Raw genomic sequence first — 144,179 nt, forward strand, 5'->3', positions numbered from 1 at the left:
TTAGCCTGGTATCTGACCTGTTTCAGCCTGGTATCAGACCTGTTTTAGCCTGGTATCAGATCTGTTTCAGCCTGGTATCAGACCTGTTTTAGCCTGGTATCAGAGCTGTTTTAGCCTGGTATCAGAGCTGTTTTAGCCTGGTATCAGAGCTGTTTTAGCCTGGTATCAGACCTGTCTTAACCTGGTATCAGACCTGTTGTTTTAGCCTGGTATCAGACCTGTTTTAGCCTGGTATCATACTGTTTCAGCCTGGTATCAGACCTGTTTCAGCCTGGTATCAGAGCTGTTTTAGCCTGGTATCAGACCTGTTTTAGCCTGGTATCAGACCTGTTTCAGCCTGGTATCATACCTGTTTTAGCCTGGTATCAGACCTGTTTCAGCCTGGTATCAGACCTGTTTTAGCCTGGTATCAGACCTGTTTTAGCCTGGTATCAGACCTGTTTTAGCCTGGTATCATACTGTTTCAGCCTGGTATCAGACCTGTTTCAGCCTGGTATCAGACCTGTTTTAGCCTGGTATCAGACAGATCCAATACTAGTATCATTATCACTGCATCCTCACTTGGCAATGTCATCTTGTGTAATAACTTGTGTGTGTTTTAATGTTTTTTTTTTTTTTTTTTTAACAGGGTCCGTGTTAATTAAGAAGGCTGTTGCCAGATTCCATTATTCCAGCAAAGAGGTATGAGCTGGAAAACGCTGCGGTTCCATAGCCTGAAGTCGTATGTACTGTAGTACAGGTCCAAATTTGATAAAGATCCGTTCAGAAATGAGTGCTTGAGAGAGGTTTTAATAAACCATGTCCCAAAGAATTCTGGCCGTTGTGTTGTAAGAGGTTAACAGCTGGGAGAACGGAAAAGAAAGATGAAGAAAGAGAGACATGGTAGCAGGGTTTTTAGTAGTGGTCTATCTCCATGCTCTCATGTTCTCTCTCTCTCTCTGTCTCTCTCTCCCTCTCCCTCTCTCTCTCTGTCTGTCTCTCTCTCTCTCCCCTATTCCAGCCAAAGTCTGTGTGTGAAGAGGACCTGTAGCAGACGTCCGTGGACTCGTCTTGAGGTTTTCCACTTGTGTCCAGAGCTTCATGGAGGACGTTTGCCTGTTGCATATCTACACACACAGACACACACACACACGCACACACACACTGGACAAAACATATGGACGGCTGCTTCTATCATCAACTGAATTGACCAGAGTGCCTAAAAGAACAGTCTGCCTAGGGAAAATGTCCTTTTTGTCTTTACAGAATGAGGGGTTGTCCCAACACTGAGAACATGTTAAATTATGTGCTTTTTCTTTTATTATTTTTTTATTGTTTTTACTACCGGGCAGTCCGGTAGAGAGAGAGAGAGAGAGAGAGAAAGGACGCCGGGTCCGGGAATCAAACATAGGAAGGACATAAGAAAAGAAACGAAAACCTAGTCACCTATTAGCCATGCGACTAAGAGTTAATGCAAAATTTGCAGATATAACTGCCATTAGGAAACAACAAGCTCTAGTAACAGAACCCAAAATAATAAACGATACATTCAAAAAATTCTACTCCGATTTGTATAATTCAGAGACGACCTTTGATCAAGACAAATTAGACACATATCTTAATCAAATTACTCTCCCTAAACTTTCGGAGGACGACGCTAAACAGTTAGAAGCACCGATCACATTAGAAGAAATCAAGAAGGCCATATCCGAAATGAAAAACGGCAAGGCTCCCGGAATTGACGGTATCCCATCAGAAATGTACATTTCTTGCTGGGACATATTTGGACCCTTATTACTAAATATGATCTTATACTCAGTCAAAGAGGGAAGCTTCCATAAACACCAAAATATCGCACTCATTTCAGTTCTTCACAAAAAAGACAAAGACCCCACTGAGTGCGGTAGTTACCGACCTTTAAGCCTCCTCGGAACCGATGTCAAACTGTACTCTAAGATATTAGCCATCAGATTGCAAAAGCATATGACGTCTTTAGTTCACCCGGACCAAACAGGCTTCATAAAAGGTCGCCTGATCAATGATAACATAAGGCGAATACTGCACGTACTAGACGCAGACAAAGAGGACACCACACCTAAGGCGATGCTATCCCTGGATGCTATGAAAGCATTTGACAGGTTGGAATGGTCGTTTCTATGGGCAGTATTAGAAAGGATGGGGTTAGGAAAAGGATTCATTGATATGATTAAAGTACTATACAAGGACCCATCGGCCAGGATTACAACAGGCACATTCATCTCCGATATCTTTCCGGTATCACGCTCAGCCAGACAGGGTTGCCCTCTTAGTCCCGGACTATTCGATCTATCATTAGAACCTTTAGCACAATTTATAAGACAATCCCAACACATAGAACCAATAGTAATCAAGGGCACACAACATAAAATTAGTTTATATGCGGACGACGTAATATTGTTCATGCAAAACCCCAACAACACATTGCCGCATATACTCAAGTTGATAGAGAACTTTGGTGATTTATCGGGATTTAAAATAAATTGGCCTAAGTCGGCTTTTCTTCCTCTTAACATCAGTGCAAAAAAAGACACAACCCTCCCAGGTGCGATACCCATGGTCAAACATTTTAGATGCTTGGGAGTGGAAATATTTCCCACCATAAGACAAACGGTGAAGCACAATTACACAAAAATACAGAACAAAATCAAAGACGACCTGGACAGGTGGGCAAAACTTAAAAACTCAGTACAGGCAAGGGTATCAATAGTTAAGATGGATGTATTACCAAGAATCAATTTCTTCAGCTCAATGCTTCCGTTACCCCCTCCAGAGGGCTACTGGAAAAGGTTACAAACCTCCACATACAAATTTATTTGGAATAACAAACCACCTCGCATAAAAAGATCCACCGCACAGAGAAATAAAGCAGACGGTGGCATGGCAGTTCCAGATTTTTTACAATATTTTAAGGCCTTCACATTAAGACCACTGAAGATATGGTTTGACCCCCAGGCCTTGGTATCTTGGAGAGAATTAGAAGAAAACATAGTAGCCCCACAGAGACTAAAAGACATAGCACACACTAAACTTTCAATCAAGCATTGTGAGCGAGAATTTGGTCCAATAATTACCCATGCAATCAGAACATGGCGGGAAACACAAAAGAAATATCCTAACCCTCAAGAATGGCATAATCACACTCCCATATTCAATAACAATGCACTCTTAATGCGAAAACGCCCTATAAGATTCCCTATATGGGAAGAGCAAGGCATACACTCATTAGGGGATATTTTTAATAACAAGGGCCTTTGTAGTTATGTCGAAATATGCACAAAGTTTAACCTCACCGAGTCCACATGGCTTTTTTACATACAGTTACGACTTAGTCTGAGGTCTCACGGTGTTCCATTACTCATACCAATTGAACACCACAGATACCACAAATTTTTCTATGAAAGAGAAACATTGGGAGGTTTTGTATCAGGTTTTATTATCAATTACTAACGTCCTCGTATGAAACCCTTCAACTAGACACTGTCTGGAGGAGGGATATACCAGACCTGGAAAATGACTTTGATTGGCAAGGAGCCTGGGCAAATGTCCGACTTACATCAAGGAACCCGGATCATCAACAAATCAATCTGAACTATATTCACAGGACATACTTGACTCCTATAAGGCTGTGCAAAATGGGGCTTAAACAAGACTCCAAATGCTCCCAATGTACAAATGGGGACGAAGGAACATTTATGCACATGTATTGGGACTGCCCACCAGTTAAGGCATTCTGGAAAGATGTGTCCCAACAATTATCAATACTCGTATCTTGGAATATACCTGTACACCCCTCGGTATTACTATTGAATGATGTTTTTGAGTTTGCAGTGAATCCACAACTAAAGAGATTGGTTTTATCGGGTATCACAGTAGCTAAAAAAACTGATCGCATCACGTTGGTTTCAACTGGAAAAAATGTGCCGAAAAGTGTGGTTTCTTACATATCTCGATGTGATATATCAAGAAATATCTACAGCAAGAATTCTGGGTCTCAATGTATCCAAAATGTCAATGTGGTTAGAAGTGGTGGAGAGAATAAAAGCTAGCTTATAATGGTAGTGTCTGGTTAGGAGTGAGGGATAATGGAGGTACTATCCAAGAGGGGGTCCGGGAGGGGGGGGTTAGAGCTGGAGCATATGTGTGTAGGGTTTTAGAAAATAGGTATTAGGGGTATATTATATACTAACATTTATATAATTGTAATTTCGCTGGATATACACTGTATACGGTTAAAATGTTATTATAGACTAATTTTGTTTTATCTTGTTTCTGTACTTGCATATATTTTAACCACCTTTACTGAAAGTTTCATTATGCATTGTGTGTTGAGTACTGACTTTTAATAATTTTTGTTTTGCAATAATAAAAAAATATATAAAAAAAAAGAAAAGAAACGAAAAAAGAGGGAGGGAGGGATGGAGGTCAGACTCATGTTAGTGTGTATCCAGGTACAAAGTTACAAGTGACCATCTCTGCATAAACGTATCTTTTTTCAGTTGCAATTGTGCAGTCATTTCTTCCATTGTATACATCTGTCTCAATCTCTTGGTCCATTGTTTGACTGTCGGTGGTTGATTTTGTAACCATGCCATAGTTATCATTTTCCTTGCTGTCATATCAGTTTAACGATGAACTGGCAGTGTGTGCTCGTCCTTCCTCGTGTATGGAAAACAACCCACAAACAAATCCAAGGAGGGGTCCGGGAGGGGGGGGGTTCGAGCTGGAGCATATGTGTGTAGGGTTTTAGAAAATAGGTATTAGGGGTATTGTGGAAGTGAATCAATGAGACGAGCAGACGGAGTATCGAGTCTCTGAACTTTACTTCCAAACAAATCCAACAGAACCAAGGTACAGCCACACCCTTAAGTCAACTCCCTCCTGTCACTCAATCAGTGTCCATTCTGAAGTGAGACACCTCCCTCTAGTGTCCACCACACAGGCCCCCCCCGAACATTCAGAATTGACATTCAGTGCAACACCAAACAAACGGAACTGAACACAACAAACCCCCAAAAACAGTGCACCCAGTGTCTTCAGTCTCTTTTAGGAGGTCTGACCACGCGGCCATAACGACTGTATTTAACAGTCACAGGGAACGTGGAAGGGGAAAGGGTAAGGGTAGGGGCAGGGGGCCGTCCCCGCCGCCGCCGAGGCCTCGCCGGTGGAAAGGTAGGGGTAACAACGGCCGGAGGGCATGGGACAGGGGAAGACTTGGGTGGCCGGCGCCGGGGCTGAGCCAGCTCCACCGGCCCATTTGGGACCACATGAGCAGGCTTAAGACGATCGACTGAGATCTGCTCCATATTCCCCCCCATGTCCACCACAAAGTACTTGGGGCCCGGCTCGAGGACGCGGAAGGGCCCGTCATAGGGAGCCTGCAGTGGAGAACGGTGGGCATCATGACGGATGAACACATACCTCGCAGTCATCAGGTCCTTAGGAATGTAGGACTGGGGAAGGCAGTGATGTGTGGGAACTGGGGCAAACACCCTCGCTGCGTCCTGGAAGGCAGATCGGTGAGCTGTAGTGGACCAAGGGGCAGAGGAACCAGGAAGGAACTCCCCTGGGACCCTCAGCGGTTGACCAAAAACCAATTCGGCTGAAGAGGCCTGCAGGTCTTCTTTAGGGGCAGTACGCAGGCCCAACATGACCCACGGAAGACGGTCGACCCAGTTGCCATCTGTGAGCGTGGCCCGGAGAGCGGCCTTCATGGATCTGTGAAAACGCTCACACATGCCGTTGGCCTTTGGGTTGTATGCTGTGGTACGATGGAGTTTCACCCCAAGTCTCTCAGCCACGGTGCTCCACAGCTCAGAAGTGAACTGGGATCCCCTGTCCGAAGTCAAGTCCAATGGCGTGCCAAACCGAGTGACCCAGCCGAAGATAAACGCCCGAGCCACCTCCGCAGCCGTTGTTGATGACAGGGGAACAACCTCCGGCCACCTGGTGGTCCTGTCCACCATAGTGAGGAGGTGTGTGAAACCCTGAGACGGGGGAAGTGGGCCCACCAGGTCCACGTGGACATGGTCAAACCGCCTCTCTGGAATGAGAAACGGCTCCAGGGGGGCCTTAGTGTGACGATGTACCTTGGCACGCTGGCACGCCACACAGGAGGCCGCCCATACTTTGACGTCCTTCCTAAGGCCCGGCCAGACGAACTTGGCCGCTACCAGCTTGACCGACGCCTTTACCCCAGGGTGTGAAAGGGCATGAATGGTGTCAAATACCCGGTGGCGCCAGTCAGTTGGAACCATGGGGCGGGGCTGGCCAGTGGAGACGTCACAGAGGAGCGTGGCGCCGCAGTCGTGAAACACCACATCCTCAAGTCGAAGTCCTGTCACAGCCGTCCTGAACGCCTGAAGGTCTGAGTCGGTGAGCTGGTCAGCAGCCATGGCAACATAGTCGATGCCCAGGTGCACAGGACTGACGCGCGCCCGGGAGAGGCAGTCCGCCACCTGGTTGTCTTTACCGGCTACATGCTGGATGTCGGTAGTGAACTCCGATATGGCGGAAAGTTGGCGCTGCTGCCGCCCCGACCATGGCTCCGTGGTCTTGGCCATGGCGAACGTTAGGGGCTTGTGGTCGACAAAAACTGTGAACTTGCGGCTCTCCAGCAAGAACCTGAAGTGACGTATGGCGAGGAAGAGGGCCAGGAGCTCCCTGTCGAATGTACTATACTTCATCTCGTTGTCGCGCAGCTTCCTACTGAAGAAGGCCAGAGGCTGCCAGGCGCCAGCCACCCACTGCTCGCACACCGCACCTACTGCATAATCGGAGGCATCGGTGGTGAGGGCTATAGGAGCAGCAGGAGATGGGTGTGCCAGCATGGCAGCGTTGGCAAGGGCAGCCTTAGAGCCCTCAAATGCCTGGACCCGCTCCGGGGACCAGCCCACGTCATCGTTGGCTCTCTTCCCCTTCAACGCCTCGTACAGAGGTCTCATCAGGTGAGCCGCATGGGCTATAAACCTATTGTAAAAATTAACCATCCCCAGGAACTCCTGGAGAGGTTTGATGGTGAGGGGGCGGGGGAAAGCAGCAATTGCCTCCACCTTGGCGGGTAGAGGAACAGCCCCCTGGGAAGAGACATGGTGGCCCAGGAAATCCATGGCCGGCAGGCCAAACTGACATTTGGCCGGGTTCACGATCAGCCCATGCTCGTTGAGCCGCTCGAACAGTTGACGGAGATGTCCCCGATGCTCCTCCACCGATGCACTGGCTACCAGGATGTCGTCCAGATAAATAAACAAAAATGACAGGCCTCGCAGCACAGAGTCCATCAGCCGCTGGAATGTTTGCGCTGCCCCTTTAAGGCCGAATGGCATGCGCAGGAATTCAAACAGTCCAAACGGGGTGATAATGGCAGTCTTGGGCACGTCGAGCGGATGGACCGGTACCTGGTGGTAGCCACGCACCAAATCTATTTTAGAAAAAATGGTGGCGCCCGCCAGGTGGGCAGAGAAATCCTGGATATGTGGCACTGGGTACCGGTCATGAGTGGTGATGTTATTTAGGCGACGGAAATCACCACACGGACGCCACTTCCCGTCCGCCTTGGGGACCATGTGTAGTGGGGAGGCCCAAGGACTGTTGGACCGGCGCACAATGCCGAGCCGTTCCATTGTGGCAAACTCCTCCCTGGCTATTGCCAGTTTAGCAGCATCCAGGCGGCGCGCCCGTGCATAAACTGGCGGGCCCACCGTTGGGATGTAATGTTCCACCCCATGCTTGGCGACAGAGGCAGAGAAAGTGGGGACAGTCAGAGCAGGAAACTCAGCGAGGAGGCGCTGGTACATATCGCCTGTGGCGAGCATATTGGCCAGGGCAGGCGGCCCCGGCCCCCCTAGTGTGCAGGGGTATGTGTCAAAGGACACAGAGCCAATCAGCCTACGGTTCGCAACGTCCACTAACAGTCTGTGAGCACACAAAAAATCCGCGCCCAGTATAGGCACCGACACTGAAGCAATAATAAATTCCCAGCTAAACTGCTGTCCATGTAAACACATAGTCACGTACCTGGTACCAAACGTACGGATGGAAGTCCCATTAGCCGCGTCCAGGGGTGGTCCATGACTGTTTCCCAAGGCGTCCGTGGCCGACGCAGGCAGGATGCTCCTCTGGGCGCCAGAATCCACCAACAGACGCCTTCCAGACAACGTGTCCTCGATAAACAACAGCTCGTTGATATTGACGCCAGCGCTCATAGCCGCTAACGAGCGCCGGCTCTCGCGTTTCCCTGGTTACCAAAGGTGCATGGTGGAACACAGCTCTTCGCTTTGTTGCCAAAACGGCGATGATAATAACAAAGCCCTCTATCATCCCTCTGTGTCTGATCCCTGCGATCAGCCACCCGATCAGACACAGCAGCCACACAATACTGACGGGAGGCCAGTAGTATTCTATCCGCCTCCTCTGCCAATCCCCGGTAATCCTTGGTGCGCACGAGAGGCGAGCTGGCCAGAGCCGTGCGCACCGGAGTCGGGAGTTGACGCAGGAACAGCTGCACAAAAATAAACGTAGCGTCACCTGAACCAAGCAGTGCTAGCATGTTCTCCATCAGTTCTGTTGGTTTACTGTCCCCCAATCCGTTGAGGGACAATAGGCGCTCCGCGCGCTCTGCATCTGACAGCTGGAAAATGCGCAACAGCTGTTCTCTGAGCGCGTCGTATTTGCCGGCTGCTGGCGGCTCTCTCAGGCATCCCATCAGCCGGCGTGTAGTGGAGGAATCCAATGCCGCCACAACATGGTAATATTTCGTCTCATCCGACGTTATTCCGCGGAGGTGAAATTGTGCCTCGATGTGCTGAAACCACGGGGCCGGGTCATGCTGCCAAAACTCTGGCAACTTGACTGTAGCTGCATACACTGCGGGAACCACAGCCGGTGGATTCTCGTTATTGCTCATATTTCACACGTTTAGGGTCACCACTGTGGAAGTGAATCAATGAGACGAGCAGACGGAGTATCGAGTCTCTGAACTTTACTTCCAAACAAATCCAACAGAACCAAGGTACAGCCACACCCTTAAGTCAACTCCCTCCTGTCACTCAATCAGTGTCCATTCTGAAGTGAGACACCTCCCTCTAGTGTCCACCACAGTATGTCCTATATAAACATTTATATAATTGTTAATTTCGCTGGATATACACTGTATATGGCTAAAATGTTATTATAGACTTTTTTTTTGTCTTGTTTCTGTACTTGCATGTAATTTTAACCACCTTGACTGTTAATTTCATTATGCATTATGTGTTGAGTACTGACTTTTAATAATTTTTGTTTTGCAATAATAAAAAAAATATAATAAAAAAAGGAAAACAACCCACCAGTGTCATATTTAGCCTATTATTATTATTATTATTATTATAGGATAATTATTATGATTAGCCTATAATAATAATTATTATTATTATCATTCTAAAGGCTTGTGTTCAGAATAGCGCTGGGGAGGCTGGGATGAAGCGCTTGCGTTGAGAAAACCAGCCCTACGCTGCGCACAAGTTTTATATTTATGGCAACAATGTAACTATCACTAATTGTCGTCATGAATTGAAAACGGGGGACCCTGAGGTAAACGAGACGAAAGTCTTTCTCTGGTCTGCATCCCCTTAACAATTGTGTGTATTGAGCCGTACTGTATTGTACCCATTCTGCAATCTGTTAATAAAAATTTTCAATCAGACTAACGTCCATAACAAACTAGCATTGTTGCTTTTTATTACATGGCGTTTTCACATTCGCCGAAATGCTTGCTTGTGATTGGTCAATAGCGCGCGTCAGAGGTCAGTTATCACACAATAATGACCGCTGTGGAACAATAATGACCGCTGTGCGCAGCTGTTCGCAATCAAGCCCACTGACATCAGTGCAATCAGACACTGCCGGTGTTCTGCTGCCGGCGATGACAGGGGGCGGAGCGACGAGCGGAGCCAGAACCAGTGTTGCGAGTCGATGTAAAATGAATTAGGTATATTGTTAGTAAGTTAGCCATGTAATAAGCGGGATAATGTATAGCTATACTCGATCATTGTCGCAAAATAATTGACCTTCACTGACGTTTAAAACACCTCGCCGAGGCGGCTCGGTATTTTAAACTCTGTGTCGGTCAATTATTTTGCGACAATGACCTCGTAGCTATACATTATCCCTTATTAACCTTATCTATTTATTATTTTACTTTTATTGTATATTTTTTTGCAACCTTTCTTTCTGGATGCAGGTGGTTTGTGTGATTTTTTTTTTTTTTTTTATGAATCCCAGCATGTCAACTTGCAGATAATTTTTTTTTTTTTTTCCCATATTGAATCGTCTCCAACGTTTGGGAATTTTGTCAACTGATGACAGCGACGGGAAATGTCTTGACTGCTTATGGAGTCGTATCTCTATCTAAAGTCATCTACTAGTAAACTAGCAGTCTTACCTCTTATGTAAAGACATCAACTAGTAAACTAGCAGTCTTACCTCTATCTAAAGTCATCTACTAGTAAACTAGCAGTCTTACCTCTATCTAATCACTCACTATAGACCTCTCACTATAGACCTCTCTCTATAGACCTCTCTCTATAGACCTCTCTCTATAGACCTCTCTCTATAGACCCCTCACTATAGACCTCACTCTATAGACCTCTCTATAGATCTCTCACTATAGACCTCTCACTATAGACTCTATAGACCTTTATAAATACTTACTTACTTACTCTCACTATAGACCTCTATAGACTATAGACCTCTCACTATAGACTCTATAGACCTCTCACTATAGACTATAGACCCCTCTCTATAGACCTCCCTCTATAGACCTCTCTCACTATAGACCCCTCTCTATAGACCTCTCACTATAGACTATAGACCCCTCTCTATAGACCTCCCTCTATAGACCTCTCTCACTATAGACCCCTCTCTATAGACCTCTCACTATAGACCTCCCTCTATAGACATCTCACTATAGACCTCCCTCTATAGACATCTCACTATAGACCTCTCACTATAGACCTCTCTCACTATAGACCTCTCACTATAGACCTCAATCTATAGACTCTCACTATAGACCTCTCACTATAGACCTCTCTATAGACCTCTCACTATAGACCTCTCTATAGACCTCACTATAGACCTCTCACTATAAACCTCTCTCTATAGACCTCTCACTATAGACCTCTCACTATAGACCTCTCTCTATAGACTCTCACTATAGACCTCTCCTTATAGACCTCTCACTATTATAGACCTCTATAGATGTCTCACAGGTCAGTATTTCCTGTCAACAGTCTCTCACGCAGCTCTAGGAAAATTAATGGACTATTAATAGATCTCTCCTAGCTTCATCTGCTCCATGCAACTGTGGTCTTGTGAACAAAGCCTTCTAATATACATCTCTCTCTCTCTGATGAGATTTTGAATTTAAAAAAGGAAAAGCCAAAACTAGCTTAGTCAGTTCAGCGAATTCTCTGCAATATCTGGTCATTTGGGGTTTAGTTCACGACTTGACTTTTAGCAATTGGAACATTGACGAAACATTAAATCCGGAATATGAATATGAAATACCACTGAACTTGAATTGGTTCATTTTATTGTCTTGTGTGACAATGCACTATGAATGTGATTTGTATTTAATTTGTATTTTTTTTAATTAATAAATTGTTCTATGAAGTGTCTTTTCTACAGTTTGTCTCCTAGAATGTTATTCTACGTCTGAGAAAGTAAGATCACACACCGTTTTGTTTATTCGTTATTGTGTTGTAGCAGTTGTCTCCTGGGTGATTAAGAAATCACAGGTGTTCTTCCTGTGCCCCAGGACAGTTCAGTCAGTATGTTCTTCCTGTGCCCCAGGACAGTTCAGTCAGTATGTTCTTCCTGTGCCCCAGGACAGTTCAGTCAGTATGTTCTTCCTGTGCCCCAGGACAGTTCAGTCAGTATGTTCTTCCTGTGCCCCAGGACAGTTCAGTCAGTATGTTCTTCCTGTGCCCCAGGACAGTTCAGTCAGTATGTTCTTCCTGTGCCCCAGGACAGTTCAGTCAGTATGTTCTTCCTGTGCCCCAGGACAGTCAGTCAGTATGTTCTTCCTGTGCCCCAGGACAGTTCAGTCAGTATGTTCTTCCTGTGCCCCAGGACAGTTCAGTCAGTATGTTCTTCCTGTGTCTCGGGACAGTTTTGAATTTCATGTAATTATATAACCAGTTGATCATGGTGTATTTATAGAATGTTTTATGTGTCATTAAAGGAACACGCCAACTTTTTGGGAAATTAGCTTATTTGCCATCTACCCTGGAGTTAGACAGGCAGATACAGATACATACCCTTTTCTTCTCTGTGCATGCATTAGGCTTAGGGAACAGCCGCACCGTTAGCCTAGCTTAGCGTCATTCACTGGAAGTAGGTGTGCCAGTGTAGCCTAGTTCCCAACAGTCACTCCAAATACAACTCCAAAACATTCCTGTAAACATGTTGTGACCTGTGTATTTACCATGTGGAGAAAAAAAATGTATTAAACATTTTCTTTTTCTAAGCAGATATATACTCGGAACTATCTTTGGCCGAACTACTGCTGCCTGGGCGCAGTGATTTCATCACCTCAAAAGCCCAGTTAAAAATAAAAAAAAACAGGGCCTTTGAGGCGATGAAATCTGTGAAGAGTATCTGCTGGATATTAAAAAGTCTTAAGTATTAAATTCATAATTCTAAATTTAAGGCTTTAAAAGGTATTAAAAAGTATTTAGTTTCCATTTGCACATGTATAGAACATTTTGGGGCTGGCTGTCGAGAGATGAAATAATATCTAAATATATTAAATGCTTTTTGAATTCCACGTTTGTTTTGCAGGTCCACCATGAGCTTGGTGCATCTGGCGAGAGCTTATTATTCAGATTCAGAGTTTTATTTGCCACATGGAAGCAATACAATCAGAGTTTTCATACAAAATCATAAATACCATACCATGGGCAAAAGGAGCAGGAAGAAGAATCATTCTTATAGTTACCTGCCCCCTATTCCTAAACTAAACAAGTATTACTTGATGGTCGGCGTACAACCTAATTTACACAAAATAATAATTTATACCATATACAAAGAAACAAACAATCCACAGATTAAATAATAATAAAGAAAAAAAGAAAAGATCTCACTATTCAGATCACATTTGACTTTCATACTGACTAAATATATTTTTTTTATAATTATTTTTGTATTGACAAACACTATTACATCCCTTAAGCTCGATATGGAGAGAATTCCACAACTTTACACCAATAACTGAAGGACTCATCTGTTTAAGTGTGGTACGTGCAAACTGATGTTTAACATTTAATTTCCTCCTACTAAACTCACTTTCTAAATGAAAAAGATTTTGTAATTTTTCTGGCAGTGTATTATTTCTTGCCCTAAACATAATTAACATTATTTGAAACTTAACCATGTCTTCAAGTTTAATTATTCTAGGTTTAATAAATAATGTGTTTGTGTTCTCGATAATTCACTTTATGTGTGATTCTTACAGCCCTTACACGCAAGAATTTAAATTGGCACGCAAGCGCAGCCGCAAGTTTAGTGTCGCTGGTACTACGCTAAGGTCTTAGAAAGTCTTAAACATGTTGAGACCTGCGGATACCCTGCTTTAAACTTATAATCTGTTTGAAATGTTGGTGAAAAATTGTAAATATACATTTCACCCATTACCTCACACACAGACGGTGCCAACCTGCTCATCGGGAGCAATTAAGCAAGTTAAGTGTCTTGCTCAAAGACACTTCGACAAGCTGCCCCGGGGAGGAGCGGGAATCGAACCGGGAACCTCCGGATTACCAGATGACTGCTCTACCTCCCGAACCACTGTCGCTTAGATCAATCAAAAGTTAGACCAACAAACATGCCTGGCGATGCTAATGTCACAGGGAACACCTTAGTGTTATTGAATGCTCCCTGACGATGCTAATGTCACAGGGAACACCTTAGTGTTCTTGAATGCCCCCTGGCGATGCTAATGTCACAGGGAACACCTTAGTGTTCTTGAATGCTCCCTGACGATGCTAATGTCACAGGGAACACCTTAGTGTTCTTGAATGCTCCCTGACGATGCTAATGTCACAGGGAACACCTTAGTGTTCTTGAATGCCCCCTGATGATGCTAATGTCACAGGGAACACCTTAGTGTTCTTGAATGCCCCCTGATGATGCTAATGTCACAGGGAACACCTTAGTGTTCTTGAATGCCCCCTGATGATGCTAATGTCACAGGGAACACCTTAGTGTTCTTGAATGCCCCCTGATGATGCTAATGTCACAGGGAACACCTTAGTGTTCTTGAATGCCCCCTGATGATGCTAATGTCACAGGGAACACCTTAGTGTTCTTGAATGCTCCCTGACGATGCTAATGTCACAGGGAACACGTTCTTAGTGTTCTTGAATGCTCCCTGACGATGCTAATGTCACAGGGAACACGTTCTTAGTGTTCTTGAATGCCCCCTGATGATGCTAATGTCACAGGGAACACCTTAGTGTTCTTGAATGCCCCCTGACCAATTAAATTACTCCCTGGTCCAATCTTTCAATTGGTCCACTCGGCTGTTTAACCCTTGTGTCTTCAGGGCTGTTTAACCCTTGTGTGTTCAGGGCTGTTTAACCCTTGTGTGTTCAGGGCTGTTTAACCCTTGTGTGTTCAGGGCTGTTTAACCCTTGTGTGTTCAGGGCTGTTTAACCCTTGTGTCTTCAGGGCTGTTTAACCCTTGTGTGTTCAGGGCTGTTTAACCCTTGTGTGTTCAGGGCTGTTTAACCCTTGTGTGTTCAGGGCTGTTTAACCCTTGTGTCTTCAGGGCTGTTTAACCCTTGTGTGTTCAGGGCTGTTTAACCCTTGTGTCTTCAGGGCTGTTTAACCCTTGTGTGTTCAGGGCTGTTTAACCCTTGTGTGTTCAGGGCTGTTTAACCCTTGTGTGTTCAGGGCTGTTTAACCCTTGTGTCTTCAGGGCTGTTTAACCCTTGTGTGTTCAGGGCTGTTTAACCCTTGTGTGTTCAGGGCTGTTTAACCCTTGTGTGTTCAGGGCTGTTTAACCCTTGTGTGTTCAGGGCTGTTTAACCCTTGTGTTCAGGGCTGTTTAACCCTTGTGTGTTCAGGGCTGTTTAACCCTTGTGTCTTCAGGGCTGTTTAACCCTTGTGTCTTCAGGGCTGTTTAACCCTTGTGTTCTGTTATGTTGAAACCTTTGTGTTCAGGTCTGCTACAATTAATTATTTCTTCAACCTGAGACTCAGGGCCCTTCATTGGGCCTTGGCTCAATTTCTCTGAAGAAAATGTACACACACCCTGCCCTGGACCCTAAAGTGTGTAAATTGTAGCATTGTCAAGGACGCGTCTATTCGAAGGCCAAACAACTCGTATTTCCGCGTTCGAGTTTTGCGCTCTGATTGGCTACTGACCTACGCTATTACGCCCCCTTATCTACGCCAGTTCACCTCCAAGAAACTACGCTCTCGCCTGAGTCGCGAAACGCCGCACTGTGAAGAAGCACCTCTGTATTAAATGCCGGTTCATTCATGCTTTGAGGCACAATTCCTGACAGGATTTTATAATATTGTATTTTATAATATTGTAGCTTGACAATTTTAAGAAACTACGCTCTCAGCTGAGAGTCAAGAAACAACGCTCTCAGCTGCACCTCTGTGAGTCTAGAGGACTAGTACAATTACTTTCTCAGTCAGTGCTAAGTTAGTGCAGTCATCTTATGCAGCATCACTTTTCACATCAAAACAAAAGTAGAACTGTAATGTGGACGTTCACATATTATTAACATTGACAAACATATTTACAATTAGCATTTTATAAAGTAGAACTGTAATGTTTACTTTCTCAGTCAGTGCTAAGTGCAGCATCCCTTTTCACATCAAAACAAAAGTAGAACTGTAATGTGGACGTTCGCATATTATTAACATTGACAAACATATTTACAATTAGCATTTTATAAAGTAGAACTGTAATGTTTACTTTCTCAGTCAGTGCTAAGTGCAGCATCCCTTTTCACATCAAAACAAAAGTAGAACTGGAATGTGGACTTTCTCATATTATGTCACAGTGTGCGTAAATATGCCCTGTGGATTATACGTGCCCCATGTAAAATATTTAAACAACCATTAAGCAGTGTTGGGCAAGTTACTCATAATAATAATTTCTTTAATGACCACCCAGCCAGACTGGTGGAATTTGGTTTCAGTGCATTGCAGTTCCAACATAAAACATAGAACATATAACCAGGGCCGCCTCAGGGGGTGTGCGAGCAGTGCGGTCGCACAGGGCCTCGCGGGAAGGGGGGCCTCGCAAAAAAAAAAAAAAAAAAAAAAAAAAAAAACATTTTTTTTATTAATTTTTTTTATTATTATTTTTTTTTTTTTTTTTTTTTTTGCGAGGCCCCCCTTCCCGCGAGGCCCTTTTTCATCACAGACCTAAAATCTAGTTTTGCTTATATGCTTATATATTTCACATTAGACACGTTTGTAGAATGTGTCTGACTTGTTCCTGGGTCTGCAGTCCTGCAGCTGCAGACATACTCACTATTGGAGCTCAGCCTCTGGGGTTCTGCAGCAGCATTGGTTTCAACGAAGGGAGTGGTTTTACTTACATCATGTGTAGACAGTGTGTGTAGTACGCCGGCAGCGTGAGTCGGCTGCGTTTGACATTTTCGCGCGTGCAGCTTTTGACTATGCTTAGTTATGCCCAATAGCCAAGACGAAGAAAGAGGTCGGTCATTATCAGTCGGTCGGTCACCAACCAAGGAACGTTGACGAAAGGCCTCTCGCTAGCGGGACAAATGGCCGGAGCCTTTCATGGTATAGCCATGTCGGCTAGTAGCTAGCTTAGCTAAATGCTAACTAGCGTTAGCTAACCTAGCGAGGCGAGGCGAGTGGATGTCTTTTCAAAAGAAGGAGAAGAGAACTTGTGAGCAGATAAATCTGTTAGGCAGCAATACGCCGAAATTACACCGTGGGGCCAAGAAAGTATCCTTCCACGTTGATACTGCGTTATGGTGAGTCAACTTATGATTATATACCCGCCGTGGATCTGAGTCACCTGACCCTATCTCTCTTTCTCTCTTGGAGCCAAACTGGTCTAGCTAATACTACTAGTAGCTAACTGTGTGAGCTAACTGTTAGCCAGTTAGCTGTTTAGCGTCAGCTGAGAACGTTCGTTTGATGCTATCAGTTAGCCTTGAGAATAGCAGGCCCTTTGACAGAAGATGTAGTCGGGCCTGCACCATGACAAGGCTCTGGCCATAGCTTCTTTTTGTCCCGCCAGCGAGAGGCCTTTCGTCAACGTGGAGACCTTGCGGCCTTTCGCCCTGCGTTCATCGTGCAGGTAACTTGGATTAATGAAAATGTCATGATGACATTACCCCACTCTTCCTTCCTTCCCCTCCCGAATGTTTTGTTAATAACAATGTTTTTTTCCAGGCAAAACATATGCTACTTCACAACATTTGGAGATACGACATGTGCTGTGTGTGAATGGTCGTTTGTGTAGCTTGGGTAGCGTTGGGCCGTTGGCCAAAGCTGTGTGTCACGTGGCCTGGTGTCACAGTACCTGGCTAGCCTATTTAGCTGATGTCGGCCATTGGCTCCTTGCTGCTTTGGTTTCTCTGTTGACCCTCTTCTTGTTGGATTTAAGTGTTGATCTTTGTCCTTTTGAATCTCTCATACATGCTATAGTCTCTCTCTAACACACACACACACATGACAAACACACATGTTCTCTCTCTCTCTCTCTTTCTAACACACACAGTCTGCCTATGGCGGCCTTTCTCGATGGCTAGGCTGTGCTCAAGGATCTTCAGTCACAGTGCTCAGGTATTCTGCCACTGTGTACTCTCTGTTTAGGGCCAAATAGCATTTCAATTTCTTTCCAATGTGTCTCTCTCTCTCTCTCTCTCTGTACACTGTATATTGACTGTAGAACGGGAGCTCTCTCTCGCTCTCTCTTTTGCTATATGTTGACTGTATCATGCCCCGCCTCGGGCAGCGCTATTATTTAAGAATATGTTGACTGTATAAAAAAAAAAAAAAAAAAAAAAATATATATATATATATATATATATATATATATATATATATATATATATATAATTTTTTTTTTTTTTTTTTTACCTTGGGGGGGGGGGGGGGGGGGGGGGCTCGCGTTAAATCTCGCACAGGGCCTCGCATTTCTCCCAGGCGGCCCTGCATATAACATCACTTACACCGTACATACTACATGCAGTTAGGAGAAAACACAATTACATAGATTACAGTTCAGAGTTTATGTCCATGTCAGCAGAGGTAAGGGGGGTTGCGGGCAGGCATGCGTTCTTCATGGGACGGGGTTGCAGATAAGTACACTCGCTACTTTGGGGGGGTACTTTGGGGGGGTACTACAGGGAGTTCAGTGTCCGTATGGCAGTGGGGAAGAAGCTGTTTTTAAAGCGGGATGTTTTGGTGGTCAGGGATCTGTAGCGCCTCCCGCGGAGGGCAGCAGCTGGAAGATGTGGTGTGCTGGGTGAGTGGGGTCAGAGATGATTTTTCTGGCTCTCCTGATTGTGATTTGGCGGTGGAGTGATTCGAGAGAAGGGAGGGGGGTGCGGATTATTTTTGAGGATTTATTGATGATTCTTTGAAGTTTGTTTTTCGAGTGAGTGTCCAAATTGCTGTACCAAACAGTTATGGAGAAGGTGAGGATGCTTTGAATGATGGCCTGGTAGAAACGGAGCAGGAGATGTTTTCTGACTCTGTATTTTTTTAGCTGGCGGAGGAAGAAGAGTCTTTGATTGGCTTTTTTGTGGATGTGGTCTGTGTTGGTTTTCCATTTGAGGTTATTGCTTATGTGAGTGCCGAGAAATTTGAAGGAGTCTGTGGTGATAATGGGTTTGCCGGAGATGGATATGGGGGTTTTTGGGTTTGGCTGGCGTCTGAAGTCGATGGTGAGTTCTTGGGTTTTTGATGAGTTGAGGAGGAGGTTATTGTCTGTGCACCAGGTGATTGTGTGGTTGATTTGTGTACGGTATTCTGTTTCATTATTGTCTGTGATGAGGCCTATAAGGGTTGTGTCGTCTGCATATTTATATATTTTTACGGAGTTGTGGAGGGATATGAGCAGGTTGGTGTATAGGGAGAAAAGCCAGGGTGAAAGGACGCAGCCTTGGGGGGCTCCTGTGCTGAGATATAGAGGGTGGGATGTGATGTTATTTATTTTGACCTTCTGTTGTCTGTTGGAGAGGAAGCTATGGATCCAGTGGCAGATGCAGGGGTCAATGTTCATGTCCAGTAGTTTATTGATGAGTTTGGCTGGGATAATTGTGTTGAATGCGGAACTGAAGTCCATAACAAGGAAGTATAGGAGTTTGCTGAAAGCAGGATGAGAGAGCGTAGATTTCAGTGTGTATCATAATTGCATAGTAAGACAAACAACGAACCAAAACATTAAGGCATTCCTTTTGCAATTATTTGAACTGTCGGAAATTGAAAAGGCGGATCGTCTATTGTCACTCAGCGGCCTCGGCGACGGCAAGCCGTCCGAACTGATGAACAGGATGCTGTCCGTTTTGGGCTTGGCAGATCCCTCTTTTTTATTTAAACATGTTTTCATGCGTCAGCTCCCAGCGCCTGTGCGCACCGCTCTGGCCAGCTCTCCCGTCTCCTCCACCAAGGAGTCTTAGGCGGCGGTTACACCTTTCGTATCATCTTCGTATTGTTTTCATATGCGTATCGCCGCGACGTCGTGCGCCTCGAGTCACACTTTCGTTTTTTTTTCGTTTTTGTCACCCGAGCACACTGATGTAGTACACTGCCAAAGCAGTAGGTGGCAGTAGGTGGCAAACATGAAGGCAATTTCAACCAATCAGAACGAATGTGCCAATACACTTCCTGGAAGCTCCAGCAAAGAAAATGTCAATAAGGCAGGCGCCTATGCCGCGCCACCATCTTGCCTATTTACTCAATGCAGCAATTCTTTTTCAGCAAAGCCTAATAAAAGTGCAATAAACAAAACGGATACATTCACTGTGTGTTCTGCCTGTCATTTGTTGATGAAACAAAACTAACATCAACACAAGTGACCACCAAGAGCGGATAGTTTAGTCTAAAAAACGATCGGTAGCATTGTTAGCTGCATGCTAACGTCAATGGAGTATGCCATTATAACAATATAGCATTGTGGCTAGAAGCTAACGTTAGCTCACGTGTTCGAGATGGATTTCGATTCGCCTCGAAAGTAGACGAGAGTAGCCGAGTGAAGCCGGGGGAGGAGTTAAAAAGGCGGACACTTCCGATTTCACGAGAGCCTCTCGCCTAGTCGCGTCTATATTAATCCCAGCCGAAGAGTGCAAGAGCGCTTCCGCATTTTGCCCTGATTGGCCCCCCGGTAACGCCCTCCAAATGCGCATTTCTTTTTCCCCGCTCAGACACCGAAATGGAATACATGTATATTATCGCGACGCGGACCAGATTCACTCGCAACGCCATAACGTTATTTCCCTGTACATTGCAACGTTAACACAACGCAGCTGTCAACTGTACTTTACATATTATCCAAACGAGGACCACATAACGCCATAACACGCCATAACGTTATTTCCCTGTACATTGTAACGTTAACACAATGCAGCTGTCAACTGTACTTTACATGGAGCTAACATGAAGCTAACTACTGAGCTAACATGAGCTAACTGCTGAGCTAACATGGAGCTAACATGAAGCTAACATGAGCTAACTGCTGAGCTAACATGAGCTAACTGCTGAGCTAACTGAGCTAACTACTGAGCTAACATGCAGCTAACTGAGCTAACCATATTAAAGCCTTTGGTTCATATTAGCAACGCTGGTCGCAAGTTGCAACGCTGGTCAATCACATTAACGCTGGTCAATCACATTAATCACAGAAGCCATATTAAAGCGCTAATACGGTTGCTAATATGAACCAAAGGCTTTAATATGGCACGTTCTGGCATCTGTGATTAACAGTGATGCCACTAACGCGTTACTAAGTAACGCGTTACTGTAATCTGATTACTTTTCCCCGAAAATAGTAATCTAACGCGTTAATCTTTACAAGCCAGTAATCTGATTGCAGTTACTTGTCCAAGTGGCTGTGCGTTACTATTTCGTTACTATCTCATCATAATGCAGGCGGAATGCAGTATTTTCTTTAGTTTTCGACAGTCAAAAATACGTTTGGAGCTGTTTTCCTTGTATTGGGGAGTGACGTCACAGCACGCAACCTCACGTGTTGTACCATGCTGGTGGGCGGTGGCTATTATTGTTATTATCAGGCTGACCTAAACATAGCGAGCTAGCAGGGAGACGCTCGCGCTGGTAACACTTTCTTGCACTGGAAGTTCAGTCACTAGTCTACTTAACGTTTGTGTCAGCTAAGCCGGGTGAAAAAAACATTCACTATGCCGAGGAAACAAAATACTGTCTACCGCATCTGGAATATACAGCACAGCACGACCAAACGGATAGAAAAAAAACCAAAGCCGAAGCATCGACTTCTACAGGACTCGGAGGTGCACCAGCCAAACAGCAAAAGATGGATTTCTTTACTGGATTTAAACTTTACTACCCACACTTGAAGTGCTGATGCACTCTGAAGGACACCCTGCAGGACACGACTGCAGGCCTTCCAGATGCCATAGTGCAGGTATGTTCCACCTTTGAGTTAAACATCTTTTGCATTGCACTATTCATGAACATGGAACACCATACTGCAGTATGTAGGTTGTCAGTAGCACACAATAATAAATAATAATAATAGCATAGGAGGAGCAGTACCGTTTAATAGACTGTTTTTTAAGAGCATGAGCTTCAGATACTGGATAGACCTTCAAACATAAAGAACATTTTCTTGAAGTATAACACTCCAACCCATCAAGTGCTCCTGTGGAACGGCTTTTTAGTCTGAGAGGGTTGGTGCTCACGCCTAGAAGGAACAGACTTTCTGACAAGAGGTTTGAGAAGATTCTGTTACTGAGATATAATCACTGGTTTACTCACCCCTCTCCCCTGTTTCACTAGGAACATTAGAACCATATCTGAATAGGGCAGGCCTCAAAGGTAGGCTACATATCAGCCTACATGTGGTGTTATTGACCATTTATCTTTTGTGAAATCTATAGATCTATAGATAGGCCTACCTGCCCTATTAGTACATTTTACTCAAACTGAGTACATTTTACTCAATTGTTTTTTTGTCATTCAGCAGCAGCAGGGGGGACGACTTCGTAACCTAGTTACTTTCAAAGTAACTAAGTTACTCTGATAATCAAGTAATCAGTAAAGTAACTAAGATTACTTTTTAAAGGAGTAATCAGTAATCAGATTACTTTTACAAGTAATCTGTGGCATCACTGGTGATTAACCGTGTTGAATGGGGGTCTGAACCAAGCGAGGACCTCATGCACGGCGACTCGGCGAGCACCTGGGCGAAAGAAAAGGAAATGCGCATTGCGCACCGGCGAATGGGGAAGAATGCGGAAGCGCTCTTGCACTCTTCGGCTGGGATTAATATAGACGCCGCCTAGTCTCGCATGGCAGATACGCTTTCACGTCACCACACACACATTACACACCTGTCCAGCTCATTATAATGCGATGGCCGTGTGCAAAATTAGATCAGATTCAAATGTACAGCACACCATATACTGCTATAGTGGAATATACTATTCATATACCATAATGTATACCATCTTGTTGCGCGCTCCTGGCCGCACGCACACACAACACACTGCTGAATAATTCTGTTTTGCATCAATATATATATATGTATTGTTGTAGCCAATTTAATGATTTTCTGCCGTTACGTTATTGTATGAAGGCACCGTGTCACCATGAAAGTGTTGACCAATTAGCTGGCAGTGGGCACAGGAGGCGGGGCTCAGATGTGCTCAGGTGCAGTCTATATGTATGTGTTCACAGGTGTGCAGCGGGAGGGGAATTGGGTAATTATCACAGGGAAGCCACACTGTCTTTTTACCGTGCTCGTTTGTTTTGTTTTCAGTTATATTGAGTCACTTTTTGGGTTTACTTTGTAGCAACTATCCTGTGTTTAAAGTCCAGTTTAAACACAGAGTTTACAGTACGCTTATATTTGTCCACACTGCAAGTAAGAATAAAAACTCTCAAAAGTACTCAAGGAGAAGACATCTTTTTATTATCAACAAGCATCACGCGTTGGAAAGAGCTTCACCCAGTATTCCCTCACTGGCATCTTTTCTTGTTAGGTTGCCCTTACATGTATACTGTGTATATTGAGGCAAAACAGAATTATATATACAGTATTGAGGCAAAACAGACGACGCATGTGTGTGTGTGTGTGTGTGTGTCTGACAGCTTGAAGTTTATCATGATGATATGATGATAACGCATAACATAATAAAGTTTTCAATCAATCAATCAATCAAACGTCTCATAACTCCCTGGCTGTCACGTTTGATTGATTGATTGAAAAGTTTATTAACAGATTGCAGAATGGGTACAGTACAGTACAGTTCAATACATACAATTGTTAAGGGGATGCAGACCAGAGAAAGACTTTCGTCTTGTTTACATCAGGGTCCCCCATTTTCAATTCATCATAAACATATATGACATACATGACATACAGATAGACAGTACTGCTACATCTATACATTTATGACATATCAGATTTGCAAATACAGTACTGTTTGTGATACAAAAAGTGTCCAGAAAAAGAGTGTATATACATTTGACGTAGAAACTGTACATTGGAGGAGGTTGGGTGGGTGGGGTGGGGTTGGTGGGTGGGTGGGGGCTGTACATTGGAGGGGGGGGGGGGGGGGGTTGGGGTAGGGGGGGGGACACACTGTACACTGTACATTGGAATACTGACAAAGCCATACTTGGTAATTTACTGTACAACTGGGTTAAGACATTTGTAGGGGCCAGTTTCGAATTGCAGTCTCCCGTAGGTGTTCTTTGAGAGTGTTTTTGAAGGTGGGTAGTGATTCACATTCCTTTACAGCTTTGGGTAGGGCGTTCCACATTGATGTGGCATAATTGCGAAACGTGTTTAGTCCCTTGTTTGAGCCGAATCTGGATTTAACATGATTTGTGGAGCTCCCTCTGGTGTTGTGATCGTGGTATTCACTGACCTTTGGGAAGTATTTTGACATGTACATGGGTACCTTGGTCGTGTATCTTGTAGACCAGGCCCATTGCAAGTTGCTGTACTCTGTCATCTACTCTAAGCCATCCTAGGTTGTCAAGGTGGGCCGGGGTGAGGTGGGTTCTAGGAGTCAGGTCAAGCAGTAGTCTGACTAGCTTGTTTTGAGATGTTTGTAATTTGTTTTTTAGTGCCTTTGAGGTGCTTTGGTACCATGAGGTGCAAGCATAGTCGTAGTACCCCTGAATGGTAAAGGATTTGCACTACAACTCGTACACCTACTGTGAATTGTACCTAAACTGCACCTCGTCCATTTATGCCTTGCACTATATAGTATTGTATATTAGTACACTGCACAGTATTGTATATTGTATGGTAACTACGTCTACGAACATTGTACATATGTCTAAACTGAACACTGTGACCTCTTTTTTTACTTCTAATTTTTACTATGTTTTTATTTCATACTTATCTTGTCATGCACAGTCTCTGGAGCGCAACAGTAAGAAGCATTTTGTACAAAAGTATTCTGTACTTCTGTATGACAACTATTAAAGAAACTTGAAACTTGAAACTTGAAACTTGAATGAGTGCTCCTGCCAGAGTCTTCAGGGTATTCTTGTTTACCAACGTAGCTGGTGACTGACAACTTTTCTGAGCCAATAGGCGCTTTGCGCGACCGTAGCAAGTCGCTTCCCAGCTAACCTCGTTCCCAGCTTTATCTCGAGAACTTCCCAGCCAACAGGCATCCCAATCATGGACTGGTTGCCCTCCTCCCCTCCAGGAGGCGCTATAGGAACCTCCGCTTCAAGTCAAGCAGACTCAGGAACAGCTTTTTTCCCCCTCAGCTGTCAGCCTGTCATCTCTCTGAACTCTGTTCCACGATGACAGCCCCCCCCCCCATCCATACCATATAAACTCTCAACTCCATTGCCTTCAGCTCTGTTACCCCTACTGTTGCATTTGACAATATGCTCTTAATTAAACTAGCTGCTTATGGTTTTAATAATTTGTCTCTTAACTGGATGAGGAGCTATTTATCAAACAGAACACAAACTGTTTACTTTAGTTTTTTTTTTGACAGTACAGTGTGTGGGGTCCAACAAACTAGATTCTTGTACCGGATCTCCTCTCTGGTAAACAAGAATACCCTGAAGACTCTAACAGGAGCACTCATTCAGGGGTACTACGACTATGCTTGCACCTCATCATGGTACCAAAGCACCTCAAAGGCGCTAAAAACAAAATTACAAACATCACAAAGCAAACTGGTCAGACTACTGCTTGACCTTACTCCTAGAACCCACCTCACCCCTGCCCACTTGGACAACCTAGGATGGCTTAGAGTAGACGACAGAGTACAGCAACTTGCAATGGGCCTGGTCTACAAGATACACTACACCACTAAGGTACCCATGTACATGTCAAAATACTTCCCAAAGGTCAGTGAATACCACGACCACAACACCAGAGGGAGCTCCACAAATCATGTTAAACCCAGATTTGGCTCAAACAAGGGACTAAACACGTTTCGCAATTATGCCACATCAATGTGGAACGCCCTACCCACAGCTGTAAAGGAATGTGAATCACTACCCACTTTCAAAACCACTCTCAAGGAGCACCTACGGGAGACTGCAATTCGAAACTGGCCACCGTAAATGTCCTAACCCAACCCCCTCCAATGTACAGTTCCCCCCCCCCCCCACTCCACCCACCCAACCACCTCCAATGTACAGTTCCCCCCACCCCACCTACCCAACCACCTCCAATGTACAGTTTCTTCCTCCTCAAATACTCTCTTTTTAGACTGTTTTTGTATCACAAACAGTAGGCTACTCTATTTGTAGATCTGGTATGTCATAAATGTCTAGATGTAACAGTACTGTCTATCTGTATGTCATGTATGTCATATATGTTATGATGAATTGAAAATGGGGGACCCTGATGTAAACAAGACGAATGTCTTTCTCTGGTCTGCATCCCCGATTCCCCTTAACAATTGTGTGTATTGAGCCGTACTGTATTGTAAACATTCTGCAATCTGTTAATAAAATGTTCAATCAATCAATCAAGTCCCACAGGGAAGTTGTTTAGGCCCGTTGCTCTACTCTATTTTTACTGGGATCATCCCTATGTTCCCCGGGTCCTATGTTCCCCGGGTTCTATGTTCCCCGCTTTGATTGATTAATAGATTGAACATTTTATAAATTTTTATTATTTTATTAATTATTAATGGCCGCCTTGTTTCGAACGGTTAAGCTTAGGCCCTCGTTCGAACTGGTTAAGGTTAGAGTTTGGAATCAGGGCTCGTGGTCTAAAATGTTCAATCTATCAATCAATCAAAGCGGGGAACATAGGACCCGGGGAACATAGACATGCTCCCTTTTTACTAATGATATGCCACTTGTCCTCAGTAAAGGCTAGTGTAGCTATGTTTGCTGATGATTCTACTGTGTATGTCATCAAACTTGCAATGGGCCTGGTCTACAAGATACACTACACGACCAAGGTACCCATGTACATGTCAAAATACTTTCCAAAGGTCAGTGAATACCACGATCACAACACCAGAGGGAGCTCCACAAATCATGTAAAACCCAGATTCGGCTCAAACAAGGGACTAAACACGTTTAGCAATTATGCCACAACAATGTGGAACGCCCTACCCAAAGCTGTAAAGGAATGTGAATCACTACCCACCTTCAAAAACACTCTCAAAGAACACCTACGGGAGACTGCAATTCAAAACTGGCCCCTACAAATGTCCTAACCCAGTTGTACAATAAAGACCAAGCATGGCTTTGTCAGTATTCCAATGTACAGCCCCACCCAACCCCACCCCACCTACCCAACCTCCTCCAATGTACAGTTTCCATGTCAAATGTATGTCAGTATTCCAATGTACAGTGTGTCCCCCCCTACCCAACCCCCCCCCCCCCCCCCCCCCCCCCCCTCATCCAATGTACAGCCCCACCCCACCTACCCAACCTCCCCCAATGCACAGTTTCTATGTCAAATGTATATACTCTTCTTCTGGATTTTTTTAGTATCACAAACAGTACTGTATTTGAAAATCTGGTATGTCATAAATGTATAGATGTAGCAGTACTGTCTATCTGTATGTCATGTGTGTCATATGATGAATTGAAAATGGGGGACCCTGATGGAAACAAGACGAAAGTCTTTCTCAGGTCTGCATCCTCTTAACAATTGTATGTATTGAGCTGTACTGTACTGTACCCATTCTGCAATATGTTAATAAACTTTTCAATCAATCAATCAATCAATCAATCAATCAAACAATATGGATGAGCTAAATGTGCAATTGCAAAAGGATCCGGACCTAATTCTGGAATGGGTCATAAAAAACGAATAGATTCGGAATATAGGAGGGTATGTTGTTGTGTATGTCATAAATGTCACTATGAATTGAAAATGGGGGACCCTGATGTAAACAAGACGAAAGTCTTTCTCTGGTCTGCATCCCCTTAACAATTGTGTGTATTGAGCCGTACTGTATTGTACCCATTCTGCAATCTGTTAAATAAAGTTTTCATTCATTCATTCATTCATTCATTCATTCATTCATTCATTCATTCATTCATTCATTCATTCATTCATTCACCCACGGTTCAACAAAGTACAAACGCGCCGCCTGTCTGCCAGGGCGAGGTACTGACTTAAGGCCACCAGGTGGCGCCAGACACCACGTTTTAAGAGCAGGGCGACTCCTATGAAAACGACGTGTTGCATGTCGTGTGTAGAGAGAGTTTGGTAAACACACAGTCAGTCAGTCAGTGATATATCCACCAAACCCACAAGCCAGCATGGCCTGTCGATAGATAGATTAGAGACGCTAGTATGAGGCAAGAAGATACTCAAGTTTTCTGTCTCGCTTTCACTTTTGTGGACACACACACATACGCGCACACACACGCTGACACGCACACAACACAATCCCTTTAAAAGCTCCCAGTGAAGATAGATGACGAGCGCACAGGAGAAGATGATGACTTCCATAATAACAACAACGTTGCTGCTCGGACTGTACCTCCTCTTAGCTGCACACTCACGTAAGTCTATATTGATGTAGTTTGTATCCTGGCTTACTATAGCCTACTCTATACACTATGAATAGAAAATGGGGGACCCTGATGTAAACAAGACAAACGTCTTTCTCTGGTCTGCATCCCCTTATTAACAATTGTGTGTATTGAGCCGTACTGTATTGTACCCATTCTGCAATCTGTTAAATAAAGTTTTCATTCATTCATTCATTCATTCACTCACCCTTTCACTGCCACACGACAGAAGAAGGTTAACCCTTCTTTACTAGTATCACACAACCGACGGTCGCCGTTAACCTGCTGTTGTTTAGCAGTGAAAGGGTTAACAGTTTTGGTAGTGGTGCGGCAGTGAAAGGGTTAACCTGCTGTTGTTGTGTGGCAGACTGGCAGTGAAAGGGTTCACCGTTTTGGTGGTGGTGCAGCAGTGAAAGGGTTAACCTGCTGTTGTGTGGCAGACTGGCAGTGAAAGTGTTCACCGTTTTGGTAGTGTGGCAGTGAAAGGGTTTTAACCGTTTTGGTGGTGGTGCGGCAGTGAAAGGGTTAATAACCTGCTGTTGTGTGGCAGACTGGCAGTGAAAGGGTTCACCGTTTTGGTGGTGTGGCAGTGAAAGGGTTTTAAGGACGTGGAGTTTATTTGTTGTACATGTAATATTGATAGTTTGTGTGTATCCTGCCCGACTATATGATCTGTTGGACGTGGTCGTGTGTATTTGTGTTGTAGTGATGATACAAAACACCTGATCGTCTTTCTCGTTACGATCTGCGACGAATGACAAGAAAGACGACCATTCATTAAAACCATCTGCTTTGAAGGTATCTTTCGTGCAGTTTTTTTTTTTTTTTTTTTTTTTTTTTTATAAATGACCGCACCCAGTTCCCATTTATTCCAATGTTATGTGACTGAACCAACACACTGTGCTGCCGGTAGAGGAGTAGGCAGAACCACTGGATCTAAATCTCACTTTCTCACTCTCTTTACGATGGACTTTGATTGATTGCAAACTTTATTTAACAGATTGCAGAATGGGTACAATACAGTACGGCTCAATACACACAATTGTTAATAAGGGGATGCAGAGCAGAGAAAGATGTTTGTCTTGTTTACATCAGGGTCCCCCATTTTCAATTCATCATAACATACATGACATACAGATGGACAGTACTGCTACATCTATACATTTATGATGACATACCAGATCTACAAATACAGTACTGTTTGTGATACAAAAATAGTCTAAAAAAGAGAGTATATACTTGGAAGTCCCTGCCAGACTAGGACTGGAAGTTCTAAGTTTTGCTGTAGACGGCCAGGCTAATGTAGGCTGTAGGGTCGCCTATACTCTATAACTCTATACTCTATACTCTATACTCTATAACTCTATACTCTATACTCTATAACTCTATACTCTATAACTCTATACCCTATACTCTATAACTCTATAGCACACTTATTCTGTTTTGATGAAGGCTGTGGGTTGACCTAGTAACCTCTATTGCAGGATGCTTTTATCCAAAGCACTTGGGAATCGAACCCCTAACCCTGGCAGTGTTAGTGCCTTGCTCTGCCCATTGAGCTGCAGGGAATGGAACCCCTAACCTTGGCAGTGTTAATGCCGCCAGCCTTGCTCTGCCCATTGACCTACACAGGGAATGGATCAGTGCAACACGCCAACACCCAAGGCTAGATCCACAAAGAATGGATTATTGCACGGAGCAAGTTGCACCCTTACTTACAATTCATTATGAATTGAAAATGGGGGACCCTGATGTAAACAAGACGAAAGTCTTTCTCTGGTCTGCATCCCCTTAACAGTTGTGTGTATTGAGCCGTACTGTATTGTACCCATTCTGCAATCTGTTAATAAAACTTTCATTCAATCAATCAATCTGCACGATAGATACCCGATGTTGAATGGGCCATAGTAATGTCGATATAGCTATAATATTTAAAAAGTTATAGCCCTGCAAAGAAGGTGAGCGACTCCTAGGCGTACAGTGCTGGCAGTGAGCGCTATAAGATGGTCAAACTGCGTGGCAGACAATGTGAACCCTTTCACTGCCACACTACCGTATGGTTAACCCTTTCACTGCGATAATACAGAAGGTTAACACACTACCAAATGGTTAACCCTTTCACTGCGATAATACAGAAGGTTAACACACTACCAAATGGTTAACCCTTTCACTGCGACAATACAGAAGGTTAACCCTTTCACTGCGATAATACAGAAGGTTAACCCTTTCACTGCCACACTACCAAATGGTTAACTCTTTCCACTACCACACTACAGAAGGTGAACCCTTTACTATCACACTAGGGTTAAGACCTCAGGAGCCACTGGGTGATGTCACAAGTGCGTTTCTCTGGCGGTCTCTTCCCCCCCCCCCCCCCCCCCGTCTGATGCATTCCATTCCATTATCTCTGGTTTTACCAATATTCAGGCTGCGTCTTCGCCTCATCAGCGTTGTGGTTCCTGGGGGCCTTTCAGAGGTCAAAGGTCGTGTGGAACGTCACGTCAGGAGGAGACCTCTTGTGAAACCTTGGATTGGAGGCCGCTATGAAAGCGTGTCGAGAGGAGGATCTGGGCACTTTGGTGTTCAGCTCAGAGGAGAGAATTAAGGCCGAGAACACTTATTGATTTTTTTTGTACATTTCTTAAATTATGTTTTTATATACTTTTTTTTTTTTTTTATACTTTTTTTCTTAAAAAAGAAAAATATATAGTATTTAACGTTAGTTTGTGACGTGTGTGTTAATGATGATGAAGTAACGAGGCATCGTATAGTTGGTTTTCTCCATAACCTCCATAAGCCCTAGCCATATTTTCAGAAAATTCACCTAAAATTAGGGATGTCCGATATTATCGGCCGATATTGGCATTAAAATGGGATATCGGAAAATATCGGTATCGGTTTTCAAATATATATATATTTTTTTACATTTCTATAACCTTTATTTACCCAGGCAAGCAAGTAAGAACAAATTCTGATGTTTTGGGGGTGGGGGGGGGGCCCTGCATATATCAGTATCGGTTGATATCGGTATCGGAAATTAAGAGTTGGACAATATTGGTATATCGGTATCGGTAAAAAAGCCAATATCGAGCATCCCTACCTAAAATACATTACCTAAGTAAATGGAAGATTGCTCCACTTCTACAATCCCATTTGCATGTTCTTGGTATCTAGGGACATCTATGGATGGATCTCAGGGAATGTATTCCCAGTAGTGATGCACGATATATCGGCCGCCGATATTTAATATTGGCCGATATGGCAGTTTTTTTACACATCGGTATCGGTTCGATATCAAGATGGGGCTGATATGGGCCGATATTATATATATTTTTTTATTTTAAATTTTTTTTAACTTGTTTTGGCCTTAATTAGTTTCAAAATATCAGTCATTACTGAAAATAAGTTACAAAAGTACAAAAAAAAAATGCGTTTTGGAATATAGCTCTTTATTTGATTATCATAAAAAAGTGTTTTCTATACAGAGATATCGACATCGGTAAATATCGGTATCGGCCAGAACAGCAATATTGTTATTGGTATCGGCCACAATTTTCACATCGGTCGATCACTAATTCCCAGTGTCAGAAATATTGTGTCTGTTACTAGGCTTGAGTAAATTGTAATGAACCAAAGGAGAATATAAATTATTTTGTTTTCATCTTTGACGGTGAATAACACCATGTTAACATTGACCAGACGTGAAAAATTGCTACTGAGCTCATTCAGCACCTTCTTCTTCAATATAGAATATCAGGCCTATAAATTACCTTACACATCTATGGATTGCGCCAAATCTCTTTCCAATGGCGAGTTCAATCTGGATTTAGTACCACCAGGCGCCCCTGACAGTGCAGCAAAAACCCTTAATGAAATCTACTGTAAGTACAGTTATTTCTTTATAATGTAAATAGCTCCGCCATCTTTCATCGGCTAGATTTTTCTAGATGTTCACAGAAAGAAACTAACTACGTTCTACGACCCGTGAGATATGATCCCGAAAATAACGCTAAGAAAAAGAAAGTTCACGCTGGAAGTAAGATGATTGACAGGGGCTGGCGTGAGCTGCGAAGTGTAGTTTTATGAAATTCGAAAGCCCATCGAAAGCCCTGGGTCTCCTCGTTCATAGGACTACACACACCTTTAACAGCTTGCTTTACTTCCGTCTAATTCATCCGGTTTCTGTCGGGATGCGCCGAGATTTCTACAAACTCGTATGTATTCATATAACACTTAAAATCATTGGTAAATAAACGTAGTGCTGAAAATGTATACACTTTGACTGCTGTTTTTATATGGTTAGGGTCTTTACCCCTGTGACCCCCGTTTCCATCAGGGGAGTCGATGTGGACATGGTTGAGGATTACAAATACCTTGGTATTTGTACCATCGACAACAAACTGAACGGGTCAAAATACGCAGAGGCACTCTACAAGAAGGGCCAGAGCTGACTCTACTTCCTCAGAAGGAATGTTCTATGAGTCGGTGGTGGCGGGCGCCTTCTTGTACTCTGTGATCTGCTGGGGCAGCGGACTGAGAGCGGGGGATGGAAACAGGCTGGAAAAGCTGGTCAGGAAGGCCAGTAGCGTGGTTGGGGTGGAGCTGGACTCTCTAGCGATGGTGGCGGAGAGGAGGAGCCTTGCTAAGCTCCAGGCCATCAGGGAAAACCCCTCCCACCCACTATACACAGACTTGGCTGATAGGAGGAGCATGTTCAGTGCCAGGCTCACACTCCCTAAATGCAGCACTGAACGGCACAGGAAGTCCTTCATTCCGACAGCCATCAGACTCTACACTGCATCACTGTGCCTCACTGCATCACTGAGCACAGAGTGACAGTTATCATCTTCCTGGACTCTTACTTTTAAAACAACACTGTTCAATATTACACTTACTGTACACTTACTGTAGACTTCTGTATATTTTTACTGTATATTTTATTCTTAGGCCATTTGTTTTGTTATTCTTATTCGTGACTTTGTTCTGTCTAAATGTTTAATGTGAGCGATTTGTAGTGTCAAATTTCCCTCGGGATAATTAAAGTATTTCTATTCTATTTCTATTCTATTTACTCTTGGCTATACATTTGAGAAAAAAACTATTGATCTATTTATGGCGTGAAATTATTGTCTGCCCGGTACCGGACCGCTCTGGGTTTAAGGGATTAAATATGTTATTTTACATTTAGGGTGAACTGGCCCTTTTTAAGTCGGCGGAATTGGTATCTGCAGTGTATAAGTATTAAGGATTAATTCCTAATCGCTGTGACTGAGCTGTCAACATACTGAATTGGTATCTGCAGTGTATAAGTATTAAGGATTAATTCCTAATCGCTGTGACTGAGCTGTCAACATACTGAATTGGTATCTGCAGTGTATAACTATGATGGATTCATTTTGGTATCTGCAGTGTACAAGTATTATGGATTAATTCCTAATCGCTGTGACTGAGCTGTCTTTTTGTCTTTGCAGAAGAGGTGCATTATCAGAGAATAGGATCCAGCCTCACTGTGACCCCTGACCTCACTTCAGTGACCCCTCCTATCTCTTCTCTCCTCTGGAAACACGGGTCCAACAAGGTCGTAGATTGGACCAATCAAGACTACGGCCAATTTAAAGGTACGGAGGAGGACTGTCAGTGAGTGAGTGAGTGAGTGAGTGAGTGAGTGAGTGAATGAGTGAGTGAGTGACAGTGATGCCACAGATTACTTGTAAAAATAATCTGATTACTGATTACTGATTACTCCTTTAAAAAGTAATCTAGTGGGCGCCCCAGTGGCGAACCACATAGCGCGCTCAGCCGCGACACGGCCGACCCGGGTTCGATTCCCGAACCCGTCGTTATTTGCCAAATGTCTTCCCCCCCCACCCTGTCTCCCATTCCTCCTCTCTCTCTCTCTACTGGACTGCCCAGTAGAATAAAGCGATAAACGCTAAAAAAGAAATCTGTATAAAAAAAAAAAAAAGGTAATCTAGTTACCTTACTGATTACTTGATTATCAAAGTAACGTAGTTACTTTGAAAGTAACTAGGTTACGAAGTCGTCGTCCCCCCCTGCTGCTGCCACAAAACATTTAATTTTTTTATTTTTAATAATGCTTTATTGAAAACTATAATGTCCTAAATCATGATTGGCTGCTCAGACAGGTCATCATGAGACGTCATCATCAGCCATCAGGCCACATACTCCGGTCTAGCTGACTGTACCCCTGGCTCTCTTATCATCAGCATTATGAGATGGTAACTAAATAGTAACTCACAGCCACTTGGAAAAGTAACTGTAATCAGATTACTGGCTTGTAAAAAGTAACAAGTTAGATGACTATTTACTGACAAAAGTAATCGGATTACAGTAACTAGTTACTGGCATCACTGGTGAGTGACCAGCAGTAGCAACCCCTCCTCTATCTCAACTCCAACCCACACATCAGACCAAAACAAAACATGTAAACAAAGTGCAGTGCCATGTTGTCACCTTTTGTCTAGAGGTCACTGTTTGACGCCATTACAGATTCTACCTTTAACTCATTGACCGCCGGGAATTAGACGGGGGGGCCCCCCTCTAGCACTGCCACGCTTTAAAAGATAGGAGTGGATCACCTTGTTTTTTGACATTTGACATCACCTATCTATCGTTCAATATGTGAAAAAGAATAATTGTTTCCATCCATACGTTCCCGTGTTATACCGTGGTGAATATAAGTATGGTTTTAGAGAGGTCTAGGGTAATTCCCGAAATGCTGAGTTATAGCCGTATATGTCAATTCCACTATAGATGTTGCCATTTCTTGCCTGTACACGCTATTATTCTGAAATAAAATCTATATCATAGGTATTATGTTCCATCATGAATGCATGAAAGGGGGGGGGGGGGGGGTCATTTCTTTGCATTCGTATTGAACACTAAAAACGCTTTATCAGCCCGATCGGTATAAAAGCATTGCAGGATCAAGCTAAAATGTATGTCAAATCGTCCTTACCTGTGATCGGGAGTATTCCAAAAATAATATTCCAATTGTTTGATCGCCATCTGGTACATCCAATGTCCATTTGGTCCACAGCATAATCCACCACAACATATGGATCGGGGATATTTGACGCGCTTCAATGGAACCGGGAGAACCGTTCGCCTCGCCCGACAAGGAAAAATGAAACCCGAGACATTTGTCCATTCCACAGGCCAAGATACAAGGTTACAAAGGGTGCTCGATACCGCCGTCTAGCGGGATGCGGCCGGTATTGCACTTTGGCATTCTCAGGATGATTCCCCATGTTAACCCCCGAGTCCGTGTGCCTGTAATGAATAGAAATATCGAATAAAAGAAATAACGATTAAATAATACTGTATATACGTGGTTGGCGTTCAACGGTTGTCGGCCAAACATGTATATACGGTAATCGTTATTGGCGGCCATTGAGTTAAGATGTTACCATGGAAACGGTACTATAATCTATAAACTATATAGTGCTTTTATCCAAAGCGCTTTACAATTTGTTCCTCACATTTTACCCATTCACTCACACATTCACACACCGATGGTGGAGGCGACCATGCAAGGTGCCGACCTGCTCACCGGGAGCAATTAGGGGTTAAGTGTCTTGCTCAAGGACACTTCGATACGCTGCCCGGGAGGAGCAGGAATCTAACTGGGAACCTCCGGATTACCAGACGACTGCTCTACCTCCTGAGCCACTGTCATGAGTTTCATTAGTGACAAAGGTTTGCCTTACAATGGCAAAGAGGCTCGTGAAGTTCTAAATCACCTGGCCTCATGGTGGTGCTATTCTCATAAAACTAACAACTTTAACCTCTTAAGCCCCGGTACCGGGCCGAGATATATTTCACGTCACGAATAGATCAATACAGTGAGTCCGTATTAAGGGATGTTGCGTTTCTGTTTAGAATGTAGCCAAGAGTAAAGACCCTAACCATATCAAAACAGTAGTCAACGTGTATATTTTCAGCACTACGTTTGTTTAGTTTGATTTTAGGTGAAATAGCGAAATATGAGCTCAGAAAAATCTCGCGATTTAGACACGAGGACAGGAAGCCACCATAAAAATAGTTGTAGTCCTAAGAAAGAGGAGACCCAGGGCTTTCGATGGACATAGAAATTGAATACAACTACACTACCCAGCTCACACCAGCCGCATGCAAACTTAGGCCAACCATTTTTCTCGTACAAATATTGACGTGAATGTCGTGATTATATCGCACTCGTCAAACAAACCTCAACGTTATTATTGCCATAAAACACAACGTTTCTTTACCGTTCTGTGAACGTCTAGGGAAAAAACACGCCTCAATCTGATAAAAGATTACGGAGCTATGGACATTATACAAAAGTAACTGTACTTACAGTAGATTTCATTCACTGTCTTTTCTGCCCTGTTACGGGCGTCTGGTGGTACTAAATCCAGATTTCATATTGCATGTGTCTGGGTGGCAAAATTCATTACTGTATCTACAAAAAAACCTGTAAGTGATCTGCCCTTTATTAATTTGCTTAGAATTTTTTGTACACTTGATCTTACGAATCTTTTCACTTTTGGTCAATGTTAGCATGGTGTTATTCACGGTCAACGATGGGGGGGAGATCTTAAATAAAAATGTGATATTCTCCTTTTGGTTCATTACAATATACTGGAGCGTAGTAACGGACACAATATCTGACACTGGGAATTAGGGATGCTCGATATTGGCTTTTTTACCGATACCGATATTCCGATATTGTCCAACTCTTAATTTCGATACCGATACCGATACCGATATCAACCGATATATGCAGGGTTTCCCCCCAAAAAAACTGAATAATTTCAGGTAATTAATAATTTCACTGGATGCATTCAAAAGGCTTTCTAAATGTAAGCATTATCTGTGCAAAATATGATAATTAAAAAAGTTAAAATTAACATTACATATCTCTTGTTGTTGAATTAAACCAACATGCATACTTTTGACAATAAATAAAATAAGAATTGGTTCTTACTTGCTTGCCTGGGTAAATAAAGGTTAAATAAATGTAAAAAAAAAAAAAAAAAAAAATTTATTTATTTTTTTCGATACCGATATTTTCCGATATCACATTTTACTGCCGATATCGGCCGATAATATCGGACATCCCTAGTAGTAACGGACACAATGTCTGACACTGGGAACACATTCCCTGAGGTCCCCTGAAGGTTTTGCGACCCTTTTAAAAACATCAACCCTCTCTCCACTATGAACAGAAAACGGGGGACCCTGATGTAAACAAGACCAAAGTCTTTCTCTGGTCTGCATCCCCTTATTAACAATTGTGTGTATTGAGTAGGGCCGTCTTAAATGCTTCGAAGCTTCGTTCGATGGGCATGGGATTCAAATGGGGAAAATAAAATTCGAATATATTAAAAAATAAATCAACTCTGCCTCTCTTTGTTAACTACAACAAGCAATGCTGTTTGTTATTTAAGATGAGGTCGGACTCGGCACTGTGACAGATTTGTGTTCATTGTGCTGCTTTTATAAAGCCTCAAATGACGGCTTACAATATTTCATGAAAGCCAAGTGTTTCGTTTGTCTAAGATTTAAAAAGGTTTAAACTTTACAGCACTGACAAAGTTGAACAAAGTGCCGTACAAGTCCCACAACATAAAAAATATATATAAAAAAAAATTCAATTTTTTTTTATCTCGAAGCTTCGAATTAAAATCGAATCTCGGCCCCGAAGCTTCGAATGCCAAAAAGAAATTCTAAGGTCTGCCCTAGTATTGAGCCGTACTGTATTGTACCCATTCTGCAATCTGTTAAATAAAGTTTTCATTCATTCATTCATTCCTTCCTTAAAGGGCGTGCGACCCTGAACGCCACTACAGCAGAGATGACTCTCTCAGACCTGACGTTGAGGGACAGTGGGACATACAGCCTGGTGGTGGACTGTTCCGGAGGCTTCCTCACTCTCTCTCCGCTGGACGTCCGAGTGATCGGTGAGTAGAGCTGTTGGACTCTACAGCTTCTCCTCTCCTCTCCTCTCCTCTCCTCTCCTCTCCTCTCCTCTCCTCTCCTCTCCTCTCCTCTCCTCTCCTCTCCTCTCCTCTCCTCTCAGTCCCTCTCCTCTCCTCTCCTCTCCTCTCCTCTCCTCTCCTCTTCTCTTCTCCTCTCAGTCCCTCTCCTCTCTTCTCCTCTCCTCTCCTCTCCTCTCCTCTCAGTCCCTCCCCTCCCCCCTCCTCTCCTCTCTTCTCCTCCTCTCCTCCCCTCTCCTCCTCTCCTCTCAGTCCCTCTCCTCTCCTCTCAGTCCCTCTTCTCTCCTCTCTCCTCTCCTTCTCCTCTCCTCTCCTCTCCTCTCTCTCTCTCCTCTCTCCTCTCCTCTCCTCTCCTCTCCTCTCTACTCCTCTCCTCTCCTCTCCTCACTCTCTCCTCTCCTCTCCTCTCTTCTCCTCTCCTCTCCTCTCCCCTCCTCTCCTCTCTTCTCCTCTCAGTCCCTCTCCTCTCTTCTCCTCCTCTCCTCTCCTCTCAGTCCCTCCCCTCCTCTCCTCTCTTCTCCTCCTCTACTCTCCTCCCCTCTCTTCTCCTCTCCTCTCAGTCCCTCCTCTCCTCTCCTCTCAGTCCCTCTCCTCTCAGTCCCTCTCCTCTCCTCTCAGTCCCTCTCCTCTGTCCCTCTCCTCTCCTCTCCTCTCAGTCCCTCTCCTCTCAGTCCCTCTCCTCTCCTCTCCTCTCCTCTCCTCTCCTCTCCTCTCAGTCCCTCTCCTCTCAGTCCCTCTCCTCTCCTCTCCTCTCCTCTCTTCTCCTCTCCATGTCTCTCCTCTCCTCTCTTCTCCTCTCCTCTCCTCTCAGTCCCTCTCCTATCCTCTCTTCTCCTCTCCTCTCAGTCCCTCTCCTCTCCTCTCTTCTCCTCTCCTCTCAGTCCCTCTCCTCTCCTCTCCCCTCTCTTCTCCTCTCCTCTCCTCTCAGTCCCTCTCCTCTTCTCCTCTCCTCTCAGTCCCTCTCCTCTCCTCTCCTCTCCTCTCCTCTCCTCTCCTCTCCTCTTCTCCTCTCCTCTCCTCTCAGTCCCTCTTCTCTTCTCCTCTCCTCTATTTTTTTTGTTTGCACATTGCTCAATCACACAACAACTATTTTCCAAGTTGGAACTGTACATAGCCTTTTGTTATTTAAATTTGTATCATATCTATCCTGTCATCTGCACTGCACACTTTTAGAACTGTACAGTCATCTTTATTTAAGTTAGTTTTTTTTTTTTTTTTTTTTTATCTTATTCTATTCTTATTCTATGCTAATCTTATTTTATTTATATTATTGGATGCTGCTATGGTTGAGGAAGTGAATTTCACTATTTTTTGCTGTAAAGTAATACTAATAATGAATTGCATTTATATAGCGCTTTTCTAGACACTCAAAGCGCTTTACAATGTAGGGTGGAAATGGCCTCCTTCACCACCACTGGTAGCACCCAAGTACTGAATGACGTGACAATAAAGGAATCTGAATCCTCTCCTCTTATCTCATCTACTCTCCCCTCCTTTTCCTCTCCCCTCCAAAATTCTCTTCTCTTATCTCCTCTCCTCCACTCCTCATATCTCCTCTTATCTCCTCTCCACTCCTCTCCTCGTATCTCCTCTCCCCTCCACTCCTCTTATCTCCTCTCCCCTCCTCCCCTCCACTCCTCTTATCTCCTCTCCCCTCCTCCCCTCCCCTCCACTCCTCTCCTCTCCTCTCCCCTCCACTCCTCTTATCTCGACCTCCACTCCTCCCCTCCTCTCCTCTCCTCTTCTCTTATCTCCTCTCCCCTCCACTCTTCTTATCTCCTCTCCTCTCCCCTCCACTCTTCTTATCTCCTCTCCTCTCCCCTCCACTCCTCTTATCTCCTCTCCCCTCCTCTCCCCTCCACCTCTCTCCTCTCCCCTCCACTCCTCTTATCTCCTCTCCCCTCCTCCTCTCCTCTCCCCTCCACTCTTCTTATCTCCTCTCCTCTCCCCTCCACTCTTCTTATCTCCTCTCCTCTCCCCTCCACTCCTCTTATCTCCTCTCCCCTCCACCTCTCTCCTCTCCCCTCCACTCCTCTTATCTCCTCTCCCCTCCTCCTCTCCTCTCCCCTCCAATCCTCTCCCCTCCACCCCTCCCCTCCTCTCCTCTCCCCTCCACTCCTCTTATCTCCTCTCCCCTCCTCTCCCCCCTCTCCTCTCCTCCCCTCCACCTCTCTCCTCTCCACCCCTCTCCTCTCCTCTCTGCTCTCCTCTTATCTCCTCTCCTCTCCCCTCCACCTCTCTCCTCTCCTCTCTGCTCTCCTCTTATCTCCCCTCCTCTCCTCTCCCCTCCACTCCTCTTATCTCCTCTCCCCTCCTCTCCTCTCTGCTCTCCTCTCCCCTCCACCTCTCTCCTCCACCTCTCTCCCCTCCTCTCCTCTCCTCTCTGCTCTCCTCTTATCTCCTCTCCTCTCCTCTTTCCTCTCCTCTCCACCGACAGCTCCGGTCCCTAAACCTACTGTCTCTACATCCTGTAACGACGACACGACTTCCTGTACTGTGAGCTGTGATGGAAATGCCACCAACGTCGGAAACGTCACCTACAGCTGGATGCTAGATGACACAGTGTACACAGGACCACCCCGTGTTACCCTGACCAAGGTGCGTACGTCATGTGGCCTCGACTGTGGCCCCTGTTTTCCCCAATCTAGATGCCAACTCAGAGCCCTGGCGCATTGGCGGTATGTTCACCTTACTTTTGATAAGTTGATGACCAGAAATGCAGGCACATCTATGGCGCAGGGTAAGAGGCCTACATTATTACATTAGATTATATTCAATGCATTGTCATTGCAAAAGCACAGGATAATGACATTAACCCTTTTACTACTGTAGTGTGGTAGTGACAGGGTTAACTGTCTGTAGTGTGGTAGTGAAAGGGTCCTTCACTAACCTTCTGTAGTGTGGTAGTGAAAGGGTTAACCATGTGGTAGTGTGGTAGTGAAAGGGTTAACCGTCTGTAGTGTGGTAGTGAAGGGTTAACCTTCTGTAGTGTGGCAGTGAAAGGGTTAACCGTCTGTAGTGTGGTAGTGAAAGGTTAACCTTCGGTAGTGTGGTAGTGAAAGGGTTAACCTTCTGTCCTGTGGTAGTGAAATGGTTAACCGTCTGTCGTGTGGTAGTGAAATGGTTAACCGTCTGTAGTCTGGTAGTGAAAGGGTTAACCTTCTGTAGTGTGGTAGGGAAACGGTTAACCATTTGGCGTGTGGCAGTGAAAGGGTTAACCTTCTGTAGTGTGGCAGTGAAAGGGTTAACCTTCTGTCGTGTGGTAGTGAAAGGTTAACCTTCTGTAGTGTGGTAGTGAAAGGGTTAACCTTCTGTAGTGTGGTAGTGAAAGGTTAACCTTCTGTAGTGTGGTAGTGAAAGGGTTAACCGTCTGTAGTCTGGTAGTGAAAGGGTTAACCTTCTGTAGTGTGGTAGGGAAAGGGTTAACCATTTGGCGTGGGGCAGTGAAAGGGTTAACCTTCTGTAGTGTGGCAGTGAACGGGTTGACCTTCTGTCGTGTGGTAGTGAAAGGTTAACCTTCTGTAGTGTGGTAGTGAAAGGGTTAACCTTCTGTAGTGTGGTAGTGAAAGGTTAACCTTCTGTAGTGTGGTAGTGAAAGGGTTAACCTTCTGTAGTGTGGTAGGGAAATGGTTAACCCTTTGTCGTGTGGCAGTGAAAGGGTTAACCTGTAGTGTGGTAGTGAAAGGGTTAACTGTCTGTAGTGTGGTAGTGAAAGGTTAACCTTCTGTAGTGTGGTAGTGAAAGGTTAACCTTCTGTAGTGTGGTAGTGAAAGGGTTAACCTTCTGTAGTGTGGTAGGGAAATGGTTAACCCTTTGTCGTGTGGCAGTGAAAGGGTTAACCTGTAGTGTGGTAGTGAAAGGGTTAACTGTCTGTAGTGTGGTAGTGAAAGGTTAACCTTCTGTAGTGTGGTAGTGAAAGGTTAACCTTCTGTAGTGTGGTAGAGAAAGGTTAACCTTCTGTAGTGTGGTAGTGAAAGGTTAACCTTCTGTAGTGTGGTAGTGAAAGGGTTAATCGTCTGTAGTGTGGTAGTGAAAGGGTTAATCGTCTGTAGTGTGGTAGTGAAAGGTTAACTGTCTGTAGTGTGGTAGAGAAAGGTTAACCTTCTGTAGTGTGGTAGTGAAAGGTTAACCTTCTGTAGTGTGGTAGTGAAAGGTTAACCTTCTGTAGTGTGGTAGTGAAAGGGTTAATCGTCTGTAGTGTGGTAGTGAAAGGTTAACCTTCTGTAGTGTGGTAGTGAAAGGGATAACCGTCTGTAGTGTGGTAGTGAAAGGTTAACCTTCTGTAGTGTGGTAGTGAAAGGGTTAACCGTCTGTCGTGTGGTAGTGAAAGGGTTAACCATCTGTAGTGTGGTAGGGAAAGGGTTAACCCTTTGTCGTGTGGCAGTGAAAGGGTTAACCTTCTGTAGTGTGGCAGTGAAAGGGTTAACCGTCTGTAGTGTGGTAGTGAAAGGTTAACCTTCTGTAGTGTGGTAGTGAAAGGTTAACCTTCTGTAGTGTGGTAGTGAAAGGGATAACCGTCTGTAGTGTGGTAGTGAAAGGTTAACCTTCTGTAGTGTGGTAGTGAAAGGGTTAACCGTCTTGTCGTGTGGTAGTGAAAGGGTTAACCATCTGTAGTGTGGTAGGGAAAGGGTTAACCCTTTGTCGTGTGGCAGTGAAAGGGTTAACCTTCTGTAGTGTGGCAGTGAAAGGGTTAACCGTCTGTAGTGTGGTAGTGAAAGGTTAACCTTCTGTAGTGTGGTAGTGAAAGGGTTAACCGTCTGTAGTGTGGTAGTGAAAGGGTTAACCATGTGGTAGTGTGGTAGTGAAAGGGTTAACCGTCTGTAGTGTGGTAGTGAAAGGGTTAACCACGTGCTAGTGTGGTAGTGAAAGGGTTAACCATGTGGTAGTGTGGTAGTGAAAGGGTTAACCATGTGGTAGTGTGGTAGTGAAAGGGTTAACAGTCTGTAGTGTGGTAGTGAAAGGGTTAACCATGTGGTAGTGTGGTAGTGAAAGGGTTAACCATGTGGTAGTGAAAGGATTAACCATGTGGTAGTGTGGTAGTGAAAGGGTTAACCGTCTGTAGTGTGGTAGTGAAAGGGTTAACCATGTGGTAGTGTGGTAGTGAAAGGGTTAACCGTCTGTAGTGTGGTAGTGAAAGGGTTAACCATGTCGTAGTGTGGTAGTGAAAGGGTTAACCATGTGGTAGTGTGGTAGTGAAAGGGTTAACCGTCTGTAGTGTGGTAGTGAAAGGGTTAACCATGTGGTAGTGTGGTAGTGAAAGGGTTAACCATGTGGTAGTGTGGTAGTGAAAGGGTTAACCATGTGGCAGTGAAAAGGTTTAAGTTGACATCTAACCAGAGTTCAAAGTAGCAGTAAAGTGCATTGCGGTATACAAGTTCAAGTTTCAAGTCTTTGTTTTATTTGTCACATAACGTACCTGTACATTACAGTGAAATGCTTGGTTCTGTATGAGCCTCCTGAGATTGTGCTTCTTACAGTAAGAGAATAAAGACCAAAAACTATACAAAATATACAATATACAAAACTAAAGTACAAAATGCAAAAATGAGGTAGAGAGGTAGTGCAAATATTTGAGTAATAAATGGATAAAATATGGTGTAGTGTTAAAAAGTGTCTAAAGTGAATGTTGCATGATGAGTGTGTGGATGTGTGGATAAGAATGAATGGTGCGTTAGTGTTGCATAGAGTCCACGTTAATAATAATAATAATAATAATAATAATAATAATAATAATAATGATAATAATAATAATAATAATAATAATAATAATAATAATAATAATAATAATAATAATAATAATAATAATAATAATAATAATAGATTGAATTTGTAATGCACTTTTTGTTCGCTGGGATCCCAAAGTGCTACACTACAGGGTTAAAACATAGTTAAAAAAAAAATTATTAGTAAAACAAATAAAATACAGAATAAAAATAGAACATAGTTAATTTAAAACATAGTATAAACAGACAATTTAAAAACAACGTCCGCAGCCAGCACAAGAAAAAAAAATAGAAAGCTAACAGTCAAAGGCCTTTTTGAACAGATAGGTTTTCAGGCCTGCTTTAAAAGAGTCCAGGCTCTGTGGCGCCCTCAGCTGGACAGGCGTGGTGCAGCCGTGCAGAACGCTCGGTCACCCAGGGTGCAGAGCCGGGTACTGCAGGGGACCCGGAGGAGGAGCAGGCTACCTGCGGATCTGAGGGTGCGGGTGGAGGATTGTGGAGTGATGAGTTCCTGAAGGTAGACGGGTGCGTGTCCGTTTATGCAGTTATGGGTGAGCAGCAGGATTTTGTAATTGATCCGGGATGAGACATTGAGCATTGAGTGGGAAGGCCACCTCCTTATTGTGCATTGGGCTGATCGAGCCACTCTCTGCAGTCTGCTGCGGCTGCTAATCCCAAACCAGGAGGGGATGTTACCAGTCAGGATGCTCTCTATTGTGCACGAGTAGAACTAGGGCTGGGCGATATGGCCAAAAACGTTATCGCGATAAAATTATAAAATTATTTTCATATAACTCGATATCGATAATTATCGTCGATATAATTTCTGTCAAGTTTAATTATCTTCTTATGCCCGGCGCCGATGGACGGGCTATTAATAGACTTGTTTTGCTGCTGCGAATGTCTCGAGGTGATGTCGTCATCAGTTCGCGCACGTTAGCAGTTAGCCAGAGCAAGCGGTGTATCCCATGACAATGTACTAACTATCACCCTAAAATACTCCGTTCAGCCCCAATACATTGCAACGACATCCACCGCATACCCCACACTACTCTAACCGTGGCCTCAGAATTCACGCCACACACCCACTCGGCACGTAAACTATAAAATAGCGGCGTGCAAGCTAATTATCCTAGCCAGCCTTGTTTACCACTGGAGTCCTACCTCTCTACCCAGAGGTGCAGCGCGGGTCTCCCTCGCTGTCGGCCATCTCCTTCACTGATTGGTTGTTAGTGCGTGTGCTCATATCCAAGCTTGGGAAATCAATATATCGAAACTTTGCGACCACGTTTCATGTTTATTTCGAGGAAATAATTCATCGCGATAGTTATCGTTTTATCGCCCAGCCCTAAGTAGAAGTTCTTTAAGATCTTCTAACTCACTTTAAACTTCCTTAGACGCCCTCTTCGCTACACTGTCTTATGTGTGTGGTCCATGTCAAGTCCTTGGATATGTGGACTCCGAGGTACTTAAAATAATTGTTCACTCTTATCGACCGGTGCCCCATAGATGCTGAGGGGGGGGGGGGGCTGTAGTCCCTGTGGCCTCCGACCTCCTAAAATCCACAATCATCTCTTTGTTTTTGCTGACGTTCAGGGAGAGGCTGTTCTCCCCCAGCACCACAGCGCCAGGTTCTCTACCTCTCCCAGGTAGACCCTCTCGTCGTTTGCAGAGATCGGGCCCACCACCACAGCTGTGTCGTCGTCGGCAAACTTAATGATTGTGTTGCTGTTGTTGTGCTTTGCCACAGGCCAAAACTGCTCGTATCGGGCCATCGGAGTCTTGAACACTGAACTCTCCACTAGGGCTGGGGGCGATACGGCCTCTAAATGATATCACTGTATGTTTTTGCTCCATCACGATACACGATATATATATTGCGATATTTAGATATTTCCTCTAAAGCACTTAAAATGCTTGATTTAACCCTTTGATGGATACAGTCACGCCAATATGATGATTATATAAACCTCAAGCCTCGTCAATATAACCCCCCCCCCCCTCCCTTTTCTCACTAATGGAACTGGAGTCGTGGATCACTCCCCTGTGAGCGTTTCCAGGGTTAGCGGCTAACGTTAGTTAGCTTAGCTTAGTTAACGGCTAACTTAGTTACCACCTCTCTAGGTGTGTGTGTGTGTGACGTAAATTGGGCGAGTGTGTGTGTGAGGGAGAGAGAGAGGAAGGCGCTGCGCTAAAGTAAGTCTCATCTCAGCCGCGGCGGCTTAGAAACTGACGTGAGGTTTTGTGCAAAACATCACGATGTCCACGATATGTTTAAAAGTGTATCGTTAATGAATTGTACCCGATATTTATTTAATATAGTCCTATTGCCCGCCCCTACTCTCCACACACCAGCACACATGAGCACACACGCAACACACATACTGTATTATGCCCACACACACTAACAGTCACTTTAGCATGAACACACACATGCTGCACACGCTCACACTCAACGGTTACACAATGGAAAGGGCACTTAAGGCGAGACACTGCAGGTGAATAGTCAAATATACTTTTTTTGTTGATTTTGAGATTTTGTTATATTTTGCTTCCTAAACATGTCTTTTATGAAACTAGTGACAATAAAACGTCAATAACACACATTTAGTTGTTTATTTTACATCATTTTGCCTTATTGCATCCATAAATGTGCACATATTTAATGGGGAAGTGCCTCATTTGCATATATAAACATAAATTTCAGAACTTGCAATATATTTTTTCTTAGTTTATATGTATATAACAAATTGGGAAAGTTTCATAGTGATATCTATTCAAATATTTTTTGCCTATTAGGGGGTACTACACTGTACTACACTGTTTGTAGCGTGTGTGTAGTTCTGTTCAGTTCAATAACATCATTATTATTATTATTCAGTTATCAGGCATGTGTTTAGGTTGTCTATTACTAATGGTTTGATTAGGTATTGTGTTTGTAAATATCTGTTTAAAAAAAAAGTATGGCATTTTACAATACAGAACTTTGAAGGCGTTTTCCCAAAAATGAGTTTTAAGAGTTTTTCCTCATACTCTGAGCCAGAAATCTCCACTTCAGTAGCACTCACATACACCACACCTTCCAGTTATATTCATATCTATGTTCTGAAGGTATTTACAGAAGGGTTTGTTGATATCGCATTCATACCCTGATTATTTTCTGATTTATGGAGTGATAAAAAGAGATATCCAAAATCCCCTCTGTAATAACCTTTGGCTCTAATATGTCAACAAAATGAAACTATAATTTTGAAAATGGCTTTATCCAATGTTCAGATTTCTGTCCTGGAATTATATGCAAATTAGTGCATATTTAAGTAGATCATGCCTCATTTGCATATTTAAACATACAATTTCAGAAAACTTGTATTACAAAAAAGTCTTGTCTTAATATAAGTAATCAACTGGGGAAGTTTCATTGTGATATCTATTAGTTAATTTTTTTACCCTATTCACCTGCAGTGTCTCCCCTTAAAAAAAGAAAAATAAAGAACGGGAGTGGTTCTTGTATAGTAATAGATGGATATAGCAAGATAGCATAAGGATATATAGTATAACAGTTAACTGTATATTGTATAGTCTAGTATTGTGTAGTAGTGTACATAATGACCCAGTGCCTCATCCGTAGCTTAACACTGTATTGCACTATCGCAGGACCTTAGCATGTCTTTTACCATGCATTTTTTTAAAACGTATGTACATTATAACTGTTACGTCTTATTCTTATTACTTGTATTATTGCACAATCGCTGCGGGCGTGACCACCCGCATTTCACTGTGTGCCTTGTATGCCGTGACAAATAAAACCCCTGACTTGACTTGACTTGTGAGTGTGGCGGAGCGACAAGTGGCTCAGGAGGAGGTAGAGCAATCCGTAGGTTCCCGGTTCGATTCCCCGCTCCTCCCGGGGGGGGGGAGCGTCTCTCTCGACGTGCCCTTGAGCAAAGACACTTAACCCCCTAATTGCTCCCGGTCAGCAGGTTGAGCCCCTCGCACGGTCGCCCCTCCTCCGCCGCCGGCGAGTGTGAATGTTGTGAGTGAACGGGTAAAAAAATGTGAGGAACAAAATTGTGAAGCGCTTTTGGATAAAAGCGGTTATATAAACGCAGCCATTTTGCCACCATTCGTGAGGTGCTTGAGGACGACTAACCGTAATAATAACTGCAGCGCCTTCCTCTCTCTCGTCTGGCAGGACGACCCCGCGACCCCGTCGTACAGGAAGTACAGCTGTGGGATGGAGAACCCTGTGAGCGTGGAGTGGAGCGACAGTCTGTGCAGCCCGCTCATCTCCTGTGAGCGCAGCAGCATTCCTCTGGGGGGAGGGGGAGGGGGGGAGGGGGAGGGGGGGGAGGGGGGAGGGGGGTTGAACTGGGGCAGTAAGGGGGGGGTGGGGGAGGGGGGTTGAACTGGGGCAGTAGGGGGGGGGGGGGGGGTGTGTGAACTGGGGCAGTGGGGGGGTTGAACTGGAGGTAATTTTTCATAAAACATGTGAATAAAAAACTTAAATAAACAGATTCATAAAAAATTATGAATTGGTTGCACAAAACACCCTTAAGTTATTGTTGTAATAATTACAGTATATGTTATTGTCATAAGGTTTATATATTATATTTCAAGTAGGGATGTCCGATATTATCGGCCTACCGATATTATTGGCCGATATCGGCATTAAAATGTAACCTTTATGTAACCTTTATTTACCCAGGCAAGCAAGTAAGAACAAATTCTGATTTTATTTATTGTCAAAAGTATGCATAATGTTGTGTTAATTCCACAACAAGAGATATGTAATGTTAATTACCTGAAATTATTCAATTTTGGGGGGGGGGGGGACCCTGCATATATCGGTATCGGTTGATATCTGTATCGGAAATTAAGAGTTGGACAATATCGGTATCGGTAAAAAAGCCAATATCGAGCATCCCTAATTTCAAGCCTTTATTTGTTTTAATTTGGATGATTATGGCTTACAGCGCATGAAAGCCCAAAATTCAGTATCTCAGAAAGTTTGATAAGACCAATATAAAAAAAATGTATATAGAAATGTCAGCCTTCTGAAAAGTATGTTCTCTCAGTACTTGGTTGGGGCTCCTTTTGCACAAATTACTGCATCAATACAGCAAAATAGATATGCAAGGTTTATATATATGTTATTGTTGTAATGTTTATGTTATTGTTGTAGGGTTGGATTGTACTGGAGCCAGGATGAACATGGCCTTGGTGGTGTTCATCTCCTTGTTAGCGGTGGTCCTGGTGATTATAATGGTACACAGATGGAAGGCAGGTCAGTAAATACATCTCTTTGTCTCTTTCTCTGTCTCTCTCTGTCTCTCTGTCTCTCTCTGTCTCTCTCTGTCTCTCTCGGTCTCTCTGTCTCTCTCGGTCTCTCTGTCTCTCTCGGTCTCTCTGTCTCTCTCGGTCTCTCTGTCTCTCTCGGTCTCTCTGTCTCTCTCGGTCTCTCGGTCTCTCGGTCTCTCTGTCTCTCTCGGTCTCTCTGTCTCTCTCGGTCTCTCGGTCTCTCTGTCTCTCTCGGTCTCTCTGTCTCTCTCGGTCTCTCGGTCTCTCTGTCTCTCTCGGTCTCTCTGTCTCTCTCGGTCTCTCGGTCTCTCGGTCTCTCTGTCTCTCTCGGTCTCTCTGTCTCTCTCGGTCTCTCTGTCTCTCTCTGTCTCTCTCGGTCTCTCTGTCTCTCTCTGTCTCTCTCGGTCTCTCTGTCTCTCTCGGTCTCTCTGTCTCTCTCGGTCTCTCTGTCTCTCTCTGTCTCTCTCGGTCTCTCTGTCTCTCTCGGTCTCTCTGTCTCTCTCTGTCTCTCTCGGTCTCTCTGTCTCTCTCGGTCTCTCTGTCTCTCTGTCTCTCTCTGTCTCTCTGTCTCTCTCGGTCTCTCTGTCTCTCTCGGTCTCTCTGTCTCTCTCGGTCTCTCTGTCTCTCTGTCTCTCTCGGTCTCTCTGTCTCTCTCGGTCTCTCTGTCTCTCTCTGTCTCTCTGTCTCTCTCGGTCTCTCTGTCTCTCTCGGTCTCTCGGTCTCTCTGTCTCTCTCGGTCTCTCTGTCTCTCTCGGTCTCTCTGTCTCTCTCTGTCTCTCTCGGTCTCTCTGTCTCTCTGTCTCTCTCTGTCTCTCTCGGTCTCTCTGTCTCTCTCGGTCTCTCTGTCTCTCTTGGTCTCTCTGTCTGTCTATCCTATTAGCTACTGATCAAAAACGTACTGGAAGCTTTCAGATATTATTGTAGTATGTTACACTATTCAATTTAGTTTGATTATGGCAAACTCTCTCCCCCCCTCCCTCTCTGGCTCTCTTACCCCCCCCCCCCTCTCTCTATCTCGCTCTCTCAGTTACCATCTTCCTGGACTCTTAGTTTTGAAACAGCACTGTGCAATATTACACCTACTGTAGACCTCAGTATATTTTTACTGTATTTATTTACTGTATATTTTATTCCATTTTTATTCTACTCTTATCTTAGGCAATTTGATTTGTTTTGTTATTCTTATTCGTGACCTGTTCTGTCTTAAGTGTTTAAATGTTGAGCGATTTGCAGTGTCAAATTTCCCTCTGGATAATACAAGTATTTCTATTCTATTCTATTCTCTATCTGTCCATCTCTATCTTTCTCTCTCCTTTCAGGTGCCTGGTTCTACAATACAGGTAGGGGGTCCTTCATGCAGAGATGGTGGATAGATGAACACTTTTACAAGTGACGGCTTTAATTGAGTTAATTCTTGTCATCTGATTACATATTTGTTATTCTGATTATTACTTTTTATTACATATTAATTATTCAAACTTTTCCTACAGGTTACATGCTGTGGGAAGCAGGTTAGTCACCCAGTCACTTTAAGATGTATCCGTCTTTTAAATGAGTGGTCCACCCTTGATTGATTAATTGAAAACTTTATTAACAGATTGCAGAATGGGTACAGTACATACAATTGTTAAGGGGATGCAGACCAGAGAAAGACTTTCGTCTTGTTTACATCAGGGTCCCCCATTTGATATCCTTCTTTATTGAGACAGTAGGAAGGCTGAGAGAGAGACAGAATAGAGGAGACACAGGAGAGAAGGTTCTTTATCGAGACAGTAGGAAGGCTGAGAGGGAGACAGAGGAGAGGAGACACAGGAGAGAAGGTTCTTCATTGAGACAGTAGGAAGGCTGAGAGGGAGACAGAGTAGGGGAGACACAGGAGAGAAGCTTCTTTATTGAGACAGTGTAGGAAGGCTGAGAGGGAGACAGAGTAGAGGAGACACAGGAGAGAAGGTTCTTTATTGAGACAGTAGGAAGGCTGAGAGGGAGACAGAGTAGAGGAGACACAGGAGAGAAGGTTCTTTATTGAGACAGTAGGAAGGCTGAGAGGGAGACACAGGAGAGAAGGTTCTTTATTGAGACAGTAGGAAGGCTGAGAGGGAGACAGAGTAGAGGAGACACAGGAGAGAAGGTTCTTTATTGAGACAGTAGGAAGGCTGAGAGGGAGACAGAGGAGAGGAGACAGGAGAGAATGTTCTTTATTGAGACAGTAGGAAGGCTGAGAGGGAGACAGAGTAGAGGAGACACAGGAGAGAAGGTTCTTTATTGAGACAGTAGGAAGGCTGAGAGGGAGACAGAGTAGAGGAGACACAGGAGAGAAGGTTCTTTATTGAGACAGTAGGAAGGCTGAGAGGGAGACACAGGAGAGAAGGTTCTTTATTGAGACAGTAGGAAGGCTGAGAGGGAGACAGAGTAGAGGAGACACAGGAGAGAAGGTTCTTTATCGAGACAGTAGGAAGGCTGAGAGGGAGACAGAGTAGAGGAGACACAGGAGAGAAGGTTCTTTATCGAGACAGTAGGAAGGCTGAGAGGGAGACAGAGTAGAGGAGACACAGGAGAGAAGGTTCTTTATTGAGACAGTAGGAAGGCTGAGAGGGAGACAGAGTAGAGGAGACAGGAGAGAAGGTTCTTTATTGAGACAGTAGGAAGGCTGAGAGGGAGACAGAGTAGGGGAGACACAGGAGAGAAGGTTCTTTATTGAGACAGTAGGACGGCTGAGAGGGAGACAGAGTAGAGGAGACACATGAGAGAAGGTTCTTTATTGAGACAGTAGGAAGGCTGAGAGGGAGACAGAGTAGAGGAGACACAGGAGAGACGGTTCTTTGAGACAGTAGAAAGGCTGAGAGGGAGACAGAGTAGGGAAGACACAGGAGAGAAGGTTCTTTATTGAGACAGTAGGAAGGCTGAGAGGGAGACAGAGTAGAGTTGACACAGGATAGAAGGTTCTTTATTGAGACAGTAGGAAGGCTGAGAGGGAGACAGTAGAATAGATTACTCAAACTCAGTAGAATAATCCACCAGATTACACAAACTGAGTAGAATAATCTACTAACTAGATTACTCAAACTCAGTAATGTAATTTAATTACTTCCAGATGACTGTCTCCAAAATATATGGGTTATTAAGATTAAGATAAATGATTTCAGCAGTTGTAATTTTAATACTGTTATCATCATCATGTTATAAAGTAATTAGAATACTCTTACCATCATACTTTTATAAAGTAATTAAACATACATTAAAATTGTGTAAACCTTCTAGTATCTATACTCTCACAATGGAAAAGTATTTAGTCAACAAACATGTTAGTATTCAATACTGCTAATCGCATTTTTAACAGATTACAGTTGTTCGATTTTATTAATGAAATTACTGTAATGTTATCTGCTAATCTCAGCTCATCTTTAACACTTTGATTGCCTAAGGCTAAATTCATGATATACCATAGGTTGCCAGCTCTATTTGTCTATGGATAAGTACCCCTTCTTTGCAGGGCTATAACTTTTTAAATTCTATTGCTAAATTGCCATTATTATGGCCCATTCAAAGTCCTATATGTATTGTTCATTGTGTAGCAACGTTAAACTTTTTCATTCACATATTCATAGTAAAATATGGTCTAATGTATAAGTATGTTTTCATCTCTTTCTGCAGCTTTCTCCAGAACGTGATTTATAGCCCCAAATGCATTATATTGATGATGAAATACAGTTTGATGGCAATCGGCGCGATATAAAAAATTTCAATTGGACGTACTTCTAGAAGTTTCTACGTATCATCTGATGATGACTGGATGGGCGGGGGATCGTTTATAATTCCGTCGGCAGCGTTATATCATTCATCTAGTGTGGGTCATATGTTCATCAGAGCAGTTTATATTGAACACGTTCAAAAATAACGCTGAATCTTACCGTATCTTCCTCGCGCCGTTGGACGATCAGCGTGGTGTAGACCGTTTTCGATTATGGGATGTTTATCCGGATGAACCATTTCCAGGTTGTATAATACTATATACGTCCAAATAACGTTGTTTATTGAGTTAGGGCGAGCGATTGATCATCCAGTGTGTTGAGATGGAGTCCGGCTACCGATCGCGAGTGCCCGGAGCACATAGGATGAGCACTTCCTGTTTGGCGAGCCCCTCCCTCTTGGCCGATCTGCCGATCGGCCACCAGATGGCGCTCTCGAACCGTTAAACAGTTGATGGGAGCTCACCAGTACATCTCAGGGCTCCGGAAAGAAAATATGATTTCGATCACAGATTTTTGAAATATTGATATCAAAGACGAGTTACGGCGTCCTCGGCAACTTGAGCATGGCGGGGAAGGACTCCTAAAAGCGTCTTCCGGCAGTTAAAGTGTTAACAGATTACAGTTATTAGGTTTTATTAGTGAGATTGCTGTAATGTTATCTGCTAATCTCAGCTCATCTTTAACAGATTACAGTTATTGGGTTTTATTAATGAGATTGCTGTAATGTTATCTGCTAATCTCAGCTCATCTTTAACAGATTACAGTTATTGGGTTTTATTAATGAGATTGCTGTAATGTTATCTGCTAATCTCAGCTCATCTTTAACAGATTACAGTTATTAGGTTTTATTAGTGAGATTGCTGTAATGTTGATCATTAGATCTCAGATCATCAGGATGGACTCACGGGGAGGTTCATGGTGGAACATCCAGTTTAAGGGCCATGTGCCATGACTTGTTTTATGAATCTGAATGTCTTATGTAAGAACAGGGTGAACTAGTTTTAAACGGTGAGAAGGCGTGCACTTTGACACGACCAAATAGTATTTTTTTTTCTGCTGTGGCAATAACAGACAGTCTATATAATGAGGAGATGGAGCAAATATTGGCTAACAAAACATATTCTGATCAAATAATTAAATGTCATATCTTATGTTTTATGTTACGAGTACAATTATAAACCCGCTGTATTTTGTGGTGAAATGTTGAGAGTTTTGAAAGTGATTTTTAAAATGAACCCCGACTCTCTTCCACAAGCATGGGAATCGTGTGGCTAGTGGTTGCCATGGTAACTATGGCACTCTGTGGCAGGTGGCGCAAAAAATAATATTTTAAATATCATAAAATAATATTTTAAATATCATAAAATGGTCCTTTTTGACCAAATTAACCAGTCTGTGTTATCGGTAATTTAACAGCGACTTCAAAATATGAAATTAAATCAACTATACATATGACAGATTGTTGGATATATCGACTGCTCGTTCAAAGAGACATGGGTCAGGTCTTGTCTCTTGTTCGTCCCCGTTATCAAGATGGCGGCAGAGTGAACCGACTTCTGTCTAGACAGACTTTGGTAATAATTGGACCTTGTGTTTTTCATTACAGGTTTTTGGAAGAAGCAAGAGGAGACAGGTGTGTTAGGTATGCCTCTTTCTTTTTTTATTTTATTATTTTTTTTTTGTATGCATTTTTACAGCTTTTTCGGGTCAGACAGAGAGAGAGGAAGGACGGGAGAAGATGTGGCGGGAAAGACGACATGCGGCAAATGTACGTCGGGTTCGGGAGACGAATCCGGGTCGACCGCGTGGGTCTGCAGTGCAGTAACGCGGTGCGCCACCCTGGCGCCCCTGACAGAGTGCCTCTCTTAACCCTTTCACTACCACACTACAGACGGTTAACCGTATGTAGCGCGCGGCAGTGAAAGGGTTAACCTTCTGTAGTGTGGTAGTGAAAGGGTTAACCCTTTGGCGTGTGGCAGTGAAAGAGTTAACCATTTTGGAAGTGTGGCGATGAAAGGGTTAAAGGGACAGTTCACATCTTTTAAGAATGTCTTCTGTCACGAAGCCCGGAGTTATTTCGGTCCAATCCGAAGCGGCACTTACCGGAGGAGGCGCAACATGTGAGCGATGCGAGCGGACGTCAATGGGGCCCCGTTAGCTGTTGCCACCATTGACTTCCACTAATATTGACTTCCACTATTATTGCTAGTAGGGATGTCCGATATTATCGGCCGATATCGGCATTAAAATGTGATATCGGAAAATATCTATCGGTTTTCAAAAAAAGAATATATTTTTTATTTTTTTACATTTCTATCACCTTTATTTACCCAGGCAAGCAAGTAAGAACAAATTCTGATTTTATTTATTGTCAAAAGTATGCATAATGTTGTGTTAATTCCACAACAAGAGATATGTAAGGGATAATGTATAGCTACGAGGTCATTGTCGCAAAATAATTGACCGACACGGAGTTTAAAATACCGAGCCGCCTCGGCGAGGTGTTTTAAAACGTCAGTGAAGGTCAATTATTTTGCGACAATGATCGAGTATAGCTATACATTATCCCGCTTATTACATGGCTAACTTACTAACAATATACCTAATTCATTTTACATCGACTCGCAACACTGGTTCTGGCTCCGCTCGTTGCTCCGCCCTGTCATCGCTGGCAGCTTCCCCGGCAGCCGGCAGTGTCTGATTGCACTGATGTCAGTGGGCTTGATTGCGAACAGCTGCGCACAGCGGTCATTATTGTTCCACAGCGGTCATTATTGTTCCACAGCGGTCATTATTGTCTGATAACGGACCTCTGATGCGCGCTATTGACCAATCACAAGCAAGCATTTCGGCGAATGTGAAAACGCCATGTAATAAGTAATGTTAATTACCTGAAATTATTCAATTTTTTGGGGGGGGGGAACCCTGCATGTATCGGTTGATATCGGTATCGGAAATTAAGAGTTGGACAATATCGGTATATCGGTATCGGTAAAAAAGCCAATATCGAGCATCCCTAATTGCTAACAAACATTAACATTGTGTACTCTATCTCAAGAACCGAAATACTTGTACAAGAGCTGTTTGGAAAGACTGAACAAGATCCCAGTTTGTAGCATATCAGTTATTAACTCTTCGAGGCGTGACTTTGACTATACAGATTGTTATTAACTCTTCGAGGCGTGACTTTGACTATACAGATTGTTATTAACTCTTCGAGGCGTGACTTTGACTATACAGATTGTTATTAACTCTTCGAGGCGTGACTTTGACGATACAGATTGTTATTAACTCTTCGAGGCGTGACTTTGACTATACAGATTGTTATTAACTCTTCGAGGCGTGACTTTGACTATACAGATTGTTATTAACTCTTCGAGGCGTGACTTTGACTATACAGATTGTTATTAACTCTTCGAGGCGTGACTTTGACTATACACATTGTTATTAACTCTTCGAGGCGTGACTTTGACTATACAGATTGTTATTAACTCTTCGAGGCGTGACTTTGACTATACAGATTGTTATTAACTCTTCGAGGCGTGACTTTGACTATACACATTGTTATTAACTCTTGGAGGCGTGACTTTGACTATACACATTGTTATTAACTCTTAGAGGCGTGACTTTGACTATACAGATTGTTATTAACTCTTAGAGGCGTGACTTTGACTGTACAGATTGTTATTAACTCTTAGAGGCGTGACTTTGACTATACAGATTGTTATTAACTCTTCGAGGCGTGACTTTGACTATACAGATTGTTATTAACTCTTGGAGGCGTGACTTTGACTATACAGATTGTTATTAACTCTTGGAGGCGTGACTTTGACTATACAGATTGTTATTAACTCTTAGAGGCGTGACTTTGACTATACAGATTGTTATTAACTCTTGGAGGCGTGACTTTGACTATACAGATTGTTATTAACTCTTAGAGGCGTGACTTTGACTATACAGATTGTTATTAACTCTTAGAGGCGTGACTTTGACTATACAGATTGTTATTAACTCTTCGAGGCGTGACTTTGACTATACACATTGTTATTAACTCTTAGAGGCGTGACTTTGACTATACACATTGTTATTAACTCTTCGAGGCGTGACTTTGACTATACACATTGTTATTAACTCTTAGAGGCGTGACTTTGACTATACACATTGTTATTAACTCTTCGAGGCGTGACTTTGACTATACACATTGTTATTAACTCTTAGAGGCGTGACTTTGACTATACAGGTTATTAACTCTTCGAGGCGTGACTTTGACTATACAGATTGTTATTAACTCTTCGAGGCGTGACTTTGACTATACACATTGTTATTAACTCTTCGAGGCGTGACTTTGACTATACAGATTGTTATTAACTCTTCGAGGCGTGACTTTGACTATCCAGATTGTTATTAACTCTTCGAGGCGTGACTTTGACTATACAGATTGTTATTAACTCTTCGAGGCGTGACTTTGACTATACACATTGTTATTAACTCTTCGAGGTGTGACTTTGACTATACAGGTTATTAACTCTTAGAGGCGTGACTTTGACTATACAGATTGTTATTAACTCTTCGAGGCGTGACTTTGACTATACAGATTGTTATTAACTATTCGAGGCGTGACTTTGACTATACAGATTGTTATTAACTCTTCGAGGCGTGACTTTGACTATACACATTGTTATTAACTCTTGGAGGCGTGACTTTGACTATACACATTGTTATTAACTCTTAGAGGCGTGACTTTGACTATACAGATTGTTATTAACTCTTAGAGGCGTGACTTTGACTATACAGATTGTTATTAACTCTTCGAGGCGTGACTTTGACTATACACATTGTTATTAACTCTTGGAGGCGTGACTTTGACTATACACATTGTTATTAACTCTTAGAGGCGTGACTTTGACTATACAGATTGTTATTAACTCTTCGAGGCGTGACTTTGACTATACAGATTGTTATTAACTCTTAGAGGCGTGACTTTGACTATACAGATTGTTATTAACTCTTGGAGGCGTGACTTTGACTATACAGATTGTTATTAACTCTTAGAGGCGTGACTTTGACTATACAGATTGTTATTAACTCTTAGAGGCGTGACTTTGACTATACAGATTGTTATTAACTCTTCGAGGCGTGACTTTGACTATACAGATTGTTATTAACTCTTAGAGGCGTGACTTTGACTATACAGATTGTTATTAACTCTTGGAGGCGTGACTTTGACTATACAGATTGTTATTAACTCTTAGAGGCGTGACTTTGACTATACAGATTGTTATTAACTCTTAGAGGCGTGACTTTGACTATACAGATTGTTATTAACTCTTAGAGGCGTGACTTTGACTATACAGATTGTTATTAACTCTTGGAGGCGTGACTTTGACTATACAGATTGTTATTAACTCTTCGAGGCGTGACTTTGACTATACAGATTGTTATTAACTCTTCGAGGCGTGACTTTGACTATACAGATTGTTATTAACTCTTGGAGGCGTGCCTTTGACTATACAGATTGTTATTAACTCTTCGAGGCGTGACTTTGACTATACAGATTGTTATTAACTCTTCGAGGCGTGACTTTGACTATACAGATTGTTATTAACTCTTCGAGGCGTGACTTTGACTATACACATTGTTATTAACTCTTAGAGGCGTGACTTTGACTATACACATTGTTATTAACTCTTCGAGGCGTGACTTTGACTATACAGATTGTTATTAACTCTTCGAGGCGTGACTTTGACTATACACATTGTTATTAACTCTTCGAGGCGTGACTTTGACTATACAGATTGTTATTAACTCTTCGAGGCGTGACTTTGACTATCCAGATTGTTATTAACTCTTCGAGGCGTGACTTTGACTATACAGATTGTTATTAACTCTTAGAGGCGTGACTTTGACTATACAGATTGTTATTAACTCTTCGAGGCGTGACTTTGACTATACACATTGTTATTAACTCTTCGAGGCGTGACTTTGACTATACACATTGTTATTAACTCTTCGAGGCGTGACTTTGACTATACACATTGTTATTAACTCTTCGAGGCGTGACTTTGACTATACACATTGTTATTAACTCTTCGAGGCGTGACTTTGACTATACAGATTGTTATTAACTCTTAGAGGCGTGACTTTGACTATACACATTGTTATTAACTCTTCGAGGCGTGACTTTGACTATACAGATTGTTATTAACTCTTGGAGGCGTGACTTTGACTATACAGATTGTTATTAACTCTTCGAGGCGTGACTTTGACTATACACATTGTTATTAACTCTTAGAGGCGTGACTTTGACTATACAGATTGTTATTAACTCTTCGAGGCGTGACTTTGACTATACAGATTGTTATTAACTCTTAGAGGCGTGACTTTGACTATACAGGTTATTAACTCTTCAAGGCGTGACTTTGACTATACAGATTGTTATTAACTCTTCGAGGCGTGACTTTGACTATACACATTGTTATTAACTCTTCGAGGCGTGACTTTGACTATACACATTGTTATTAACTCTAGAAGATCCTTGTGTTCTCAGGGCAAAGGTGTAGGGATGCTGCCGAGATATCTTTGTGGAAAAACCATACTAAACTAATTGTTATTCAATATACAACCTGTGTTAAAACACGGGTGGAGGGTCTTTAATGTTCATTATTACATGGCGTTTTGACATTCGCCGAAATGCTTGATTGTGATTGGTCAATAGCGCTCGGCAGAGGTCCGCTATTACTGCCGAGCAATAATGGCCGCTGTTCGCAGCTGCAGCAATCAAGCCCACTGACACACACACTGCATCAGTGCAATCAGACACACCTGCCGGCTGCCGGCGATAATAATAATGACAGCGGACGGAGCCACACAACAACTGCGTCTGCATTTGATCTCGTCTTGTCGATGGTGTAAAATGAATTGGGTATATTGTTAGTAAGTTAGCCATGTAATAAGCTGGATAATGTATAGCCTCTACTCGGTCATTGTCGCAAAATAATTTACCTTCACTACGTTTAGAACACCTCGGTATTCTAAACTCCGTGTCGGTCAATTATTTTGCGACAATGACCTCGTAGCTCTACATTATCCCTTACTTATAGTATTGATATAACATGAAACTAATATATCATTAAAATAACATTATATATATATAATATATATACATTATCCCTTACTTATAGTATTGATATAACATGAAACTAATATATCATTAAAATAACATTATATATAATATATATACATTATCCCTTACTTATAGTATTGATATAACATGAAACTAATATATCATTAAAATAACATTATATATATATATACATTATCCCTTACTTATAGTATTGATATAACATGAAACTAATATATCATTAAAATAACATTATATATATATACATTATCCCTTACTTATAGTATTGATATAACATGAAACTAATATATCATTAAAATAACATTATATATATATACATTATCCCTTACTTATAGTATTGATATAACATGAAACTAATATATCATTAAAATAACATTATATATATATATATATATATATATATACATTATCCCTTACTTATAGTATTGATATAACATGAAACTAATATATCATTAAAATAACATTATATATATATATATATATATATATATATATATATATATACATTATCCCTTACTTATAGTATTGATATAACATGAAACTAATATATCATTAAAATAACATTATATATATATATATATATATATATACATTATCCCTTACTTATAGTATTGATATAACATGAAACTAATATATCATTAAAATAACATTATATATATATATATATATATATATATATATATATATATATATACATTATCCCTTACTTATAGTATTGATATAACATGAAACTAATATATCATTAAAATAACATTATATATATATATATATACATTATCCCTTACTTATACTATATCATTAAAATAACATTATATATATATATACATTATCCCTTACTTATAGTATTGATATAACATGAAACTAATATATCATTAAAATAACATTATATATATATATACATTATCCCTTACTTATAGTATTGATATAACATGAAACTAATATATCATTAAAATAACATTATATATATATATACATTATCCCTTACTTATAGTATTGATATAACATGAAACTAATATATCATTAAAATAACATTATATATATATATACATTATCCCTTACTTATAGTATTGATATAACATGAAACTAATATATCATTAAAATAACATTATATATATATATACATTATCCCTTACTTATAGTATTGATATAACATGAAACTAATATATCATTAAAATAACATTATATATATATATATATACATTATCCCTTACTTATACGATGCTGCTTTGTTTTCAGCATCTGGTTCAGGTGTAACAACTTGGTGATGTTACATCTTTATCATAATCTTCTCTTCTCCCCTCTCTCTGCCTCGTCTCCTCCTCTCCTCTAAACACGTTTCGCAATTATGCCACATCAATGTGGAACGCCCTACCCAAAGCTGTAAAGGAATGTGAATCACTACCCACTTTCAAAAACACTCTCAAAAAACACCTAAGGGAGACTGCAACTCGAAACTGGCCCCTGTAAATGTCCGAACACAACCCCCTCCAATGTACAGTAAATTACCAAGTATGGTCTTGTCAATAATCCAATGTACAGTGTTGTTTGTACAGTTGTACAGTGTCCCCCACCCACCCCTCCTACCCACCCACCCCCCCCCACACTCCTACACAACCCCCCCCCCCCTCCAATGTACAGTCCCCCCCCACCCCCACCTACCCAATCCAATGTACAGTTTCTACGCCTAATGTATATACTCTTTTCTTTCTGGACTCTTTTTGTATCACAAATAGTACTGTAATTGCAAATCTGGTATGTCATAAATGTATAGATGTAGCAGTACTGTCTATCTGTATGTCATGTATGTCATATATGTTACGATGAATTGAAAATGGGGGACCCTGATGTAAACAAGACGAAAGTCTTTCTCTGGTCTGCATCCCCTTAACAATTGTATGTATTGAGCTGTACTGTACTGTACCCATTCTGCAATCTGTTAATAAAGTTTTCATTCATTCATTCATTCATTCATTCTCTTCTCTCCCCTCTCCTCATCTCTCCATCTCTCCTTCTCATCTCCTCTTTCCTCTACTCTCCTCTCCTCCTCATCTCTCCTCTCCTCTTCTCTTCTCCTCCTCTCATCTCCTCTCCTCTCTCCTCTCCTCCTCTGGTAATCTAGAGGACTCGGCGGGTGTTGGTGTGTCCGTGACTACAGGCAGGTCACCACAACATTACTGTCAAACCTTACAGACCTGCAAAAAGAAAGACGGGCGCTAATTGTGTCTTCGTACACCGTACAATAGTTTTACTGTGTCGCATGGAAACATTTTTATTCGTTTCTTTTATTTTTTTATTATTATGGTAGACGGGAGCATGTCCTATGTTCCCCGGGTCCTATGTTCCCCGGGTCCTATGTTCCCCGGTAGCGATAGATGGTCAGACCACCAGCCCTGATTCCAAACTCTAACCTTAACCAACTTCGAAAGAGGGCCTAAGCTTAACCAGTTCGAAACGAGGCGGACATTAATAATTAATAAAATAATAAAAATGTATAAAATTTTCAATCAATCAATCGGGGAACATAGGACCCGGGGAACATAGGACCTGGGGAACATAGGGATGACCCCTCATGATAGACTGATGATAGACAGGTGGAAATGTAAGCTAGCTGTCATGGTAGACTGGTGCTAGACAATACGTAGGCCTACTGACTGACTGGCTGGTTTACTGACTGACAGATTAGTTAACTAACTAACTGATTTACTGGTGTGCCGACTGTCTCGCTGACTGGTTTACTGACTGACTGACTGACTGACTGACTGACTGACTGACTGACTGGTTTACTACAGATAATAAAGAAACGTGACATTTGAAAACGTGTAGTTTTCTGTGCTTCTCCCTTGACTGTTTGCTTCTCCTCGCTGTAGGAAACCAGTACAGATTCACTCGGAGGAGGGAAGGTGATGGTATGTATTATTATTAACAATATCGTCATTATTCTCATTATTATTATTATTATTATTATCCTTCTCTCTTCAAAAGAATATCTTCCATCTGAATGTCATAACTGAGTCACCAGTAGAATACTACTAGTAGCCTACAGGGCTAGTTTTCACGCTCCCTGTCCTAATACTAATGATATTGATCGATTTTAGTTTACCATAATTTTCACTTAAAATGGCAGCTGTTATCCAACAAAACAGGCCACCCCACCTGTAAAGGACAGATTCATTGTGACTAGGTAATGCCTAGAATGATAAGAATAGGATTTATTGTGACTAGCTGAGGCCTAGAATGATAAGTAGATGATTTATTTTGACTAGTTAATGCCTATGATAAGAACAGGACTAATTTTGACTAGATCATGTCTAGAATAATGAGAAGCGGTTTTATTTGTACTAGTTTTAATGCCTAGAATTATAAGAGGATTTATTTTGATTAGTTTTAATGCCTAGAATTATAAGAGGATTTATTTTGACTAGTTTTAATGCCTAGAATGATGAGAAGATGAGGTCACAGGCCCAACAATCTCACAGAAGTTATTCATCACTACTTCTTACAATGTCATTTGTCTCCCAGTGGTTAACTCATTCAGCGCCGGAGCTATATGCCCGATATAGGTTTAGATGGCCACCGCTTTAATCAATGGGAGGAGCGGGAGATTTGCGAGTGCTTAAAATATATCATAAATTATGGCTATGGGTCTAATACACTCGTCGATTATCAGTGAGTTGCTTGCAGTCAACATGTACAAAACGGATTGTTTTTTCATCTGTACATTTCCGTTTTATACCGTTTTGAATAGGAGTATAGTTTTGGTGATTCCAGAGAAAGACGCGATAATAGCCCTTTAGTGGAATACACAAAACACGTTGACATTTTTCGGCTGATTATCAAATCTTCCTGAAATCAACGCTAGATCATAATTATTATCCTTCCTCGTGCATGCATGCAATGTTGTTTAGACCGGCGCGCCGCTCCCCCCCCTCCTCCCACCCAACGGAGAACAGCCACACATACACACACAGATACAGCGGCGATCGGGTAGAAAATGAAATACATATCGGATCAATGATCAAATTTATATATGATGTTCTTACCTTGTATCTGATGTAATGCAAAAGAGATAATTCAATGATCTGATCGCCATTTGAAGTACTGGGCGCGGAGGTCTGTGCCACGCTCAGCAGCATTGCATATGAGGGGGGGGGGGGTAGCCTCGCAGATCTATCGTTGAAATCCGGTTACCTCGCCTGATTATTTAAACCACGCTCGCACGGCTTGGATCGTCCCAGAAAAAAAACGATACCATTCCCAGTGGAGTGCAATACCAGCCGGAAGGCGTAGGGGGCGGTATTTGCCCTTTTGCGACCTCGGACCCATTCCCAACGATAACACGAGGCTGGATGGATGAAAATGAATGGATATCGCTAATAAAAGAAATAACGATTAAAACCCGACTATACTCGTGATTGGCGCTCAAGCGATGGCGAGTTAACCCGACCATCATCGGGTCTGGCGTCCAATGAGTTAAGGGGGAGGCCATGTTCCAATTATTCTATGACATCACTGACCCGTCCTCTTCTTATAGTCCTAGATTAACATTCTGTTGCCATGGTAACATCATAACTAACCACCAGCACGTTCATCCACTAACAGAGGCCGAGGCCAGCGGCTCCAGGACTGCAGACATGCTACCAGAAGGCAAGATCACACTCTTAATACTGACACCCATTCATATCCTTTCACTTTTAATTACCATGAACTACCAGGTTACTATGACAACCAGAAGGCAAGATCACACTCTTAATACTGACACCCATTCATATCCTTTCACTTTTAATCAGTGGCGATTTTACCACTGGGGCACCAGGGGCATGTGCCCCCCCCCCCCTGAAATCTCAGGTGCCCCTGAGGTGCCACCCCAGATATATATTTTTTTATAAAAAATAAATAAAATGTAGGGCGGCTAGGTGGTGTAGTGGGCAAGGCACTCGCCACCAGTGTGGAGACGCTAGGATTTGCGTGTTCGAATCCAGCTCTCCACATTGTTTTCAGTTTAGCTGGTCGTCCGCAGTAATACACATTGGCCGTATTACGGGGAGGGAAACTGAAGGGTGGGGATCGAACGTTGTGAACAAGCGACTCCTACAAGTCGGTTGGTGCGCCTGCGCAGTAGAATCAGGAAGTGTCGGGGGCAGCGTGAGCCTCCCACGCGTTACTCCTCGACACAGAGATCGAGCTGCGCAGGTGAAAAGATGCGACTGCTGTTACCTCAAGTACCGGAGGGGACTTGTGCTATGTATGACTTAGTCCACATTGCAGCCGGCTTGTGGGAGGCAAGAAACAGCGTTCGTGACAGGGGAGGGTTGAATTGGATGATACGAAATTGGGATGGGAGAAAAATATAGAAAATGGGAGAAAAAGTGGATAAAAAAAAATTAAAAATAAATAAAATGTTTATTAAAAAATATAACTCTAACTAACCTTACTGTCATCATGCACTTGTCCTAATATACTAACCTACACTGTAGCACTCAACACTTTGATGAACATTGTTACTCAGCTGATAGAGTTGTGCCCTTCCTGATGACTTGTCGCTTTGGATAAAAGCGTCAGCGAAATGACTAAATATATGTGCCCCCATTGTGCCCCTGCCCTAAATGACTAAATGTATGTGCCCCCATTGTGCCCCTGCCCATATTGGCGCAAGCTGATGCAAATTTAAACCAGTCCGTAGCACTCTGGTTACAGTAGTTACACAGGGGACTATAATTTGCCGGCGCGGAAGGAATAAAGGATACATAACCTGTTCTGCAATCTGTTAATAAAGTTTTCAATCAGTCAATCAAAAAAGGTCAGAGCCGGACATCAAAGAGTCAATTATAGGTTGCTATACATGCCTGTATAGCAATATACAGAAGATATGTATATATGTCTCAAATTAATAATAATTCATAATGCTGGTTAGTTACAGAGCAGGGGACACAAACAGGCTGGATAAGCTGGTCAGGAAGGCCAGTAGCGTGGTTGGGGTGGAGCTGGACTCCCTAGCGAGGGTGGCGGAGAAGTTTCAAGTTTCTTTATTAGTTGTCATATAGAAGTACAGAATACTTTTATATAAAATGCTTCTTTCTGTTTTGCTCCAGAGATTGTGCTAGTTACAAGTATAAAACAAGTATAGTAGGTATAAAATAGAAGTCAAGTACGTAGACAAAGTGTTTAATATATACATATATACAATGTACAATGCAGAGTAGAAAGTAACTGAGTTACAATACAATATACTATAATACTATACAGTACAATGCAGAAATGGGATGAGGTACAATTTAGGTACAATTTACAGTAAGGTGTAATGAGGTATGGGTTGTAGTGCAAATTCTTTGCCAATAAATATAAAGTGTGTTTAGGTGTTCTAAAGTGGGTAAAGTGGGTGCTGCAGTGAGTTGTTTGTTTAAAGTGAGTGTGTGCATGTGGATGTGTGTGCTGTGAGTGCATTTGAGCCTTGCTAAGCTCCAGGGCATCAGGGAAAACCCCTCCCACCCACTATACACAGACTTAGCTGACAGGAGGAGTATGTTCAGTGCCAGGCTCACACTACCCAAATGCAGCACTGAACGGCACAGGAAGTCCTTCATTCCGACAGCCATCAGACTATACAATGCATCACTGTGCCTCACTGAGCACAGGGTGACAGTTACCATCTTCCTGGACTCTTAGTTTTGAGACAGCACTGTGCAATATTACACCTACTGTAGACCTCAGTATATTTTTACTGTATTTATTTACTGTATATTGTATATATCTCTCCATTTATCAAACTCAGCCCGTGCTTGAGCATTAGCATCTGCAGCTAACGTATCTGTCTCCATTAGCATACCCCATAGTCCTTTAGCTTTTAGCTTTTAAAGAAACTTGAAACTAGCAAGTGCTCCATCTGAAACTTCCAGTTGTCCAGTTCTCTGGTCCGCTCAGCCGGTCAATAAACAGCTTGTCATCCATTGTGAAATCCCACATTACTGTTCATCTCACACAAAACTCTGTGTAGCTTCTTAGCGTCGATCTGGGCCCATAACCTGTTGTATATTTACCAGAGCTTGTTGCACCACACAGCATTTACAAGCAGAGGTGGTATTTAGTAGGGCTGACCCCTATTAATCGATTAGTCGACTAATCGGTCGAAAGGGGCCGTAGTCGACTGGCCAACCTCTTAGTCGAATATAATAAAAAAAATAATAATAATATATATATATATATATATATATATATATATATATTTTTTTTTTTTTTTTTTTTTTCAAAAGAAAAGAGGCATAGAAGCGTGGCTAACGCTAATGGCACACATACCAGAGGCTAACTGCCTACGAAAACAGGCACAGAGGCACTGAAAGAGGATTTCACCCATCTAATGAACACACTAGACAAATATCAAGATGTATCCATCAGTGGACCAATTGCATGCTTTTGCAGAGGACAAGAAGCCTTCAGTCAACTCCTTCAGACATTAAGCACCCCCCACAGCCCAAATGGAATGATAATTTTTTTTTTTAAATATTATACCTTTTTTATTTTTTTTTTGTCGACCAATAGTTGACTAACGGCAATTTTTTGCCAATCCTAATCGACCATCCAAATCCTTAGTCGGGGACAGCCCTAGTATTTAGTGATAGTGCCATCCAGTGGTAAAAGTACTACAAGAGAAAAGTCTGATCTGCTAATGAGTGGTCATTTATGTTAATACTTGGAGAAGTAAATAGTTGTCTGACAGCAGTGGGGGCAATAAAATATTATGTATGTACCTTGCATTCATGAAATACTTGAATCCCTTTCATGTCATGGGGCAACTTGATAATTGAGTGAGAAAACACTTGTTTAAAATACTTTTTTTGATTTGTAACCAGTTGTATAAATGTAAATAAGCACAGCACTGGTGGCAATACAATATTTGAAATGATGCATGTACCTTTCACTCACATGCAAATACTTGAATTAATATGAATGAATAATTTCATGCCATGGGGCAACTTGATAGAGTGATACAATTAATTTAGTTTATTATTAATTGAATGTATTGAGTGATAAAACACTTTAAAATACTTGTACAGCACTACAATTGCTGCTCTGCTTCTGGTCTCCAGTCCAGTGGCCTTGCTGGCTGTTGGGCTCTTAGGCGAATGTTATTCTTAGAACAATAGACCCGTTACTGATATTGGGAGTTGTGCCTATAATCTACTATTTTCGCTCTGACCTGGTGAATGACCTACAATGGCTAACATGTTTTAGGTTTGTTAATAGTAGACAGCCCTTGGGTGAACAATTATTGTTGTAATTAGGAATCTCTTTTGTAATGTCTATCAATATAATTACATTTTTATTTCTGTTTTTATTCTATTTTATCTCTATTGTCTTGTCATTATTGCAATACGTTTCTGTCCTGTGATGTCTTATGTATTATTATTGTGTTGCTGTGTCTTTCATGTGAAAAAAAGAGACTTGTACAGCAGTGGTGCCAAAAAAATATTTTCTATGAACCCCAATGGCTGAAGAGTTGTCTGATCTGCTATTGGTAAAATAATGTAACCTAATATACTTACCTTTTATACCTTACCTGCTACACTTAGGCTATGTCTAGATAAACCCAACTTCCTTTATACTTACCGGTCATACATAGCTATATAATTTTTTTTTTTTTTTTTTTACTTCAGTTCTTTCTTTTTTTTGTGCCACCCCCCCCCCCCCCCCCCCCCCCCTGTGACCCCTTGTTTAAAAATTCCTAGAATCGCCACTGCTTTTAATTACCATGAACTACCAGGTCACTATGACAACCAGAAGGCAAGATCACACTCTTAATACTGACACCCATTCATATCCTTTCACTTTTAATTACCATGAACTACCAGGTTACTAACCAGAAGGCAAGATCACACTCTTAATACTGACACCCATTGACATTCATTCTTATTGTTTCACTTTTAATTACCAGGAACTACCAGGTTACTATGAGAACCAGAAGGCAATGTCACTCTTAATACTGACACTCATTAACATCATGTAAAGGGACATTTCACTTTAGTAGAACTTGTCAGAAATCTGCAGTCTTACCTCTACCTAAGTCATCTACTAACTAGCAGTCTTACCTCTACCCAAGTCATCTACTAACTAGCAGTCTTACCTCTACCTAAGTAATCTACTAGTAAACTAGCTGTCTTACATCTATCTAAAGTCATCTACTAGTAAACTAGCAGTCTTACCTCTATCTAAAGTCATCTACTAGTAAACTAGCGGTCTTACCTCTATGTAAAGTTATCTACTAGTAAACTAGCAGTCTTACCTCTATCTAAAGTCATCTACTAGTAAACTAGCAGTCTTACCTCTATCTAAAGTCATCGACAGTGGCTCGGGAGGTAGAGCAGTTGTCTGGCAATCCGGAGGTTCCCGGTTCGATTCCCTCTCCTCCCAGGCAGCGTGTCGAAGTGTCCTTGAGCAAGACACTTAACCCCTAATTGCTCCCGATGAGCAGGTTGGCACCTTGCATGGTTGCCTTCGCCATCAGTGTGTGAATGTGTGAGTGAGTGGGTAAAATGTGAGGAACAAATTGTAAATCTCTTTGGATAAAAGCGCTATATAAATGCAACCATTTACCATTACTAGTAAACATTGGTCTTACCTCTTATGTAAAGTCATCTACTAGTAAACTAGCAGTCTTACCTCTATGTAAAGTAATCTACTAGTAAACTAGCAGTCTTACCTCTAAAGTCATCTACTAGTAAACTAGCAGTCTTACCTCTATCTAAAGTCATCTACTAGTAAACTAGCAGTCTTACCTCTATCTAAAGTCATCTACTAGTAAACTAGCAGTCTTACCTCTATGTAAAGTCATCTACTAGTAAACTAGCAGTCTTACCTCCATCTAAAGTCATCTACTAGTAAACTAGCAGTCTTACCTCTATCTAAAGTCATCTACTAGTAAACTAGCAGTATTACCTCTATGTAAAGTAATCTACTAGTAAACTAGCAGTCTTACCTCTATATAAGGTCATCTACTAGTAAACTAGCAGTCTTACCTCTATGTAAAGTGATCTACTAGTAAACTAGCAGTCTTACCTCTATGTAAAGTCATCTACTAGTAAACTAGCAGTCTTACCTCTAGAGTCATCTACTAGTAAACTAGCAGACTTACCTCTATCTAAAGTCATCTACTAGTAAACTAGCAGTCTTACCTCTAAAGTCATCTACTAGTAAACTAGCAGTCTTACCTCTATCTAAAGTCATCTACTAGTAAACTAGCAGTCTTACCTCTATCTAAAGTCATCTACTAGTAAACTAGCAGTCTTACCTCTATCTAAAGTCATCTACTAGTAAACTAGCAGTCTTACCTCTATCTAAAGTCATCTACTAGTAAACTAGCAGTCTTACCTCTATGTAAAGTCATCTACTAGTAAACTAGCAGTCTTACCTCTATCTAAAGTCATCTACTAGTAAACTAGCAGTCTTACCTCTATCTAAAGTCATCTACTAGTAAACTAGCAGTCTTACCTCTATCTAAAGTAATCTACTAGTAAACTAACAGTCTTACCTCTATGTAAAGTAATCTACTAGTAAACTAGCAGTCTTACCTCTATATAAGGTCATCTACTAGTAAACTAGCAGTCTTACCTCTATGTAAAGTGATCTACTAGTAAACTAGCAGTCTTACCTCTATCTAGAGTCATCTACTAGTAAACTAGCAGTCTTACCTCTATGTAAAGTGATCTACTAGTAAACTAGCAGTCTTACCTCTATCTAGAGTCATCTACTAGTAAACTCGCAGTCTTACCTCTATCTAGAGTCATCTACTAGTAAACTAGCAGTCTCACCTCTATCTAAAGTCACCTACTACTAGTAAACTAGCAGTATTACCTCTATGTAAAGTCATCTACTAGTAAACTAGCAGTCTTACCTCTATCTAAAGTCACCTACTACTAGTAAACTAGCAGTCTTACCTCTATGTAAAGTCATCTACTAGTAAACTAGCAGTCTTACCTCTATCTAAAGTCACCTACTACTAGTAAACTAGCAGTCTTACCTCTATGTAAAGTCATCTACTAGTAAACTAGCAGTCTTACCTCTATCTAAAGTAATCTACTAGTAAACTAGCAGTCTTACCTCTATCTAAAGTCATCTACTAGTAAACTAGCAGTCTTACCTCTATCTAAAGTAATCTACTAGTAAACTAGCAGTCTTACCTCTATGTAAAGTCATCTACTAGTAAACTAGCAGTCTTACCTCTATCTAAAGTAATCTACTAGTAAACTAGCAGTCTTACCTCTATGTAAAGTCATCTACTAGTAAACTAGCAGTCTTACCTCTATCTAAAGTAATCTACTAGTAAACTAGCAGTCTTACCTCTATGTAAAGTCATCTACTAGTAAACTAGCAGTCTTACCTCTATCTAAAGTCATCTACTAGTAAACTAGCAGTCTTACCTCTATGTAAAGTAATCTACTAGTAAACTAACAGTCTTACCTCTATCTAAAGTCACCTACTAGTAAACTAGCAGTCTTACCTCTATCTAAAGTCATCTACTAGTAAACTAGCAGTCTTACCTCTATCTAAAGTCACCTACTAGTAAACTAGCAGTCTTACCTCTATCTAAAGTCACCTACTAGTAAACTAACAGTCTTACCTCTATCTAAAGTCACCTACTAGTAAACTAGCAGTCTTACCTCTATCTAAAGTCATCTAGTAGTAAACTAGCAGTCTTACCTCTATGTAAAGTAATCTACTAGTAAACTAACAGTCTTACCTCTATGTAAAGTAATCTACTAGTAAACTAACAGTCTTACCTCTATCTAAAGTCATCTACTAGTAAACTAACAGTCTTACCTCTATGTAAAGTAATCTACTAGTAAACTAGCAGTCTTACCTCTATGTAAAGTAATCTACTAGTAAACTAGCAGTCTTACCTCTATCTAAAGTCATCTACTAGTAAACTAGCAGTCTTACCTCTATGTAAAGTAATCTACTAGTAAACTAACAGTCTTACCTCTATCTAAAGTCATCTACTAGTAAACTAACAGTCTTACCTCTATCTAAAGTCATCTACTAGTAAACTAACAGTCTTACCTCTATGTAAAGTCATCTACTAGTAAACTAGCAGTCTTACCTCTATGTAAAGTCACCTACTAGTAAACTAGCAGTCTTACCTCTATGTAAAGTCATCTACTAGTAAACTAGCAGTCTTACCTCTATCTAAAGTCATCTACTAGTAAACTAGCAGTCTTACCTCTATCTAAAGTAATCTACTAGTAAACTAGCAGTCTTACCTCTATGTAAAGCTAGTGACCACTGCTGTCCCTGTCGTCTGCTGTCAACACCACCATTCATCCCAGGTGTCAGGCTCCTCATTCACTTCCAATAATTTTGAGGACTAAGTCTAAATATCATACTTCTAAAGTATAAACAAACATACTTCTGTACAGATTTCAATAATACAGACAATTTACTATTTGCTCGTCGTCGAAATGAACACTTTGAGTAATACAAACCTTTCAAATCGATTGTAAACTATTTATATGTTTCATCACGTAAAGTCCTAGTTTTTGTCCTGTTTGACTGACTTGACTGTCTCTGTCTGTCTGTCTGTCTGTCTGTCTGTCTGTCTGTCTGTTTACAGGAGACCGACTGATGACAGTGAGTCAAGGAGGATCCTCATCTCAGTGACGGTCGCTGTGAGGTCACCAGACAACCTTCCTGGCCTCCTGGACGTTCATTCTGTATCTCTGATACAACTGATCGGTTAACCCTGGTTAACTCTAACTGACCGGTTAACCCTGGTTAACTACAACTGACTGGTTAACTATAACTGATCGGTTAACTACAACTGATCGGTTAACCCTGGTTAACTACAACTGACCGGTTAACCCTGGTTAACTCTAACTGACCGGTTAACCCTGGTTAACTACAACTGATCGGTTAACCCTGGTTAACTACAACTGATCGGTTAACCCTGGTTAACTACAACTGATCGGTTAACCCTGGTTAACTAGCGTTTCACATTCATTCCAAAGAGAGGATAAGCCTGATTTTTTTTTAACACTGGCCAGTTTCTTTCTAGAACCATGTTGGTAATATTTGGTGAAATTGTCCTTTTTAGATCCTGACACAATGAATCAAATGCTGCGAGTCTGTGTGTCGCTGGCCCTGTAATCAGACACTGCCTGGATCTTAACAACCAATCGGATCGTTCCTGACTGCTGAGTGGTTGTTCCCGAGGTCTCGTCAGAAATCTAAACGCGGCCATCGCGTTCCTCGTCGAATAGTATGCGTGGTGAACTCAACCTCCTGCCAATCAGAGAGTGGGAAATATATATTATATATATATTAGGGGTGTAAAGGTATCCGTACCGAACCGTTTCAGTACTGGACCTAAGGTTCAGTGCGGCTGTGTACCGAATGAATACAACGGTATGTTAACCACTAACGACCGGCTGTTTTTTTCACAATCTAATAGAATTTTTAACAAATCCATTATTAATTTCAATATAGAATATTCGTTGACAGCCCTACAAGTACAATCAGTTACTGCACACTACATCACCCCTGAGTGGAACATCGAAAGCCAAACTTTCCCCCCCACTGTACCGAAAACCCGTACCGAACCGTGACTTCAAAACCGAGGTATGTACCGAACTGTGGTTTTTGTGTACCGTTACACCCCTAATATATATATATATATATATTGGGCCTCATGCATGAAGCGATATAAGAACAGCCAACTACTATTATATTAATACAGTATATTCCACTATATAGCTATAGGTGCTGTATGATGACAATACATTTGATTCCTATCTAATTTTGATCCATCGCAAAGCACTCCAGCGCTTTAATACGGCCGCGGGGATCCGATGCAAACCCACGGCTCTCGTATTATAATGAGCCCGCGAGGCGTGTCTCTGTATGCAAATGACTTGCGCGAGAACGCGCATCCAGTTTTTGAATGAGTGGGATTCACCATTCAAAAAACCTGGGTAAGAACAGATTTGTGGCAGTGGCTTTTCTTATTGTTCTCTTAACAGACAGGTAAGCAAGAATATAAGAAAAATAATAAGAGTATTGTTGAATGAGGCCCAATGTTTTTATATATATGTATATATATATATATATATATATATATATATAGATATATAGATATTTAAATCCAGCTTAAAGCTGCTGTTGCCTCTGGGATGCGGTGGGAACACAGAGCATAGACCAGGCACAAAGAGCAGCTCTAGTTCAGCTGGACAGGCAAACTCACTCTTGCACAATTCTCAGAAATTGCCTATACCCAACCTTTTTAAAGGTAGAACCTGTAATCCCGTCAAACGGCGACCTTTGGGGCAAAAGATAACGCTTTGTTTACATGTTTTGTTTTGGTCTGACCTGTGGGTTGGAGGAGTCTAATAATTGATTACACTGTGAATGTCTTCAGAGACCTCTCTTGGCAGAGCCTGAGGTGGGGGGGGGGGGTGCGGGGGGCAGTGGCTCGGGGAGGTAGAGCAGTCGTCTGGTAATCCAGAGGTTCCCGGTTCGATTTCCGGGCAGCGTGTGGACGTGTCCTTGAGCAAGACCCTTAGCGACCCCTAAGTGCTCCCGATGAGCAGGTCGGCACCTTGCGTGGTCGCCTCCGTCAGCGGTGGGTGAATGTGTGAGTGAGCGGGTAAAGCGTTTTGGATAAAAGAGCGATATAAATGCAGCCATTTACCATTTACCCTCCCCCAGAGGTGTGGCCAGCAGTAGTGACTCCTCCCCCAGAGCCTGAGGTGTGGCCAGCAGTAGTGACTCCTCCCCCAGAGCAGGAGGTGTGGCCAGCAGCAGTAGTGACTCCTCCCCCAGAGCCTGAGGAGTGGCCAGCAGTAGCGACTCCTCCCCCAGAGGTGTGGCCAGCAGTAGTGACTCCTCCCCCAGAGCCTGAGGTGTGGCCAGCAGTAGTGACTCCTCCCCCAGAGCAGGAGGTGTGGCCAGCAGCAGTAGTGACTCCTCCCCCAGAGCCTGAGGAGTGGCCAGCAGTAGCGACTCCTCCCCCAGAGGTGTGGCCAGCAGTAGCGACTCCTCCCCCAGAGCCTGAGGTGTGGCCAGCAGTAGACACCCCTCCCCCTGTCCTCCTGTCTCCACTCACTCAACTTAAATCAAATCAGAAAATAACGAGGGGCGGCATTGTTTGACAGCATTCCCGATTCTATCTTTAAGTTCTTTATCAGTCGTGTCACTGGGGGGGCCTGCGGTGGAACCAGACTAATCAATTACGTCGTGGACGGATCTTCGTGATCAATAATATAGGTTTAATAGTGAAACACGGAGTACAAGGGTACATGTAGGTTAAATTTGGCTGAGAGGAGTGTTTGGTAGCGGAGGGGACACTGAGGTATAGGAGGGGACACTGAGGTATAGGAGGGGACACTGAGGTATAGGAGGGGACACTGAGGTATAGGAGGGGACACTGAGGTATAGGAGGGGACACTGAGGGAGAGAGTAGAGGGGTGGGTGTGAGATGTAGTGTTGGGACAAACAGGGATTCCTCCTCCACAGACCAAAAGTCAGACTGAAAAGATCTGTTAAAGATGGATCTTAACTGCACATTGATCTTATGTATTACTATTTATCGTAATGTATGTGTGAATGTAAAAAGTTAAAATTAGGGATGTCCCGATCACATTTTTTTGCTCCCGATCATGTGATTTTGAGTATCTACTGATACCGATCTTTCCTGATCCGATCAAAAAAATAATGTTTATCCCAATTTCTCACATTACATTCACCCTGAATGTTGACGTTATCCAGGTGAAAAGTTAACTTCATTCAAGCGAGGCATTGCAATCCTTGACATAAATCATTTGATGTATAATTAAATCAAAGGAAATGCGTTTGTTTTGGCAAAATTCTTCTGCTCTGTGTGACAATAAATAAATGAATGATGATATGCAATTTAAAACCAAAACTAAGGCCTCAGTATGAGTTTAAGACATGAACATGGTCATGTTTGTTGAATAAACATTTTTATTTTTATTTTGTCGATCCCGATTTTCGGAAAATGATCGGATCGGGACATCCCTAGTTAAAATCATTCACCACACCTAATCCCCAATCCTACCTCCATCTAAAGTCATTACTAGTAGACTAGCAGTCTTACCTCTAAAGTCATTACTAGTAGACTAGCAGTCTTACCTCTATGTAAAGTCACCTACTAGTAAACTAGCAGTCTTACCTCTATCTAAAGTCATCTACTAGTAAACTAGCAGTCTTACCTCTATCTAAAGTCATCTACTAGTAAACTAGCAGTCTTACCTCTATCTAAAGTCATCTACCAGTAAACTAGCAGTCTTACCTCTATCTAAAGTCATCTACTAGTAAACTAGCAGTCTTACCTCTATCTAAAGTCACCTAGGTGTCCCTGATACTGGATCTTATCAAATGGGGTCTGCAGCCTAATGTGTATCAATGTGGGGGTTTGTTCGAGAGCCTCTGGTGTAGATGTCGGAGAGACGGGCAGCAGCAGCTGACGGCACTGGTCCTGTAGACTAGAGGAGGAACACAAAGATCTATTGTCTCACTGGTCACAACACAGGCCTGGCCAATCACAAGCAGGAGACAGTGGCTGGATCCCATTCACACATTTTTGTCACCTCTGACCTACTGTAGACCCTCTCTCCCAGCCCCTACACCCTAGACCCTCTCCCCCAGCCCATAGCCCCTATACCCTCAAGGAATCCCAATCCAATCCGATCCACTTTATTTATAAAGCACATTTTAAAAACAACAAAGTTGACCAAAGTGCTGTACAAGTCCCACAACATAAGATAAAAATGAAAAAAAAAACATGAAAACTACATGTTTTTCCTCACATGTCAAAGCATCAGTCCAGTCTATAAATGATACACGGTACACCCTCAACCTTCAATTATTTTCCTCAATTTTCTCCCTAAACACTAACAAAACAAAAGAGTTTTGACACTGAAACATGAACTAGAACCATTAACCCAATCACCACCACTAGACTTAACTACTACTTGTGTGCATATTGCAGTATGACTTGTGTGCATATTGCAGTATGACTTGTGTGCATATTGCACTATGACTTGTGTACATATTGCAGTATGACTTGTGTACATATTGCAGTATGACTTGTGTGCATATTGAAGTATGACTTGTGTGCATATTGAAGTATGACTTGTGTGCATATTGCAGTATGACTTGTGTGCATATTGCAGTATGACTTGTGTGCATATTGAAGTATGACTTGTGTGCATATTGACGTATGACTTGTGTGCATATTGCAGTATGACTTGTGTGCATATTGAAGTATGTCTTGTGTGCATATTGCAGTATGTCTTGTGTGCATATTGCAGTATGACTTGTGTACATATTGCAGTATGTCTTGTGTGCATATTGCAGTATGACTTGTGTACACGTTGCAGTATTTATTTTTTATGTGATTTTATTAGAGAAAGCTATGAATAGATGTGATCAGATGGCTTCAGTAGGAATTGTCTGGATTGTTTTGATACCTTGAACGCGGTCCAGTGCGTTGCTTTGACATTTTGCTCAAATGTAAATAAACTTGATGTCAAAACAAAAGATTGTATTTTTCTTCATTAACATATATGATCAGAGAGAGAAAGAGAAATGGCTCTATAAGATATTCCTTTATTGAGCCCTTGGGGGAATTGTGGTGTCCATGGCAGGATGGGGGAGGGGAGCTACAGGTATGGGCAGGGTAATAGTAGAAAAACATAAATATAGACAATGAAATTAGATCTGAATCCATAGGGTGGGGATTGGAGAGTGGGTATAGAGGAACTTATAGTAGGACGGGTGGGTTAGGGTTTAGAGTAGAAGGGGGGGGGGCTGTAGCTGGGGTGGTATTTTTATGTGTTCTATGTACTGTTGTCTTATATATGTGTAAGTGTTCCTCCTCTGAACTCCTGGGATTGACCGTCCGGGCCCGCCGGGATCGGCACCTCTGTACTCAGCCTGGCTGCACGGGTATGTTCTCTACGCACTTATACAAGCTCGACCATGGCTAAATTGAATATTTTAATTTGGAACGCAGGAGGGCTTAACGCCCCACACAAGCGTGCCAGTGTCCTTTGGCTATTGAAGAGGAGAAATATTGACCTTGCTCTCCTTAGTGAGACGCATTTAATGGTAGGTGACGTGTCAAGACTGGCAAATCGGCAATATCACGTTATCTCCGCATCCTCAGCCGATGATAAGACGAAAGGAGTAGTCATAGTTACAAGACGTAACCTTGATATCAAAATCTTGGATGTATGGTCGGACACGGAGGGAAGGATTACTATAGCAAAAGTTGAATTCTTGCATAGGAAGATGGCTATAATAGCATTGTATGCTCCTAACACATTTGATTCAGCGTTCTATAATACAATCACGAAGAATATGTTGGAACTTAATGGTTACGCTCTCATTGTGGGTGGCGATTTTAATGCGTGCTGGGATGCGGAGATGGATAGGTCTGGGCCCTCTGAAACGAGCGACCAGAAACGGGCCTCTAAGGCCCTCAGGATGTGGGCCAAAGACACGGGGCTCTCAGACCTCTGGCGCTTATGCAACCCCACCCTCAGAGATTACTCTCACCTGTCAGCCAGACACAAAAGCTTCTCTCGAATTGACTATGCATTCGCGTCCCCTAATATGTTTGATAGTTTCGATGTCTCATTGGTTCCCTTGGCTCTCTCAGACCACAAGGGGATTTTCCTTACGGCAACCTTTGGCAGGCTCTCCGCAAGAGCTCCCAGATGGCGTTTTAATTCGACCTTGCTAAAGAACGATGACTTCTGTTCTGAGTTCAGGAGTAAACTAGCAGAATTTTTGCAGATCAACGTTGGCACAGTAGAAGACCCTAGGGTCCTGTGGAACGCATTGAAAGGATTCATCAGGGGTCATGTCACACTATTTGCCTCCAATTTGCGAAAATCCCGGTCAAAAAAGCTAGAAGGACTGGAATCATTATATGCGGACCTATACGCATCCTTGCAAACTGACTATAATGAACGACTAAACACACAACGTAAGATAGTCAAAAAAGAAATAAACTCCATACTTAAACAACAGTCTGAGTTTTTGATACATAGGACAAGACAAAATTACTATTTTCACGGCTCCAGACCTAGCCATCTATTGGCAATGAAAATACGCTCAAATGATCATTTCTCAGATATCCCCTCGATTAGGACGAGCCAGGGTGCAGTCACTACTGATTCGAAAAAGATCAATGACACTTTTAAAGAGTTTTACTCACAGTTATATAGCTCAGAGGGTAATCTGGATGACTCTAGATTTGAATCGTTCATCGGCGGGCTTGAGATACCCCACATTTCTGAGGAAGAGGCCAAGGAACTGGGGAGACCGATTACTCTCGTAGAATTGAGGGAGACTATTGTTGAAATGCAGAGGGGTAAGGCGCCAGGCTGGGATGGTATTCCACCCGAAGTGTATTTAGCTTTCTGGGACCAACTGGGTCCATTGATGCTCGATATGATCAATTACGCTATCGAACAAGGGGAGTTCTCAAGAGATGTCAATATGGCGTTGATTTCTTTACTTCTCAAAAAGGACAAAGATCCCAATGATTGTGGTAGCTATAGACCCTTGAGTCTTCTCGGGGCCGATTTAAAGGTGTTTGCCAAGGTGCTGGCCCGTCGCCTGCAGAGATTTATGCCTGTATTGGTACACTGCGATCAAACTGGTTTTATCCCGGGGCGTCTGGCTGCAGATAATCTTAGGAGGCTGTTGCATGTAATCGATAACAGTAAAGACAATACAACTCCATCCACAGTTCTGTCTTTGGATGCCATGAAGGCGTTTGACAGACTTGAGTGGTCATACCTGTGGAAGGTACTTGAGGTCATGGGTCTTGGAAAGAGTTTTATTCATATGATTAAAGTCCTGTATGCCTCGCCGTCTGCGATGATACTGACAGGCAAAAACTGTTCCACACTCTTTCCAGTCTCCAGATCTTCTAGACAGGGTTGCCCTCTGAGCCCGGGACTGTTCGCGCTTTCCCTCGAACCTTTGGCCCAATTTATTAGGCAATCGGAGGACATCGTCCCCATAATGGTCAACAATACTCCACACAAAATTGCTCTCTATGCGGATGAGCTGCTGATTTTCATGGACGACCCCTCCCGGTCGGCCACAAAATTATTGAGGATAATCGACGACTTTGGTAAATTGTCAGGTTTTAAGATTAACTGGAACAAATCAGCCTGCCTACCTCTTAATGAACTGGCCAAGGCGGTACGACTACCAGCTGATATCCCCATAGTAGAACATTTTAAATACCTGGGCATAGAGATATTCCCCACGCTGAACCAAACTACTAAGTACAACTTCACGGGTACTTATGATAAAATACGCCAGGATCTAGACAGGTGGTCGTCCCTTCCTAACTCCTTACAAGCCCGGGCTTCCATAATCAAAATGAACATCCTGCCTAGGATTAATTTTATTAGCTCAATGCTCCCCCTGCCCCCTCCAATAGACCACTGGCGCAAGGTACAATCGATGGTATCTAAGTTTGTCTGGAATAACAAACGCCCGAGAATCAAAAGGGCTACTACTCAACGTAGGAAACAAGATGGGGGCCTCGCAATCCCTGATTTTAAACTTTATTTCTGGTCCTTTTCACTGAGACCTCTGATGTGCTGGCTAGACCCTGTAGAGGCTGTATCGTGGCGCTCCTTAGAAGCGGCGGCGGTGTCTCCGCTAAGATTGCAGGATGTAGTGTACTCCACTGTCTCTATTGCGAAATGCCGGCTGAGGTATGGACCGATCATAACTCACGTGATCCAAACGTGGCGTAATGTACAGAGGTCGTGTGGGGTTAAATGCCCTTGGCACCTGGACTCTCCAATTTTTAATAACCAGCAATTACTTGTTGGACACAAGCCGGTTAATATTCCTCAATGGCAAAGGAGGGGAGTGCATACTCTGGAGGATATTTATGATAAGAACGGCCTCCGTGCGTTTCAGGACTTAAGAGAATTTTATGATCTTCCCGGCGAGTCCTTCTTTCTTTACCTTCAACTAAGGTCAGCACTGAGGGCGCATGGCGTACCGTGGGCTCAAGCCTTGCACCCACACCCCTTCCTCAGGCTCATAGTGGACAGGACGACATCCAGAGGGTTTGTCTCCGACTTTTATACGCTCTTAATTCAATCCACGTATAAAAATTTATCATTGGATACAATCTGGCGTGTGGATATCCCGGAGTTGGACCCCGAGTTTGACTGGGATGATGTTTGGGCAAATGTGGCATTATCTTCCCGCAACCCCAATCACCAGCAAATTAATTTTAATTATATTCATAGGACCTATCTTACACCTAGGAAGCTATTTGCTATGGGACTGATAACCGACTCTCGGTGCACTTTGTGCTCTCAAAAGGCCACTGGCACTTATATGCATATGTATTGGGATTGCCCACCAGTGGCCCGCTTCTGGAGGTCAATAACGGACAAACTTTCAGATCTGTGTGGCTTAACTATTCCATTCTCAGCTGTTACGCTACTCCTGAACGATATAACGACACTACCCGCGTCCGTACAACTGAAAAGGGTTGTCCTAGCGGGCGTCACAGCAGCGAAGAAGCTAATAGCAATGAGATGGAAGGAGCCTGAGAAGCTTACAATGATTAACTGGTCCCTAACTCTATTGGATGTGATTTATCTTGAGATATCCACAGCCCGGGTGATTGGGGTGGGGCAGGCTGGAATTGACCTGTGGTTCGCAGCAGCTGAGAAGGTAAAGACCGCAGTGTGCGGCTGAGCGGGGTTGGGGTGCGTGTTCGGGTGAGTCCGGCGGTCTCTTGGGAGGGGGAGGAGGAAGTGTTTTTGTCTGTCTTGTCCCTTGTCTTGTCATCTTGAGTTTAGCTGGGGATATTATGGGGGGGCAGCTATTTAACTAGTTCTTCACTGTTTGGCCACTTTTACACGGTCTCTGTGAGTCTATGGAACACCTACAGGTTTTTGTTTTTTCATGAAGGTTCATTGCTCTGGTTTCAGGTCGTGTTCCCCCAAAAAATGGTCCTTGTGGTGGGTTGGAGATGTACGTTTTATTAATATGGGGTCACACGGCCGGGAATCGGGACTGAACACTGGGAAAGACCATTTATTAGATAGTACCCCTTGGAATTAATTTAGTAGGTTGAACTCTGGTTTCTTTTCTTTTGTCTGTATAATTGTTAGTCATTATTATTATTGTTTTTGTTATTTTCTTGTGAAGTTCTATGTATTGTGATTGTGGTTAATGTGTTGTCTTGTTTCGTGAGAATGTCAATAAAAAAATTTGATCAAAAAAAAAAAGAAATTAGATCTGAATCAAAAAATACGAAGAAAAAAAATTAACTGTAAGCAATATAATTCACCCTGAATATAAAAATATGAGAAAAATAAAAGAAATGCAAGTGCAGATAAGGGTCTGTGTGCCCTATCGGTTATATTATACGTTACAATAAATATAGGCATACATTAGATCAGAATATACCTCATCTTCCCAAAGAGAGAAGCCCCTGCATTAAAAACGGCAAGCTCTTTACCTTGAACAAGGTCTTTATTAAACTAGCTTCATCTGTGGTTCATACACAGGCTCTTTACCTTGAACAAGGTCTTCATTAAACTAGCTTCATCTGTGGTTCATACACAGGCTCTTTACCTTGAAGGTCTTTATTAAACTAGCTTTGTTTGTGTGACGTCATCAGGTATAAAGGCTGAAGCTGCTCCATAAACAATGAATTGAGAGAAATTGTGAAGATGACACTAATAAACAAAATGGCATCCAATGTAATAAAAAAAGTCAACCAACGAACTCGATTCTTGTACCGGATCTCCTCTCTGGTAAACAAGAACACCCTGAAGACTCTGGCAGGAGCACTCATTCAGGGGTACTACGACTATGCTTGCACCTCATGGTACCAAAGCACCTCAAAGGCGCTAAAAACAAAATTACAAACATCTCAAAACAAACTGGTCAGACTACTGCTTGACCTTACTCCTAGAACCCACCTCACCCCTGCCCACTTTGACAACCTAGGATGGCTTAGAGTAGACGACAGAGTACAACAACTTGCAATGGGCCTGGTCTACAAGATACACTACACGACCAAGGTACCCATGTACATGTCAAAATACTTCCCAAAGGTCAGTGAATACCACGATCACAACACCAGAGGGAGCTCCACAAATCATGTTAAACCCAGATTCGGCTCAAATAAGGGACTAAACACGTTTCGCAATTATGCCACATCAATGTGGAACGCCCTACCCAAAGCTGTAAAGGAATGTGGATCACTACCCACTTTCAAAACCTCTCTCAAGGGACACCTACGGGAGACTGCAATTCAACACTGGCCCCTGTAAATATCCTAACCCAACCCCCTCCAATGTACAGTCATTTACCTAGTATGGTTTTGTCAATAGTTCAATGTACAATTGTGTTTGTTTGTACAGTGTCTCCTCCCCCCCCCCTCAATGTACAGTGTTACTTGTTTATACAGTGTGCCCCCCCCCCCCCCCCCCCCCCCCCCCCCCCAACCACCTCCAATGTAAATTACCCAGTATGGTTGTCAATATCCCAATGTACCCAACCCCCCCCCACCCAACCTCCTCCAATGTACAGTTTCTACGTCAAATGTATATACTCCCTTTTCTTGACTCCTTCTGTATCACAAAAAGTACTGTATTTGCAAATCTGGTATGTCATAAATGTATAGATGTAGCAGTACTGACTATCTGTATGTCATGTATGTCATATATGTCTATATGAATTGAAAATGGGGGACCCTGATGGAAACAAGACAAACGTCTTTCTCAGGTCTGCATCCCCTTAACAATTGTATGTATTGAGCCGTACTGTATTGTACCCATTCTGCAATCTGTTAAATAAAGTTTTCATTCATTCATTCATTAAGAGCTCCCAGCGCCCTCTGCAGGACACCCAGGGGAGTACATTTCCTGCTTCAGAACGGCGGACACGACAAAAAATATCGGTATAAAAACCGCAAACAAACATTCTGTGGCTTCACAAAATCAGTCCCCCCCCCCCCATTCATTGTTTATGGAATTCTTAATTTGGGTGGTGTTGGCCCTTGGTTGTCATTCTGGTGTGTGAGGAGGAAGGAGGATTCAAGACAGTGATGTGGGATGTGGGCCACCTGTCTTTAATCAACAGCTACCCAGCGCCCTCTGGAGGACAGAGATAGAATTACTCTCACTTTTTGGGAGGAGTTCAGGGGCTGCATTCAAATCCAAGTTCTGACATTCCACCCCCTCATGTGATAATGAATCCAGGTAAGATGAAGGCATAGTTTTCTGTCCATTCCACTTTAAACACTCATTTTCACTGTTAATTTTCCTCTTTAGATTTTTTTTAATTACATTTTGTAATTAGCTAGCAGCAGGTAAAATGTGCAATTAAGCAGGCTGCACAAACTAGCGCCCCCCAGTGGAAATATTCAACCCAGTAACACAACGTGATGGAGGATGTGGTAATAAAAAGTAGGCCTGCTATGTCAAATCATTCATTAATTAGATTCCGCTACATGGTCAGTCCACACATTTATTATGTATGTGACCACTCACTGTGTCTCTGTCCTGCGTGTTGTTGACCCAATAATGGACACTGGAGTCGAGATGGATGGAGCACTTCAACTTTACTGTGAATGGGACACAACCAGCAGGTTATTGTCAGATTATGACATATATAATCATGAAAATAATGGCAGATACATTCTATGGGTACATGTATAAATCATGTAGCCAGGTCCTGGGTTCTTGGCTCTCTCTCCCCCTCTCTCACTGTGGCACAGACAAGAGTATAAAGATCTTAATCAGACCATAAATACTCACACACACGATGGCCTAAAATACAAAAGGCACATTCATTTCCAAAGACGCAGAGTTGGAGCAATAGCTTTAACTCAATTAATTTGACACGAAATGCCACAAGTAACTAAATTATGACTTGACTAAGATTACCCCGAGATTAGGGGACGGGGCCAAGTAAAGTTTAAAGTACTAAACATAAGACACATCAATAAATCCTCCCTTTCCAACACACACACCAACACACAGCACACACACACACACACCAACACACACGCAGACACACACACCAGCATGCACACACACACACACCAACACACACGCAGACACACACACCAGCATGCACACACACACACACCAACACACACGCAGACACACACACCAATTATATGACGTGTCATGGGGAGGAGAGTGAAAAAGGGTTCGGGGGAGGAAGCCAGAACACACTTCTTCTGTTTTTTTGACTTGAGAGGAACACACTGACCGGCCGGTCGATACTGTGTGTTTAAATTACTAGAATTATTGCTTATTCCACTTTTTATATCGTATCTACTTTTATACCTTGTTCATTCATTTTTATATAATAAACTACCTCAAAAGTGTTTCATTCTTCACTTCTTTTTAAATCATTATTACCGATCGGGTTCTCAAAAAGGTTCCAGTCCTGACATTATTAAACACTGCAAGACAATCTGCAGCTCACTCCAGCTCCAGCTTGCATCAAACCACAGCCTGAAGAAATCGTTCTGCTCTCTTTAAACTATATTGTGATCGTATAGTAACAATTCCATATTAAAACAGAAATAAAAGATGGCTGTTTGCTCAATTACTGTAATATTGTATAGCTATAATTCGACATATTTACTTTTAGTATAACATAAAATACTCCACACTGTGTGTAGCCATATGTTAGAAGAAATAAATGAAACAAACAAAACAATAAAGTGCTATATCATGACAGCTAAGACAATGAAATGCAATCCCAACAGTAACCAACAATACACACCGTTACGTGTATATATGTGTAACGGATGTTCTCTGTGTGTAGGCCTGCCTAACACACGTGGCTCCTGCGTTGTGTTCTGGGCGTGGTGTAAATGACGAATCAGCACACATGGACGACAGTTCAATCCTTTATTCGATGGCCTGCAATGGAGCCCACCGACCTGTATCAAATGGGTGGTCGAAATACCACAAGAACAGCGTCACAAATATATCTCGTCAAGTCTCCCACGTTGAATAGTTGTTGCAACTCGAGAATATCAAAACCATTACATGTACCGCATGGCTTAACCACATCTCACATAGTAATTTAACATATCAAAACCATTACATGTACCGCATGGCTTAACCACATCTCACATAGTAATTTAACATACTAATCTTATTAGCAATGCATGAAACGTGAATGACAAATTACACAATAGACCGAACTCTTAAGGCACACATACCTGTATCAAATGGGTAGTCGAAATACCACAAGAACAGCGTCACAAATATATCTCGTCAAGTCTGGTGACAGAGAACAATAAATTGACGATATTACCACGGTGAAATACCAATTGTGCATATAACATAACCACACCATTCATTACAACACTATCGAGTCATTATCATCTGTTAACATTCAATTCACATACAAAATATATATACAACAGTGTAATACATAAAAGTGCTGCGCGCTACAATAATCAAACGTACCTCCCACGTTGAATAGTTGTTGCAACTGAATCCCCAAACCGGAAGAGGTTGCTTCTATCATCGCGCTAATAATTGACCCCGGAAGTGCTACACTCTCGAACGTGAACTTCCCAAGTTACATTCAAATAAAAGTGCCTTTGGTATAAAGAAATAATAAACAATTGTAAGCATTAAACATTTGTAAACAGGATTTAATAACATTTCAATCCTTAATAAAATAATAAACAGGATTTGGTGACATTTCAAACCCCAATAATAATAATAATAATAATCAATGTCCAATTGACCTGGTTACATTCACCCCTCCTGAAATTTCACCAACATCCCGTGTCAGCAGAGCAAGGGGGACATACAAAGAGAAAAAAAAATATCGGTAGTCTACCACTAACCTAGACCTGGCACCAGAGAAAAAGGACCTAGTCCCCCATTCGACTCAAAAGTCACCCCCAAAAGAGGTTCAGAGAATAAAAAAATTGATCAGATCTCAAAATTCCCTTAGATCAATATGACGCCTGATACGCCACACAACTCATGGCCCTCAAAGCTGTCTGATAGACACCTACTCAACCCAGCAATACAAAAGAAAAAAACTGGCTTTGGTGAACCCTAACCTCCACCTCAACTCAACCAGTCACCCCTCTCAGAAATGGCATCTGAACCATAGATTCTATCAACCTGTTCACTGATCTCACTACTCTCCCTGTACGTGTCCTAACCCGACCATCATTCCCTACGTGAGGGTGTAAATCAGTGGGAACCGCAACACCCATGTCAGGTGAGTGCGAAACCCCTGTACCTAAATCAGTGTGAGCTGTGACAACTACGTCAGGTGAGTGAGAAGCCTCTGCCTCTGAATCGGTGTGAGCTATGACAACTATGTCAGGTGAGTGAGAAACCTCTGCCTCTGAATCGGTGTGAGCTATGACAACTATGTCAGGTGAGTGAGAAACCTCTGCCTCTGAATCGGTGTGAGCTATGACAACTATGTCAGGTGAGTGAGGAACCTCTGTGTGCTGTGCCTGTGTGTCAGGTGTACATTGAGCAATGGCCCCTGCAGGACTGGCCACTGGGCTAACCTGCTCTATCCCATCTGTCACAGCCAACACAGAATCAAAAGAGTCTGTAAGTGACGAGACCACAGGCCCCTCTACCTCCACAGAGTCGGTCAGGTCATGTGCAACACCGCCTCAGACCAAACTCCAGATGCAGGATCCATACCGTCACTACTATCACAGTCCCCCTCATCGGACTCTCCGTCATCAAACGCCTGACCAATCTCACTGGCGTCCTCCCCCTGCTCTAGCTCAGGAAATGGCAAGAAGTTGACCTCCAGCAAACGGTTCCTGTGCACTACCCTTGTGCGCCCCCCTACATCCTGAATCCTATAGACATGGATACTGGGATTGACACCAACAACTGTATACACTCCATCCTCCCATTTGTCAGCCAACTTCCGTTTTCCCCGCTCTCCCCGATTTGCTACCAGAACCCGATCCCCCACAGACAGGTGTGTACCCTTGACACGCTTGTTGTACTGTCGGGTTTGGTGCTGTTGCTCAACAGTGGAGTGCTTCTGAGCGATCTCCATGGCACTCTTCAGACACGAAAGCAGGGAGCCAGCATAGGAATCGTAATCTACAACTCCAGGGTCATTCAGGACCTGCCTGAACATGACATCCACTGGTAGTCTAGGGACGCGGCCAAACATCAAAAAGAAAGGCGCGTAACCCGTAGTCTCATGAACAGTGGCATTGTACGCAAACGTGAGTGTCTGGACCTGCTGCGGCCACTGGTGCTTCTTCCGAAGCGGGAGAGAGCGGAGCATGTTCCCCAGAGTGCGGTTAAAGCGCTCTGTCCCACCGTTACCCATGGGGTGATAGGCCGTTGTGTGGGATTTGGCCACTCCCGCCAACCTGAGGAGCTCAGCAATCAATTTGCTCTCAAAATTGGCACCTTGATCTGCGTGTATTCTCTCAGGGAACCCGTACACACAAAACACGTTGTCCCAGAGCTTCCTGGCAACTTGTTTCGCCGTCTGATTAGCGCATGGGAACGCGTGCGCCAACTTGGTGAAATGGTCAGTCACCACCAACACGTCCACTGACCGCTGATTGCTGTCCTCAGCGGACCAGAAATCCATACACACTAACTGCATCGGCGCGGAGCTCTTGATGCTTTCAAGGGGCGCACGAGCAGCAGGCTCCGGGGACTTCCCATACACACATCTTTGACAACACTTGACATATGCTCTGACATCCCTCTCCATATCTGGCCAATAAAAACGTTGCCTGGCAAGAGAAAGAGTGCGATCCTGGCCCTGATGACCCGCCAGATCATGGATGCCCGACAATGCCTTGTCCCTCAGACTCAGCGGCAACACGTACTGAGTTCTCCTCTGCTTGGACACTTGGTCCCTCGTCACACGGTACAGGACACCATCACGGACCTCCAGCTTGTCCCACTGTTTCAACAGTCTGAGAACCCTCTGGTTAGCGCCGTGCCTCTCCCGTCTAGATGGTCGCTTTCGAACAGCGACAAAGGGTAGCACCCTAGAGATGCATGTGTCCCGTTCCTGACTCAACCGGAGCTCCTCAACTGAAAACATCGGTAAAACATTGGATGTTCTGAACCAAACCCAGCGCTCTGGACTCAGCAGCACCAATCCAATCACACTTAGACTGACAGAGGGCTCTGATCTCCTCTGTCCCACAATCCATCCCGAGTAGTGAGCTACTCACCGTCTGGGACAGACAACTGTACCTAAAAACATCTTGCACAGAGTCCCCCTCAACTGCCCCCGCTTCCTGCACAAGAGCCGGGTACGGCTCCCTCAATAACCTCTGACTAACATGCTTAGCGAACGGGTCACGACTCAAAGCGTCCGCCACCACATTCTTCTTCCCTGGCAGGTGTCTGAGATCAAAGTCAAAAGCCGCAAGTTTAGACACCCAGCGAATCTCACATGCGTCAAGCTTTGGCTTCGTAAGCAGATAAGTCAACGGGTTATTGTCCGTCCAAACTGTGAATCTCTGACCCTTCAGCCAATGGCTGAATTTCTCGCATATGCTCCATTTCAAGGCCATGAACTCCAGTCTATACGCTGGATACTTACGCTGTGAAGCACTGAGGGTCTTGCTTGCAAAAGCGACAGGCCTGGCCTTAGACTCACCTCGAGGTACCTGCGACAGCACAGCGCCAAGTCCGTCCAACGACGCATCAACTGAGAGGACAAAAGGCTCCTCAAAATCTGGGTGGGCGAGCACGACACACTCCAGTAGCATTGTTTTCAGCCTGTCGAAAGCTTCCCCACAAACCGATGTCCAGTCGGCAGGGGTGAGCCTACGAAAGCTGCCAGGTGGTTTCTTGTCCTTAGGGGACCTCCCCTTCCTCTTTTGTCCAGCCGTAAGGGCGAACAATGGCTTCGCAACAGCAGAGCAGTTTGGGAGGAAATGCTGGTAATAGAATACCATCCCAAGAAACGACCTGATCCTACGGACAGAGGGTGTGCACCCATCAACTTCCATGAGATCTTGTACTGTCATGTTGGAGATAACCTCCACCTTGGAGGGATCAACAGACACGCCCCCACCACCGACCACATGGCCCAAGAACCTAACCTCCTGCTGCAGAAGGTGACACTTCTTGGGAGCCAGTTTCAAGTTGTTCTCCCTCAACCTCTGAAACACGGTGTGGAGCCTAGACAGGGCCTCATCTTCTGACGGCGCGAAGACCAGGAGATCATCAAGGTAACACAACAGTTTTGTGAAGTTCATGTCCCCAAAGATTCCAGTCATCATTCTCATAAAGGCTGCAGGGCTATTACATAGACCCTGTGGCATGCGATTGTACTCATGCAACCCGAGGGGGGTTGTGAAAGCCGTGTACTTCTTGTCATCCTCATGCATTGGGATGTTAAAGAAGCCAGAGGTGAGATCCATCGTACTAAAGAGGCAATTGCCCCCAAGCGCGGCAAGACAATCAGACTGGTGTGGCAGGGGGTGAGCGTCCTTCAAGGTGCGCGCATTCAGCCATCTGAAATCAGTGCAGATCCGAACCCCCCGTCCTTTTTCCAGACCATTACAAGAGGTGAAGCATACTCACTCGAGGACTTCCTGATAATCCCCTTTTCCTCCATATCAGTGAGAACCTGTCTCAGCTTCTGATAGTGAGCCGGGGGGACCCTCCTGTAGGGCAATCGAAAGGGGCGCTCATCCACAAGACGGATGCGATGAGTGTATCCCTTGACCTCACCACAGTCTAACGAGTCCTTGGAAAAGATGTCGCTATATTCAATTATCAACTGCTCAAGCTGAGACCTGCAGGCTCCACTGACCTGGCAAGAACTGATGTCAATGTCACCGAGCCCGAGCTCTGACAAACTCCTAGCCGGCGGGGCCGAAGGACCGGCACAACCAGGGGCGTCAGGCTCTCGCCTTTCCGAAACTGCCTGCAGTCCCTGAAAAGCATCTAAGTCCTCAATCGCCAAACACACTGAAACATCAGCCAACTTGCAATTCCTTTTCAGTGTGATAGGTTTGTCAGACGGATTGACAACAGTCATGGGCACCCACCTATCTCCCCAGAGTGGTGTAACGAGCCGACCCACAAGAACGCCTCGTGGCATAGCCTTGGAGTCTGTTGGCTCCACGATTACAGTGCTCCCAGGTGACATAGGCACCTTAGCGGGGAGTCTGCCCCAGACTAAGTGCTCGTGTCTCGGTAGGAGCGTCACGGCCTGGGTGAGCTTCACAGTACCAATTTTCTCGGGAACCGTACCGCCCCTCCAGCGCTCCACATTAGTAAACATGGACAGAAACTGCTCCACTTCCGGACTTGACTGAGGCTCTGGTCTCGATGCGAGATCCCAGTACTCACTACCACCCTTCAGGACGTGGGTAACATGTTTAAGGACATTCGTGCCAACTATCAGGTCATCATGTTGACCGGGCACGACCAACGTGGGTACAGTAAAGGAGACCCCATAAAGCTGCATGCCTAAATCATAAAACCCATCAGGCCTCGTCTCCAGACCACCACAGCCAATCAAAACAATATTTTCTTCAGGCTGCTGCTTCCCAGGTAAAACACCCCCAGAGCGGAGCTTCTCCACTGCATATTCACTGATACTGCACGACATAGAGCCAGTATCCAACATGCCTCTAAGCTGAACACTCTGGTTGACAAGGACTGAAGCATAAAACAGGTCACTGAAAGCTTGAATCTTTTGAGTTGCTTGAATGATCGTACGAGAACCCTTAGGTGCTTTGGCACACTTGTCTTCATACAAGTGAGCAAGATCAGAGACATCAGTGAGGGATTCATCCATACCACCCACACCACCCCTCTCTAGGTGTGAGTTTAGTCGTTTAAAGGACGAGACTGACCACCAGTGCTGTCACCGGGCGGAGTCTGCCGCTGGTTGTGCTGCTGAGGACAATCCCTCTTCCAATGACCAGGAGACAAACATGCTAGACACCTGTTCTCCCCTCTGCAGTGGGAAAGAGTGGAATGGTCAGGAGAGTTACAAACTCTGCACAACCGGCGCTGTGTGTCAGGCACCCGAGCTGTGGCGCTGGCTGGCACCTGAGTCTGCACTGTAACTAGGCGGTCTAACAAACCCACTAGACTCCTCATGTAGTCATGGCCACCTCCGGAACCATCTGTGGGTGCTGGGGACGGTGCCGGAAACACCGAGGCTGTTGCACTCAATACCGGTGCGTCACTGACTATAGGCACATGACACTGGGAACGAACCCTGCGCTCTACCGTACCTAATTCAAACTGTCCACCTGCAGCAGTTCGAGACTTCCTGTCCTGCATGTGCTCATCGAGTCTCTCCTGGATCTCGCAAGCAGACCATTGCCCAGCAGACTTGAATTTAAAAACATTAGCCAATGACTGATCAGGGCAGTGTTTGATAAACATCATGCTGACCTCGTGACTCGGGTCCTCGATACTACGGCCTTGCCTCCTCAAACACTCATCAGCTACTTCTACTGTCCTATTTAACCTGATCCAAAACTCCATAGCATCTTCACCAGGCTTTGGTAGTGTACTATAAAAGTCCGCCAGGGGCATGCTCGAGTATGAGAGTTCACTAAAATGTTGTTTTAGTATGTCAAAAATCATGTGAGGGTTCCTTGTGTGGTCAATAGACTTGTTGTTACGCAACTTTATCCTTACCACATCCCCTGCTTTACCCATGAGCTTAGATAGAATCTCCTGTGATTGCTCACTAACTGGAGTGGCTCGTTTCCTCATGTATGAGGTAACCAAATTCTCCCACTCATAAACAGTGAATTTGTCTGAATTATCACCCCTGAATATAGGGGGCTCTCTGGCGTCTGAGTGCACGACTATTCGGTGTGGCACTGTCACCTCTGAGGGGCGCTCAATAGACCTAATGGTGTCTGTGCTCCTGCTAAACTGCAGCTTAGCTGTGATGGACTCGCCAATCTTTTCTGCCAGCTGTGTGATGAGCGCACTTAACTCTGGCTGTTCACCTGCTAGTCCCTCACTAACTGGTGATTGACTTGGCCCGGCACGGTCCACACACTCTAACACTCTAACACGATTCACGTACCTCGTGGAGGTAAGCTGTGGAGTTTCAAATGTTACGGGATCTGGTCCTGTTGCCTCCGTCTCTGAGAGCCGGTTGTAAAATCCCCCCCCCCCATCCAAGTCCATCTCTACTACCACATCTGTATTCCCACCTTCTGCCATTGTCCTACTTTCACCCTTAGGTGCTTTGGCTTAACAGAAAAAAAATCAATTACTGTAGTAGAAAAAAAAATAAAAATAAAATAAAAAAATTAATAGGAATGAAATTGCATAAGAGATTAACCAATTAAATGAATACCTAAATGTCTTTTACACATTCACTGGCATCCTCATCTTCATGTCTTTTTTTCTTCTTCACAAGTTCATTGTCCTCTTTAATTGTCTTTATTCACAATTTACAAAACAGTGGCCTGTGGCTGTGACATACCTTCACTGTATTTGAAGCCACGTAGGGTGAAGTTCTTTCCACCGGCCACTAGATGGCAGCGTCTCACCAATGATGAGGGCTGTGTTGATTGTGAGGACACCTGTGTGAAGAGTTTATCACCCGCCACTAGAGGGCAGCGTCTCACCAATGATGAGGGCGGGTTGACTTTGGAACTGCAGCTTCCCTGGCGAACGATCCTGGCGAAGGTTCTTTATCCGGATCCGGGTCGAACGGTACCACTGTAACGGATGTTCTCTGTGTGTAGGCCTGCCTAACACACGTGGCTCCTGCGTTGTGTTCTGGGCGTGGTGTAAATGACGAATCAGCACACATGGACGACAGTTCAATCCTTTATTCGATGGCCTGCAATGGAGCCCACCGACCTGTATCAAATGGGTGGTCGAAATACCACAAGAACAGCGTCACAAATATATCTCGTCAAGTCTCCCACGTTGAATAGTTGTTGCAACTCGAGAATATCAAAACCATTACATGTACCGCATGGCTTAACCACATCTCACATAGTAATTTAACATATCAAAACCATTACATGTACCGCATGGCTTAACCACATCTCACATAGTAATTTAACATACTAATCTTATTAGCAATGCATGAAACGTGAATGACAAATTACACAATAGACCGAACTCTTAAGGCACACATACCTGTATCAAATGGGTGGTCGAAATACCACAAGAACAGCGTCACAAATATATCTCGTCAAGTCTGGTGACAGAGAACAATAAATTGACGATATTACCACGGTGAAATACCAATTGTGCATATAACATAACCACACCATTCATTACAACACTATCGAGTCATTATCATCTGTTAACATTCAATTCACATACAAAATATATATACAACAGTGTAATACATAAAAGTGCTGCGCGCTACAATAATCAAACGTACCTCCCACGTTGAATAGTTGTTGCAACTGAATCCCCAAACCGGAAGAGGTTGCTTCTATCATCGCGCTAATAATTGACCCCGGAAGTGCTACACTCTCGAACGTGAACTTCCCAAGTTACATTCAAATAAAAGTGCCTTTGGTATAAAGAAATAATAAACAATTGTAAGCATTAAACATTTGTAAACAGGATTTAATAACATTTCAATCCTTAATAAAATAATAAACAGGATTTGGTGACATTTCAAACCCCAATAATAATAATAATAATCAATGTCCAATTGACCTGGTTACATATGGAAAGTAGATAAAACGGCTTGTTTACAGTTTATTATGCCACCTGTGCAGCTAGATTACTTTTGATCAATGTTATGCCTCTGCCACAAATCTTAGTTATAAGGTGGTCTGTCAGAGTAAAAAATTGTTCACTATCAATTCATTAAATTAGCCGTTTTTTCCCCTCAGTTCTGGTTGGTTGATTGATTGATTGAAAACTTTATTTAACCGATTGCAGAATGGGTAAAATACAGTACGGCTCAATACACACAATTGTTAAGGGGATGCAGACCAGAGAAAGACTTTCGTCTTGTTTACATCAGGGTCCCCCTTTTTCAATTCATAGTGACATTTATGACATACAGGTATACAGTACTGTTACATTTGTGACATACAAGATATGCAAATATACAGTACTGTTAAACAGAGATCCTAACAGAAAATATATACATACGAGGGGGAGGAAACTGTACATTTGGAGGGGGGGTTTGGACATTTACGGGGGCCATACAGTATGTGGGTTCAGTGGCATTGTTCGTCAAATAGTAACAAGCTAGTGCATAGTAGACGTATAGACATATTAGCATGATAGGTAGTAGCAGGGGTGTAAAAAGTACCCAGAAATTATACTTAAGTGAAAGTATGGGTACCGTCTCAAAATCGTACTCAAGTAAAAGTCAGAGTATCTGGCTAGAAACACACTTGAGTAAAAGTAAAAAAGTTTCTACTTTTAAATGTACTTAAGTACTAAATGTGGGGGGAGACAGTGGCTCGGGAGGTAGAGCAGTCATCTGGCAATCCGGAGGTTCCCGGTTCGATTCCCGCTCCTCCCGGGCAGCGTGTCGATGTGTCCTTGAGCAAGACACTTAACCCCTAATTGCTCCCGATGAGCAGGTTGGCACCTTGCATGGTCGCCTCCGCCGTCGGTGTGTGGATGTGTGAGTGAACAGGTAAAAATGTGAGGAACAAATTCTAAAGCGCTTTGGATAAAAGCGCTATATAAAAAAGCAGCCATTTACCATGTTCCGTTTTGTCCTCTTCATCAATCGTTTGTGGCCATCTACTAGAAACTAGAGTAAAGTAAAAATAAATAATAATAATTCATTTAATTTATATAGCGCTTCTCAATAACCCGAAGTCGCTGACAGTAGTCGGGAGCAGGGGTACAAACAAAGAAACGAAAGCAAAGAAACAAAAACAAAACAACAAAGAAACAAAAACAAAAGGAACATGAGACCATGAGGGGAACGGGGGAGACAGCCTGATGGCACAAAAAAAAAGACTGGAGACATATCAATCAGGTTGGAGGGGAGGGGGGGGGGGGTTTAGGGGTGGGGGGGGTTGAAGGCAAGGGAGAACAGGTGGGTTTTGAGGCGAGCTTTGAAGGTGGAGAGTGTAGGGGAGTCTCTGATGGACTGGGGGAGGGAGTGCGAGAGAAGGCCCGATCTCCGAAGTTTTTAAGCTTGGATGTCGGGACAGTGAGGGAGGCAGTGGAGGAGGACCGGAGGGAACGGGTGGGGCGGTAGGGGAGAAGGAGATCAGTCAGGTAGGGGGGGGCCAGGCTGTGGAGGGCTTTGAAGGTGAGGAGTAGTGTTTTAAAGTTAATGCAGTGTTTGATCGGGAGCCAGTGGAGGGAGTGGAGGACAGGAGTGATGTGTTCGCGGGACCGGGTGTTAGTGAGGAGGCGGGCGGCTGAATTTTGGACCATTTGCAGTTTATGGAGGGAGCGGGAGGTGACAAGTACAAACCCCCAAAAACAGTACTTAAGTATTGTAACAAAGTACATTTACTCAAGTACTTTACACCCCTGGGTAGTAGTATAAGGATAGAAACATAGTGGTAAGGTACATAATAGTAAGAAGGTTATTTTTTTTTTTTCTTTTTTTTTTTTACATTTAGCTGAGACGCTTTTATCCAAAGCGACTTACAAGTTCTGTACAACAGGTCAGCAGGAAGGGTACAACTCTGGCAGCTAAGTAACATTGTTAATTTGTTACTAATGTCAGACACTGTATATCCCTAGCTCTCATTACTAATGTCAGGCACCTTATATCCCTAGCTCTCATTACTAATGTCAGGCACCTTATATCCCTAGCTCTCATTACTAATGTCAGGCACCTTATATCCCTAGCTCTCATTACTAATGTCAGACACCTTATATCCCTAGCTGTAATTACTAATGTCAGACACCTTATATCCCTAGCTGTAATTACTAATGTCAGACACCTTATATCCCTAGCTCTCATTACTAATGTCAGACACCTTATATCCCTAGCTGTAATTACTAATGTCAGACACCTTATATCCCTAGCTGTAATTACTAATGTCAGACACCTTATATCTCTAGCTGTAATTACTAATGTCAGGCACCTTATATCCCTAGCTGTAATTACTAATGTCAGACACCTTATATCCCTAGCTCTCATTACTAATGTCAGACACCTTATATCCCTAGCTCTCATTACTAATGTCAGACACCTTATATCCCTAGCTCTCATTACTAATGTCAGGCACCTTATATCCCTAGCTCTCATTACTAATGTCAGGCACCTTATATCCCTAGCTCTCATTACTAATGTCAGGCACCTTATATCCCTAGCTCTCATTACTAATGTCAGACACCTTATATCCCTAGCTGTAATTACTAATGTCAGACACCTTATATCCCTAGCTGTAATTACTAATGTCAGGCACCTTATATCCCTAGCTGTAATTACTAATGTCAGACACCTTATATCCCTAGCTGTAATTACTAATGTCAGACACCTTATATCCCTAGCTCTCATTACTAATGTCAGATATCCCTAGCTGTAATTACTAATGTCAGACACCTTATATCCCTAGCTGTAATTACTAATGTCAGACACTGTATATCCCTCTCATTTCAGTTAACCTTCTAGGTTCTAAGACATCTTATTACATCCTGTCTTATTGTTGGTTGGCCTGGTATAATTGTGTAATAATAATGCAGGCATAACCTCAACCCCGTATAGGGAGGTGTAGTGGTTACGCCATTGGTGTTTCCCGCGCGGTCCACCCTCCTTGAAATTGCCATGTATTTCCAATGGACCCATTTCTAAATCGTCTCGTTTAAAACAAATAAAGCATGAACATTGGCATGGTGTACCTTTCTGTGTGTATTCATCCACAATCTATAATAGCTTAACATGATAAAAATTCGCAATTAATCGTAAAAGTAGCTAAATAATAACGTTTATGTTTTCCTTCACTGAGGAACTACACTCACTCTGGCGCTGCTGACTGACGTTACCACAGCGTAGACTCCTGGCTGTATTAGGCGACAGCACTGAACGACAGGCGTTCTACTGGTAAGTGTAGTTCTTTTTTAACGACAAATTAAAAACCTTATAACAAACTTTATTTCAACCAGAAATGCTTAAACAATAATGTTAGTGATAGAAGGGAACTCATTTTGTGCAAAAATGGAAAGCTTGCCAACAGGGACGTGCACAGGACTTTAGAGGGGCAGGTGCTCAAAGGCTGAAAAGGGCACTGGGCCTGTGCTATTTTTGGGGGCCCTTTTTGGGCGGGGAGGGGCCTTTTTATGCTTTTTGGGGGGTTTTGGTGATCAAATATTGAATATTGAACTATAATAATCAGTGCAGGAGCTCACTTATCCTTGAAAGACACTTTTATCACTGACTTAAAAGGCCCATACATCTCCATTAATGTTCAGGGTGGAGGGAATAAGTGCTTACCCTACAGACCCCAAGTCTGTTAGGACAGCAGACTCGGTTGGCACTGCTCAAAACTTACCTTTTTAAAATAGCTTTTAAATTAATTATTATCTTTTTCATTGTCTTATTTTTCTTTATTTCTATACATTTTACTTAAATATTTTATTATAATTTGTATCATTGTTTTATGTAGTTTTTTTTATCATTTTATTTGTTCTTTTTGAACCCTTTATCTGCCGGAGCTTATTCTCATCCTTGTAGCCTCTCTGCCAGCACTATTTGTCTATGGAGATGTTCACCTTCTTTGCAGGGCTATAACTTTTTAAATTGTATTGCTAAATTGACATTACTATGGCCCATTCAACATCAATTATCTATCGTTCAGGATGTAGGAACGTTTTACTTTTTCATTCACACATTCATACAAAAATACTGTCTAGAGTATAAATATGTTTTTATCATTTTCTGCTGTATTTCATAGAACGTGAGATATAGCCATTTATACATATATTAGATCATCAAATGCAGTTTGATAGCGATTGACGGCAGATCAAAAATTTCAATTGTACAAGGTCCTAAACGTCATGACTCATCATCATCTGCTGGTGACCGGAGGGGGGGGGGGTCGTTTATAATGCAATGACCGACGTTAAATGATTCATGTAGTATGGGTGATATATAGATCAGAACAGTTTGTATGGATAATAATAATCAAAAACGCTGAAACTCACCCTCTTACCGTTGGGTGATGAGCGTGGAGCAAAAAGATCGCTATTATGGGATGTTGATCTATGCGATCCATTTCCAGGTTGTATAATACTATATACGTCCAAATAATGTTGTTTATTGAGTTATGGCAACGGATTGATATCCAGTGTATCAAGATGGAGTCCCGCAAGCGATAGTGAGTGGCCGGAGGGAATAGGGAGACACACCGGCGTCACAATTTATCAATTTATTATCAACATCCGGTTGCAACTCGCCGATCGGCCACCAGGTGGCGGCATTGAAGCGTTGGAGAGTTGAGCGGAGTCCTACAGCACCAGTCAAGGATCCGTTGGTGAAATATGAATACCATGACAGAAATTTGAAATATTGATCTCAAAGACGCTGTAAAACGTCATTGGCAGATTACGCATGACGAGGAATGACGTCTTAACACGTCATCGGCAGAGAAAGGGTTAAGGTCAACAAATTATTTATATTATTCAAATGGAACTCAAACATGTTCCGTTGTGATGTCACAGTATGATGTCATAATCAAACATTCTAGAACATTTGTGATGTCACAGTATGATGTCATAATCAAACATTCTAGAACATTTGTGATGTCACAGTATGATGTCATAATCAAACATTCTAGAACATTTGTGATGTCACAGTATGGTATCATAATCAAACATTCTAGAACATTTGTGATGTCACAGTATGATGTCATAATCAAACATTCTAGAACATTTGTGATGTCAGAGTATGATGTCATAATCAAACATTCTAGAACATTTGTGATGTCACAGTATGTCATAATTAGAGCTGGGCCGCTAATGGCGTTAACGTGCTGCGTTAACGCGATACTAGTATTGCGCGATAATTTAATTAATGCATTCATTTTTTTTTTACCTTTATTTACCCAGGGTAGATTCGCTGAGCACAGATGCTCTTTTTCAGGAACGCCCTGCTTCACATTCACACAGTTCCATTCACACCTGGGAGCTGCCCAGTACAACCACAGTTGACACCATTGGCCACTGAGCAACTCCATAGTTCAAGTTTGAAATGCTTCTTTCTGTTTTGCTCCTGAGAGTGTGCTAGATACTGTACTGTACTGGTAATATTATTTATTTGTGTTAACTTCTGAATAAAACAACTTATTAAACACAAGTACATCTTATTGAACATTATTTTGATATTTCATTACCAATTATCATAGCAAAACAGCTTTTTCAAACAGTGTAATGCATTTTGGAAACGGGAGATGGGCTCATGGTGTAATGGGCCACCTGGCCTGAGAAACATAAGGAGGAAAGAAAAAGTAAGGACTTACTTCTGGTCATTATTTGGGTAGAACACACATCTTTTGAATGCCTTCGGCAGGTCTTTTTTTTTAGCCATTGATTAAATCCAGCATTGCAGATAGATTAATCTAGATTAAAAAAATTAATCTATGCCCACCTCTAGTCATAATCAAACATTCTAGAACATTTGTGATGTCACAGTATGATGTCATAATCAAACATTCTAGAACATTTGTGATGTCACAGTATGATGTCATAATAGACCATTCTAGAACATTTGTGTACAGTATTATATTCAACAATTCTTTCAGAAGAGCTCAGATCTCAGAAGACCAAGTGAAGATATCACTTGTTGTTTCCGGCTACTTGTTTGTAAGCTTGAATATATTCTGTAGATACAATTTAAAATCCCCACATGGAAAAGGAAACAATGTCCTGTACAATCCTTAATGAGCTGCCTCTGGAGGGAAGGTTCTGTGATGTGGTTATTAAAGTCAACAGCACTGAGTTGAATGCCCACAAGGCCCTCCTGTGTGACTGCAGTGACTATTTCAGGTAAGTTTAGCTTGGTTCAGGTTAGCTTGGTTCAGGTTAGCGTGGTTCAGGTTAGCTTGGTTAGTAAACAGATACCATACTGTACATTTACTGTAAACCGATACTATACTGTACTTCTACTGTAAAAAGATACTATACTGTACTTCTACTGTAAAAATATACTATACTGCACTTCTACTGTAAACAGATTCTATACTGTACTTATACTGTAAACAGATACTATACTGTAATTCTACTGTAAACAGATACTATACTGTACTTCTACTGTAAAAAGATACTATACTTAATAATAATAATAATAATGATGGATTGGATTTATATAGCGCTCTTCACTTATACTGTGCTAAGACCCTATACTTCTACAGTGAAAATATATTACTACTAGGGCTGTCCCCGACTAAGGATTTGGATAGTCGACTATGATTGGCCAAAATTTGCCATTAGTCGACTATATATATATTAAAAAAAAAGTATAATATATATATATTTTTGTATCATTCCATTTGGGCTGTGGGGGTGCTTAATGTATGAAGGAGTCGACTGAAGGCTTCTTGTCGTCTGCAAAAGCATGCAATTGGTCCACTGATGGATACATCTTGATATTTGTCTAGTCTAGTGTGTTCATTAGATGGGTGAAATCCTCTTTCAGTGCCTCTGTGCCTGTTTTCTTAGGCAGTTGGCCTCTGGTGTGCGTGCCATTAGCGTTAGCCACGCTTCTAAGAGGTTGGCAGTCGACTACGGCTCCTTTCGACCGATTAGTCGACTATTCGACTAATAGGGGTCAGCCCTAATTACTACCAGAGCATGTGAGCGGCGCAGAGCGGCCGAGAAATCCGCTCTTCGCTCTAGACGTCTGGTTCCGCTCTCATTCGCTCATGTTGCCCCCCCCCCCCAAGTCGCTCTCCGCTCGCTCACCGCTCACCTTCATTTGCGCATCAAGCGCTCCCCGCTCCACAGCCCGCTCAGCAGAATTTTTTTGGAGCATGATGTAAATTAGCTTGATTTGACCAAACTACAACAGTCTGCACCCCCTGGGCCCCTTAACAATTGTTTGTATTGAACCGTATTGTCTTGTACCCATTCTGCAATGTTAAATAACGTTTATCCATTCAACTAGCTGTACTATGCTATGGTAGCTAGCCTAGCCGCAATGCTATGGCAGATCCCATTCACGTTAGCATGTAAGCTAACAACAACAGCGTCAGCTTTAGTCTCTCGCTTTTTGTGAGACTAAACTCCGCTCTTGGTGGTACATTGTGTTGATGACTCTGCACCCCCTGGGCCCCTTAACAACTGTTTGTATTGAGCCGTATTGTATTGTACCCATTCTGCAATGTTAAATAACGTTTATCCATTCAACTAACTAAATGTTGCGTTCGCCCGAGGTCCCGAGGTGATTTAAAGATGGCGGATTCTACTTTGGACTTAGCAGGATGTGTAGTGACGGTTCACCCTTCTCATTGGTTGAAAATGGCCTTCATGTTTGTACATCGCCACCTATTGCTTTGGCATTGTACTACATGTATATTACATCAGTTTCTGTGTGATCGTGTGCACTGAGCGGCTGGGAGCGGCTCGGAGCGGAGGAGAGCTCTCGCTCCAGAGTCGCTCGGACCCATTTTAAAACCCACTCCACGCTCACTTAATGCTCTGATTACTACACAGGACAGAATGTTGCTTACTGTTTACTCATCAGATATCTCTATACTCTGCGTCCCACAGAGCCCTCTTCACTCGCTGGAGCGACTCAGAGAAACCAGTCTACACTATCCCTGGGGTGTCCCCGGGTATGATGCAGCTCATCATAGAGTACTCCTACACACACTTTGTGCTGGTGACAGCAGAGAACGTGGTAGAGCTTCTGGTGGCTGCAGACCAGCTTCGCGTTACTGGTATAGTAGGAGCGTGCTCTGACTTCCTAGAGGGCCAGCTGTCTCTGGAAAACTGTGTCGCCATCTGGAGGTTCGTGGACATCTACTGCTGCCCTGACCTGATGCGCAAGGCCCATCTCTTCATTGTGTGCCACTTTGAGGAGATGTTGCACGTCTCACAGGAGTTTGTGGAGCTGTCCCTGCAGCAACTGGTGGACATCATCGAGAGGGATGATCTGAACGTGAAGAGCGAGGAGACGGTGTTCAAGGCCGTCCTCCGTTGGATCGACCACTCCCGTGAGGAGCGTAAAACACACGTCCCTTTGCTGCTGCCCAAGGTAACTAATTGTATTAGTGTGCATTACATTAAAACAACACTAGGTTCCCTAGTACAGTGGTTCTCAAACATTTGGGTCCAAACTGTTCCCTAGCAACAGAAACCGTCTACAACAGATGTCTAAGTTGTACCCGCTGTCTGCTTGTCTCTTCCCAGGTTCGCATGGGCTTGATGAGGCCTGACTACTTGCTGAACAACGTCCAGAACAACCCTGTGGTGAGGGACAGCCACGACTGCAGGGCCCTCATCCTCAGCGTCCTGAACCCCCCTGGCTCCGACAGGCTCCCGAATCCCCTGAGCCGCCCACGCCGGCCCCAGGAGGTCCTATTGGCCATCGGAGGCCGGGGTGGCATGGAGGCTTACAACATCCGAGCCGGTGGATGGATGGACGTGATCGTTGAGGGGGAGAGTCCCCGGCGGGGCCACGGCACCGCTTATCTCCGCGGTCTGGTCTACTGCGTCGGCGGCAACGGCATACAGCATCTCAGCAGTCTGCGCAGGTTCAACCCTGTCACTCGCAGCTGGCTACAGGCGGCTCCCATGCACTCACGCCGCTGTGAGCTCAGCGTGGTTGCGTTGGACGGCTGTATCTACGCCATGGGAGGGTGGGACGGACACGTGGTACTGAACACCGCAGAGCGCTACGAGCCTGAAACCAACCAGTGGACAGTGATCTCACCCATGCTGGAGCGCAGGAGCGACACAGGGGCAGCAGCCCTCCAGGGCAAGGTGGGTTGAACTGAGGGACACAGGGTGCTAGATGAACACAAGGAACGTTAGATCAGAAATCATAAATGTCTTTATTGCCAAGTAAGCTTGCACATACAAAAGATGTGTCTGGGTCGCGTGAATACTTTCGGCAGCCAACATGCCCTTCCGCGTTGCTCTGATTGGCCGAGCGCGTGCATGCGCATGAGCTGCGACAAGCTCCTCAGAGGCAGGAATACTAAGCTCCCCTTAACGCAATTTATACAAATGGAAGTATTGATTACGCCGTAACGAATCATTAAAAAAATATACCGTTAACTGGAATATGTTGTGCCTTTACACATATTGTAACTGAGGGGTACAATTCCCTGACTGTATTGATAAGTATGGTATCATTAAACCACTACCGCTTTATGTACTTTAACTACTGGCCATACAGTACACGATATCTAAATATGATGAACACTTTCCACAATGAAATCGGTTCCAGTCAAAGGTAATAATCAAATATTTAATATAGCAAAAGGTACATATGATATTTACTATTACATTTATCATTTGAATGCACTTGTAAGGCAAATGAGTACTCGTAGGCAAATCAACACTGAATGTCCAATCTCTGATTACGCAGGAAGCAAGTATACAACCTGGCTCTTAGGGAATTAGATCTATGGTACACTTAATGATATAGCGGGATATTCTGGAAGGGGTCCTCCCGGTTGTAAGCCGGTAGGGGGGGTAGGAGAGCCGTCGGTAGTAGACCGTCTGGTCAACGATATCTAGGGAGACTTCAAGTACAGAAGACAGTGCAGTAGACTCTTGATCCGCAGATGAATACACCTTGGTTCTCTTGTAGGCTGTAGCTCCACAGTGAAGAAGAAGCTAGGCGACCTCAGTCTCTCTGAGCGCCGACTCAACTTGACTCCTCTCGGGGGTAAATCCAACACTCACAGGCGTCGGCGATTATCCGCTCCACAAATCACAGTACCAAAGCAAATATATATTCCAGCCGCATAGGGCTCAGCAGTCGTCGGGTAGGTAATCCAGTGTACATGTCCCTCGGTCCTCGCCTAGATCTCCTCGGATGAAAGCGCCATGTGGTCGGCCCAGCCTGGATAAGACTCTAGCTAACACGAGGAAGCGTTGGAGATGCTGGTCACTTTAGAACTCTAACCGCACGATGCACCATACACGATAGACTATTATTACTTAATAGAAATACGTCGCACTCGACGGTACAGTGCCAAACTCTGACAATTCAGCTATTAATTCGCACGAGGTCTCGATGCTATTCTAAGGCCAAACAGGCCATACTACACCGCACGTGGTATCGTGGGTGAGGCTTCACGTTCTGTTACTAAGTTGGGTAGAAGGGTAAAGGACTAAGGGTCTTCTACATTTACTTGCGCCATATTTATATGCACGGTGAACAAATAGTGCCACTCTCATTTCGGTAGCCGTATCCCTGAGCGGAGCCGGGGCTAGTACGGACATGTCTCGTCGGTACCTTTGAACTTGACTCCAGGGGCTGGTCCCCTGGCGCCTGGTCCTTTTGTCCAATAAGAGAATGAACTATTATGGGCTATAGTAGGCTAAAGGGATATTTCGTGTATATGTACAAGGAATATACAAGGGATATCAAACGATATACAAATACTATTCAATATATATCAATAAATAAATATATATATTCGGTTTAATCTGATCCTTCGCAACACATATGTTGGATTATGTAATAAAAAATCGCGATTTACCCGGTGGCTACAACAACACACAGTACCTACATGCATCATTGTTTACAATGAACGGTGGGGCTAATCTAAAGGACTGGACACGGACGCGTTAAACTAACCTAAAGTTAGTTGTTCACCAAGGACTGTTATATTAAATTAATTGATTGCTGTTTAACGCGTCCGTGTCCAGTCCTTTAGACACGGACGCGTTAAACAGCAATCAATTAATTTAATATAACAGTCCGGTTCTGTGTTTGTTTGTGTCTCTAGATTGTTGGTGAACAACTAACTTTAGGTTAGTTTAACGTGTCCGTGTCTAGTCCTTTAGATTAGCCCCACCGTTCATTGTAAACAATGATGCATGTAGTTACTGTTTGTTGTTGTAGCCACCGGGTAAATCGCGATTTTTTATTGGTTTGTCATGACAAACCAATTACATAATCCAACATATGTGTAAAGGCACAACATATTCCAGTTAACGGTATATTTTTTCAATAATCAATACTTCCATTTGTATAAATTGCGTTAAGCGGAGTTTAGTATTCCTGCCTCTTAGTCGCGGCTCATGCGCATGCGCATGCTCGGCCAATCAGAGCAATGCGGAAGGACATGTTGGCTGCCGAAAGTATTCACGCGTCTGGGTCCTTTGGTGCATCAACATTAACAGACAATTAAAGTAGAATGAAATCAAATGGAATATATAAACTAAATTAGAATATTCTTTCTTATTACAGGTTTACATCTGTGGTGGCTTCAACGAGGCGGAGTGTCTGCTCACAGCTGAGTGCTACAGCCCAGACACCGACCGGTGGACACTGATCGCCCCCATGAGCAGCAGGCGTTATGGAGTGGGAGTCGCTGCATACGGAGGACAAGTCTATGTGGTAGGTGCACACGGAGACAAATGCTTTATACTAGATATTTCTATAGATATGTATCATTTGACTTGCAATGCTTCTGTGATGCCCTCATTTCCCTAAGTGGATTAATACAGTGTCTGCCTGCCTGCCTGCCTGCCTGCCTGAGCCACACACTAAAACATTCCTCTCATGTGTCCTGTCCTCAGGTGGGAGGGTGGGATGGTAGAAACGTCCTGCGTAGCGCGGAGGCCTACAGCCCCTTGACTGACTCCTGGAGCGCCCTGCCCGACATGATCACCCCCCGCTGCTTCTTTGGCATCGCAGTGCTGGACGACCTGCTCTTCGTGGTCGGAGGCAACTCCAATGGCTTCATCTCCAACGTGGAGCGCTACGACCAGAGCAGCGACAGGTGGACTGTAGCCGAGGACATGAAGACCCAGCGCGGTGCCCTAAGCTACTGCGTAATGCATGGCCTGCCATTTAATATGAGCCAGTACGCTGCTCCCCATGGAGGAGGAGGAGGAGGAGGAGAAAGGAGGAGGAAGAGGAAGAGGAGGAGGAGGAGGAGGCAGTGACCCCTGCAGTGACCCCTGGAGGAGGAGGGGGAGGAGGAGCAGGAGGAGGAGCAGGAGGTGGAGGAGGAGGATGAGGAGGAGGAGTAGGAGGAGGAGCAGGAGGTGGAGGAGGATGAGGAGGAGGAGGAGGAGGAGGAGGAAAATGAGGAAGAGTAGGAGCAGGAACAGGAGGAGGAGGAGGAGGAAGAAGATGAGGAAGAGTAGGAGCAGGAGGAGGAGGAGGAAGAGGAGGAGGAAGATGTGGAAGAGGAGGAGGAGGAGGATTAGGAGGAGGAGAGGAGGAGAAGGAGGAAGAGTAGGAGGAGGAGGAGGATTAGGAGGAGGAGGAAGATGAGGAAGAGCCTGTCTGTCCGACATCTCCGCCTGGATGACGACCAACCACCTCAAACTGAACCTAAGCAGAACATAATTGCTCCACCTGCCGGCCAAATCCTCCCCCCTGGCCGACCTTTCCATCACAGTCGAGAATGCAGCTGTGACCGCGTCCCCGACCGCCAAGAACCTTAATAATAATAATAATAATAATGCATTCTATTCATAAGGCGCCTTTCAAGGCACTCAAGGTCGCCGTACAACAATTTAAAAACAGTTAAAAATTCTCAATCACAATCCATTAAAATATAAAATAAAAATATAAAATCAGACAAAATAAAATCAGACATACGTCTGCCTAAACAGGTGGGTTTTGAGGTGGGTTTTAAATGGAATGATGGAGTCAATGTTCCTGATGTCGGGGGGGAGGGAGTTCCAGAGGCGGGGGGCAGAGCAGCTGAAGGCTCTTGACCCCATGGTGGACAGACGGGCTGGGGGGACGGTCAGGTTGATGGAGGAGGCAGACCTGAGGGGCCGGGTGGGAATGTTGATGTGAAGAAGGTCGGACAGGTATGGAGGGGCGAGGTTGTGAATGGCCTTGAATGTATGGAGGAGGATCTTGTAGTCTATGCGATGTTTAATGGGAAGCCAGTGTAGTTGGCGTAGGACAGGGGTGATGTGACTGATGACAGGGGTTCTGGTGATTATCCGGGCATTAACCTTGGTGTTGTCCTCGACGACCAGTTGAACTTCTCTGCTCACATTGCAGCGACAACCAGAACCTGCCGATTCCTCCTGAGCAACGTCAGAAGCATCCGCCCCTTCCTGACAAAAGAAGCCTAAGCCTCTTCAACTCATTCAGAACGCAGCGGCCCGCCTGATCTCAAACCTACCGAAGTCGGCCCATGTCACCCCACTTCTTAGGGACCTGCACTGGCTCCCCATTGCTGCACGAATCCGCTTCAAGGCCCTCGACCTGGCATACCGTGCGGCAAAGGGAACCGCTCCCGCCTACCTCCGGTCAATGGTCTCTAACTACACACCCTCAAGACATCTACGCTCTGCATCTTCTGGCCGCCTCAGACCTACTCCTATCCAAGCTCCGGGAGGGTCATCAAAGAGAAGTCGCCTATTCTCAGTCCTTGCCCCACAATGGTGGAATGAACTACCCACCCCAGTTAGGACAGCCGAAACAGGTCCAATCTTTCGCCGTCGACTAAAGACGCACTTCTTCAACCATTATCTGAATAAAAAAATAAAAAATAAAAAAAAATAAAAATAAAAAAAAATCTAACCCTAACTAACCATACTGTCATGCACTTGTCCTAATAAACTAACCTACACTGTAGCACTCAACACTTTGATGAACATTGTTGCTCAGCTGATAGAGTTGTGCCCTTCCTGATGGCTTGTCATACAGAACTTGTAAGTCGCTTTGGATAAAAGCGTTAGCTAAATGACTAAATGTAAATGTAAATGTAAATGAGGAGGAGGAGGAGGAGGCGGAGGAGGAAGAGGAGGAAGAGGATGAGGAAGATGAGGAAGAGTAGGAGGAGGAAGAGGAGGAGGAGGAAGTGGAAGAGGAGGAGGAGGCAGCAGGGGATCCATCTAAGAACCTTAAATATTTACTAGACCAAAAGAAATCCTAAGAAATTAATAAATTACTATCAGCCAAAGGTGGTGCATTTCTTTCTTCTAGTAATTCAGACAATATCAGTTTTTAGTTTGTGTAAAGTAATGTAATATCTGTTTTTAGTTTGTGTAATGTAATGTAATATCTGTTTTTAGTTTGTGTAATGTAATGTAATATCTGTTTTTAGTTTGTGTAATGCACATAATATGGGAACTTTTATCCATATGGTTGAGCCTGTTAGGAATTGCACCCCCAACCCAAGCAGATTGCAGATCACTCTCTCTATATGGAGGTAAAAAATTAAATACGGTAAAAATAATTGGCATAAAAAGGGCACTTTTTTATGAGGCACAAAAGGGCAGGTGCTTGTGCACCTGTTGGGCTCTATGTGTGCACGTGCCTGCTCGCTGTGCCCTTGAGCAAGGCACCTCAGCTTTAACCGCTCCAGTGTTAGCTGCTCAGGGGCCAGTAGTAGAGTGCCTGACCATAGTGTCTTTATACCTGCATCACTGGACATATAAATGCATATTAAATCAAATCAAATTGATTTGTGAAGCCCGAAATCACAAGTTAATGTCCCCATGGGCCGGACAAGTCTTCTTTAAACTATTCAAGAAGAAACATCCCAATAAATCAAGAACAAAAAAAAACACCATGAAATCCAAAATAAATGTAAAGTAATAAATGCAACACTCCCAGACATACCCTAGCAAAGGTAAGGAAAAACCTAGCAATAGGAAAAAAGCACCACAGGCGATGTGGAGGAGAGAAACCTTAGAAGGGCCGTTCAAAGGGGGATCCCCTTTCTTGGATGTCGGTGATAATAGTGTTACTATGGATGGGTGGGGAATAAAACAGGCGAATAGTTGGTATGTATGTACATATACAGTACGTGTAATAAAACACAAATATGTGCATGCAATAGCAACTGCGGTACATAAGAACATTTTTGAAACATTTAAATATATTACAACTCTGTACATACATGTGATTAGCATTATACTCAGTAGAACAAATGTATATATCTTATACCCAGCTTAATCACTATATTAATATTACTATTGCACTTTACTGTTACATTTGCACTCGGGTTGGATGCCCCACCTATTTTCATTGTAATATACTTATGCTGTATGATGACAATACATTTCAATGTAATCTAATCTAACTGGTACTATGACCTGAATGATTGTCCTAGAGGTCAGTGATTTGATGCTCTTTTGGTGTTTTGGCGTTGTGGCGTAAGAGAGTGCCGTCTTAACAGGTCGTCGGAAATCTCCCATATAGGCATTGGATTGGGTGGAGACCTGGTGACTGCATGCGAATGCCCTGTGTATGGGGACATGTCACCCATATAGAAACACACCTCTTCAATCAATATCTGAAATGCAAATAAATAAATAACCTTCTTAATAAATATAATATTTATATTGTAGTGGGTTCTATAGAGACATAATTCCCCATGGTATTGTTTTTTTGATTATCTTTTTCCCCCTCCTTTTTTCCGATTTTCTCCCATCCCACTGTTAGTCGTTTTGCCAATTCCCAACCCCCTTCCTGGTTGTTGCGCACTTTCCCCTACTGTTGGTCCGAGAGGCCGGAGACTGTCACATGCTTTCCTCCGACGCATGTGCAGCCAGCCGGCAGCCAGCCTGGCCGCGCAGATTCTCACCGGGAGAGTGTAACGTGTGGAAGGTCGCACTACCTCTCTCCAGATCCTACCCTTGCTGAGCAGGCGCCCCGACCGAACTGTAGGGGTCGCTGTCCACAACGCCCAGGACCCACCCACGGCTCCCCTCCCTCTAACTCAGCCAAACGAGTTATCAGCCCGAGCCAAGGCAATGCTGACTCTCCGGGAGTCGAGACCGCAGCCCATGGTATTGTTTTGATGTGTTGATGGGGCACTGTCACTTTAAGGAGGTTGGTTTTGGGGTTGGGCTGAGAGGAGACGCTCTGTGTGGGGTTTCATTGATAAATGTTTGATTACTACGAGCTGTCAGAAGCTAGCCCGGCATAGTTCTGACAGCTGTCACTTGTGCTACTGCGAAATAAATGACACACGGCTTTGTGTTGTCAACTGATAGAAATTGTGCGTTTCTCTATTCCAACGATTTCTACAATATAATATATATATATAAATAACTGTCTTTTACTAGTACCTTACTACTATGTACTATGTTACTATCCGTATGCTACTACCTACTAATATGTCTATCAGGGACGTGCACAGGACTTTAGAGGGGCAGGTGCTCAAAGGCTGAAAAGGGCACTACACTTGTGTGTATATATTAACCGAGCGCGCGTAGCGGGGGGCCCCATTTTTATGCTTTTTGGGGGGTTTTGGTGATCAAATATTGAATATTGAACTATAATAATCAATGCAGGAGCTCACTTATCCTTGAAAGACACTTTTATCACTGACTTAAAAGGCCCATACATCTCCATAAATGTTCAGGGGGGAGGGAATAAGTGCTTACTCTACAGACCCCAAGAAGTGCTGTATATTCTGTATTGTTTAATATAAATGCATTTTTTATTCCAATCCCGATTTGTATTTGAGATTCCCAAATCCCATCGGACTTGACTTCTTCGTGTCCCTCAATGAGTGTAATACCAGCATTCAACTGTATGCGCCACAGCGGTTTCTATCATCATCATCATCACCACCCACGCTATGCATAAAATAGGTCCGCGGAGAGGCACGGTGAGGAGGCCGTGCAAACTGCAATGGAATATGGGGCATCTCTCTTTCTTTACCTAATATTTTGATTCTATCCTGACATTTTTCAGTTGGAAGGGCAGTCTATATGCGTAACGGTAAAAAAATAAATAAAAAAAAAATAAAAAAAAAATAAAAAAAGGGCACTTTTTTGATGAGGCTCAAAAAGGCAGGTGCTCGAGCACCCCTTGGCCTCTATGTGTGCACGTGCCTGCTTGCCAATGTTCACGAGGCAGAATTATGACAATAGCAGCCGATAATAAATGTTCCCAATGATAAATCCCTATACGGGTGGGCCGCGCGGGAAACTAAAGTGACGTCAGACAACTACACCTCCCTATTCTCCACTTGCACAACCTGAAAGTAGGCACTTCCGGCTGACTTCCGGTTGCGAATGGTACTTCCTGTCCCATCCAAATACATTGGTTTTAGCTACTTTTCTCCCCTTATTTAAACAACTTTGTCGTCACAGAGAGGCAATGAAACGTTTGTATTATTATAGTATAGAATGTATTTAATAAGCAAACGTTTGTCAGCAGGGTTTTTGGGCTGTATTTCATGTAAAAACGTTTACTGTTAGTTTCCTTGCTCAGCCAGCATTAGCCTTCATTAGCTAACAGAAGCTAGTGGTTAAACAGGCCGGATTAGCTTTGAGCTAACTATCTTTCCCGACCCATGTATTCATTCCATTCTAAACATAACGTTAGTTTACAAAACATGACCTGTCTATATAACGTTGAGGAACAAATTATAAGTGTGTGGGTGTGTGTTTTTGTGAACATTGGACTGCAAACAGAAAATGCATCACAGTTACAGACAGTAGCTACTGTTAGCTGCCCTTCCGGATTAGCTTTTTAGCTAACTAGCTTTCCCGACCCATGTATTCATTCCATTCTAAACATAACGTTAGTTTACAAAACATGACCTGTCTATATAACGTTGAGGAACAAATTATAACGTGTGTGGGTGTGTGTTTTGGTGAACATTGGACTGCAAACAGAAAATGCATCACAGTTACAGACAGTAGCTACTGTTAGCTGCCCTTCCGGATTAGCTTTGAGCTAACTATCTTTCCCGACCCATGTATTCATTCCATTCTAAACATAACGTTAGTTTACAAAACATGACCTGTCTATATAACGTTGAGGAACAAATTATAACGTGTGTGGGTGTGTGTTTTGGTGAACATTGGACTGCAAACAGAAAATGCATCACAGTTACAGACAGTAGCTACTGTTAGCTGCCCTTCCGGATTAGCTTTGAGCTAACTATCTTTCCCGACCCATGTATTCATTCCATTCTAAACATAACGTTAGTTTACAAAACATGACCTGTCTATATAACGTTGAGGAACAAATTATATAGACGGGTAATGTTTTGAACAACTAACGTTACGTTTAGAATGGAATGCATCGGCAAAGATCGTTAGCTCAAAGCTATTCCGGCCAGTTTATCAACTTCCTGTCATTTAGAAATATGATTTTATAGTGAAAATCATTACCAAAACGTCCGGAAAAACCTCACAGGAGCATTATAGACTGTCATACAAATGTACAAATGCTATAAGCAGGGGTGCAGTGCTGGGCAAACGCGGTCAAACGACGTTTGGGTTTCGTCACTGAGGCCGAAGTGCGCGCATCCTATTATTATGCAAAGTCTAGGTGGTAAGTGCCAGCCGGCCACACAAAAATGACTCGTCGCGGCACTTATCACCTAGACTTTGCATAATAATAGGATACCGACAACCAAATACAAGCCCTGTAGGTGGGGGGGTTGCTTGATCTCTCGACTGGAAGGATGAGACAAGGTGTATCGTCTGTTCTGTGCGCAACCGAGGGAACATGTATGCACGTGCACGCGCGCGCGTGCGCGGGCGTTTGGCCTTCGCCCATATTACGACTGCACCCCTGGCTATAAGGTGGCAAGAAATGCACTATAAACAATTCTTTGTGGCGTCGTTTCTTGCGCTAGCTTCTGTTAGCCAGCATTAGCCTTAATTAGCGTGAGCAAGTAAACTAACAGTGAACGTTTTTACATGAAATACAGCCCAAAAACCCTGCTGACAAACGTTTGCTTATTAAATACATTCTATACTATAATAATACAAACGTTTCATTGCCTCTCTGTGACGACAAAGTTGTTTAAATAAGGGGAGAAAAGTAGCTAAAACCAATGTATTTGGATGGGACAGGAAGTACCATTCGCAACCGGAAGTCAGCCGGAAGTGCCTACTTTCAGGTTGTGCAAGTGGAGAATTGCTAAATGAAACGGCGACATAGGTGTTCAGCACTCTCAGAGAATCAGGATAGGGATTCTAAGTGATTTAATTTCTGTCCCAGTTTCAACCACCAGGGATCCCCATCGCTCTGTCGTTAAACTCTGCTCTGTGTCAGTGCAGTCTGGAGATATCAAGCCATGTTGGGGAGTCTCTTGCAATGACCGGAGTGTTGAATGTCCCGTGACTAAGACGGGGAGGATGTGACCCTCTTTGCGCCGCCCCTGTGCCTCAAATAGATCCGCTATAAGCTCTATCTTTAATCTTTCAAAATGTTCAGTTGCTATCGCTATTTGCTTTATCTTTAATCTTTCAAAATGTTTAGTTGCTATTGCATGCACTCATCTGTGTTTCACTACACACATGAGTGCATGCTTACCAACTGTCCGTCTGCAACACTACTATCACCAACATCTAAGAAGGGAGATCCCCCCTTGAATGGCCCTTCTAAGGTGTCTCTCCTCCACACTGCCTGTGGAGCTTTTTCCCCTATTGTTAGGTTTTAGTGAGTTTTTCCTTACCTTCGCGTGGGGTATGTCTGGGAGTGCTTGCATTCTTTAATTTTTTATTTAAATTTTTTGCATTCATCTAAAAATGTTTGGACCTTATGGTGTTCTTGTTCTGTTCTTGACTTATTGTTATGTTTTCTTCTTGACTTGTTTAAAGAAGACCTGTACGGCCCATGGGGACATTAACGTGTGTTGTCGGGCCTTATAAATAAATTTGATTTGATTTTGATTCTGGTCAGATATCACCAGAAGAATACGGCTTCAGTCTCAGTGTGCTGATTTCAGCACCACTAACATGTTTCAGACCATCATCATCATCATCATCATCATCATCATCATCATCATCATCATCATCATCATCATCATCATCATCACTAACATGTTTCAGACCATCATCAGCATGTTTCATATACCCCTAATAATTGTTAACCTAAAATAATAAATAATGAACCTACTGTAATGAATGGGGGTGTAGTTTGGTAGAAAATGGCTTCTACATGAAACTGCTCAAACAAGGTCTGTGTATTAACTACTAGAGTAACCACGTTAGGATTTCTGCAAGGAGATGTTACTTTTGAGGTTTTAAAAAATAGAGTGTCATTCAGCTCTGATGATGCCTCTATGGCAGATATCTCCACAGCAGATATTTATATGGTAGATATCTCTACTGCAGATAGTAATATAGATATATTCCTCTAGATGGCGTATAGCAGGTTGTAATATAGATATATATTCCTCTAGAATGGCGTATAGCAGGTTGTAATATACATATATTCCTCTAGATGGCGTATAGCAGGTTGTAATATATTCCTCTAATGATGGCGTATAGCAGGTTGTAATATAGATATATTCCTCTAGATGGCGTATAGCAGGTTGTAATATAGATATATTCCTCTAGATGGCGTATAGCAGGTTGTAATATAGATATATTCCTCTAGATGGCGTATAGCAGGTTGTAATATAGATATATTCCTCTAGATGGCGTATAGCAGGTTGTAATATAGATATATTCCTCTAGATGGCGTATAGCAGGTTGTAATATAGATATATTCCTCTAGATGGCGTATAGCAGGTTGTAATATAGATATATTCCTCTAGATGGCGTATAGCAGGTTGTAATATAGATATATTCCTCTAGATGGCGTATAGCAGCTCGGATGCCCTTCCTTACAGGTAACCCTATTGTCGGTGAGGACCTAGCCTTTGCGTATTACTACACACACAAGGCAGTGCGGTTTTCTTCCAGGGTTTTCTCCCTTAAAAGCCTTTGCGTATCCCTACGCACACACACAAGGCAGTGCGGCACCCTTGTATCCCTAGGTAGGGAGGCTAGAGAGGGTACTAACACTTAGCCCAAGGTGGACCCTCAGACTTTTTAAGATGTTTTCATATAAATATCTGTATCTGTTTGTGTATTGTATTGTCCCAGTAACAGCAAGGGCCACGATGGAAACGGTGCAAAAATAGTTTAGTTATTTTTTTACCACTCATGTTTTTTGTCAATGGAGGGGGAGGGAGGAGGGAGGAGGGGGAGGGAGGAGGGGGATGGAGGGGGAGGGAGGAGGGAGGAGGGAGGAGGGAGGAGGGGGAGGGGGATGGAGGAGGGAGGAGGGGGAGGGAGGAGGGGGATGGAGGAGGGAGGAGGGGGATGGAGGAGGGGGAGGGAGGAGGGAGGAGGGGGAGGTAGGAGGGAGGAGGGGGAGGGAGGAGGGGGAGGGACAGAGTTTCAAGTTCAAGTTTCTTTAATAGTTGTCATACAGAAGTACAGAATACTTTCATACAAAATGCTTCTTACTGTTACGCTCCAGAGACTGTGCTAGACAAGATAGTATCAAATAACATAGTATAGCATGTAATTTAGAAGAAGAAAATGAGGTCACAGTGTTCGGTATAGACATATGTACAATGTTCTGAGTTACCATATAATATACAATACTATGCAGTGTACTAATGTACAGTACTATACAGAGGAGGGAGGAGGGGGAGGGGGAGGGAGGAGGGGGATGGGGGAGGGAGGAGGGGGAGGGACAGAGGAGGGAGGAGGGGGACGGATGAGGGAGGAGGGGGAGGGAGGAGGGGGAGGGACAGAGGAGGGGGGGGGGAGGAGGGACGGAGGAGGGAGGAGGAGGGGGAGGGACAGAGGAGGGAGGAGGGGGACGGAGGAGGGGGAGGGAGGAGGGAGGAGGGGGAGGGACAGAGGAGGGAGGAGGGGGACGGATGAGGGAGGAGGGGGAGGGAGGAGGGGGAGGGAGGAGGGAGGAGGGGGATGGAGGAGGGGGAGGTGGATGGAGGAGGGGGAGGAGGAGGGAGGAGGGGATGGAGGAGGGGGAGGTGGATGGAGGAGGGGGAGGAGGAGGGGGGAGGTGGATGGAGGAGGGGGAGGAGGAGGGGGGAGGTGGATGGAGGAGGGGGGAGGTGGATGGAGGAGGGGGGCAGAGGACGGGGACAGACCCCTGCTGTCACCCACTGCCAGGTGGGAGCACTGAGCTCTGGTTGACTGAACTCCAAGCTGCATCACATCCTGCACGGCCTGATTCACCGCCGCGCCGCCGGGAGACCTGGCCGGTTAAACGGCGGTGAGTTGACCGGGACCCGCTTTCACACGCGGACGCTCAGAGGCTTCCGGAAAACAAAGGACCTTTTCACCGGTTGGTGCCAATGAGCCACACACACACGCACGCACGCACGCACCCACGCACGCACGCACGCACCCACGCACGCACGCACGCACACACGCACGCACGCACCCACACACGCACGCACACACACACACACACACACAACTTAACTTAACATTCCCCTCACGTAAACACTGTCACAATTAGGTTCCGGAGAGAGACAAAAAGAGAGAGAGAGGGAGGGAGGGAGGGTGGGAGGGAGAGAGGGGGGTGAAACAAAGTGAGAATATAGAGTGAACATGTCTTTCTCTCTGTATGTCTCTCTCTCTCTATGTGTGTCTCTCTCTGTATGTCTCTCTCTCTCTATGTGTGTCTCTCTCTGTATGTCTCTCTCTCTCCTCTCTGTATGTGTCTCTCTCTCTCTGTATGTGTGTCTCTCTCTTATGTCTCTCTCTCTGTATGTGTGTCTCTCTCTCTGTATGTCTCTCTCTCTCTCTGTATGTGTGTCTCTCTCTATATGTCTCTCTCTCTGTATGTGTGTCTCTCTCTCTGTATGTCTCTCTCTCTCTGTATGTCTCTCTCTCTCTCTCTCTCTCTCTCTCTCTCTCTCTCTGTATGTGTGTCTCTCTCTCTCTCTCTCTCTCTCTCTCTCTCTGTATGTCTCTCTCTCTCTCTCTCTCTCTCTCTCTCTCTCTCTCTCTCTCTGTATGTGTGTCTCTCTCTCTCTCTCTCTCTCTCTCTCTCTCTCTCTCTCTCTGTATGTCTCTCTCTCTCTCTCTCTCTCTCTCTCTCTCTCTCTCTCTCTCTCTCTCTCTCTCTCTCTCTCTCTCTCTCTCTCCTCTCTCTCTCTCTCTCTCTCTCTATGTGTGTCTCTCTCTGTGTGGTGTCTCTCTCTCTCTCTGTGTATGTCTCTCTCTCTATGTCTCTATGTCTCTCTCTCTCTCTCTCTCTCTCTCTCTCTCTCTCTCTCTCTATGTGTGTCTCTCTCTGTATGTGTCTCTCTCTCTGTATGTGTGTCTGTCTGTCTGTCTGTATGTGTGTCTGTCTGTCTGTCTGTCTGTCTGTCTGTCTGTCTGTCTGTCTGTCTGTCTGTCTGTCTGTCTGTCTGTCTGTCTGTCTGTCTGTCTGTCTGTCTGTCTGTCTGTCTGTCTGTCTGTCCGTCTGTCTGTCCGTCTGTCTCTCTCTCTGTGAATATGCACCACAGACAGTAAGTATCTCTCCACCATGTGAAAGTAATACGTAACAGTGTGTGTGTGTGTGTGTGTGTGTGTGTGTGTGTGTGTGTGTGTGTGTGTGTGTGTGTGTGTGAGTGAGTGAGTGAGAGAGAACTTGATCAACTTCAGAACTGTAGACTGTGAATCGATAATGCTGAACAGAAATTCTGTGTGTGATGAATGTATGATTTTAACTGATGGTAGTGAATAACGGTAATTTTGTCCCAGGTGAAAAACACATGTTCCTGATCAGCAGCACCAGGAACGGCTCCAAAGATACTGCATGTTCCAAAAGGAAAGATCAGTGTTAACAGAATTCGGCTATAGGGCGACAATAATGTGGTCAGGAGGCATGGTTTCTATCTTGAGCCTTAACTGGCGTGATTCCTTTTATTCACATGGAAAGAGCAGTAACACAGGTCTTCTCTCACTGAGTGACATGGGGGGAGAGGAGGAAGTGGGAGGATACATTTTCTTTTATACTCGCCACAAGGTGGTGTACCTGAGTGGCTCCGCCTAGAGCGCCCTCTAGTGGAAACAGATATATATGCAGGTAGACAGTTACTGGTGGAGACAGTTATATATGCAGGTAAACAGTTACTAGTGTAAACAGCCATATGTAAATGTAGCAGGGTGGATTATCCCTGCTTCGTGGGAACTGTGGTGTGCGGTCACTAGGTAGCGAGACACAGTAGCACTCTGGCCAGCTGCACCTCCGTCTTTGGTGTCCGGAGCGTCAACTGGAGGCTGGCAGTGGGGATGTATGAGGCCCAGGGTTTACAAACCTGGTCCGGTACTCTGGTCTTCCTCCCTCTCTCTGGAGCAGTCAGCAGTACTCCCCAACACACCCTCACCCTCCACGATTGTCTCTTTTGCCCTCCCACACCTAATGACCGGATAGTAGAGAAATAACTTGGTTCCCCCCGCAAGCAGTACCCTCCCTTAGTGACACCAGAAACCTTACAATAGAAATGGAAGGTAGAATAGGAAGGGGTTAAGGTTAAATATATTACCTGCATCAAAGGGTTAAGGTTAGGGTTAGGAATAATAAAAGACACGCACACAGTGCTCCCGTTCTGGATGAATGTATTGTAACTCAGCCTAGTTACAACAATGCTACGTCTGGTGATTACTGCACCATGGGTATCCATACAATAATTACACTGGTATGAATCAATGGCATGAATCAATGGCATGAATCAATGGCATGAATCAATTATCGTATTACACCCAGGCACCAAGTGCTCTCAGGTACCCAGACTAAATGCTGCCCACGTCTGGGCGGAACACAGTATTTACCTTCTCTAAGGAATTACACTCATACTGTCCCCGGTTGAGAATATGGGGAAGGAAGGGGGAGCATAGGGAAAGAGAATAAAAGGGATTCACTGAACGGGAAATATTTATGAAATACACGCCTTATCACGCTCAAAGAAAAGGAATGAAATAAAAGAGTGAGCCCACAAAATACCTATAAAGTCCTATCTTAATGCCGGCATATATTGTTCGGGGTACCCCTATGAACTGGTAGTAGCAACGTTACTTTCGCCCGCGGGCTGCACCACACTGTGAACTGTATAAGGAATCGGGAGCATCAATGGTCATTTGTACTCATCCGAAATGGCCGCCTCGCCACTCCACTGTTGTCCGGGAGGCAAGATGGCGTCGAACGCTCTCGCGAGGATGTCAGCAGGCGGAGCTAGGCAGAGAAGCAGCGCCGGCTGAGAGCATGTACTGAGTGATGACGACCCCTGCTGGATGGGCGGAAGTCCCGACGGCCGCAGGCAGCCTGGTGCAGATCTGAGTGAAGTCCTCCGGGGCAGGCTGAACGCAGGCAGCCGGTCGCAGGTCTGGTCGAAGTCAGCCGGAGCAGACTGGTTGTTGGCCCACGTTCGTCCTGGTGCGCGCGCTCTATACCGCACACTGTAACTACTATAACTCTGTACTTAAAGACTTGGATAATTGTTTAACCGCACGTTACCTATACCGCACACTGTAACTACTATAAATCAAATCAAATCAAATCAAATTTATTTATAGGGCCCGACAACACACGTTAATGTCCCCATGGGCCGTACAGATCTTCTTTAAACAAGTCAAGAAGAAAACATAACAGAGAAATAAAGCAGACGGGGGCATGGCAGTTCCAGATTTTTTACAATATTTTAAGGCTTTCACATTAAGACCATTGAAAATATGGTTTGATCCCCAGGCTTTGGTATCTTGGAGAGAATTGGAAGAAAACATAGTAGCCCCACAGAGACTGAAAGACATTGCACACACTAAACTTTCAATCAAGCATTGTGAGCGGGAATTTGGCCCCATAATTACCCATGCAATCAGAACATGGCGGGAAACACTAAAGAAATATCCTAACCCTCAAGAATGGCATAATCACACTCCCAAATTCAATAACAATGCACTCTTAATGGGAAAACGCCCTATAAGATTCCCTATATGGGAAGAGCAAGGCATACACTCATTAGGGGATATTTTTAATAACCAGGGCTTCTGTAGTTATGGCGAAATATGCACAAAGTTTAACCTCACCGAGTCCACATGGCTTTTTTATATACAGTTACGACTATGTCTGAGGTCTCACGGTGTTCCATTACTCATACCAATTGAACACCACAGATTCCACAAATTTTTCTATGAAAGAGATACATTAGGAGGTTTTGTATCAGGTTTTTATTATCAATTACTAACGTCCTCGTATGAAACCCTTCATCTAGACACTGTCTGGAGGAGGGATATACCAGACCTGGAAAATGACTTTGATTGGCAAGGAGCCTGGGCAAATGTCCGACTCACATCAAGGAACCCGGATCATCAACAAATCAATCTGAACTATATTCACAGGACATACTTGACTCCTATAAGACTGTGCAGAATGGGGCTTAAACAAGACTCCAAATGCTCCCAATGTACAAATGGGGACGAAGGAACATTTATGCACATGTATTGGGACTGCCCACCAGTTAAGGCATTCTGGAAAGATGTGTCCCAACAGTTATCAAAACTCGTATCTTGGAATATACCTGTACACCCCTCGGTATTACTATTGAATGATGTTTTTGAGTTTGCAGTGAATCCACAGCTAAAGAGATTGGTTTTATCGGGTATCACAGTAGCTAAAAAGCTGATCGCATCACGCTGGTTTCAACCGGAAAAAATGTGCCGGAAAGTTTGGTTTCTTACATATCTCGATGTGATATATCAAGAAATATCTACAGCAAGAATTCTGGGTCTCAATGAATCCAAAATGTCAATGTGGGTAGAAGTGGTGGAGAGAATAAAAGCTAGCTTATAATGGTAGTGTCTGGTGAGGAGTGAGGGATAATGGAGGTACTATCCAAGGGGGGGTCCGGGAGGGGGGGGTTCGAGCTGGAGCATATGTGTGTAGGGTTTTAGAAAATAGGTATTAGGGGTATATTCTATACTAACATTTATATAATTTTATATAATTTATATGATTGTTATTTATTGGATATACACTGTATACGGTCAAAATGTTATTATGGACTATTTTGGTTTTATCTTGTTTCTGTACTTGCATGTAATTTTAACCACCTTGACTGAAAGTTTCTTTATGCATTATGTGTTGAGTACTGACTTTTAATAATTTTTGTTCTGCAATAATAATAAATAAAAAAAAAAAAAAAAACATAACAATAAGTCAAGAACAGAACAAGAACACCATAAGGTGCAAAAATTTTTAGATGAATGCAAATAAATGAAAGAATGCAAGCACTCCCAGACATACCCCACGCGAAGGTAAGGAAAAACTCACTAAAACCTAACAATAGGGAAAAAAGCTCCACAGGCAGTGTGGAGGAGAGAAACCTTAGAAGGGCCATTCAAGGGGGGATCTCCCTTCTTAGATGTTGGTGATAGTAGTGTTGCAGACGGACAGTTGGTAAGCATGCACTCATGTGTGTAGTGGAACACAGATGAGTGCATGCAATAGCAACTGTACATTTTGAAAAATTAAAGATAGAGCTAATAGCGATAGCAACTGAACATTTTGAAAGATTAAAGATAGAGCTGATAGCGAATCTATTTGAGGCACAGGGGCGGCGCAAAGAGGGTCACGTCCTCCCCGTCTTAGTCAAGGGACATTTAACACTCCGGTCGTTGCTCAGGGACAGCCGGAGACAGGGAGATAGGGGGCGGCGCAGAGAGGGTCGCGAACTCCCCGACATCATCGCGGGACATCCGGCACTCCGGTCACCACTACGAGACCTCCGGAGACAGGGGGGCACGCAGAGGGGGTCGCAACCTCCCGGCCTTCGTCACGGGACGTCCAACACTCCGGTCAACACTCCAGGACAGCAAGTCATAGGGAGACAGGGAGACGGGACAGGCGTTAGACAGCTCATGAGATTGTAGTAGGCGGACATAGCAATAGATACAAGTGGTAGGCATATATGTGAAAGGAGTAGATATATGAAGTAGGCGTATTATGTGAATAGAATAGAAGTACTTAACCCAGCAATGAAACCGCATTGACTGTTAATCTGTTAACAGTCTGTTAATACTGTTAATCAGTTGACAGGACCACGGACAGACGGCGGTGAATAACTGATCCAAGGCCTCGGAGGTGCATGTAGAGCAGTCACTACAATCTTGGCCAAGACCCCGAGGCATCCATCACCTTAGTCAGCGCCAGGAGACGGGCACTCAGAGAGAAGGGGGAAGGGGGGGGGGGAAGAGTTAGAGAGTTCCCATGTTTGTGGTGCTGCAAAGGAGCAGACATGTAGTACCCTGTAGTGCCATGTAGTACCATGTAGTACCCCGTAGTGCCATGTAGTACCCTATAGTACCCTGTAGTGCCATGTAGTACCCTGTAGTACCCTGTAGTACCCTGTAGTGTCATGTAGTACCCTGTAGTGCCCTGTGGTACCCTGTAGTGCCATGTAGTGCCACGTAGAGCCATGTAGAGCCATGTAGAACCCTGTAGTGCCATGTAGTACCATGTAGTACCATGTAGTACCATGTAGTACCATGTAGTACCATGTAGTACCCTGTACCCTAACTAAACTACCCTGTAGTAAACTACCCAGTGGTACCATGTAGTACCCTGTACCATAACTAAACTACACAGATTAATCTAAAGGTCAGTCCCCGACCAGGTGAGATCAGGGTAGGTTGAAGGAGAGAGAGAAAAGATGAGTCTTAAGCAGGGATTTAAAAGCTTCGACAGAGCAGGCGCCCCTGATGACGGCAGGTAATTTGTTCCACAGGTAGGGAGCGCGGTAGACAAAGGCTCTGTGGCCGGCGGATTTCTTTTTAACCCTAGGGGTCGATAGAAGCCCCGCATTTTGTGAGCGCAGAGCACGAGCGGGCGAGTATCGGGAGATGAGATCGGATAGATAGAGCGGTGCAAGCCCATTTAAAATTTTGTAGGTGAGGAGTAGCACTTTAAAGTCAGAACGGGCTTGGATAGGAAGCCAGTGTAGGGCGGACAGAACTGGTGTGATGTGATCAAATTTTCTAGTTCTAGTTAGTATCCGTGCAGCCGCATTTTGCACGAGTTGAAGATTTTTGATGCTTGAATTAGGTAGGCCTGAAAAAAGTGCATTACAGTAGTCCAGACGTGATGAGACAAAAGCATGAATCAGGGTTTCAGCATCAGCCAGAGTTAAAATGGGGCGTATTTTTGCGATATTACGAAGATGGAAGAATGCAATTTTGGTGACATTTTTTATATGTGCATTAAATGAGAGGGAGGAATAAAAAATGACTGAGGTTTTTTATGGTGGAGCTCTGGGATACATGACAGGTATCAAAGTTGAGGGAGATGTCCTGAAACAGGCCTCTGTGGTTTGGGGGGCCAACAATTAACATCTCAGTTTTATCTGCATTAAGGAGTAGAACGTTTTGCGACATCCATTTTTTGACGGCAAGCAAGCAGGCCTTAAGGTTTTGTAGTTGGGAGGAATCATTTGGCTTAATAGGTATATATAATTGGGTGTCATCAGCGTAAAAATGAAAGTTTATGCCAAATTTGCGTATGATATCGCCGAGGGGTAGCATGTAAATCGAAAATAGCAAAGGGCCCAGGACAGAGCCTTGTGGGACACCACATTGCACTGGGAGGGTCTCAGATGTTAAATCATTATAGACCACGCAGTGTGTTCTATCAGTTAAATAGGATTTAAACCAAGCTAGTGCGAGACCCCGAATGCCAACATGATTCTCAAGCCGACCTAGAAGAATCGAGTGATCGATAGTGTCAAAGGCTGCACTGAGATCAAGCAATAAGAGCACAGAAGTGAGGTTTGAGTCAAGAGAGAGCAGTAAGTCATTTGTGACTTTGGTAACCGCCGTTTCGGTGGAGTGTAAGGCTCTAAAGCCAGATTGAAATGATTCATTAAGATTATTGTTTGATAAATGGTCAGTAAGTTGCGTTGCGACGATCCGTTCTAACACTTTGGATAGGAATGGAAGATTGGAGATAGGTCTGTAATTTTTCAAGATTAGAGGGTCGAGGTTCGGTTTTTTAAGTAGTGGTTTAATGACGGCTGATTTAAAGGCCAGGGGCACCACGCCAGTAGACAAAGAGGTGTTGAAGATATTGAGTAGGGCAGGGCCTAGAGTTGGGAAGAGTTTTTTGATGAGAGTTGCTGGGAGAGGGTCAAACAGACAGGTTGAAGGTTTAGCCACGCCAACCAGTTTAGAGAGGGCACTAAGTGAGACATTTTCAAGGCAGCATAGCGTATGACTGGAATCAAAGTCAGGGGGAATGCCCGTCAAAGGTTGGGAAGGACTCTGATTGTTGAGTAAAGCAACAATTTCATCTCTAATGAGGTCAATTTTCTTGGTAAAATTATATACTTGCTAGTGCCTGGCTCTGCACTCATTGTTCATATAATACCGCTGGTACTGCTAGGATATCGTGTCCACTAGCCAGTACTCGTTATCACCCGTTGTCCTCTTACGGGGCCCCCTGGCCTGGCATAACGTCAGCAACAGTGGTGCAGTCCTAATATGGGAACTGGTAACACGCCACGCCACGTGCACGCGTGGGTACGTGCACGCGCACATAACTGATTTATACACACACACACGCACGCACACACACACACAAGCGCATATACGCAAGTGCAATCTTTCTATCATACAAGCTCTTCTTGCTCTCTATTTGTGTGAATGTGCGCGTGGAAAGCTGGCGCGCAGCACAGACGCTTGATTCAATCATAAGCAGGTAGACCCCCATCACGAATTCCGAGCCACATTAGTATTCACCTCCACTGCCTGTGTCACACAGAATGAAGGGGGAGATGCATTCAGATAGCCAACACCCAGACACTTAGTCTACCTGCGCTTTTTGTTATGTAAAACGGTGGCCGGGTACTAGTCACAACAAATGGATACAGCGCATTTTTGTGTGCGAGTACACATCCGTGCGCGATCGCGCGTACTTCTGCCTCAGTGATCTGGTAACACGGCGTGTAACCGGGTGTGACCGCGACTGCACCACTGGTCTGCAACAGGGCTATCCAGAGCCCCGTTCGCTGCGACTACTCGTTGTCAAGTTCACTGCCGAAGAGAGCGACTTCCGCTGGACTCCTCCCTTTATCATCTCCCAACTCTCTGCGCCACTCTCTGCCTACTACCGCCCCCTGCAGGTCCCGCCTGCCAGTCACAAGGGGAGACGCATTGTAGAATATGAATCAGTACTGTCATTTATAATCCGTATTCCAATGCTCTTCGGAAGGGGACGTTTGTGTCATTGCTCGTGTGAATCAATGACACTAGTTAGAATGTCTTTGTGTACAAAAGGGATATAAAACACAGTCAGCAGTTCTGAATAATATACCATATTTTCCAGACTGCTACATACAGTTAGACAGTTACTAACAATCCTACACAGAACCTCTGGCTTCAACACTCCCACTTAGGTTTTCATTGGCATACTGGCTGACTTCTTGGAAAAACATTTGACAAAGGAAATAATATAATCCCAAAAACATCAACAGGGTATGACAGTCAATATCTTCACATTAAACATGACTCTTGCAAATCCCTTCAGTTTTAATTATTTGAAACAGGTTTCCTCATAGTGTCTACTACTCTGTCGTCCATTGGACAGTAAACCGGTGTCATTCTTTCTTATCTGATGACATACCTGATGAGATGATATTATTTAATGACATGTTTACATCTATATTGACACATTGGGTTCCTAGCAATCACAATGGTCCCCTGTTTGTCCTCATAAACAACAGTCTCCATATATACACAATGTCCATCATTTTAAACGGTTTTGACAGAACGCCCATTCTTCAAGAACACCATATTCGGTATAGGGGATTATGTATCTTATCATCCTGGATCTAGAGGCTGTATGTATATCCTGAATCTAGAGGGTGTATGTATCTTACATATCCTGTAGTTAGTGGCTGAATATAATATTATTATGTAATTCCTCATTAGTTATTTCAATATCTTAAGTTATTATTTTCCATTTTATTTGATTTAATTGAGAATTGAGGTTATATTTCATTATGGCTTTACGCTCTGCTCTATTGGAACTATCCATTTAATTATACTATCATGAAAAACGTTCACCACGTGTACACACCTACTCACCTGCCTGACCACTCTCACATCCGCTCCTATATAAGCGGGGTCATGGCTACACTATCAGCTCCTTCCCTACTTTCACCACCGTGAAGTCCGTGTATAGCAACGCTTTAAGTTTAGTGCTAAAAGTAGTTAGTTGGTAGCTGCGTTGACATTGTACCTTTGTTTTTTTCCCCTCGCAAATTTTCGAGAAAATAAAGCGATAATGTCTTCACCACCGGAGGGCTTAGACGATTACCGTTCTAACCTCCACCAGCGCTTCACTGTCGCGGCTTCCTCTGTGCGTCGTGGGGCGTTCCTGGCTCCACGGTTGTGGCAGGCAGGTGCGCCTGAGCGGCGTCCGGAGGAGAGTGTGCATCGCCGAGGAGCCGTCGAGCTCCCATCTCCTGTAAGGTGGCATGAGTTCCGGTTCTTGTTCCCCCGCCAGAGGACAGTCGGCCGACAGGCTGGCAGTCCGTCTGGTGCCCTGGGATTTGCGACGCAGGCTCTTCGCCTCTTCTCGTTCTCGTCTGACAGGTAATTCCCTGCATCGTCGGCCTTACCCCCACCTACGTGCCTTTCACGCAGGTGGTGGGGTTGAAGGAAGGGGTGCCTCGACTTGATAGCCCGATGGCATCCATCCTTTGCCCCGAGATGGTGTGGGAGCCATTAAGAAAGCCATTTCCCCAGGGGAAATCAGCTGGGCAGTTGGCTATATGGAGTGACCAGGTGTTCATCGCCTCGACGCAGAGCCTGGCTGCAACTTCCAACATAGCGCAGCTGGCGCGCTACATGTCGGGGCTGATGGCGGGTGGGGCGGTGCTGGACGACCATCAATAGTAACTCCACGCCCAGGCGGCTGGAGCCATCCTGCACCTGTCACAGCTGCAGGCGACAGCTGCCGGGAAACAGCGCGCCCTGGCCACTCTAATCCAGCGCCACCTTTGGCTGGAGCAGGCGGCGGTGCCGGATCAGCGAAGGATCCCCCTTCTCACGGCCCCCCTCTCCGACGCTGGACTCTTCGCATCGGCGATGCATCAGATGACGGCTGCCTGCAGGGACATGGAGGAGCGGCGTTCCGTGCTCCGATCCGACTTTCCCCCGACCCGACGCCACCGCGACTGGGGACGTGAGGCGGAGACAACGCCGGCAGAGATCTGCGGCCGTCGCCACCGCCGCTGCTGGGCCTGCTGAGAAGAAGGCCAAGAGTGGAGGAGCCGCTATCGCTGCTGCCAGTCATCCTGCGCCCGGGGGGAACGGTAGGGAACGACGTGGCCAGACGGCTCCCCAGCACCGTCCCTCAGGACCAGCTGCCCGTGGGGGCAAACGGCATCCTGCGCGCGGCGGGCGATGCTAGTGACTTTCCCCTGTGCCCCCCCCGCCCCCCTCAAATATGATTTTGTTCATTAAATAAAGGGTCCCTCCTGGAGAGGGATTATTTTGTTAACAAAACGTGTGTTGATTCACTGTATTTTGGGGATACGATATGTGCAATTCTTTTTTTTTTGATCCACTTTTTCTCCCATTTTTCTATATTTTTCTCCCATCCCAATTTCGTATCATCCAATTCAACCCTCCCCTGTCACGAACGCTGTTTCTTGCCTCCCACAAGCCGGCTGCAATGTGGACTAAGTCATACATAGCACAAGTCCCCTCCGGTACTTGAGGTAACAGCAGTCGCATCTTTTCACCTGCGCAGCTCGATCTCTCAGTGTCGAGGAGTAACGCGTGGGAGGCTCACGCTGCCCCCGACACTTCCTGATTCTACTGCGCAGGCGCACCAACCGACTTGTAGGAGTCGCTTGTTCACAACGTTCGATCCCCACCCTTCAGTTTTCCCTCCCCGTAATACGGCCAATGTGTATTACTGCGGACGACCAGCTAAACTGAAAACAATGTGGAGAGCTGGATTCGAACACGCGGATCCTAGCGTCTCCACACTGGTGGCGAGTGCCTTGCCCACTACACCACCTAGCCGCCCATACGATATGTGCAATTCTATACCCACAGCTAATGATGGGGTTGTGTTCTTGCTTAGAGTTTGTGCAGTCTTCTCTGAAAATTGCTTTGGTCGCTGTTACATCCCAATGTATGTGCTTCCCCAGTGTGTGTCTTGTTCTCCATTTTGTTTCCTCCCTCCAGCCAGAACCCGTCCTCCATCATTGGTCCCTGCTATGCCTGCCCTTCCATTGGTGGACTACATAGCAGCACAGCACCGATTGGTGGATGGGTTTCAAGACTCCAAGACCCAATCAGAAGCCATCACCCACCACCCAATCATGGATCACCACACCCTGTTAAAACATGGCTTCTCACTTCAGTCACTCTCTCTCTCTGGCATGAGGCTAGGCCTGGTGTGATTTTGTAATCTTGACCCCATTGATAATATTGCATTTGTTTATTGGCCTTTGTGAAACTGCCTTTGTGTGTGTGTGGCCACAGAGAGAGCATTGTTAGCTATAGATTGTTTTGTTATATGTTTTCCATTCTTGTATGTATCATTAATGTGTTTTATCCTCTTTTTCAGCAAGCACAGATGGGGTGAGCTGCCATTTCATTTGGATATTGTTTTCTCCTGTTTTGGTTAGGTAAGGGTAGTTTAGGTAATGTCATTTCTTTTACCATAGATTAGGTTGGTTTATTTGAAGAATAGTGGTGTTTGTTTGTTGTTTTGGCCTTGGCTCACCCTTGAGCTACATGTGCTTCCTTTGCATTTACCAATAAATATCCTTGTGTTTACAAACCTGGTCCATCATTTCTTTCAACCAACTGTTATGTTACAGCCCTTAGACCCACAGGGGTCGTAACAGTCGCTATTGTGTATAACTTAGCAAGGCCTGTAGCTAGCACTTGGCCGAGGACTTATGTCCTTCTCTCTACCTAAAGACGCCGGCGTTCTTTGTTACGTGAGTAAGAGTGAACTTGGTTTTTTTTTTATTGTGTGATGAGAGTTGTGTGCAGGGGCGGACCTTCCTACAGGCGATATAGGCGGTCGCCTAGAGCGCCACCCAGAGGGGGGCGCCAAAAAACAAAAAAAAAATAATTTTTTTTTTTTTTTTTTTTTTTTTTTTTTTTTTTGTGCAGTTTTGGCGCACCACTCTATATCTGCAACCATTATTTTTACATAAAAAAAATTCTAACATAAGGGAAAATGAGCCAAAAATCTAAACAGGGTATATAAAGCCACAGGGCGCTGATGACAAGCTGTGACAGCTGCGGGATGAAATTGATCATTGCTCCAGAAGCGTGCGGTGGGGAGAGCACCAATCAACACGGCACCTTACGGGAAAGAAGCGTGTGGCGGGGAATGCAATTAATCAACAAAATACCTTAAAGGAACGGAGCGTGTGGGTGGGGAGCGGACCAAACCTCACAGTACCCCCCCCCTCCACGGGAGCCACCCGGCGACCAGGCCGACCCGGCTCGCCCGGATGGGCACGATGGAAGTCGGTGATCAGGCCGGGATCTACGATGAGCTGGCGGGAGACCCAGCTCCGTTCCTCCGGACTGTACCCCTCCCAGTCCACCAGGTACTGGAACCCCCGACCCCGCCGTCGAACGCCCATCAACCGGCGGACCTGCCACTGGGGGTGACCGTCCACCATCTTGGGAGGCGGTGGTTCCGGAGCAGGAGGCATCAGGGGACTGAGAGAGACCGGCTTAACCCGGGACACATGGAAAACGGGGTGAATGTGCATGGACGCAGGAAGCTTAAGACGCACCGCCGCCGGACTGAGTACCTTCAGAACCTCGAAAGGTTAGACGAACCGGGGGTTAAGTTTCTTGGCCGAGGACCGAAGTGGGAGGTCCCTCGCGGAAAGCCACACCCTCTGCCCAGGGTGGTACGTCGGCGCAGGAACCCGGCGCCGGTCAGCCCCACGACAGGCGCGCTCTGATGACCGGAGAAGCGCAGTCCTGGCGATCTCCCAGACCCGACGGCACCGGTCGAGGTGGTCCTGTACGGAGGGAACTGCCACCTCCGTCTCCTGTGCAGGGAAAAGAGGGGGTTGGTAGCCCAGGGACACCTCAAAGGGTGAGAGGCCGGTGGCGGAACTGACCATGGAGTTGATGGAGTACTCGACCCAGGGAAGGAAACGGCTCCAAGAAGCTGGTCTCTCGACAGCCACACACCGAAGAGCAGACTCCACGCTCTGGTTCATCCTCTCCGTTTGTCCGTTAGTCTGGGGATGATAACCAGAGGAAAGACTGACCGTTGCCCCCAATCCCTTGCAAAAAGCCTGCCATACCTGGGAAGTGAACTGGGGCCCCCGGTCCGAGACGACGTCCTGGGGAAAACCATGGAGGCGAAACACGTGGTGTGTCAGGAGGTCCGCCGTCTCGGCCGCCGAGGGACGTTTGGGAAGGGCCACGAGGTGAAACCCCTTGCTGAACCGATCCACCACGGTCAGAAGGCACGTGTTCCCCTGGGAGGAGGGAAGACCCGTGACGAAGTCCAGCGCCACATGTGACCAAGGACGACTCGGAATGGGAAGCGGCTGTAACAGCCCGGAGGGTGCCTGGTGGGAGGCCTTGCTGCGGGCGCAGACTGCGCAGGCCAGTACGAACTCCTTGACGTCGTTCCTCATGGTGGGCCACCAGAATCGACGAGCCAGGAAGGAGAACGTGCGATGAATGCCCGGGTGGCAGGCGAACCGGCTGGTATGGCCCCACTGGAGGACCCGGGACCGGACCGAGTCGGGGACGAAGAGACGATGAACCGGTACATTGCCTGGAGCGCGATGGAAGCGTAGGGCACGCCTTACCACCCCCTCGATGCCCAAGGTGACGACTCCTACCACCCTGGCCTCTGGGAGGATGGGAGTCGGGTCCTCAGTGGTTGGAGCCCCCTTGGAGTGTAACCGGGACAGGGAGTCGGCCTTCGTGTTGCGGGAACCAGGGCGAAACGTCAGCGAGAAGTCGAACCGACTGAGGAAGCTGGCCCATCTTGCCTGCCGGCCATTGAGGCGCTTGGAAGCACGGATGTACGTCAGGTTCTTGTGGTCCGTCCAAATGGTAAACGGCTCCTCGGCCCCCTCTAGCCAATGACGCCACTCCTCCAAGGCAGCCACAACCGCCAGCAGCTCCCGATTGCCGATGTCATAGTTCCTCTCGGCAGGGAGGAACCGACGCGAGTAGAAGGCGCACGGATGTACCTTCTGGTCCGTTGCCGACCGCTGGGATAAGATAGCTCCCAGTCCAGTATCCGAGGCGTCCACCTCAACGATGAACTGTCTCTTGGGGTCTGGATGGAGCAAGATCGGGGCGGAAGTGAACCTCTTCTTGAGGGAGCGGAACGCAGCACACGCCGCTGGGGACCAGTCGAACGGCAGGGCGGGAGAGGTCAGTCTGGTAAGCGGTTCCGCCACTTGACTGTAGTTCCGGATGAACCTTCGGTAGAAGTTGGCGAACCCGAGGAAGCTCTGTAACTCCTTCCGAGAGGTGGGTTCCGGCCATTCCTCCACGGCCTGGATCTTGCGAGGATCAGCTCGGGTCAAGCCTTTCTCCACGATGAAGCCCAGGTAATCGACGGAGTCGGAGTGGAATCGGCACTTCTCCGCCTTGACGAAGAGCCGATTGTGGAGGAGGCGCTCCAGCACACGGCGGACGTGCTGGATGTGTTCCTCGAGGGTCTTGGAGAAGATGAGGATGTCGTCTAGGTATACTACCACAAACTCCTCCAGCATGTCACGAAGGACGTCGTTCATGAGCGCCTGGAATACCGCCGGAGCGTTGGTGAAGCCGAACGGCATCACCAGGTACTCGTAGTGGCCCCTAGGAGTCTTGAAGACGGTCTTCCATTCATCGCCCTCTCAGATACGGACTAGATGGTAGGCACTCCGGAGGTCCAGCTTGGTAAAGACGGTAGCCTGGGTGAGAGGCTCGAAGGTGGAGTTCATGAGAGGTAGAGGATACTTGTTCTTAATGGTGATCTCGTTGAGCTGGCGATAGTCGATGCAGGGTCGAAGGTCTCCGTCCTTCTTCCAAACAAAGAAGAAACCGGCCGCCACAGGAGAGGAGGAAGGCCGAATGAGTCCTGCTTCCAAGGACTCAGAGATGTATTGATCCATCGCTGCCTTCTCCGGGACGGTCAGACTGTAGAGGCGGCTGCCGGGAAGGGGAGCCCCTGAGCGGAGGTCGATGGCACAGTCGTAAGGCCGGTGAGCCAGGGCCGGCCCAGGACTACTGGGACAAGAGGGGATCTGGTGATAAGGAACTGGAGTCTCTCAACGTGGTTACCAGCAATGGTGAGCAGAACAGGGCAGGTGCGTTGAGTGATGTCAGCCAGGCGGTGTTGGTCCAATGCGAATACCTCCAATGGCCTCACTAGGTCCTCAAGTGGAATGTTGGCCCGGGTAGCAAACTCGAAGTCTAGGAAACTCTCGTCAGCCCCCGAGTCAATGAGTGCCTCCACCGTGGCCCGTTGGTCCGCCCAGGCCAGGGTGACGCTCATCAGATGGCCAGGTGGTGCACAGCTCTGGGAACGAGAAAAACGGCTCACCAGGATCTCCCGGGGTCCCGGCGAGCCTGGTCTTTTGGCCGGGTGGGGCAGTTGGCGATACGGTGTCCCTCCCGACCGCAGTAGAGGCAAAGGCCGGACCTGAACCTCGCCTCCCGTTCAGCTTGGCTAAGATGAGAACGTCCCAGCTGCATGGGTTCCTCCTCGGGCACCGAACGGGAGGGAAAAGAGCGACCAGTCGTGTTGGGAGCAGGGCGACCAGCAGTACCGTCATGAGTACGGGGGGTCCGGAGTACCTCTGGAGGTCCCTGTCGGGTTCTCTCACGTCTTCTCTCCTGGAGGCGTCCGTCGATGCGAATGGCGAGGCTGAACAGGTCCTCGAGGGACTCAGGTTCCTCACGGGTCGCGAGCTGGTCCCTGACTGCGTCGTTGAGCCCCCTCATGAAGGTAAGACGAAGTGCTTGATCGTTCCAACCGCTCTCCGTAGCCGCCAGTCTGAACTCCAGCACGTAGTCGGTAACCCCGCCACTGCCCTGCCGGAAGGTACCCAACCGGGCTCCAGGGTCCTGGCCACGGGCTGGGTGGTGGAAAACCCTGCGGAGCTCAGCCACGAAGTCTGGGTAGGAGAAACAGAAGTCTGCCTCCATTGCCCAGGAGGCAGTGACCCACTGGGCTGCCCGGCCTGAGAGCAAGTTAGTCATGTAAGCCACTCGGGCTCCCCTTGAAGTGAAACGACTGGATTGATGACAAAAAACCAACTCACATTGCATGATGAATGTGGCACAATCCTCGAAGTTACCGTCGAACAGCCGTGGTTCGGAGAGACGGGGCTCCCGAGGTGCGGTATCGGGAGGCGCGGGGCCTGCCAGGGCTGCGGGTGATGCTCCGGCCAAGGCTCCTGAAGGAAGTGGGGTTACAAGCAAGGTGTTAACGTTTTCACTCAGCGTGTGTAAGTGGAGGAGAATACTAGACTGCTGGCTAGCCAGAGCGCCCAGGGACCCCTGAATAGGCAGGACCTGCTCTCGGAGTTCCTGTACAGCAGCCGCAGCCGCATCTAGCTGTAGGCTGTGGCCCTTGGTTAACTCTATCTGGACTGCCAATGCTGTTCTGACTCTCTCTGTGTCGGCTGGGGTCGTCATGGTTGGATCGTAATGTTAGGGTTTGTAACCGACCTCAAGCGCAACGGCACAGAGAGAGTTGTTTCAGAGTTAGCCAAAGCAAGGGCGTATTTATTCTCAGAGTCACACGAATGAATTAGGTTGAGCAACAGAACAAACGGGGAATCTGGCATGTGAAGATTGTTGCGGCTCTGCAGATTCTCCCAGTAGGTGGTGGTGAGGAATTAGCTTGTGACGTCTGAAGCCGCTCTGCAGATCCTCCCAGTATTCACTCCAGGTGGAAACAGAGAGAGAGAGAGAAATCCCAGTTAGCCCAGTGCACAACAGAAACAGAGAGGTGACTGATCCAAATAAATATCCAAGTGACTTGATCTTCGGTGTGATACACACAGTTAGCAGAATCCAGAGAAAAACAATACGGTAATCCAAAGTGTAAATCCAACAACAAAAAATAGGTGAGAACAGTATAACAAAAACGGGATCTCTTCGGTGTTTCACAAACACACAAAAAACTGGTGATCCAAAAAGAACTGTTTCCAAAAACTCACCAGAGTGCAACGCGTAAAGCGGGCAGATAAACGAGGCGCAGCTTCGTACGGGGAAGCAGGTTCTCCACAGGGATAACTTCACGAAAGTCCTGGGGAGCAACAGACAGGGAACAGCGACGGGAAGACAGGCAAATGCAGGAGAATATTCAAAACGATCCAACATCGATATTAGGGGGAACAGGGTATATAAAGCCACAGGGCGCTGATGACAAGCTGTGACAGCTGCGGGATGAAATTGATCATTGCTCCAGAAGCGTGCGGTGGGGAGAGCACCAATCAACACGGCACCTTACGGGAAAGAAGCGTGTGGCGGGGAATGCAATTAATCAACAAAATACCTTAAAGGAACGGAGCGTGTGGGTGGGGAGCGGACCAAACCTCACAGCCCTTAATAGTAAAGGGATATCGGCAGCGTGTGCCGGGAAAAGTGCAGGAGTGGACGACCAAATCGCCCAGAGTAAATACTGGCTGGTGTTCGGGTCACCGGAGACTCTTGTGGGGAATGAACGTTGGATTAAGTGGTAAGTCAAATGATCTGATCTTCACTGTTTTATCTGCCGCTTACGTGACGTGACAGGGGCTACTGTTTCATATGATCTAACGAGTGGTGGTCACTGCTGTTTTCAAGTCCAATTGATCGTCAAATGCGAGGGGAGCACACAAATGTATAAAGCAAGACATTAACTTTTAATGGGTAACAACTCCGTTATAATCCCATACAAAGAGCAAATTGACTGGCTTAATGCACAAAGAAAACAACACATTTCGAGTAGTCTTCCCTTGTACACATAAACAGTACTGTATATTTGTAGATCCAATGTACAGTCCACCCAACCCCCCACCCACCTACACAACCTCCTCCAATGTACAGTTTCTACGTCAAGTGTATATACTCTCTTTTTTAGACTCTTTTTGTATCACAAAGTACTGTATTTGTAAATCTGGTATGTCATAGATGTAGCAGTACTGTCTATCTGTCATATATGTTATGATTAATTGAAAATGGGGGACCCTGATGTAAACAAGACGAAAGTCTTCCTCTGGTCTGCATCCCCTTAACAATTGTGTGTATTGAGCCGTACTGTATTGTACCCATTTTGCAATCTGTTAATACAATTTCCAATCAATTACTGTATCTATGGAGGACAAACATGTCATGTCCAAATGTCATATCTAGCTACAGGCTATTCAATGGCACATTTTCATATTATTCCTTGCACAGGGCTTAATATTTCTCTTTTCTAACAGGGGCGAGGGGGAAAAGCATGAAGCTCCGTTCCGGAAGTGGTGTGGACTGGTTGTGGAACTCCGCTCAACCCTCCCAAAGTCTGTGCCAGTACTTGCGGTCACTGCTACCGCATCAAAGAGGACCAGACAGGACATCATCAAGCACATGGGACTGACCAACTGTGTAGAGATTGTCCAGTCTCCAGATCGGGCCAATATCAGGCTGGCATCAAAGAGGGTGGTGTCAGATCCAGTCAAGACATTCTCATGGCTCTGTAAAGAACTCATGCTTAAGGGACCCAGCACAGAGAAGGTCTTAATATACTGCAAGAGCATTTCTGACTGCTCTCTGCTCTACACAGATGTGTTCAAGCCGACCCTTGGGAGTATGTTTTTTCACCCAGAGGGAGCTAAAGACATTTCAGGCAATAGACTAGTGGACATGTTCCACTCAGAGACACCTGGGGATGTAAAGGCAGACATCTTCAACTCCTTGAAAGACCAGGTGGAAAAGTTTGCAGGAGAGGAGTAATAGGAATAACGTTGCACCCACAAGTGTGGCATGTAAAATCAAGTGTTGGTTTGTTGTTTTGCCCTTGGCTCACCCTTGAGTTACCATTGTGCTTCCTTTATGTTAATAAATATCATTTGTGTTTACAAACCTGGTCATTTCTGAACCTACAGTACGTAGAAAGGTTAACCATCTGTACAGTAGTGTGGTAGTGAAAGTTTAACCTTCTGTAGTGCCAACTATTGCTGCTTCCAAAGAAGAGCTGTCCTTCTGCAGATATTTATAAATATCATTGATATAATGAATTCAAGTTTTGTTTTATTTGTCACATATAAGATCTATTCTATTCTATTCTATTCTGACAGCGGCCTGCTCGTGGCTCTCCAGATGGGATGGTGTCTGATGCCTGCATCATTGAAATAAAATATCCCTATAGGCCGTAAATTGAATGCTATATCGTTTCACCCCTTTTTTTAAGTTTTAAATAGACAATAATAAAAATAGTAAGATAAAATAGACAGAGTAAAATAGTGCAGTGCAATAAAATAGTAGAATAGAATAGATACAACTTATTTTTTTACAATGAGAATTTTATTAACATTGCAGAATGGGTACACTACAGTCAATACACACAATTGTTAAGGGGATGCAGACCAGAGAAAGACGTTTGTCTTGTTTACATCAGGGTCCCCCTTTCTTCTTTCATTATTCTATTTTCCGCTTTGACCTCCATTATTTTCTATAATTAATGGCAAAACCTTTACCAAACCAGTTATGAGGTTGTTGCATGTTTCTATTGTGAGTTTATTTGTCCAAAAAAAGTTGATGGCATCCACCAAAGCCTCCTTTGTGTGAGGTTTGGCCTCTCTTCGAATGAAGTCTTTTAACATGTGCCAAACGATTTCAATGGGGTTCAGATCTGGAGACTCCGCGGGCGTTTTGACCCAATTAATCCCCTCTGCTTCAATGCAAAGTCGTGCGGCTGTGTGTTTTGGGTCATTGTCTTGGAAGAATCTGTGTCGTCTCCCAAAGGTTGCACGTATGTAGGGGCCGGCCGCTGCCTTGATGATGGCTTCCTCAAAAAACACTCTGTCCATAATTCCATCAAAAATTACCAGAGGGCCCCGGCCCATTCTGGAAATCGCCCCCCAAACATGGAGTTTCAATGGGTGTTTTGGGGCTGGTTTACCCATTCGATGGCCTTTCTTGGAGAAACACTGTCTAGCAAAATGTTCTAGTGACACAGTGCTTTCGTCTGTGAAAATGACGTCATGCCACGTTTCAAATGTGTCAAGCCATAGGTGAGCTTGTGCAAGTCGTAATTCTTTATTCTTTTCCCGAATCATTGGCCAGAATTTTGTCTGGCCATATTTCCAGCCAAGACGTCTACGCGCTCCCCGTATCGCACTCAGTCCGACACGGACCCCAAACACGTCATCCAGCTGTTTCTGGACTTGCCTTGCAACCATGCAGTTGCGGGCCTTGGTCATCTCGTCGATAGCAACCATGACATTGCTATAGAGAAAGAAAAAAAGAGGACATTAATTGATGCATACAGTCACGCCAATATGATGATTATAATAAGTCCCTGCAACATACAGTATGTTTGCATTATTAAACCATGAAGATGCTTTAAAGAATAATTAAATGAAAATGGCAACATTATTTCACTACTGTACACAGTATGTGCTACTGTAATATCGATAGAACAAATACTTACTCAGACAATTTAGGTGGCGCTCGAGGTCGTGGTTCTTTCCTTTTGTAATGCGTCCAAACTGTGTTCTGTGTAACGTGGATTCCGACCGATGCAAGATGTTGCTGAATTCGTTTGGTCGACATGCCTTGAGATCGAAGTCTGCGCACATCTCTCGAGTGTTGTTTGCAAATTTTAGTCATTTTGGGCAGCAACACAACATGACACTGTACAAACTATAACACTTTATATATACAGTAGTACAGTAGTGGATTGATCTGATTGGTCTGATACAGATGGGCCATTCACGGGTTTGAGGCGGGGCTTCGTGGCGTAGACAAGTATTAGTGGGGACAGTGTCGTCCCCCCCCCCCCTCAATGTACAGTTTTGCTTGTTTATACAGTGTTTCTCCCCCCCCCCCCAACCATAAATGTATAGATGTAGCAGTACTGACTATCTGTATGTCATGTATGTCATATATGTCCTGATGAATTGAAAATGGGGGACCCTGATGTAAACAAGACAAAAGTCTTTCTCTGGTCTGCATCCCCTTAACAATTGTGTGTATTGAGCTGTACTGTATTGTACCCATTCTGCAATCTGTTAATAAACTTTTCAATCAATCAATTCAAAAGTCCCCCATTTTCAACTTAACTTTCGTCTCGTTTACATAGATCCCCATAGCCCCACCAAGTATGGCTTAGTCAGTATTCCAATGTACAGTGTACAGTGTCGTCGTCCCCCCTACCCAACCCCCCCCCCTTTCAGATTCGATGGTCTCTCAGTGCTGATGCTATATATGACATACAGATAGACAGTACTGCTACATCTATACATTTATGACATATCAGATTTGCAAATACAGTACTGTTTGTGATACAAAAGTGTCCAGAAAAAGAGTGTATATACATTTGACGTAGAAAGGTTAACCATCTGTACAGTAGTGTGGTAGTGAAAGTTTAACCTTCTGTAGTGCCACCTATTGCTGTAAAACTTATTTTTTACAGTGAATAATAATACGTTTTCAAGTTTAATGTACATTAACATGACATCCAACCAGAGTGCAAATGTAACAGTAAAGTGCAATAGTGATATACAATGAACAGGTGATTAAACTCTGTGTAAAATATATAAATTAGTACTACTGAGTACTTTAAGTAGTAGCTCAACATTGTATTGCAAAATCCTTTATTGGCACAACTGCATTTTGTAACAGTAGTGTGTACAAGTGTATGTTGTGTATAGACAGTAGACATACACAACATACAAGTGTATGTTGTGTATGTCATAAATGTCTTGATGAATTTAAAATGGGGGACCCTGATGTAAACAAGACGAAAGTCTTTCTCTGGTCTGTATTGTACCCATTGTAGTGGAACATACTATGGGATATACTATTCATAAATCATATACCATAATGTATACCATCTTGTTGCGCGCTCCTGGCCACCGCAGTGTCATGATTAATTGAAAATGGGGGACCCTGATGTAAACAAGACGAAAGTCTCTCTGGTCTGCATCCCCTTAACAATTGTGTGTATTGAGCTGTACTGTATTGTACCCACTGTATTGAAACACAACATAGCAAGACGTACCAACCGAGGAAACACAACAACATTAACACACAAACAAATTATATCTAAATATATACATCAACGGTAACATATTGCATAACTCAACATTATCAATATTGGCTCACATGTAAGATTTTAATTTATTTTTTAAGCTTGCTACACCTCTTATGTCACGTATGTCACTTGGAAGATAATTCCATGCCCTGATAGCCCTACAGTATATAAAACTGTTCTTTGCATACTGTTAGTATTTGCATGGGGTAGAATAATCTGCCCTCTACTTGCCCCTCTGGTAAAATGCATGTGCACATTTGAGCTGTGAAATTATTTTATCCGTGCTATATTTAGGACTGTGGGTTGTGATCACTTTATGAAAACAAATTAATACGTTGGCAGAAAGTCTTTTCTCAACACTCCGCCAACTAAGACGTTCATGCATTTGAATAACACTAGTCCTATATGAACAACCAAGAACAAGTCTTGCTGCCTTATTTTGTACAACCTATTTAGCAACTGTTTTGAAGCAGAGGCCCACACTTTTTGTTTATGTGATCAGACCATTATAAAGTACTATTTTTGTATCACAAACAGTACTGTATTTGCAAATCTAGTATGTCATAAATGTAGCAGACTTTTTTTATTACATTGGATGCCATTTTGTCACAGGAAAGATTAGCCTCTAGGATGGAACTGTGACCGTATCAACCAGACGCATTTGACACCTCCCTGCCCCCTCTCCTTGATGAGGTGTTAATAGGTGGGTAGGTGGGGTGGGTTGGGTTGGGTGGGGGGGGGGGCTGTACATTGGAGGTGGGGGGGGGGGGGGGGGGTCTCAACACTGTTCTTTTCAAGTCAGGTCAAGTCAGCTTTATTTGAACTCTGCAGAGGAAGGATGAACTTTGCAATGTATAATCCAGACATGGGATAACTGGGGTTGCAACAAAAGTGCAACTAGGGCTAAAAACCCAATGAAATAAAATGATAATAATAATAAATAATTATGCTTCTTAGCAGACTTTTTAGCTTAACATCCCAGGGAACTAATGGGATAACTGGGGGTGTTGTTTGCTCCTGACAAGAGTCTCAAAGTCTGGGGTGATGGTAGACAAAGCAACTCTGAGGTCATGCCAGTTGAGAAACACTGGTCTAAACGGCTTCAAGTGGGTTTTACAGCAGGTAAACACGCCCACTGTTCTTTGCATACTGTTAGTATTTGCATGGGGTAGAATAATCTGCCTGTCAGATTAAGGATAATTTGATCATTTCTATTGGCTCCTAGTTTAATTCCACTGATTGCATCATGACGACGACGATGCATGCGTGGACATATGCTCAGGCATATGCTCAGGCATTAACATTCGGAGTGGCACATTCTTCTGACAAGCATCTCCTCTGGTGCCCGATGATTCCCATTCTTAACTCTAATTTGAAAATACATTGTCAGTGTTGGTGTAGCAGGTATATAAAATATACTAATGTTGTATTCCACAAAGATCCCTCCCTAACGTTATTACTTTAATTAGTTTATTATTATCTTTTACTCTCATAGTCTTTTATTTTGAAGCCGTCGTCACTTCCTGCCGAAGTGACGTACTTACTTTGTCGCCCGCCTCCTTCCGTTCAGTCTGGCTGAGTAAGGAAGGAGGTAAGAGCTGTCCCATGTCCCCAGAACTTATTAATGGTTTAAAAGAACGTACTATTGTAAATAATTTACCGGGCAATGAACCGGAGTTGTATATATTGGTAACTGTGTTAATGCGAACAATTCTGCACTTTTTGTAATGTGGTTTAGCTGTGGTGGCGAACTATTGTATGACACATGCTGACTGAGTTTGTGGTAATGGCTGAACAATGCGTGTAGGCCTCGTTCTGACTGCGTGACATATTTCTCCCCCCTTGTAGCCTAGGCAAGTTATTGACGCCATCTGCTGGCCAAGTGTTGATATGTACCTGTGGAATGTCTTCTCCAGGTAATTGGAGATATCTTATTGGTTATTTTGTATTATTTCATTGTGTTGTTTTATTTTAATGGATATTTCAATGTATCATTCAAAACGTTCAGTCTGGCTGAGTAAGGAAGGAGCCTAGGCAAGTTATTGACGCCATCTGCTGGCCAAGTGTTGATATGTACCTGTGGAATGTCTTCTCCAGGTGAAATAAAACACACTGAATTGCCACAACTGAGTCTTCACTTCCACTACATTTACATTACATTTACATTTAGTCATTTAGCTGACGCTTTTATCCAAAGCGACTTACAAGTTCTGTACGACAAGACAGCAAGAAGGGTACAACTCTATCAGCTGAGTAACAATGTTCATCAAGTGTTGCGTGTTACAGTGTAGGTTAGTTTATTAGGACAAGTGCATGACAGTAAGGTTAGTCAGGGTTAGATTTTTTTTTTTTTTTTTTTTTATCATTTCAGATAATGGTTGAAGAAGTGAGTCTTTAGTCGACGGCGAAAGATTGGACGGGATTCGACGACGACGACACAGAGGGTGACCTTAGACCAGTTACAGTGGTGCCGTGACCAGGACAACACAAGAACCAACGCCAGATTGGTCGCCGGGAAGAGTGTCGTCGAAGTGAATTTTTTTTCTTCTTTCTTTGATTTCTGGTTTATTGAAAAATATTGTGACCAACGTATATATATATTTTTATTCTCTTTCCTGGTATAGGAATAGCCAATTGAAAAATATAGTGACCTGATAATATATTTTTCTTTTCCTCTTTTGTGGTGGAATAGCCAAATGAAAAATATAGTGACCTTGTTATATATTTTTCTTCTCCTCTCTCGTAGTGGAATAGCCAAGAACAATATTATAATCAAATATTTCTCCACTATTTTGGCATAGTATTGGTAATGGCCAAGGTAAACATATTGTGATCCGCAGTATATATTTAATTTTTTTCTCCTTCTTTGTTGATAGCCCATTTTAGAAAATAAAATAGAATGGATCACGATAATGTAGAGGTGGAGGCCATTTCAGAGAGCGGGTCTGTTGTAGAGGGGGGAGCCATTGAGGAGAGGGTGGTTCATGGCCCTAGTGATTTTGCGTCCGGGAGGGGGGCACAGCTGTTGGCTCGATTTAACTCACTGGGCTGGCAGGGTGGTGAAGGGAGGTCACGAGCGCCCAGTCAGACCCAACAGGTTAGTGCCCCGGGCAATGAAGGTTCCCCAGTCTTCACCTCAACCCATCTACCGAGCCACACACCCTTTGCCCACAGGCCTGCCTTTTCACCTACGGCCATCCCCGACAGGAACAACCCAGCATTGAGTGACCTGATATCACACATCGCCCAGCAGGTGGGGCAGTCAATATCGGCTCAGATGAGGGGAGAGAGCCGGGCGAATGAAGGCAGTCAAGAGCGGGTTCGATACCCGGGCGGGAGCCAACCACGCGTCGACTCCACACTCAACCTGACTGGTGTAAAGCTGGTCATGCAGTCGGATGTGAGGGAGCCTCCAGTGTACAGAGGAGATGGATCTGACAAGCTCTCAGTGCATGAGTGGGAGGAGCTCATGGACACCTACCTGAGGAAGAGAGGTATAGGAGTGGACGAGCAGCATCAGGAGATGTTGTCCAGACTGATGGGCAGAGCCAGAGACATTGTAAAGATAACGCTCCGTAGCAACCCGTTACTAAAGCCTCAAGAGAACCCGAGGGTTGTGGTAGACATACTGAAACAACATTTCGGTGGCGTGTCATGCTCAAGTATGCCTCTTGCGGATTTCTATAACACTGTGCCTGTGTCAGGGGAGGACCCTGTCGAGTATTGGATCCGACTTAACAAGGCTGTTGATGCAGCAGAGGAGGGCCTGAGCAGGCATGGGCGACATATTGATGACCCCCGTCGAGAGGTGACCATGATGTTCGTAAAGTATTGCCCTGATCCTTCCCTTGCCGCAATCTTGCGGTTCAAAGCGCCAGAGAAGTGGACAGCTGGTGAAATACAGGAACATGTTGACCGTCATCAGATCAGCATGAGAGGACAGCGGGACGCCAGAACAAACCGT

General features: G+C 44.1%; 2 protein-coding genes across 2 annotated transcripts in view; both read left to right on the forward strand.

Moving 5' to 3' along the window:
- Positions 1-4,516, forward strand: part of LOC311245552 (uncharacterized protein) — a 46,044-nt gene extending 41,528 nt beyond the window's left edge. The window contains exons 8-9 of the mRNA XM_084335440.1: positions 629-681; positions 1,001-4,516. Coding sequence (XP_084191566.1) covers positions 629-681; positions 1,001-1,030 — 83 coding nt within the window. The 3' untranslated portion in view covers positions 1,031-4,516. The remainder of the gene's footprint in view (positions 1-628; positions 682-1,000) is intronic.
- Positions 4,517-28,010: 23,494 nt separating this feature from the next.
- On the forward strand, positions 28,011-87,687 carry LOC311241290 (uncharacterized protein; the record flags this gene model as incomplete). The annotated part of the gene is made up of 13 exons (XM_084330062.1): positions 28,011-28,218; positions 33,699-33,845; positions 38,055-38,192; positions 40,666-40,826; positions 48,144-48,243; positions 49,134-49,235; positions 50,569-50,589; positions 50,740-50,760; positions 54,605-54,640; positions 62,259-62,294; positions 63,007-63,045; positions 64,739-64,783; positions 87,677-87,687. The coding sequence occupies exons 1-13, from the start codon at positions 28,131-28,133 to the stop codon at positions 87,685-87,687; spliced, it is 945 nt and encodes a 314-aa protein (XP_084186188.1). The 5' UTR covers positions 28,011-28,130.
- Positions 87,688-144,179: the final 56,492 nt, after the last annotated feature.

Source organism: Notolepis coatsorum (assembly GCF_963971535.1).
Source record: "Notolepis coatsorum genome assembly, chromosome: 1".
NCBI classification, from domain to species: domain Eukaryota; kingdom Metazoa; phylum Chordata; class Actinopteri; order Aulopiformes; family Paralepididae; genus Notolepis; species Notolepis coatsorum.